Raw genomic sequence first — 139,279 nt, 5'->3', positions numbered from 1 at the left:
TTCTAATTTTTCCAGATAAGTACGTTAAAAGAAAGTCTTCCATATATCACCCAGTGTTTGAACACCATTCCTCCCGAACACAAGTAAGAATCCTGGAATAAAGATCAGCCCTTTTATTCAGTGAAGGTAGTTTTGTAAATCATCTGTACCATAGTTTTTGGCTTTTTGTTTTTTTCCATTTGTGTCATGGATCACAAATCCGCTGCTGGAATTTGTGGTTTGGGAGTCTCAGGATTCTCACCAGTGGAAAGATCAGGGTTAATGAAGTAGAAAGTATACTCAGTGCCTTGAGAAGAACTATGGCTACCAGCCAGCTCCCCCAGTAGTTCCTGATCAGGAACACAGGTGTTGCCGTTGTTTGGCTGTGGAACAGGAAGTTTAGGAACAGCCTCACTTTGGCTGTGCACACACTGGCCTCTTGTCCCTAGGCTATGCCTGTCCGGCCTAATGTCTGGTTTCGTGCTTTGGAAGTTTGCATTTCTTGTGAACCTTTTTTAATTTCCTAATCTAAGCTGAATTTGTATGTATGGAGTTTAGAACGGAAATGTTACAACATAGAGGCACCTAACACACCAAGGAGAAAAGTATTTCAAGAAAGGCCATGCCCAGAAAAAGCATCCACCCTTCTTTGCAAAAGTTGGGATAGTTTGTGTGCTGACTTTAATGTACCAGGGTTGCTCTGACTTTGGTATTCCTAGCGTCAAAGTTGGGTTGTGTAGAGAATAGTTTCTTTCCCTTAAAAATTTTTTTTGTGGTACAATACATGTAAGAGTTGCATTTTAACCATTTTAGGTGTACAATTCAGTGGCATCAAGTACAATGTTGTACATTATACCACACTCTACTTTCCACTTCCAGAGCTTTTATCATTCCAAACAGAAACTCTAGCTTGTTTAACAGTATATTTTCAAAATTCATCTGTGTTACATGTCTCAGTATTTCATACCCTTTTATGGATGAATAATATTCTATTGGATTTATATACTACATTTTGTTCATTCTGTTCATCTGTTGGTGGACAATTAGGTTGTTTTCACCTTTAGGCTATTATGGATAATACTGTTAGTGGCATATAAATATTTGAGTCTTTGCTTTCAGTTCTTTGGGAATGAATTGCTGGGATATGTAATGATTATATTTTTAAAATATTTTTTGTTTTATTAATCCTCACCTGGGAATATTTTTTCCATTATTTTTCAGAGAGAGAAAGGAAAAGGGGGGGGGGAGGTAGGTATCGAGATCTACATGTGAGAGAGACACATGTACTGGTTGTCTCCCACACACACTTGGGAGTGGTGACAGGAGGTGAACTGGAAACCCAGGGAGGTGCCCTTGACCAGGAATAGAATTTGAGGCCCTTCTGTGCAAGTGCTGATGCTCTAGCCACTGAACCACACCGGCCAGAGTGTGGTTATACTATGTTTTTTAACTTTTTGAGTAATTGCCACACTGTTATATAGCAGCTGCACCTTTTTTGTTGTTAATCCTCACCTGAGGGTATTCCTCCTCCTCTTTTTTTTTTGAGTGGAGAGGGCAGGGGAGAGATCAAGCCTGCAACTAAGGTACATGCTCTTAATTGGATTGGAATTGAACCCAGGATTCTGTATTCTGCAGGCTGACTCTATCCCCTGAGCTAAACCAACTTAGGGCTTACATTCCCACTTAAAACAATTAAAAACACATTCACAACAAAAGGCACTTTTATTTGTGAAGCTAAAATTGATTGGGTCTGTGTGTATCACTTCATTTCTGTTCCATGAGATCTTAATCTTTTTTATTTTATTATTTTTTTAAATCTTTTTTTTAAAGTTTTTTAAGAGGGAGAGGAAAGGAGAAGAGAGAGAAACATCGATGTAAGAGCAGAACATTGATTGACTATCTCCTACAGAGGATTGAGCCCACAACCTGGGTGTGTATCCTGACCTGGGATGGAACCAGCAACTTTTTGGTGCATGGGACAGTGTCCAACCATGCCCAATCTTTCCTTCTCTTTTCTATTTCTGTCTTGGAACTAAAGCACCCAGGCAGGAAGTTGGCCTCTTACTCCCATCTCTGTTATGCCCCATAGCAGTGTGTGAATGGCTAGAGAGCACACTTTTCTTGGGACCAGTTTCTTTTTTTCCCCCTTTTATTGTAAATACATATTTTATTGATATCAGAGAGGAAGGGAGAGGGAGAGAGACACAGAAACATCAATGATGAGAGAGAACCACTGATCAGTTGCCTCCCTCATGTCCCACACGTGGATTGAGCCCACAACCGTGGATTGAGCCCACAACCGGGGATTGAGCCCACAACGGGGAATTGAACTGTTTCCTCCTGGTTCATAGGTCAACGCTCAGCCACTGAGCCATGCCGGCTGTGTTGGGACCAGTTTGATAGGAGGGTGTAAGGGGTGCACTACAGCAATTTCTCTATGGAACACTTTAGTTTAAATGTCTCATCAAAATTAATATTAGTCTTGTGTTGTATGTAACTTTGTGTGAATTGTAACGTGACAAATGAAATACTGTCTTTCATATGTGCTAACATATGGACCCCCTTTCCTTTTTCTTTTCAATTCAGGGAAGGAGAACGACCTACTCAAAATGAGAAGAGAAAGGAGAAAAACATAAAAAGAGGGGGCAATCGCTTTGAGCCATATGCCAACCCAACCAAAAGATATAGAGCCTTCATTACAAACATACCTTTTGATGTGAAATGGCAGTCACTTAAAGACCTGGTTAAAGAAAAAGGTAATGGTACTGGTGGTTGAGTAGGGTAAGAAGGTTGGTGTGTCAACTTTTCTGTGGCTAATTCCTTGGTTACTTTTTGTCAGTGGAAGCTGTCTGGGTAGAGCATGTGTTCTGTCCAGCCTTGAGAGTTAAGCCCTCCTATCCACCCTACTTTTATTTGTGGTCGTGCACCTGTTTGTCAAATAGGGTGGTTTGATGGTCTCTTGGCCTATTAATGATTTTATTGGCTTAATATGATATAAGGCTTCAGTTAAGCTTGAGGGGAGCCTCTTTGTAGTGAGGACATTTTTTTGAATTTTTCATAATAGGTGGGAGAGGTGTTACATTTTCTTGATCTCTGTCTATTTTTCTTTTTCTTTTTAAGCTTTTAAATTCTTGTGGGAAGGTAGTTTAAATTTTGTGGATGTCTTTCTGAGATCAAATTTGGTAGCTGGAACTTGTGCTGTTCAGATCCTAAATTATGAAACATTAGCTTGCGCTAAAATTGTTAGACTTCTCCCTTCCCCACCTAGGGGAAAATTCTTAGATTGGCAATTGGAGAGCTCATAATAAGGCCTGTCCTGTGTAATGCAGAGTATTCAGGTGCACATCAGTAACAGCCCAGGTGTCCAAATTTGGGCTTAGGGCAGGGAAAACAACAGAAGCTCTGCTGCCACCAGGAGGTCCGAGGGGGTCGGTTGCCTCCATGGTCCTCTACCTTATCCCCTGCACACACCATGGTGTCCTCTCTTTCCCACACTCTTATTTTTCTGTTTCTCTGTCTTCCTTTCTTTTCTGATTCTTGGCCCTGCTGGTGGCACTCAGGGCTAAAGAGATTGCTCAGCCCCGGTTTAGACAAAACTGTTGATAGAGAACAATTTGTCTAATGCCTTGAGGTCTCCCCTCACTCCATAAACCCAAGGGAAACTGAGACTCAAATTACTCTTAAACGCAAGTTTTTTTGAAGGTCTGAAAGGCATTGGGTGTTGTTTTTGTTTTTTGTTTTTTTTTGAGCATTCATAATGAAAAGAGATTTGAGCTTGATTTGTTAAATGATTAACATTTCAGTGACAGAGATGCCACTTGGATATGTTATTTTGGTATGTGTATGGTGCTCCCAGCATTGGGTTTTGAAAATATAATTGGCCCACTTCCATCATTGTCCCATCTTTCAATTTGATCATGACATGCACTAGGCATTGGAACTTCTTTGTACAGTTATGTATGCTGTTCCCATGTAGTATTACTCCAGATAACTTAGATGGAAAATGTTTTGGTGTGAGATTTGTTTTCCTGCCTTGATCAGCCAAATCATTCCTGCCAATGCTCCTAGGGCAAGAGTGAAGTTTCTTTTTGTCTGAAGGGCGTGTCATGTGGCATCCCAGATGCAGTGTTCTTGGTTTTTGGGACTGCTGCTTCAATATAAGTTTAGAATTTCTGTACGGTAAAGTTGGGTCTCATTCGAATTAGTTTTTGGAATATCACCAAATTTGTGTTCTTGTGATTTGGTTGAACCACTGAATGGATACTTCCATTGACAATAAGGTATACTAGTAGTTCCAAGAACCAGGAATGTGGCTTTGAAAATGCAGAATTTTGTAAGCGATTGCAGGCCAAATTATTTTTTCACTTTAAGGAGTGTGTGAACCAGTTTTGGGACATGATGGTTAAAGTAGGTGACATTTTTACTGCTTTACCATTCAGTAATTCAGTTTTGGAAGCCTTAAAGCTGGTAGCAGCAGCAGCAGCAGCCATGACGTTTCTGGATGTAGAAGCAGTTCACCTCAATTTCCTATTGAACTGTATGAAGTGTGGAGCCAGCCTGGTGGTTTATTTGGATACTTCCAAACTGGTTCTCATATTCCTCTGGCATACTGCTATGAATGCCCTGGCTCAGCCCTTTCAGTGTATTTTTGGTGGTGTAATTTAGAATTACAGGTGTGCAGTAAATTAGTTATTTTTAACAAATCTTAAAATGTTCTTGCTTAGATCTCCCCTGTACAGGTTAAATTATTATACTTTTCCATTTAATTAAATTATTAGCCATGTTAGGTTGTGAATAAAGGATTCATAAGAGTAAGATAAAAATTTTTATGGTAATGCTTATATACAGTATGTGAACCCTTAAAAAATTTACTGTTTGCATACATATGACTCCTTAAGAAATATTTTTACTCTATTATGTTTTCAAAAAAATCTATATTTTTAAAAAATAATATTTTTATTGATTCAGAGAGGAAGGGAGAGGGAGAGACAGAATCATCAGTGATGAGAGAGAATCGTCAATCTACCCACTAGAGGTCAAGCCTGCAACTGGGGCATGTACCCTGACTGACCTTCTGGTTCATAGGTCAGTGCTCAACCACTGAACCACACCATCTGGTTCATATTATTTTATTCATGTCTTGGTATACCAAAAATAAGTTTACCAGATATACCAGTTAATATTGGCGGATTTTGTAATCAAAGACAACACTATAATTTCCAGAGAAACATCAAAGGTGCTTTATTCACATAATGTCCATCACTGGCTACACATTTCCCCCATCTTTCAGGTAATTTGTGGATACCGTCCCAATAGAACTTTTCTTGTTTTGAGACAGACCATTCAGAGACCCAATTTCCACTTCTTCATATGTTTTTTTTTTTTTTTTTTTTAAATATATTTTATTGATTTTTGTACAGAGAGGAAGGGAGAGAGATAGAGAGTTAGAAACATCGATGAGAGAGAGTCATCGATCAGCTGCCTCTTGCACACCCCCTACCGGGGATGTGCCCGCAACCAAGGTACATGCCCTTGACCAGAATCGAACCCGGGTCCCTTCAGTCCCCAAGCCGACGCTCTATCCATTGAGCCAAACCGGTCCCGGCTCTTCATATGTTTTGAAGTGCTGCTCAGAAAGTGTGTGTGCCATCGATCAGAACAAGTGGTAATCTAAGAAGCAAGGTCTAGTGAATACTTAGGGTGGGATAATACTTCCCAGGCGAGATCTTTTAATGTGTCTTTAATGGTTTTGAAGTGTGTGATGGTGTGTTATGAAGCAAAATTACTTTGCTGTTTCTTCTGGCCCATTCTGGTCATTTCACGATCAAACATGGTTCAGTTTGATTATTTGTTGTTGGTAGCTATCAGTATTAACAGTTTCACCTGGTTTTAGAAGTTCATAATATACCACACATTTCTGATCCCACCAAACGCAGACCATTGTCTTCTTTCTGAAGCAATTCAGCCTTGCAGTCGATGTTGATGGTTGACCTGCATCAAACCATGATTTTGTGCATTTGGGATTCTCAAAATAAATCCACTTTTTATCACCAGTCACAATTCGATGCAAAAAAAAGAATTTCGTGCCATTGAAGCAACATTTTACTGATGACTTTACAATTTTCCATTTGTCTTTTGTTCAGTTGATGTGGCATCCATTTTCTTTTTTAAAATTTTTTCCCATTGCTTGTAAACGACCGGAAATTGCTTGTTGAGCAACGTTAATCTTTCTGCTAGTTGTTTTTGAGTTTTGACACACATTTTCACCCAATAATGCTTGTAATGGTTGGTCTTCAAACTTTTTCGGTTGACCTGCACGTTCTTTGTCTTTCACATCGAAATTAAAGCGTTTAAACCGGAGTTCACAAGTATCTTGAGATGGAGCAGGTTCACCATAAGCTTCCCGAAGCATACCATAACTTTTTCTTCAAAATAAAGTAATGAATTAAAACTTCCCGCAAATGCTCTTTTTTTTGGGGTGGTGGTGAGGGTGGGGACACGAAATTTGACATTTTTAAGGGTAAAAATATGTGCTAACACCTTCAGCAAATTTGACATAAAAAGTTTTGAAGCTTGCTGTTAATACAACAAAATAGCAAACATATCAAATGCATTTATATCACATATGTGTAACTTCATCTATTGGAGAAAGTCCACATTATTAACTGGTACACCTAGTAAATAGTTATTTGAAGTCTGAAATATTTATGTAAAATCTGTTGCAAATATGTTTTAAGGTTTTTTTAAGACTTGTTATTGCACAGGGAAGGAAAGTCAAGGGTACGTGTCTGAGAGACATATCCTAAAAGCATTAGTCACAAAATGATCTCTACTACGGGCACAACAGAGATTTGGGCTGTCATAACCCAGTCACTCTTATCAGTCTGCATTTTAAGAGTCTCTCCCTGATGAAATTGTCCTGTTTCAGAAAACTAGTGGAATAATTTGTCCTCAAGATCTGAATAATATATCATTTGCCTCTCAGAATTAAGGTCGAAGCTCTGAGATGGCAGGACAGGAGCTTTCTAAGCCTAATCATTAATCATGCCTGAGACTGCCTCACGCACCACTCCCTAATTCCCCGTCTTTCCCCTTCTTTGACATCAATGTATTTTATAGTACTCGTCTTGTATTTTAGCTTTTAACAGCATTCTGGGAAATCTAATAATTCATGCATTATGTCAACGGGCTACTTTTCCCCTGGCTTTTTCAAATCCCTTTGTGGGATCACAAAGCTTGTTTGGTGCCTAGCTTTTTTTGGTTGCACTGTCATAAAATCAACATTGCTGATTTTTTACTCACCCCCACAATATCAGAGACATGACTTAAAGCATTTTACAGTCTTTAGAATTGAATGCCCTCTTTCCCTGAGCTTTCCTCTTCCTGTTCTGTGGCACACAGGAAAGGTTTCTATTGTCCTTACTTTTGACTATGCTTATTTTTTATGGAGATACTGCATGGGGGATAAACTGGCAGCTTTGAAGACTAAATTGTTACTGGGTTAAAAAATTTTTTTTGAGAGCCCAGAGTAATATGAAATTTGGAGATAGCCAGACCAAGTTTGAGAGTGACTTAACGGTCTCAACAGCTGTCTAACTAGGATACACATCTTAAAGTGTTTGTCCATAAGGACTGGGCAAAGAAGTAAGGTTTCTGTGAGTAAAAGATGGTCTTGGGTATTTTAAACTTAAGCAGTGTTGTGCTACATTATTAGGAAGTCCTGTGTAGATGAAGAAAGCTTGACATGGGGCTGCTTGTTCTCCTGGCCTAACCTGGGAGCCAGCAGGACAGCTGCAGCAGCAGTTAAGCACAGCACAGTGTGAGGAAGAAAAGGAAGGTCAGTGATGTAGTTTACTCAGAATCAGTCCCCTGTTAGCAGCAGTTTACTTATGTAAGCAAAGTATTCCTTCTATTTTTATTTAATGTAAATTTTTATTTAATGTAAAGCTAACACAAAATTAAGGCCCAGAGGGCATGTGTAGTCCAGTAGAAGGTCTCCAGTGCCTCTTGGAGATGATCTTCATGGAGGGTCTATGGAGCAAAGCTTACTTTCAGTATTCCTGCTGTGACCACAAAGTCAGAAAGAAGAATGGGCTCAATCAGTTTCTAACTTGTCTATAAATCAAGTAATCACTGTGTAGAATAATTATTTTGCCATATATTAGAGAAACAGGCTATAAATATAAACGACCTATATATGTGCCTATATCAGTGGTCAGCAAACTGCAACTCTTGGACCCTTGAGTGTGGCTCTTCCACAAAATACCAAGGCCTGGGCAAGTATTTTTAAAAAATATATATATTTTATTGATTTTTATTTTTTTACGGAGAGGACGGGAGAGAGAGAGAGAGCCAGAAACATTGATGAGAGAGAAATATCGATCAGCTGCTTCCTGCACACCTCCCACTGGGGATGTGCCCGCAACCAGTGTACGTGCCCTTGACCGGAATTGAACCTGGGACCCCTCAGTCTGCAGGCCGATGCTCTATCCACTGGGCCAAACTGGTTTTGGCTGGGCGAGTCTATTTTGAAGAAGTGGCATTAGAAGTTTAAGTTTAAAAAATTTGGCTCTCAAAAGAAATTTTAATCGTTGTACTGTTAATATTTGGCTCTGTTGACTAATGAGTTTGCCGACCACTGGCCTGTATATATTTAAGCCTTTCAAATTCAAATATGTATTCTATGTACCCTTTCATTAGAGTATATACCTAATTATGAGGTGGATATATTTGATAACATGCCCTGGTCTCCTTCTCCTCTTTATAGGCCTTTTTACATATGAATTCTCTTCAATGACGTGGACTGCTGTACCTTTTTTTTTTTTTTGTCCATTTCACACTTGAGCAGTAAATGAAAACAAATACTCTGTTTCAAAAATGCATTCAGAAGTGTTAAATCAAAGTAGCTGCAAGGATTGCCTAAATTTGTGTTCATCTCTTTAACCTCCTGGTACCTTTTATTCTTGAGGCAATATTTTTTTTTTGTCGTTTTTTTAAAAAAATTTTCTCCTTTTTTGAGACAGTATTTTTAATAATTCACCTAAATGTTGGTAAAAAATGATTTCTTGGAGCATTTTAAAGTAAAGGTAGGTGCTAACATTTGGTGGTATTAAGCTTTTCGGAGTCATAGCTTTTTCCTGCAGATATTTTGATATTTAAGCTGCAATAGAACTTGTCTTAGCAGTCTCCTCTTAGGATTACATCCATGTTCAACAGTGGGGCAGGGAGCAACAGTAATTTTCATTAATACCTTCGAATTCCATTTTTGTGACACTGTTGCTACAGCCATTTTATGAACTCTGCCTTCAGTTCTGTGATCTACACTGGTTGATTGATTCTTTCATTTATTTCATTGAATATTGCCAGATTGATAGTTAACAAATTTTGTCTTCAAAGTTTTGTTGATAGTAGAATTGACAGGTCTTGCTTTATTTAGTATTTAGAGTAAAAGATCAGTAGTCTTACAGGCTTTATTATCTTCCTATAGGGAAGTATAAATTAGCTTCTGTTGCAGAGCCTGTGAGAAGCTCTGCAGCAGTTGCTAATTGATGATCCTTGGGAACAGCACTGCCCATGCTAGAGTCATAGTGATTGCCTCACTTATGACTAAACTGAGAGGAGGGAGGGTTAGTTTAATGTAATTGGCCGGAGGGGCGGGGGTGGGGGGGGGCTTTTTAAGCAAGGAATTGAAGGTTGGATGTGTTTCATCACTAGAATGTTAAGTGTGAAAAGTCCTAATTTCTAAACCTGGCTTTTGTTAAAATGGTTATGACCATGAGAAAAGTTTGGCTGGGACTTGCTTGGTTTCTAGGTTGCAACGGTATCTTTTTGATACATATCTTTATGGGCACAGATTAGAAACTGTCCAAATGCAACATTATTTGACTTTTGACAACAGTTACAGTTGTCCTTGAGTTAGATAATTTGATTCTTTTGTTTATTTTTAAGGTTATTAGGCAGTAGTCATAGTCATAGCTCATAGCAAATAAACTTGAGCTCTCTGTTCATTGGCTTGACACTACTTGGCATTTTCATTTACGTGGAGACAAGGGCTGTTGGTCCTCAAATGGCTGCTGCTATTGAAAAAAAAAATGGCTTAACATGGCTTCAGGAATGGCCACAACTTTTTTGGAATTGCTTTACTTTTATACGGATGAAATAAAGACAATTTGTATGACTGTCCATTGTCTGTGGTCATTTTTCAGTTTGCCCCTCAGGAGTATATACTCCACAACGTTGAATTTACTAGTTGCTCCTGTTTCCTTTCTTCATCTCCGCACTGATTCTCCTTTCTGTTTTGTGTAAAATCCTGGTTTGGTCAACATGTCAGGAAAGGACAAGGAAGGCAAGGCTGTAGACAACCTTTGAACACTTGGCTTTCTTGATGTCAATGCCATGCAAATATATTACTAATAAATATGCCTTTCAAATTGTTCGTTAAAAAAATAATTTTATTTTACATTTAAGTATCTCCTTGGAATATTTTAAAATCCAATAATTATTTTAATGTTTTTTTGAGCAAAGGAGGTAGAATAGGCAGGACTTGTTGTGGCCATTAGGAGGGTTATTTTTACTATTGTAGTTCTAAACCAATCTTGAAAGCAGTTGGAGAAGGCTTTACCAATATAAAAATAATACTTTAAAAAATAGCCTGTTTAGAGATTTTCTCCAAATTAACCTTTTAAATTTCTGTGTGCCATCTTCAAGTTCAGCAGCCATTTTAATGATTGACTTGATGGATTTTAACATCTGGTCATGGTGGTCATGAATTGGCATTCCAAACCTTTAGGAAAATCTGCAGAACCTTTTGAAGTACTTTGTTTCCCCCCTTTTGTGTAGATTAGAAGCAAGTGAGTCTGTTTAATTGTATAGTTACAAACTGAGTTCCTGGGTCTTTTGTTGGTTTTATTTCAAAGAGGAAGAGGGAGAGAGATAGTAACATCAATGAGTAGAGAGAATCATTGATCAGCTACCTCCTGCATACCCCACATTGGGGATTGAGCCTGCAGCCTGGAAATAGGAATTGAATTGTGACCTCCTGGTTCCATAGGGCATGCTCAACCACGGAGCCTTGCCGGCCAGGCCAGACTGAGATCTAAATTTTCATTTAATCTGTATCCTTTATTGAGGAAGTTGAGAAAGCAGCAAGAATAAAGCCTGTCTTAATTGACTGAGGAGAATCCAGGTGCTGTTCTGATTTTGTGATGAATATTCAAACATCCTACCCTGTTTCCCCGAAAATGAGACAGTGTCTTATATTAATTTTTTTCTCCCAAAGTTGCGTTAGGTCTTATTTTCGGAGGATGTCTTATTTTCGGGGAAACACGGTACTTCTGACAGTTGTGGGGCTCCTGCTTTGTGCAGGACCAGTTACAGAATTGGTGGGATATAGAGCAAAATGAAAATGCAGGTCCCCCTTGTTTAAAAATTAGGAATTTCAAGACAATGACAATATTAAACCAAGCACGTGGTTCTTCTGAGCCCTGGGGCTTCTGGACTATGCAGGTTGCTCACCATGTAGCATGCAACACCGTGTGTAAGCCTTTGAGCATATACATATCCTTGATATAGCATTTGAGCTCAGTCTACTGGCATTGCAATTTGTGTGCTGTTTATTGCTTTCACCAGTAAGAGAGTATGTGTAAAACTTCTCCCTTACCCAGAAAGTGAATCACGCAGACTTATTTCCTATAGCTTTGGATTGCCTCTAGTCATGAATGCGAGGTCCAGATGTGGAAATTGATGTGGAAATCTGTTTGTGGTGGGAGGAACATCAAGGACATTGTTAATGAGTCTCACTTACCTTTACTGCACACCTGTAATGCCTAGTTCTGTGGTTTAGAGAATATGGAGTGTTTCTGGGCTTTCTTATAAGGCAGAGGCTCCATACAAGGTTGCTGATGATTGTTCTAAATTCCCATTGTTTTCTTGGCTTTTCTCCCTTGGTTTATGTGTCGTCTGGAAACTGATTTGTAGTTGGTGAGGTAACATACGTGGAGCTCTTAATGGACGCTGAAGGAAAGTCAAGGGTAAGTGTCTGAGAGAATTTCTTCTGTGGATTTACTACATGAAAAATGTAACTGTATGGTGGCGTGGAATCGAATGAAATCAGGAAGGCAGTGAGTGCTCATGTTATAGTAGCCATGTTTGATTTTGCCAAACATTTGAGTGGGGTGGGAGGGGATTTGCAAATGGGAGTCCTGCTTTTCCAAATGGCTGGCCAAAGAGCTTTTTGGTATTCTGTTTGGATGCCCAATTTTGATAACTGGGGACCAATCGTAGCATTGTCTCTTTGTTAACAGAGGAATTGGCTGTGGGCTGTGTGTGAATTATGCATGGAATTTTAGCGGTGGTATATTAATGTAAAACGTGTGTTCTTGTCTAGAAAATGTTACTCTTGGTTGTTTGCTGAATTTGAAAGTTGTGTGAACCAAAGATTCCGAAAAGATTGCCTTTTTGCCAGTAAATTGTAAAACAAATATTTAAAATCCGAACGTTTAAAATTGGCCTCGTTTAAAGAGAAAATAAACTATTTTCTGTTGTGCAATAGAATGGCTTAGAATAATCAAAAGGATGAGCTCAGTTTATGGAAGGGATGGATTTAGGAGGAGTATGGTAAGGAATTGATTGAGTACAGAGGGAAGCAGATCTAAAGTTTGTGTGATTTCTTGGAGAACCTGAATTTAGGTCTGCTTATTATAACTTCAGCAACTCTAGTGCAGTGCTGGTAACGTGCAGGAAAAGGAGATAATAAGGAGCCCAGCTTTTAATAAGGAATACTAGGCAAGACACTTCTGTCAGCTTCCTCTTAGAAGGGTTAATTAAAAACACCCACCACCTAACTTTGTTACATAAATCATTTTATAACTGTCATTGATATTTACTTTTTTTTTTCTTTCTTTTCTTTTCCCCTTTCCTTGCCCTTCTGATTGGTCTGTGGCTTCTTCCAAAGGGATGTGCGTAAGTATTGTCTAGTTACTTACTGGCATTTGAGCCTTCTACATTGCAGGACTGGTTTCACTGATTTCCTTTTGACTTTTCTTAGCGTTGTTGAATTCAAGATGGAAGAGAGCATGAAAAAAGCTGCCGAAGTTCTAAACAAGCATAGTCTGAGTGGAAGGCCACTGAAAGTCAAAGAAGTAAGCACTTAAAACACTGGATATCGTTTGTAATTGTTAAGTTGTCACACTATTAGTAGTTAGGAATAGATAAAAATAATCTTGGACTATGCTTTATGGAACAGGCCAACCTGTTGTTATTTTTCTTTAATGTATGTTTGTTGATTTCAGAGTGGAAGGGTAAGGGGGAGAGAGAGAGAGAAACATAAATGATGAGAATCATTCATCAACTGTCTCCTACACGCCCCCCACTGGAGATCGAGCCTGCAACTGCGGCATGTGTCCTTGACTGGAATGGAACCTGGGACCCTTTAGTCCACAGGCCCAAGCTCTATCCACTGAACCAAACCAGCTAGGGCCAACCTGTTTTTGTTTTTATTTCAGAGAGAAAGGGAGAGGGAGAGAGAGAAACATCAATGATGAGAGAGAATCATTGATTGGTTGCCTCCTGCATGCCCCCTACTGGGGAATGAGCCTGCAACCTGGGCATGTGCACCTGACCAGAATCAAATCTCAGACACTTCAGTATGCAGGCTGATGCTCTATCCACTGAGCCAAACCAGCTAGGGCCAACCTATGTTTTTAATGAAAAGGGTTAATCACACACTTCAGTAATCACTTCTGTAAGAACTTTGAATTAGTGGCTGAGTACATCCTGATTGCTGCCTTCTAGCATCTGTGATCTTAGACCAGTCTGCCTCGTGTTCTCAGAGGCATTCAAACTGAGCCTGTGGTTTTCTATTGTTTTTAAAGGATTCTATACCTGTAGTTTTACCCAGTTTGACCCCCTATACTTGGCCCTCCTTTTTTCTTTTCTAAATTGAGTTTGTCCTGACTCAAATCCTCTTTCATATCTAATCCAAATCAGATACCTTCTCTACCTTTAGGAATAGGGTTTGGGTTTGTTTTTTAATTTTTATTAATCCCTCCTTGACTTTCTTTCAATCTTGACTTGAGGATATGTTTTATTGATTTTTACTTAGAGGAGGAGAGCGTGAGAGAGAGAGAGACAGACAGACAGACAGACAGGGAAGAAACATTGATGTGAGAGAGAAACACTGGTGGCCTCACATGCTCTCCAACTGGAGAATGACCCTCCACCTTGTGGTGTACAGGATGATGCGCCAACCCACTGGCCAGGGCCCTCCTTGACTTTTTTTAAATCTGTTTTTCTTGGAGGAAGATCGGTATATTCAGAGCTCAGGGAGAAAATGTGGTAGGGTTTAAGTTCTCTTGTGTCAGAAAAAGGCAGAGTTCAAGGATAGTGTCAATACCAGAGCTTTGAAGATCTGTTCAGACTTTACACAGGAGTCAGATGCCTGAATAATGTGAAGGATAGTGCTCTAGAGGGGTATTTTCAAGCTTTTGGAAAATTCACTTATGGGGTTAGGAATTACAAAATCCCATTGAATTAGTAAGAGTCAGCTATACCAAATATTGTGAAGATCTGGGAGTTCTAGATTATGTCAACTAATTGAGTCACCTTCCTCCCCCTTTATTTTATTTATTATTTTATTTTATTGTTTATTTAGTTCAGTTGAGAGCTAAATTTTATATCCTTTCTTTCTTCCTTGTTCCTTTGGCTGGGATTCTTCTGGCCTGGTGATTTCATTCATTTGAATTTCATGTTAAAATTTTTGAGAAATGCTTTCCAAACTACCTCTCAATTTCTGAAATTTTGGGGATATCGCTTACAGTGCGAGCATGCATTTAGTTGCTACTGGATCAGTTAAATGTAACACTTCTGTGCTCGTTTTAGGATCCTGATGGTGAACATGCCAGGAGAGCAATGCAAAAGGTGATGGCTACGACTGGTGGGATGGGTATGGGACCAGGTGGCCCAGGAATCATTAATATCCCACCCAGTATCCTAAATAATCCTAACATCCCAAATGAGATTATCCATGCATTACAGGCTGGAAGACTTGGAAGCACAGTATTTGTAGCAAATGTAAGTAAATGAAACAGTGTCTGAAGTAGAAAAAAAAATCAGAATTTTATGAAACAATCTTATCAATGTATTATAAAAGTAGGTTTGATGTTTGGGAAGAAAAACTTACGAGAGGGTTATGTTATATTCTTGACCTATTTTTAAAAATCAGCCTTGGGATTGGGCTTTGTTCCCTAATGACCACCGCAGACAAGTTACAGGTTTGACTGTGGTCCCCTGGGGGTGGTGGATACTGGTGTTTATTACAAAAGTGGTGGCTGTGTCTGCATTCTTGGTGGGTTTATTTAGGTGCAGGGTGAAAAAGTTTCTGAGCAGACATTATGTACTGACACATTCCCTCTTGTGTCTGGGGTAAATGTTAATGCCTTTGTTATTTGCAAAGGGAAATGTTTTTTATAAAAGAAATGGGTGGGGGAGGGTGATGACACATTCTGGGGAGGGTTTTTTTTTTTTTTTTTTAAAGTTTAAATAAAAGCATTACTTTGAAAAGTATGATGATTTAAGCTGTTCTTTAGAGAAGAAACAGTAAATGGCAGTTAAGGCCAGGTGTTATAATCCTATTTGGGAAATTTTACTGCAGTCCATAAGTTTTTGTGACATTTTTCTGAAGCTTGTCTCTAATCAAAGTATGTTGCATGCATTGTAATACAAATGATGATTTTCTTAAGATGTCTACATTGAGATTTTTCTTCCCCCTTCCTGATTAGCTGGATTATAAAGTTGGCTGGAAGAAACTGAAGGAAGTTTTTAGTATGGCTGGTGTGGTGGTCCGGGCAGACATTCTTGAGGATAAAGATGGAAAAAGTCGTGGAATAGGCACTGTTACTTTTGAACAGTCCATTGAAGCTGTGCAAGCTATATGTATCCTTTTATTGGATTTCACCTCTTGGGGAACAGCTTGTCTAAATGTTATGTTAGTAATATAGGCTTGTGGGGGAAAGTGGTTAACTTTGCATATTTCTGTTTCCTGAGTGACTAGAGGGAATGTATTTTTGTGGAATTGGAGAAGTTCTCCATAATGGAATTGACCTAATCCTGTGTAGATAAAAGGGCTGGTTAGAAAGTAGGCACATTCCCATAAGTAGTCTTTTCCAATGCTTTCTTTTTAAAGGAGTCTGGTTTGAAATGGGAAGCCCAATGAATGTGCCACTGGAGGAAAATTCAGTTATTTCACATATAAGCCTTTGCAGGGCCCTATTTCCAGTGGATTGACATAATTCTGTTAGAAGCATTTCTCTTACCGTAGGCTGCTTTCCCTAGAGTTACATTTTTGTAGCCACAACGGAGACTCAAGGAACAGTCACTTAAATGTAGGCAAGACTGTCACTGAGTATTTTGCCCAGAAAACATGGTACTTCAAAAACATTAGGCTACCTGGCTCATTGGAGGCATATCGAAAACTGATGCAAGTGCTTAAGAGAATGGTTTGATGAGCAGTGTAAAGTTGTATGAATGAAGCTCTGCACCTGATTTGCAAGCTGAGACTTACTTATTTCCCCCTGGAATGAGCTTTGTTGTTCCTTTTATGCTGACTTGAGAAACAAATACACTTACTTGAAAATGTATAAGGAATCAAAATCTTCATTACTAGAGGGATTGGTAGCATTTGAATTGTTTTCTCGTCTATTTCTTTCCTGTTGTGCACATTTTTAAAATTGTAAGAAGTTGCCTTAATTTTAACATCAGCTATGTTTAATGGACAACTGCTATTTGATAGACCAATGCACGTGAAAATGGTAAGTTAATAGGATTTCTCCAAAATGCACACACAGTGTGCCACAAGAATTTTTAAAACGTGCAATACCTATTTATTTATACTCAATTTATTGGGGTGATATCCTATATAATAAAAGCCTAATATGCAAATTGACCAAACAGCAGAATGACCAGTCACTGTGACACACACTGACCACTAGGGGGGCAGATGCTCAATGCAGGAACTGCCCCCTGGTGGTCAGTGCTTTCCCACAGTGCTGCTCAGCCAAAAGCCAGGCTCATGGCTAGTGAGTGCAACGGTGGTGGCAGGAGCCTCTACCACCTCCACTGCAGGCAGACATCCCCCTGAGGGGTACCAGATTGCAAGAGTGCGCAGGTCAGGCTAAGGGCCCCCCCTCATCCTCTCTCCAGTGCACGAATGCACTGGGCCTCTGGTTTGTTTATAAAATTATATGTTTCAGGTGTACAATTCTAGAATACATCTAAAACCTGACTATATAGTCAGGGGCACTGAACTCTATTTATTTTTTAATTTACCTTTATTGTTGAAAGTATTACAGATTTTGTTTCCCCATTGACCCCCTTCCACACTATTTTGTCTGTGTCCATGGGTTATGCATATATGCATATAAGTTCTTTGGTTAATCTCTTCCTGCTCTCCCCCACCCCCTTTCAACAAACCTCTTCCTTTAGATTGTCAAATAAAAAAAAAAAATGACATCAGCCAACACGACAGTAGTTGTTTTGTGTGAATGAATAAAAAATGTACCTTTTTTTTTGTCAGATTGGCGAAAAATACATTTTTTGGCATGCCGCAGAATTTTGGTAATTGTGTGCCATGAAGTGAAAAAGGTTGAAAATCTGGTATAAATTAAAATAGTGAGCACATTTATGACAGAAATAATCTTTGTTCATGCAGCTCTCATCCTATCATATCCTGTATAATAAAAGCCCAGTGACCTAATGACCAGTCATTATGACGTGCACTGACCACCAGGGGGCAGACGGTCAACGCAGGAGCTGTCCTCTGGTGATCAGTGCACTCCCACAGTGGGAGTGCCACTCTGCTGACAGGGATGAGCTGTGCTCCCACAGTGGGTCATCCCTGCAGGCCACGCCCACCACCAGTGCACGCACTGGGCCTCTAGTTTCAGATATATTGTTCTTTGCATAGTTGGCTGATTGATAGGGTCAGGTCAGTTGAATATCCTGCTTGAGCAAGTGATGAATTTTAAGGAATGATTACATACCCTGGGGTTTCCAGTTTTCAGTATGTGTTAGTATTATATCTGTTGTGAACTTAATTAAGTCTTGGGTTCAGACAGCCTTTAAAGTTCTGTTGAAGTGCTTCAACATAGCCTTGGTATGGCTGTGCCAAAGACAATGGTTAATACAAGCATGATTAGAACGTGGTGAGGGCAAGGTAGTTAGCACTTACATTCAGGAAGAACATAAAAGAAACTATAGGAGTTGTGGGTTTTTTAAATTTTTTTATTTTATTGATTTTTTACAGAGAGGAAGAGAGAGGGATAGAGAGTTAGAAACATTGATGAGAGAGAATCATTGATCAGCTGCCTCTTGCACGCCCCCTACTGGGGATGTGCCCGCAACCAAGGTACATGTCCTTGATAGGAATCGAACCCGGGACCCCACAGTCTGCAGGCCAACACTCTATCCACTAAGCCAAACCGGTTATGGCAGGAGTTATTTTTTTTTTTTTTTAATCAGCTTTTAAAAAATAGATAATTGCTAAGGGGGACATCTGTAAGACTCAACAATAAAGATTTTTTAAAAATTTCTATATAAGCCAAAAAAAATAATTGGTTCATGTGTTTTCAAAAGCATGAAAAGGATAATGTAAGTCTTGCTTTTGCTTCATGTCCAGGTCTTATCCATCCCCACAGTATACACCTGAGGGTATATTTTAATCCTTTTCTCTTAGCAAGAAATACTCTTTTTTTTTTTTTTTTTTTTTTTTGAAAGATTATTTTGGAATTTAAATTTTTATTTATTTATTTTTAAATATATATATTTTATTGATTTTTCACAGAGAGGAAGGGAGAGGAATAGAGAATTAGAAACATCAATGAGAGAGAATCATCTATCAGCTGCCTCTTGCACACCCCCTACTGGGAATGTGCCCACAACCAAGGTACATGCCCTTGATCGGAATCGAACCCGGGACCTTTCAGTCCGCAGGCGGACGCTCTATCCACTGAGCCAAACCGGTTTCAGCTTTTTATTTATTTATTTTAGAGGGCGAGTATGGGAGAAAGATTTATTTCACTTTTTATACATTTATTGGTTGATTTTTAATTTTTTTTTTTATTGATTTAGAAAGGAAGTGAGAGGGAAAGAGATAGAAGCATCAAGGATAAGAATCATTGATTGGCTGTCTCCTACACGCCGTCCAGGCCATTGGTTGATTCTTGTACGTGCCCTGATTGGGGATCAACCTCCAACCTTGAGGTATTTAGACGATGCTCTAATCAACTGATCTACTCAGCCAGGGCTTCATGGTATTCTATAGTGAGGGTGTCTCATAATTTATTAAACTAGTCGTCTGTCGATGGGTGTTGTTTCTGTCTCTTGCTCTTGCCAACGGCCTTCTAGGAATAATGAGATTTATTTACATTCTCTTTCAGGATGAGAGGGCCTTACCAAAGGGAGATTTTTTCCCTCCTGAGCGTCCACAACAACTTCCCCGTAAGTGTCTCATTTATTATCGTTGAGATTTTGAATTTGATTTATATTAACCAGAAAACTAAAATTACTCTTGAATTTGTGCCATGTTATCCTGTAGTACTTTGATCATTCTTGAAGAAAATATTCTAAAAGGTGTTTTTGTTTCCTATAGAATTTTTCAGGGTGAAAAATGACCAGAGATTCAAACTTAGCTAAGATTTTTAGGATTGTTTTGTGGTGAGACCGACTAGCTGTCCAAGATATAAAGAATATATTTGGGCATTTTGAAGAGTGTCTGGGTGAGGAGGGAGGAAGAAGCCAAAATCACAAAGGGAATTTTTCCTTTTAAAAAAAAATTGATTTCAGAGAGGAAGGGAAAGGGATATAGAAACATCAATGATGATCGAGCATGTGTCCTGACCAGGAATCAAATTGTGACCTGGTTCATAGGTTGACGTTCAACCACTAAGTCACGCAGGCCTGACGCAAAAGGAATTTTTAAAGCTAGCCTGCACTTGGGTCCAGAAGAGATTGGTTATCACCATATGACCTAGCAGTTCCACCCCTAGGTACATTCTCGGAGAACTAAAAAACAGTCCTTACAAAAATTCATATATGGATGTTCATACATAGCAGCATAATTTTAGCTTATGAGTGGGTAAGTACGATGGTAAATCCATGCAATGGAACATTACTCAGCCATAAAAAGGAACAAAATACTACTACATGTTGTAGCATGGCTGAGATTTCTACCAACACACTAACCTGCATCTGCACTGCTGATTCCCTAACCTCCATGCTACAGTAAGCCCTCACTCCCACTGCTGTCTGTGCCAAGGCTCAGCTTACCCCTGAGGGCTTGCCAGATGAAGTGCCGGATGATTCCATCAATAGGAAACATCCAGAACAGGTGAATCTGTAGGCAGAAAGTAGATTAGTGGTTGCCAGGGGCTGGGAGAGTGACTGTGAATGGGGATAGGATTTCTTTTTGGGGTGATGAAAATATACTGATTTATATAGTGGTAATTACATAACTGTATTTGTTGAAAAGAACTGAGTTTTACACTCTAAATTGAGTGTTATGCTATGTGAAGTGCGTCAATCAAAATTTTTATATAGGGTTATTTGCAATATCCATGTTAAAATTTGTGCTGCAACTGGGAAGGCTAGTTGATAGGTCACTGCATAGATGGAAATGGCACACATTAGTGAGTCCGGCACTTCATCTGGCAAGCCTACCAGGGGTAAGCTGAGCCTTGGCACAGATAGCAGTGGGAGTGAGGGCCTGTTGTAGCATGGGGGTGGGGAATCAGCAATGCAGACCCAGGCTAGTGTGTTGGTGGAAAACTGGGAAGGATGGAGTGGGAGAGGGTGGGAACTGCTAATGCTTTGCTAGGAAGGACTTCCTACCAGATAAGGCAATTGGGGTGGGGCTGTTTGAGTACATTCTAGAGCTGTGATTTAAGTTTGAGGTCCAGCCCTCAGAGATTAGAATGCTGACTCTTCAATGCTTTTGTAGTTCAGAGTTACAGAAACATAATAGAGGCACATATTGAGGAGACGCCAATGGCTTCAAGAATAGGAATTGGCTAATCTATTGAAAGTTAATATTTATTGAAGGACCACATTTTTTTTTTGTCATAATCAATGTGATCATTTGCAGTGGTCATCCAGAGCCAAGGGGGTGGCTCTTGTTGACTTTCTGCAGGGTGAGGGGAGTGGTGCTGAATGGCAACTTTGGCAGGCAGGCACTGGGCCCCAGGGAGCCCATTATCCATGGTTTTTTGGTCTCTGAGCACATTTCAGAGGGTTGACTTAAAAAAGTCTTCAGTGATTGGGGAATAAGTAACCTTGGTGATTTCCTGCTACTGTTTCTATGTAATTTAAAAACAGGGATGTTAATCATAATAAATACTTGGGAGCTCTGTTAGTTTTTTTGGGGGGGAAGGTGATATTGGTTAATAAAATTATAGGTTTCAGGTGTACAGTTCAATATATTCAATCATCATCTGTATATATTGTATTGTGTGTTCAACACCCCTGGCAAGTCTCTTTTCATTGCCATTTATCCCCCCATGCCCTCTTTTATCTCCTCCATCCCCCTTTCTAATGAACCTTTTTCCATTCAAAAAACAGTTGCCTGTTCTTGGTATAAGCCTCAGACCATGATCAACTAGAGCACTGCAAGTCTTGACACTATCTCAGGTCTTGTTGACTAACTTTAAATTTTTTTATTTTACCTATTAAATATTTTTGTTATTTATTTAAAAATATTTTTATTGATTTCAGAGAGGGAAAGGAGAGAGAGAAACATCAATGATGAAAGGGAATCATTGATTGACTGCCTCCTGAACCCCCCTACTGGGGATTGAGCTTGCAACTTGGGCATGTGCGCTTGGCCAGAATTGAACCCAGGACCCTTCAGTCCTGAGGCCGTGGTGCTCTATCCATTAAGGCTAAGGTGTTTTTTTGTTTGTTTGTTTTTAAGAGAGGAAGGGGGAGTGAGAGAGAAAGAGGGAGAGAGAGAGAAACATTGATAGAAATATATATTGGCTGCCTGCTGCTGACCAGGAATCAAACCATTGGCCTTCTTGGGGTCTGGAACGATGCTGAACCAATGTGAGCAACACCAGCCAGGCTATTTTTACTGATTTTGGAGAGAGAAATATCGATTGCTTCCCTTCTATATGTGCCCCGATAGGGGATTGAGCCTATAACCTAGGTATGTGACCTGACCTGGAGTCAAATCTGCAGTCTCTTGGTATACAGAATGACACTCCAACCAGATAAACCACCCAGTCAGGGCAAACCTTGTTTGGTCTTTTGAGACCAGTCTGTATTCTTGGGTCCCTGTTTGTGTAGCATGTGGAGTTGAGGGTGGGCTGGGTATCAATCTATGGGTTCGGAAGCTTTGTGGGTAGAGATCGGGAGGTGGAAGTGGGCATATTTGTCACACTTGCCACCTAGTGTCTTGAGTTGCCCCATTTTTCTTTTTTGTTCTCACCCTTCCCATTGCTTTTTTTTTTTTTTTTTTTTTTAAAGGAGTAGAAGGAGGGGGCGAGAGAGAAACATCAATGGGTTGCCTCCCATATGTGCCCTGATCAGGGTTGGGATCAAACCTGTGATCTTTAGGTGTTCGAGGAGACACTTTAGCCATTGAGCCACAATGGCCAGGGCTTGAGTTGCCTATTTAGGAAAACAAATCGGAGCTCATAATTTTTATTGTGTGAGCTGTTCATAGTTCTCTATAACTTTCAAGTGAACTGATTTTTATTTGCACCTTTTTACATATCACAAACCCTAATCTGTAAAAGGTTAGCCTTAAAAAGGAGAGCTCTCACGTGTACCACTGTTGAGTTAAGAATTAGAACCTGTGTTTGGCTGTAACTGTTTAGCTTAGTGAATAGAGCATCGGCCTGCAGACTGAAGGGTCCCAGGTTCGATTCTGGTCAAGGGCATGTGCCTTGGTTGCGGGCACATCCCCAGTGGGAGGTGTGCAGGAGGCAGCTGATTGATGTTTCTCTCTCATCGATGTTTTCTAACTCTCTATCCCTCTCCCTTCCTCTCTGTAAAAAACCAATAAAATATATTTAAGGGGAAAAAAAGAACCTGTGCTTGTTGTAGAGGTGAGTGGAAATGGAGCTTGATAGTTAGGACTTTTTGTTGTTGAGAGTCATGGTTTATCCTAAGTTAGTTGAATTTACATTTCTGATTTTCTCTTTTCCTTTCAGATGGACTTGGTGGTATAGGCATGGGGTTAGGACCAGGAGGGCAGCCTATCGATGCCAATCACCTAAATAAAGGCATCGGCATGGGAAATATAGGACCTGCAGGTGAGAATTACAGTGCCACCTTGATTGGGGAATTATGGGGAAGTGAAAAGTAACATAAATATATAATTAAAGTAATTATTGAGATAATTGGACATTGAGTATTTTAAAAGGAATAAAGATTTAATTGGAACAAAGTTCTTTCTTTCTTTCTTTCTTTCTTTCTTTCTTTCTTTCTTTCTTTCTTTTTAAAGCCTCACCCTAGGATATTTTTTCTGATATTTAGAGAGAGAGTAGAAGGGAGGGATAGGGAGAGAAGAACATTGATATGAGAGATATTGGCTGGTGCCTCCTATACATTCCCGAATTAGGGCCAGGAATCAAGCCTGCAACCATTTGCCCCACACACTGGCTCTAATCATTGATCAAACCAGTCAGTGCACCTGCTTTTTTGTATTTTTCCTGAATTGATTCCTTTTTCCCTCCTAAAGCCATCATACCTAGCATTTTATCCTTGCATAACCTTCTTAGCTGACTCAGTTAAGCTATTCAATAAAAGGAGGCAAACCAGAGAATTGTTCTTGCTCAAGGTCACACTATCAGTGACAGAGACTGTAGGTCTCCTGATCATGGGACCACAGCGATGCCACAATCTATTACTAGGTGTTGATAACGGTTTCTTGAGGTAGGGGCATGGGATGCCAAAAGGCCTGGGGGGCCTCATTACATGACAGCATAGTTGTAAGCCATAGGACATGTGATGCAGTTTTGTTTTTGTTCAAAGAAGATAAGAAATAGATAATGAATAAAGGTTTTGGCATATAACAAACTTTAAACTTAGCATTTTCGTTTCTGTGCAGTGAGCATTTATATATTAAATATTTTTATGACTTTAGGCTTAAGTCTTTATTTCTTGAAATCCTTTGAATTTCAAGATGGGTGCACCTCTACCTTGCTATTATCAGTTCTGTATATCCCTTACCTTTCAGTTTAAACTCTGGGGCTTAACTAAAGCCTGAGCCAACCCTTCAAAATGGCGCTACTAATCTGACCACCACACCTTCCTGCCTGACACCTAAGAGGAAAGGCAGCCTGTGTTGGGGGAAGGAAGCCTCAATGTTATTAGGAACTGCTTTTTACTTAGAGTAGGAGTGGGGCATGTCCATCCAGGACCGTATAAGGCCCTCGAAATCATTTAGTTTGGCCCTGCCAAGGCATTCGGGGTGAGTTAATTAAATGTTTGACCAAACATAGCAAGCTAATTTTTTAGTTGATACTTTTGTATGGCCCATGATTGATGTTATAATATCCAAATGGCTCTTGGCAGAAAAAAGTTCCCCACCCCTGGCTTATAGAATTTTACCTTTCAAAAAGATTTTTAAATATACTTCTCTCTAAAATAAGCTTTTAATGAATGTTACCTAGTCTATATCTTATAAGATTTCATGTTTAAAACTGTCTTGAGCATTTAATTAAATTATGAGAACCCTACATAAGTTTTTAGTCACATGGTGATTATTTTGTTAAAGGCTTAAACACTTTTTTGGGAATGTGATGGTTTGACAATTGAAATGGTCCTCCCACTTCCTTCCCTTTTCTTGACAATGAAAATATATTCATAATCAGTGCTATTTCTACATTTGCTGAATTAGAGTGTGTGTGTGTGTGTGTGTGTTGTTGTTGTTTTAAGTTCAAATGTTACTGCTTTGACATTTTAATTTGCATTGACTTTTTCTTTTTCAGGAATGGGAATGGAAGGCATAGGATTTGGAATAAATAAAATGGGAGGTAAGAAATTTAAAATGAAGTACGGATGTATGAATGCTTTTAGTTATGGTTTTCTCTCTTTTTTCCTATTTGTTTCTCTGAAGCCTACATGAAATTCTTACTTTGACTTCAAAAAAGTTTAAGTCTTGAAATTAACCTGTCAATTCTTTCAGTGGTGTCTTGGCTTTTGGTTCTGGGTTTCTTACTTACTGGCTTTATGTCTTTGAGAAAATCACTTCATCTCTCTGGGCCTCTCTTAGTGATTCATGGAAGGGGTGGATCAGATCTTTTGAGTGTGCTGATTTTTAAGCAAGAAGCACTAACATTTTTTTTTCTTCTAAAAGTTCATAAACTTGGTAAGCAAGTTCTTGGCAGAAGATAGAATATGCCCAAATGAAACTTGGGAAAACCGTTTTCTTTTCCTAATCAGTCTTATAAGGATAGTGCTGAAATGTGAATTCTCTTTTCAGGCATGGAGGGTCCCTTTGGTGGTGGTATGGAAAACATGGGTCGATTTGGATCTGGAATGAACATGGGCAGAATAAACGGTAAGACAAGTGTTGCCTTCCTGCTTGCCTCTTGCTTTTTGCTAGCTATTGGGTCTTGTGTGACCTTTAGGTAGTGGACCCATTTTTAATACACTATTCTCCCCTTCCACTTTTCTACCCAATCAAATGTCTTTGTATTGCCTTAAATATCAGTAAAACCATAAGTTTGTATTTTAGAAGCTAGTATTTATTCTCTTAGTCACTAAACTCTTGAGACGTCCCGTGTTCTGAATCTTCTCCAGTTCAATAAAAATTTAAAGCTATCCCTTTTCCTGCAACACTAGCAAGCATCAGGTAGATACCTGTGCTTATGTTTTGCACCCTTTATAAATGGTCTCTAAGTGTAAGGGATTAGTTTCTTCATCATTTTTTATAAAGTTCATGTCTACCCTAGAGTGCAGGACTGATGAGTTCTTGATCATTTGCCCTAATGATTCTTTTTTTTTTCTCCCTGATGATTCTTGAGTTGTAAGCAGAAGCATTAATTTAGTTTTTACATAATACAAATTTTTGTCTACTATCATTCAAATCTTACAGCCCTTCTGACCTCTTAATAGAACTATAATGATAATATTAAAATGACAGTGTGTTGTGTCATTTAGTTTTTGCAAGAACCACATGATGTGTAGGTACTGTTATCCCCATTTGAGCAGAAACTGAGGCCCAGAGTGACTTGCCGAGGGTCACATGGCTAGTAATGGTGGAATATGGACCCGGGCTTTCTGGCTCCAGAGTCTGGCTCTTTAATATGCTGCAGTCCTGCCTTTTAGAATTGTCCCTAGCACTTGCTTCAAGCAGCCTCCCTCACTAGGCAGGGCTGTTGAGTGTGCCCTAAGAAAACTGCACTCTTGTCTTTTTTAAATCCTTGGGGTGTTGGTAGACTCTGACCTCACCTTTGGGAACACTCCTTTCTTTATACATATAAAATTCCTTGGAATGGAAAGCCATTAAGGATCTAGAGTTAAATCTTTCTTTGCTGGTCTGTAGTAATGTATAACGGGGAGTTATAGAGAACAATCATACCTTACTAGGATAGATATCAGACGTCAACTGGAAAACTATGTTTCTGATGAGTAAAGTGTTCTTCATGAGGTACTTTGTTCTACATGATGGGGGAAAAGGATGTAGGAAGACCCTCACCATGAGTTAGGAATGAAGGGACAAAGGTCTGTGTTGCCAATGTGTTCTCAGCTTGCCTGTGATTTATGTGTGCATGCGATTTTTAATAAAAATAAAAGTTGGAGAAATTTGGCTTGATAAAGTATTTATTTAGAATAGATGAGTCATTAGAAAGGGGATTTGGGTTGTTACTCTTGAGTAGACTGAAATGATGTAGAAGTAGTTGGGAACAGTGGACGCTGTGCTGAGCCAGATGGACAAAGTCCTTGATGGCCTGGCAGCTAGAATGCCGCAGTTAGTTTTGATTAAAGGTTTAAAGTGCTGATTCCCGTGGAGAGTCACAGTGTTCTTAGGTTGTGTTCTTGGATGTTCTGAGGTATAGATACTTGAGTCCACCTCCATTCTCCATAGTATAGAGAGCAGACTTTCTTTTATTTGAAATGTGTTCTAATTTGGTGGAATCAACTCTAGATCCCTTGGGGTGCTGGATTCAAGGAAAGTTATAATCACTAGGAAAAAATAGAATATGTTTCCGATTTAATTTAATGTTTAGTTGATACTATATATGACTACAATGCATATACTAGTATTATGGTCGCAGGTGCTGATAACATTAGACAGATTAGAAATTAATCAGATTTTTTGGTCCAGTCAACCAGTAGATTGTTAAATCTTGATAGAATGGATGTAAAAAACTTGAATTGAAAGATAATCATATATCAAATAATGACTGATTTGATGCAGTATTTGACAGTGAAAAATCTCTCTCTCTCTCTCTCTCTCTCTCTCTCTCTCTCTCTCTCTCACTCTCTCTCACACACACACACACACACACACACACACACTTACACACTCTGGACTTCTGTGGCCTGTTGACAGTTGGGAAGATTAGTTCTTAGGCCTTTACCAATGCATTAATGACTGCATATGACTTTCTTATCTGAAAGGGGGTGGGTGCTACCTTCTTCATAGGCTTATGATAAGGATTAAAATAACGTTGGAGAGCTCCATCTGTTACAGGCCACTCTGGGATTTCTTTTCTGCCTACCAGACATAGGCTTGGAAAATTACCTACATGTCCAGCAGATAGCATGCCACTAATCTATGACATTCATTTGGGTTGTTTCAAGCTATGAATATAAAGTCCACTATTTGCCGAGACCGGTTTGGCTCAGTGGATAGAGCGACGGCCTGCGGACTGACTGAAAGGTCCCGGATTCGATCCCAGTCAAGGGCATGTACCTTAGCTGCGGGCACATCCCCAGTAGGGGGTGTGCAGGAGGCAGCTGATCAATAGTTCTCTCTCATCGATGTTTCTAGCGCTCTATCCCTCTCTCTCCTCTCTGTAAAAAAGCAATAAAAATATATTAAAAAAAAAAAAAAAAGTCCACCATTGCCAAAACTGTTGGATTTCCATACTAATTCTAGCCTCCTTTCAATGGAAATTATAAGGATATAGCCATTATTTTGTAGTTGTGCAATAAAATATGTCTTTTAAATAGCACTTGACTGCCTGATATTTCTAGGGAGCAAGATAATAAACTAGATTTTTCAATGACCTCTCAATATGGGAAGGAGAAAAAGTGATTTGCATTTTATTTTTTGCCTGCAAATTACAAGTTAAAAGGGCTTTCTGTTATTTTAAAGCATACAGTGAAAACCGTCTAGAACAGCGGTCACCAACCAATGGTCCATGGACCACTGGTGGTCCGTGAGGTCCGAAAGGTTGGAGACCTTTGGAGTAGCAGTCATCAGCTGAAGTCCAAAAGGTTGACGGCCACTGCTTTAGAATATACAACTAGCTCAGTGTCCATACTGACAGCAGTTACTAGGTACATTGGTTTCCATTCCCATAGGGTGGGGTTTGGGACAGTAAGACCGTTGTTTTTAAAAGACATTGTAAAATATAAATACTCCTGCTGTCAGCATAGAAAAAAAATGAAGTTACCTAAATTCCATTATGTAAATGGAACCATTCCAGTTGTCAGTAGAGATGTCCTGTTATACTTGGGCATATCCTATATAATAAAAGGCTAAAATGCTAAGTGTCTAATCATCTGTTCAACCAAATAAAGCATAATATGCTAATGATACACTAAGGCTGCTCAACCACTTGCTATGATGTGCACTGACCACCATAGGGCAGATGCTTCAACTGGTAGGTTAGCTTGCTGCTGGGGTCCAGCTGATTGTAACTGAACGAGACAGCCAGATAAACCCTGGAATCCTCCCATTCCACTGTCCCTCCCCAACTGGCCAACCTCTTGCATCCCTTCCTGACCCCAGTCGTGCTCCGGTGAGGTCCCTTGGCCTGGCCTCTGTCCTCTTGCAATCCAAGACCCCTCAGGGAACACCAAAAATAGTTTCAGCCCGATCACGCAGGCCAGTGCAAAGGGTCTCTAGCCCTTCTATCTAATTAAAGGGTGATATGCAAATTAAACATCACTGCCACAAAAATGGCAATGCCCAGTCCCCTCAGCCCTGCCGGAGTCCCCCAGTCCTGGGGGGTCAGGCACATGAGCTGCCCGCCACCACCACAGGGCCAGGCCCTGCAGAGGGCAGAGAACGTCCGGGCTCCCAGAGAGGAGAGGGTGCAGGTTGAGCTGAGGGGAGCCTGCCCGCGCACCCTCCACCCCCTGCATGAATTTTGTGCACCGAGCCTCTAATAATACTGTGTGTGTGTATTTAAATGGTTGTGCTTGTATAGTACAGTGGGGCTTTTACATTATGTTTAGGTTTCAACCTTCGCCTCACCCCTTAACCAGGAATGGTACCCTGGTCAAGTTATGAAGTCATTTGAGCCTCAGTTTCTTTGTAAAAGGGGCAGATGTGGTGGAATGTAATATGGGCGGGTTGTGAGGATTCCATGAAATAGTAGCATACATAAAGCCCTTGGCAGGGCAGGGCAGGGCATGTGGCAAATGCACCAGAAATGGTACCTGCTGCTGCTGGTACATAAACAGGCTGTCTTGCAGCCTACCTTTGACTCAACATGCTCTGCAGTCCCCCACGTCAGTTACTAGTAGCAGGTGCTTGGTGTGCCCATTGTGTGGCTGTAATGGACATTGTAAATTAGTCCTTCATTGAGTAAGGTAGGTTGCTTTTAGGGATTCACTTGAGGTGACTTTTTATTTTAGAAATAAAGGATGAATGTTGGTTTTGAATAGAAAAACGAAACATACTGACTTGGTGGTGGCTGCTGTAGTGTCTATAAGAGTTTTTTGTTTTGTTAATATCTAAAATGTATTTCTGGAAAGGCCTAGGGTAATATTTTTTTCCACAGAGATGGAGCGTGGCATGGGTGGAGGATTTGAAAGAAACTTTGCCAGAAACGAGATGGGAATGTCTCGAAGCTTTGGAGAGCCCCTTGGCAGAGGAATGGGTAAGAAAGGCCCTGTGGGCCCCATGGTGGCGGGGGTCTGCCCCATGGAGGTGTAGGAGCACTCTGGTGTTGGAGGTTCTTTCTTAGGCAGAGTCTGCTGGTTTTCTTCCTTAGTCTTAAAAATAGTGTATGTTTTCTAGATCTAGATAAAGACTTTTCGTCCTAGAATTTTTTATTTCTGTGTATAGCACTACTTTTAGTCTTTTCTGGTGTCTTCTTTATCAACATTGGTATGAGATATTTGCTGTCTGTGGGAGTTGGAACTGCTGTACTCACATAACTGGTGCTCTGTTCTGGTGGAGATTGTCAAGGCCCTGCCAAGTGGGTTGTAGGTCTGCTTAGGCCAGGATGCTGTTCCAGTCAGCAAGAATGGCCTGGTGTGCTTTCTGATGCCTTTCGACAGAGCTTGAGGAACTAGAGAAGTCTTCTAACGTTGGAAGACCTTAAGTATTGTGCCTGCCTAAATGCAGAGAAACTCACTTTAGTTTTAGTTAAATTACAAAGCAATTTCTTTACTTTTACATGGACATCTCCCCTTGTTTTGAGTTTAGGTGTTTTTATTACTGTCAGCTTAATTCTCCTTTTTAGTGTGTTGCAAGGAGATTATCTATTCCTGCACTCAGAAGTTTGTTTCTCTCAAAGGTATTTTAGAGCATGGGTTTGCACCTGCTCTAACTCGTCTTCACCTGCGGATAAGAGACTGCTAGGTTACAACCTCATAGCGCTCAGCCTTTGTCTTTATGGGACTCTGTGGGCTTTTGGGGTCTAGTTTGTATGAGCTGAACTATAGTAGACTTTATGCTAGAAAGAGTAATCAATCAGCACATTAGTGAGACAGGGTTTTTTTTTTGTTTTGTTTTGTTTTTAATTTTTAGAGAGGGGGAGAGAGAGAAAGATAGAAGCATTGATGAGAGAGAAACATTTAGCTGCCTCCTGCATGACCCCCTCTGGGGACTGGAGCTTGTAACCCAGGCATGTGCCTTGGCTGGGAATCGAACTGTGACCTTCTGGTTCATAGGTTGGCGCTCAAACACCGAGTCACACTGGCCAGGCAAGGCATAATTCTTTTTTCGTTTTCTTTTTTTTTTTTTTAATGTATTTTTATTGATTTTTTTTTACAGAGAGGAAGGGAGAGGAATAGAGATTAGAAACATCTGTGAGAGAGAAACATTGATCAGCTGCCTCCCGCACACCTTCCACTGGGGATGTGCCCGCAACCAAGGTACATGCCCTTGACCGGAATCGAACCCGGGATCCTTCAGTCCGCAGGCCGACGTTCTATCCACTGAACCAAACCAGTCAGGGCGATAATTCTTAATTCTGTACATTATTTTTAGGACCTCATCTTTGTGTTCTTCATGAAGATTGAGAATTAGTAGAAAATCAGAGTAGATACTGTTATTGATGGAGACTTGTTTCACTTTTTTTCCTGTCTGTGGTTAAGTAACTAGAATGACTTCCTCATTTTTTACAAGGCAGGTAGTAAAGACTTTTTTCTCCCCTGAACTTGCTTGATATGATTCTAGATTAATACAGAGATTTAGAATTTGGGAGTGAGTTTATAATTTATATATGAGTAGGTCAGTTAAAATTTTATTTCCACAACTGGCTTTGATTTTGTGTTTGAAATGGTAAAATGTTTTTTTAAAATGTTTTAAAATTTATTGTCATTTGGCCCTAGCCCTTTTGGCTCAATGGATTGAGCATCGGCCTGCAGACTGAAGGGTTCTGGATTTGATTCCAGTGAAGGGCACATGCCTGGGTTGCGGGCTGGATCCCCAGTAGGGGGTGTGCAGGAGGCAGCTAATAAATGATTCTCATCTCTCTCCCTCTCCTTTCCTCTCAAATCAATAAAAATATGTTTTTAAAAATTTAATGTCATTTGGCTGCAAATACCAATTTGTGTCTACCAGGGTGAGAAGAACAGGTGGTAGGTAACTGTTCTTAAGAGCATTTTTTTCTGCTCTGAGCCCTTAATCTTTTGCTGCTCTATGGTGCTTCTGTGATGACACAGTGACACAGTAGATCTGGAGAGGTTACTTCATGTGGCTACCGGAAACTGGTAATGTCCTGACCTGGATAAAAATATCATCTGTGGGCCTTGTTCTCTCCTGCTGCTTTGGCACCATTTGTACTGATTGAGTTTGTCATCTGCACTGAAGCCTCCCAAAGTGACAAGAACAAGGGGCCTTATCTGGATTTCCTTACTGCTAGTTGTCATCAGACTATTTGTACCAAATAAAATATTTGTCAGGTTTTTAGAGTAGTTGCCTGGATTGGTTTTCCAAATTCTGTTCTTGATTTTAATTTTCTGTGATGTTTATTTGACAGTTCATTTATTTTGGTGCTACTTTCTATAGTGCCTCGCTACTCAGTGTCCCTTTTCTCCTGTAAAGGCAGTTCTTTGTGCAAACAACTGTACTTGATGCTATAGGGATATAGATAGATATGTGGTTCTTGAACTTGAAGGGGAGGAGATAGTGCAGCTGAGGAGACAATGCTAAGAGTGGCTCCAGTTAGCACTGGAGGTCAGTATACAAAAGTGGCTTAGCAAGGGAGCTGGTAGGGTTATTGATTCCTGAGCCCTAAGCGGCCATGTAAGCATTACACAAAGATAATGATTTTCTGAGTGTTCAGATTTTAAAAAACTCTGCCCTAGATGGCATGCTGCTGAAAGACCTGAGCAGGAAATGTGGTTTGAACTAGAGGGACTGGTGTCCAAGGGAGTTCATCATAGGTAGAAGATGTGCTGGAAGACAGAAGAGGATAGACACTGTCAGGTGTAGAAGCTTGTCAGGTGTTGATCTGTCTGAGACTGGAAGAACAGATTCAAGTTGGGAGTCAGAGCAGGGAGGCCTGTGAATGAATGCATAATGAAAGGAATTTGTCCTTTAAATCAGTGGTGGAGCCATTGTGAAGGCTTTTGCCAGGAATGGTTTGATCTAAGCACTATTTTAGGAACGTGAGAGTAGGTTTGGGCCTGCTGAGCAGGATCATAGACTTTACGGAGGAATAAGTCCTGCACTGTGGGCTTGCAGGCAGGCTGGAGGTCTATTATTCTTCCTTCTTTAGCAGGCAGTTGCAGTACTAGAAACAGTTGTGGGGTAGGGTTTAATCTCTTTGTGGTCATGGCCATAATACTTGATGTGACCAGTGACTATTATCCATGTTACTGAGCTTACTTCAAGACCAGGTTGGGAGTAGCACAGTCCAGGTTTCCTCTACATAATGAAAGACTGAGAATAAACTTATAAAAGTTACCATTAATAATAGCACTCCACAAACTTGGAACCATTTCCAAGCAAGCAGCAGTGTTTTCTGTCTTAGACAGCTGAATGTGTTGGGGTTTTTATTTTCCTGAGGCTTTGTCTATCACTTAGTCACCCTCACACCCAGCTCCTTCCAGGTGGGGCTGGTGGGCTTACCTTGCTGAAATCCTTCTGTTCACAGCTTGTTAACTAGGTCACATTTCTAGCACTGCATGCACTTGCTGCTGGTTTGCAGGGTTTGGGGCTGTAAATGTAGCTTTAGTTTTGCTACTGCATAACATTAATGTGTTGACTGGATCTGTGTGGGTGAGTGCAGACTCATCTGTGAGTACTGAGGGTCTGGACCACTGGCTCTATTCTTGCTCATCTGACTTTCCAAGTTCAGTTAATGGGTATACATGGGCTTGCTGGGCACATTCCCAGATGGCTCTCCCAACTGGGCCTCACTATGGAGCTATGTGGGCTCCTCCCATCATGACCTGTTAAAAAGGATTTTGCAATTCTCTAGTAAAATGATCTTGTCTGTGTGTATTTCTCAACCCCCCACCCTCACTTTCCTTTTTAAATTTTGTAATTAGTATTATTTCTCTGAAATCTGTAATAAATTTTTATTAACCATAGAGAAATTTGGCTAATATTTTTTTCTTCCTGATTTCCTTAGAAATCCTAAGTAATGCACTGAAGAGAGGAGAGATCATTGCAAAGCAGGGAGGAGGTAGGAAACGCTTAGTTTTGTTGTTTTGATTTTTAGAATAGGCTGTTATTACCAGGCATAGTAAAGTGTGATGATGAAAAGCATGGGCTCTAAAATAGATTGCCTGGGGTGGGAACCAGCTTCTGCCTAGTTGTGTGACGTTTGGCAAGTTACCGAACTTATCTAATTTTTGTATTGTAAAATGTGGATACAATAGAACCTACTACCTCATAGGATTGTTTTGAAGAATAAATGCGTTAATACATGTAAAAGAGTATTTAAGTGCCATGTGATCTGTGTTTGTCATTGTTATTATAATGTGTTTATATACTTTAGGGGCTTTCTTGATTTCAATACTATGAAATTGTAAATTCCTAAAAATATTTTATCTGATTGTAAAAATATGCCACCCAATACATAAAAATGCTTAAAAAAATATATGCATGTACTCATAACAACTGAAAATTATGGAGAAAGTAAATATCTGAAATTACACTGCCTAGTGATGAATGCTATAAATATTTTAGAATATGTCCTCCCAGTTATACTCTTTTTAAAATGCGTACTTAAAACTAAATGTACTATTTTCAACCTAATTTGTCCTCATGGCTCTGAATGTCTTGGCATTTCCTTGGTGGCTCCACTTACAAGCACTTTCTGTGGTGGATTGATTCTAGAACTCATTTCTTCCCAGTTCTCTGCCGCTGGTGGTAGTGGTGGTGGTGGTGGTGGTGGGGGAGATTGGCTTCATTTCTGATGCTCTTAGGACACAACCTCCCCTCTAGAAGTTTCTTGTCTTTTTAAAAAATAATTTCTGAGAAATTTCTACTCTGAAAGTCTAATATTCTTAAAATCATGCATATATTTTGCCACTTGGTGTTTTGTTATTCACCCAAGGAAACAGGAATAGAGAAGGAGCATGACTCATGCCAGTTCACGATATTGCTCAGTTAAGGAATCAGTTATGGAAACTGCTAACTTTTCTGTTCTTAGCTTGAATTTTGTACTGGGATGCAGGCTCAATTGCCCGTTTTCAGAGGCAGATGGTGACAGTGGTGCTGGTGGTGAAGCTTGAGTGAGAGGGCCCCACGAGCTCTGCTTATGGAAAAGGAGAGGGTAGTGGCCTTGGTGGTGGGAGTCCGATCCTCCTTGTCCAGAGTGGCAAGTGTCACAGGGTCACTGTGCACTGCTGACTGCTGGCATGTGTCCAGCTGAACTGTGAGGGATGGATCCTAGGCCTCTTTCATAATCCACTCTGTGGTGTTACAGGCTTCTTATCCTCCAAAGCCAGCAAAGTTACACACAAGTTGGTTGGCGATTTCTCTGACAGAGTAAGGTTCCCTGGAAGTGGATGTCTGTGTTTGTTTATGCACAGAAGGACCTATGATGGTGTTGGTATTTGTTTTCTTTGCCTCTTCTTGCTTATATTATAGCTTTTCTATGCTCTGGAGATGCTAAGGAAATGCAGCCGGATTGGCCACCAACAGGGCATCTTAAAGGGACAAGTTGGGAGAGGATAAAGGTGTTGAGTGATTTTGAATTGTCACCTTGTAATCCATTACAACAGGTGACCATCTGATGGTGGGAAACCTGTAGAGCTCTCAGGAATCTACAGCTATGTCTCAAAAAGGTTGTCACACTACTAGGACTTCCAAAGTAACATGGACAACATTGTCAATACAAATCCTCCAGAGTGGGTTTTTTCCTTTTAAAAGTTTTGTTTTGTAAATTTCAACCATGGCACAGAAGTAGGAAGAATGAAGTATTTATTTACTACCCAGCTTTAATAGTTGTCAATATTTGAGGGATCTCTAAATGATAAGTTATGTGGGGCTTAGTTTTTGAATTATGGGTGAGCTTGTGAAGTACCTAGCCCTCTGCACCCAGGTCACTCTGCTGCCACAAGTCCTTGACATCTGCCTGTGTTTATGTTGCTCTTTCAGGTGGAGGTGGAGGCAGTGTCCCTGGGATCGAGAGGATGGGCCCCGGCATTGACCGCATTGGGGGTGCTGGCATGGAGCGCATGGGCGCAGGCCTGGGCCATGGCATGGATCGTGTGGGCTCTGAAATTGAGCGCATGGGCCTGGTCATGGACCGCATGGGCTCCGTCGAGCGCATGGGCTCTGGCATTGAGCGCATGGGCCCACTCGGCCTCGACCACATGGCCTCCAGCATCGAGCGCATGGGCCAGACCATGGAGCGCATTGGGTCTGGCGTGGAGCGCATGGGTGCCGGCATGGGCTTTGGCCTGGAGCGCATGGCCGCACCCATCGATCGTGTTGGCCAGACCATTGAGCGCATGGGCTCTGGTGTGGAGCGTATGGGCCCTGCCATTGAGCGCATGGGCCTGAGCATGGATCGCATGGTGCCCGCAGGCATGGGGGCTGGCCTGGAGCGGATGGGCCCTGTGATGGATCGCATGGCCACCGGCCTGGAGCGCATGGGCGCCAACAACCTGGAGCGCATGGGCCTGGAGCGAATGGGCGCCAACAGTCTGGAGCGCATAGGCCTGGAGCGCATGGGCGCCAACAGCCTGGAGCGCATGGGTCCCGCCATGGGCCCGGCCCTGGGTGCTGGCATTGAGCGCATGGGCCTGGCCATGGGTGGCGGTGGCAGTGCCAGCTTTGACCGTGCCATCGAGATGGAGCGTGGCAACTTTGGAGGAAGCTTCGCAGGTTCCTTTGGTGGAGCTGGAGGTCATGCTCCTGGGGTGGCCAGAAAGGCCTGCCAGATATTTGTGAGAAATGTAAGTGGATCACCTGGAATCTCTCAATGGTAGGCACAAAAGAAAGGGGGAGACAGGAAGTCAGTGGTGGCCAGTTGAAGTCAGAGGTTATGTTCTCTTCAGAAAGGGAGCTGAGTAGCATCAAGGCCACCTTGTCACTGTCCCCAAGTTTGGTGCTGGTAGGATGAGGAGGAAATGTGACAGCTTACAATACGCCCCAGCAAGAATAGTGGGTTCTGTGAACACACTGGGCTTCTCCAAGTACTAGACGGAACAGTGAAATGAAGAACTCTAGTTTTCTGATCTCTTGGCTTGAAGAGCCACTAAACCTTGGTCTGACAATACAGAGGAAAAAATGGTTGTATGTGAATTATCTGTACCAAATTGACTGCCTTTAGCTACTATTCAGTGTTTCTGTGACCTGAACCATAAGCAGCTATGCATTCTGCTCTCTGAATGCTGCTCCCACGAACAGAAAAAGCTACAATGGAGTAAACCTGGTGTGGTAGTTTAAAAACTCATTCCAGACCGGTTTGTTTTCTGTTGATTGTCTCAGTTGGGAGGTCAGCCAGTTTCTCTGTGTAATAGGAAATCCTTTAAGTCACCCTCAGAGACAATGGGAATGTTTATACATTATGATTTGGTTGAATCACTCATTAGTCGGTTCTTTTTTCCCCCTAGCTCCCATTTGATTTTACATGGAAGATGCTAAAGGACAAATTCAACGAATGTGGTAAGTGTTTGAGAAATGTTTTCTATATGCTTCCATATGTTGTGGCTTCAGAAATCTTTAGCTTGTTGATGTTTCATTTGAGTCAAGCAATGAACCTTCCATCCTAGTTTTAAAAGCCATTTTCTATTTACTCTAGAGGGCTGATGGGACTTGCCATTTTTCTGCCTATGCAAATATTCAAGCAGGTTGAGTTTCCTTGTATGTGTCAGACACTTTTCACCTTTGTTTTCATATTACCCTTAATCTTTTTTCTCCTTTTATGGTTTTTGAAAGGAGATAGCATGGTCCCAGTTTCACAGATCAGGCAAAGTCACATTCCCAAGGTCATATGGCTTCTAAGTAACAGACCTAAATAAAATTAATACATTTGAGACAAGGTCTCTTTCTATCTACCATAGAACCTACTTGAATTGTGCTTCAGAGAGCACTCTCCCAGCAGGTCCTGCAGTGTGGCACTGCCAGGCTCTGGGTATGCAGTAGCTTATATGTGGGTGAAGCTGAGGGTCTGTGATTGTGGTTTTCTGGCACATCAGGCAACCATTCTGGTAGGCTCACTTTTTGGTTGAAAGTAAGTTGTCTCTGGGTGACCTCTACCCTACCCATCCCTCACTTCTTTTGTGTGTGTGTGTGTTTTATTTTTTAATTCTCATCTGAGGTTATATTGAGAGAGAAACATTTATCGGTTGCCTCTCATATATGTGCCCTTACCAAGAATCAAATCCACCACCTTTTTGGTGTATGGGATGATGCTTCAACCAACTGAGCCATTTGGTTGGGGCAACTTCTGTTCTTTTAACCATGTAAAATGGAGGCCTGGTGGCTTTGGCTTGCTAGGTCAAAGCTTCCTCAAGTGTTCTCATTTCCTGTTTCAGTAGTGGCTCATATTTCACCATGATGCTGCTCTCCTGGTTCTTCTCTTGGGTTAGCTATTGCCCAATAGCTTTCTTCTTGCCCTCTGTCTCCACTCTTTAGCTTCCACATTGTAGTAGATATTCTGAAAAGTCAGGTTGGATCATGCAATCCCCCTGGCCTCATACCTGGAGGTGACCCTGGGCTGACAAGAGAAAAGTTCAAACTCACAAGCCCCTGTATAGCTTGGTCTCTTTCTCTTTCATCTCCCTCCTGTCTCTGAATCCCGAGTTGGCAAGTGTTGTTCTCCAGAAGTGCTCTGTTGAGAGCTGTTATCAGCAAGTCCTCTGGTGAACTTAAACTGTTTCAGAACTTTCCCAGGAGAAGCTCTCAGGATGTTGACCCTTTCTCAGTTAATGGCTCTAGAGTTGTGGTCTCCTAGCACTGGCTACACTGTCATGTCCTTGGCAGTCTCTGAAGTAGAGCCCTGTGTTTCTATGGCTTTTTCTCCTGTGCACTTGTTTCCACAGTGCTTGACACATACCTGGATGCTTAATCAGTGCTTGAATGAATGAATATGTGAAAACTGCTAATTATTACACAGCTTATATTTGGATAGTGCAAAAGTATCCATCATATTGGTGATGGCTTTGTAAACGTGGTGATTTGGTGTAGTGAAAAATGAAGACTCTAAAATTTGCTTATAAATTTGGCTTCAAACCTCCTCTCCCCCCAATTTTGGCTAACTCTTCAGTGTAAAGACCTGCATTTGAAGCTGTCAGGAAGGTTTATCACGGGGCTGCTCAGATTTTTCCTGTTGGCAGAAGAATGGGAATTGGGCTGAGGGCTAGAGTAGTTCGGTTCCAGCCACTGTGTCTGGGCATTCATGCACCAGGGGTGGGGCGTGCTCTACTCTCCCTTTGGCTCAGACCACCGACGTTCACGGGTGATTTGGACTGAGTGGAGCCCAGATTGAGGCTGAGATCTGGTTTGCCTGATGAGTTGTGGTCTCTTTTTCCCTCCCTGTGCACAGGCCACGTGCTGTATGCGGACATCAAGATGGAGAATGGGAAGTCCAAGGGGTGCGGTGTGGTTAAGTTTGAATCTCCAGAGGTGGCTGAGAGAGCCTGCCGGATGATGAATGGGATGAAGCTGAGTGGCCGAGAGATTGATGTTCGAATCGATAGAAATGCTTAAGCAGTTGCCTTTTTTAAACATCGATACCAGACCTCTGAATTTGTATTTTTTCTTGTTAACCATTTTAATTTGTTGGCTGGATGTATAAAGATGTTTAAAAAATTCAGTTGCTTTTTGGGGTAATTTGAATTACTTTTTTAATGACTGGGGTTCCATTTGACTGTTTGCATTGAGATTGCAATGTGCGCAATTTTTTTTGTAGTTGTGGCATCTTGTTGACATCAAATATGACTTTGATAATAAATACCAGTTCCTGAAAGCTGCTTGCTTTTGTGTGTGTGTTGTGGGCCCACCACCTGACATTTGGGAGCAGGAACCACTTATTCTCCTTTCTACCTTTGGAGCTGTGATCCCAGGAGTCTCATCCCCATTCTTGCTTCTTTGTGGTCCCTGCCCCTTTAGGAACTAATTATGAAACTATCCTGAGTGGACCTGAAATCCCTTGTGTTGGTAATGGAGACTTGGCTGTTAGCTGTCCTGTCTCCCTTCTGTGCAGTTTCTTAAAGTGATACAGACACTGCATCGGCTTCATTTCCATTTCAGCTTTTGTCAGTCTGCTTTGGCTGCTATAACAAAAATACCATAAGCTGGGTGGTTTATAAACAACAAATTGATTTCTCACAATCTGGAGACTCAGAAGTCCAAGATCAAAGTGCTGGCAGTCTCAGTGTCCAGTGAGAGAGAGCCAGATTCTGGTTCATAGTGCCTTCTGTTATCTTACATGGTAGAAAAGACAAAAGAGCTTTCTTGGGGATAATAGACCTAATTGCCTCTCAAATTGGGCATTAGAATTGGGGGCTGGGGGGGTGGGGGGAGACACCAAATATTCAGTTCAACCACAAAAAGCTTTTCTTTACTAAAACAGACTAAGCAGGGTGTGAGTTTCTGAGCATGTTTAGCCCCATAGAGGCTCAGGCTGAACTTAATTCCTGGGCTGGATCAGAACTGGGTCTTCCCACCCCACCCCACCCCCACCCCCACCCTCGCTGGTTTGGCTCAGTGGATAGAGCATCGGCCTGCGGACTGAAGGGTCCCAGGTTCGATTCCAGCAAAGGGCATATGCCTGGGTTGTGGGCTCGATCCCCAGTGGGGCCTGCAGGAGGCAACCGATCGATGCATGATTCTCTCATCATTGATGTTTTTCTCCCTCTCCTTTTGTCTCTGAATTCAATAAAAATACATATTTTTTAAAAACTGGGCTATCACCACCAAAATGGAACCTCGTACATGGGTCCACTTGGGCTAGACAACTGCTTGCAGCCTATAAGGAGCAGCAGTTGCTGCTTGTCCTGTCTGCATGTGGCGGGGCAGTGTTGGATGTGTCCTGCCGGACTCCCCCTCAATCATGATTGGCAGCTGACGGGGCTGTTGCAGGAATTCAAACCTTGAAGTCTATCAGGTACTAGTTTCCTTGCCGCCTTCTCCCTGCCACACTTTTCTCCTAGCCTTTATCACTGAGGGGTGAGAATGTGAAGGAGCGGGTCAACCCCATAGACCCCTGAGTGTTTGATCTCTCTACACTATGTGCCTGTCAAGTGGGAAAAAAAAAACCAAGAAGCAGTGATCACTTAAAAGAAAGGCTTTTATGTGGTCCATGTTCGTGGTGGGGTGTGAGCCTTGGCAGTTCTGTGGCCTCTAAGCTGTGATCGTTTTCCTGGGTTAGTGGGTGGTTGTCCTGGGTCCCCACACCTGCAGGCTTTATTGTCCTCGTGGGAATGGTTGGCTTTCTAGAGGGTCTACAGAGGAAGAAGGGTAACTTCCAGTGACCCCTCCTCATAAGCATCTCTTGGGGAAGTAGGGTGGGGGCTTACCCCACCAACCCGACGAGAACATCTACATACCCCAGAAGCCAACGTCATCATACACCTCTGTTTCCCTGGTAGAGAGTACAGTTGGGTTAGCAGAGACAGAGGTCACCCCTGGACCCACCAACAGCCACCCCACCCCCAATCACAGCAGCACTCACAAGGGCAGCAATGCAATTCTGGGCACGTAGCCATCTGCAGAAAGAGCAGGGATGGGTGAATTATTGGTCTGGCAGTGTAGGGCCTGTCTCCCCAGGGCTGCCCAGCTTACTCACACTTGCCCTTGGTATCCCGGCACAGCATCTCCTCCTTGTTGGTGTACTCGATCACCTCCAGGATCTCCCCACGCCGGATCCCCAGGTGCTTCCCACCCCCACGCCGTGTCTTGGCATTGGGGTCAATCATCATCTTTGTCTGAATCACAATCTCCCCCTCAAACTGGGGAGGGGCATGTTAGAGCTTTGGCTGTGCTGATTGCACACACACACACACACACCCCCACACACACACACACACTCCCCCACCAACCCCACGGGCCTTGGCCAACAGGACTGACCCCAGCCCTCTAGGGCTCTTGACACACCTTGAACTTCTTCCGGAATTCCCTCTCAGCTTTCTCAGCCTTCCGGATTTTCTTCAGGGCCTTAGGGTCCATAGGCAGCAACTGCTGTGGCTGAGGTGCCTTTTCTTTCCTGAGTCCCTCAAGGAATTAGGTGCTTTTGAGCACCTCAGGGGTCCCCTTCCGCAGCTGTTCCAGAGCTCCGCCCCTCCCTGCTTTGCCCTGTGGTACCTGAGCTCAGGGTCTTGTGGTGGCCTCCTGAGGGGTTGCTGGATAGATGGCACTTCACCTGAGGGCAGTCAGAACATCATATTAGGACGGACCCATCAGCTTGGCCTCTCTTAACCCTGGTCACTGGATCTTAAGTGAGCCTTCCCTTTGTCAGCTTTCAAGACATTCCCCCTTATTCATGTCATTTCCAACTTGCTGATAAGGAAACAAAGGCTCTGGGAGGTAAAGTAACCTGCCTAAGGTCACCCAGATGGTAAGTGGTAGAGACAGGATTTGTAGACTTTTGAGGCCATTTCATGTCTGGTGCCTAGAGCAGATTGGGTTGTGGGAATTAGGAAATTGGGGTTAAAAATGAGGCAAAAGCATTTCCTGGAGGCAAACTAAGCCTTTTATGAAGGGGCAATGGAGTGCAGTTCTTGGACTGGCCTGGCTAATAATGAGACTGGACCATGAGGGGTATCCCAGGGTGGGGCAGACTTCCTGGCAAGTGACCAGCCTTCCCGGTAGGAGGGTATTGGCTTATATGGGAGCCTCATGAATGGGAGAGTGAAAGCTCAAGCAGGACACTGAGAGGGTATTTGCTTGGTGCTCTTGTCCCTTCAGGCATTGAGCTTGCCTCCAGCCTCCACCTGATGCTCATTTGATGGTGCCAGCCATGGTCCCACCCAAAATACCCCCTCCAGCTGCTGCTGTTTCTTCCAGAGGCAGCCTAGACCAGGGATGGTCACCCAGTGGGTGCAGCCTATAAACCCATTGTAGCACAGAGCACACCACTGAACATGGGTGTGGGATGGACCTGGTGGACCTGCGACCCAAGCTTCTTGGCAATGTGACCCTGAGCAGGCCCCATGGGGAAAAGGTGGGCCTGACCTTCAGCTGTGTGAGGATGTGGAGCAGCTATTGCTCTGGGAGGTTGGAGTTGGGGAAGGAGGCGGTGTGGGCCAGGCCTGCAAGGCTACTGGAAGTGGAGTGGCCACAGACATTCCCTTCCCATGTCCATGTCCCCAACAGTGACCCCACAGAGCCACATTTAGAGTGGAAGGAGGGGGCCTGTCAGAAAGCTCTGCTAACTGCTAACGGAGAAAGCTCAGGAGAAGTAGCCACAGATGCAGCAGATGAAGTGGGAGGTACTAAAGGGGAGGGAGTGGTAGCATCCTAAAGGCACCCCTGGTGGAAGGTTCCCCCACAGGAGCCCCTTCCAAAGCCAGGGCAGAGAAGCAGTTTGGAAGCAGGGGGCCTGAACTTGTGTGTACTGGCTGTATAAGTGCAACAAGATACTCCTCAGATCCTCAAGCTTCCCCATCTGTAAAGTGGGCATGACATTGCCTTGGGTTGGGGTCTGTGCAGGTTCAGTGACACACACGTGAAGCGCATTATGTGGAGGCACTTTTGTTTTCGTTCAGCATTGGTGAAGGCATTAAACCTGGTGTGGGCTGGAGGTGTGGGCCTGCTAGGCTAGCATCCTGCTCTCCAGGAGCAGACTTGGAAGAAGGGAGATAAAAGGGGCTTTTGGAACTCTGAGCTCTCAAGAGAAGTGTCAGGGACATACCTGTGTCCAGGCCCAAGTCCTCAGGCACCTCCAACACAGCAGGTCAGTGAGGGACCCTGACACCTTTCTTTTACCTGACTCAGGATGGTTTCCCTCTACAACCAGGCCCAAGGCAAGTTCCCTCGCTCCCTCTCACTCCTGTGTAATACACTGCCAAGTCCTCTTGCCGCTCTTTACCGACTCTTCCACTCTCACCATCCGGGGCCACCGCTCTGCCCTGGCTACATCATGTTCACTGACTCTTGGCCTCTTGCTGCTTCACTAAGCTGAGCTGCCCATCAGGCACTGGTGTGAACTTTCTGAAAGGCCCCTCCTCCTCTCTGCTTGCTCCCCTGCACTGTCAGGGAACAGAATGGCAGAAAATACCCTTGCAGCAGATAGGTCCCCGGTGCCCAGGCTGGCTTTGTCCAGCCCGCTGCCAACAAACCTTTGCCCATGGGGCTGGGGCTGCAGTCTGTCAGCTCCACGTCATCGTACAGCTCGTAGATGTCCTCTGAGTCCCTGCAGGGGTACCCGAGATAAGATACCTGAGACACATCAGGCACCTGTATGTATCCCCTTATTCTCCACACTCACTTCAGGGTAGCCGTAGGCTGTCTGGCCTGGAAGTGGATTCCAGGGGTAGAGCAGGTCTTCCGTAGATCTGTGGAAAGAGGAGAACAGGAGGAGGCAGGCAGGCCAGGGAGCCTCTGCCCCTTCCTTTCAGCCTGGGGTGTCCCGACTCACTTGTGACTGCTGCCGAGGGTCTCTGGAAGCTCTGGACATCCCTGAGGCCCGGGGGCAGCGGCGGTTTGGCTGGCGGAGGTCCCAGGCTGCTGACTGGAGGCAGAGGCCTCTGCCGTGGTGGGTGGCCGGGTCTGAGGCCCAGCCTTGACCCTCCACCATGAAGGAGCGCTCCTGACTTGTGTTGCCTCGTTCCAAACCCTGGGCTGAGTGGGAATCTGGGGCTGGAGCCCGCAACAGCCTTGGGCAGGGAGCTCTCCGAAACAGAGCCAGGCAGGGGGGGCTTTCTAGAGTGATCCCCGAAGAACACTGCCTGCCGGGGCTTCTTGGGCAGAGCATTGGTTTCAGGCTGTGAATACTTGCGGGGGGGCCCCTGGCCCTCTAATTGTGGAAACTTCCTGGGGTATAAGCTGATCTCGGGCTCTGAGGACGTCCTGGGGAGGCTGTCTGGGCTGGGCTTTGGGAGCTTAGAAAGAGCTTTGAATTCAGACTGCTGTGGCCTCTTGGGAAACACACAGACCTCGGGCTCTGAGGACGTCCTGGGGAGGTTACTCAGCTGAGGTTGTGGGCTCTTTTTTGGAAAGGCACTGAAGTCAGGCTGTGAAAGGCTGGGGTGGGGCTCACTGCTTTCAGGCTTCCAGGGGGGCATCTGAGGCTGCTGGGGCTTTCTGAACTCAAGGTGTGGGGGCTTCTTTGGAAGGTTACTGAACTCGGGCTGTGAGGCCTTCAGGGGAGCCTCATTGGACTCAGGCGGCCAGGACTTTCTGGGGAACGAACCAAATTTGGGTTCTGTGGGAGGCCTGGTGGGGTTGCTGAGGTCAGGCTGCTGGGGCTTCTGGGCAAGTGCACTGGGCTCCTGCTGAAAGGCCCTCTGAGGGGCCTCACTGACCTCAGGCTGCAGGGGCTTCGTGGGGAGCACAGTGGCCTCCAGTGGTGGGAACTTCTTGTATAGATCACTGAACTCAGATTTGCAGGGCTTCTTGGGCAGATCACTGATCTCAGGGTGTGGGGGCTTCTTGGGGAAATTAGTGAACTCGGGCTGTGGGGGCTTCCTGGGCAGATCACTGAACTCGGGTTGTGGGGGCTTCTTGGGGAAATTAGTGAACTCGGGCTGTGAGGGCTTCCTGGGCAGATCAGTGAACTCGGGCTGTGGGGGCTTCCTGGGCAAATCAGTGAACTTGGGCTGTGGGGGCTTCTTGGGCAGATCACTGGACTCGGGCTGTGGGGGCTTCTTGGGGAAATTAGTGAACTCGGGCTGTGGGGGCTTCTTAGACTGCTCACTGGGCTCAGGCTGTGGAAACTTTCTGAGGAGTTTCTTGAACTCAGGCTTTGGAGATTTGGGGGGTAGTTCACTGGGCTCAGGCTGAGAGGCCTGGAACTTTGCTTGAAGGCTCCGGAAGTCCTGATGGCTCTCCTAGAGGACACACTCAGTCAGTCAGGGACTGGTACACACAGGAGTTGTGTAAAGAACCAACATGGAGAAACATGGACATGGTCACAGGCACACACACACACCCCTTCCTTGTTCTTTTACCCCCATGTCTCTAGTTCCTTCTGTTTTAATTGCAAATTACATCCGGAATCCAACCACTTCTCTCTGTCTGCAGCACTGTCACCCGTTAGATGCACCTTCTCATTGCCTCCTCCCTGGACTCCTGCCCACCCTCCATCCCTGATTAGTACCCCCACAGCAGGCAGAGGGAGCCTGTTAACCCCGTCTCCCATCTGCACAGTTTTTCTTTTAGTACCTGCCACCATGTATCATATTTATGTCACTTAGATTTATTTTTTCCTTTTTCTTTCGTTTTTTGTACTTCTATTGCTGTTTAAATGCAGTGACTTAGCTCATTTCGTTGCTGTCCTCCCAGTGCCTAGCACACAATAGGTACTCAGTAAATATTTGTTGAAATAAAGAACATAGAGGCCACAAAGTCTGGCATATATTCAGCCACATCCAATCTGATGGTCAGACTCCCAGAGATGGATGCAGAGATACTTGGGAACCTGGAGGCAAATGTGGTGCAGGGTTTCTCACAGTCCCAGAGGCCCATAGTGATGGCCGGGGACACTCAGTCAATAACGCCTATGAGAAATGGTAGGCAGACCCCCTCCTCACCCCAAGCACAAGCACAGCCAGGCACCGTCATCTTATGGCACACAGTCTGTCCTAGGTATGGCGCTGATCATCCATACCATTGGTCATACACAGACAGATGCACAAACTGAGCCAGGCCTGCTCTAATGACAAGTCCCACAGAGGCGGCCCTGCCACAGGATCCCTGAAACCCGGCATCGCCTGGGGTTAAGGAGATTGGGGGAAGGAAGGGAAGGTCAGAAAAGCATGGCCTCTCCCCCTGGTTATGTTTCATTTCCTATCAGAGTATGTGAGGAAATGACACTACTCTGGCTTGAAAGGCCCCCACCTGGTGAGTTTTGGAGCAAGGGCTCCCAGGTAACCCACAGGGCCAAGTCACACCTTGGGTGACTGGGTGGGAGAAAGCAGCGGGTGCCTGACCCACTTTGTCACCCACTGGAAACCCCTGTGCTCACCCTGGGTGTGTTCACCTGACCTCTCCATTACCAGGTTGCTGTTCATGCTGACCCGAGGGGAAGGGAGTTGTCTGAGCAGCCCCTCTAGTCCCCCTATAATTGTAGTCACAGCCTGGGCCCCTTGGAGCCTGGACTGTGTGTCCTGGCTGCTTCATATCTCTGGGCCTTGGTGCTGGTCCTAACTGTTTCCCAGGTGGCTTTTCTCTGCCACTGTACTCTTGGAATATGCCCCCCAATTCTCACCCACGGCACCCCTTGCCTCCAACCAACCAGTGTGGGCTCTCCCAGGGCTTGAGGACTCACTTACCATGGCGGCAGGCAGGTGATGGGTTACGGTGAGAGAGGGAACTGAACTGGGGCTGTTGCTTTCAGGAAGTGACTGTGGTTCTGCTCCACAGGTCCCATGGGTGGAGAGGGCAGAGGAGGAAGGAGAGGAGGCGGGGACAGCCGGGCTTGTCTCTAGATCCTTCCTGTCCAGCACTTCTTGAGTTCCTGACCTGCCTGCTACTGTCTCTGCACCTCATGCATTGGAGGTCGGCACATTCACAACAGTCACCAGTTTCTTGGCTCTCTGCCGTGCCTCTCCCCCTCAGTCCCCTGGTGGTCAGTTCATTGGGGTAATGCAGAGTCCTGATTCTGTTTGGCCAGGCATTGGGGTTGTTAGAGGAATTTACAAAGACATAGAAGCATCCAGAAATTGACTTAATTGGTTTGGGTGTAGCCACACCTAGACACTTGCTGAGTGATTCTAATGTGCAGCTAAGTGAGAAACACCGGTGCCCATCAGTCACCTGCCCATCTGTCCCCATTATTAAAACGCAGGGTCTGCTTCCAGTCAGTGGTGAGGCCTCAGTATCCGCAACATCCCAGGTAATGCCCATGCTGCTACCCTGTTTCCCTGAAAATAATACAGTGTCTTATATTAATTTTTGTTCCCAAAGATGCGCTAGGTCTTATTTTCAGGGGATGTCTTATTTTTCCATGAAGAAGAATACAGTACACATTTATTGTTAAATGAAAATAAATTTATTACCTGTATACGGTACGGTAGTACGGTAGTTGACAACACAAACCAGACAAACTGTGAATCCTACAGTATCAAGAATTTACTCATTTATTCAATGACAATCATGCCATCATCTTCTGGAACATCATCATAACAATCCAGTTCTTGAATTTCCTGGTGAATTTCTTATGACTCCATTTCTTTCAGAATCAGTGGACCAAATCTCTCATGTTTAGCAACAGCACTGTCTTTAAATGAGTACTTCTTGTCAAGGTAGCCTGCTCCCAGTACATTTGCAATGCAACTGTCAGTGATTTTCTCCCATGAATTCTTTACCCAAGTCACAACTTCTTGCAGTTTAGGTTTCACAAAGTTTCCACGCTGATTTCTCTCCATTCTATTTTCTTTTCTTTTTTTTCTTTTTTTTTAAATATATTTTATTGATTTTGTACAGAGAGGAAGGAAGAGAGAGAGAGAGAGTTAGAAACATTGATGAGAGAGAGTCATTGATCAGCTGCCTCTTGCATACCCCCTACTGGGGATATGCCCGCAACCAAGGTACATGCCCTTGACCGGAATTGAACTCGGGACCTTTCAGTCCCCAAGCCGACGCTCTATCCATTGAGCCAAACTGGTCCCGGCTCCATTCTATTTTCAATGTAGTCATTAATTTCCATGCGCAAATTGTCTTTGAATGGCTTGCTTATTGCAATATCAAGAGTCTGGAGATAGGCCGTCATTCCTGCGGGAATCATTATCTGATCTATTTTTCTTTCGTGAAGAAATGTCTTCATGTCTTTAGCGCGATGAGTGCTGGCTGCATCCCAGACTAGCAGACCTCTTTGGCTCCCTTGCATAACAAGCGGCAGCATTAAATCGACCCACTTCCTTATAACTGTTTGTGTGGCCCAGGCTTTTTCAGTTTCAAGAATAAAAACGCCCAAAACATGTTCAATCTTTTCCTTCTTGCACTTAGAAATGATTCAAAGTGGGATTTTAGTGCCATCCAGATGAATTGCCAAAATACAGGAAAACGTGCACTTTCGTAAGCAGTGGAGGGAATGTACACTAAGGAGGCACCCCACTGTTCAATTGCTGTTTGAGATGATTGGCCCATAAACACTGCAGTTTCATCCATAGCAATCATGTTGGAAAGATTGTATTTAGAGAAGTCAGCATCATCAATAAAGGACTTGAATGCAAGTGCTCGCTTAATAACTTGAGTATCTTCCAACCTAAACAATGTTGTAGATCTTCTTAAAGACAGTTCACTTCGCTGAAGGAAATTATCCAGCCAGTGTTGTGATGCTTTGAAGTCTTCGGGGGCTATGTCAAACTGTGGTGCCATTGCAAGGGCAAATTCTTGAATCTGAGCCCTATTCACAACCAAAGCCTTTGCTCTCCTGTCAACAACCCATTCACAGATCAGGTCTTCCAGCTCAGAAAATAATGGTTGCCGACCTGATCCACACTTGCGCTTTTTAGCATTTTCCTTGTCCACTTGTTCAATGAGGTTACCATACTCTGCTCGCCATTTTCTGAGTGAAATATAAGGCATCCCCCCCCGAAAATAAGGCCCCAAGAGTCTTCCACGATTTGCAGAAAGCAGTAAGATTTTGGCCCCAAGAGTCTTCCACGATTCCTTTCTTGTACTCCACGGAGTAGCTTTTTCTTTTTGAGCTCATTTCTAGGGGTAAAAAAAAAAAAAGGAATTGGGGTATCAAGGTGGGGGGAGGGGGATCACTTAAAATGACACAGGGGGGATCAGAGGGGGGAATCAAAATGGCACAGGAGAATCAGAGGGGGGATTACCATTTTAGTAACCCCTTTTGATCCTCCTGTGTCATTTGTGATCCCCCTCCCCCCATCCCTGGGCCACTGAACACCTTCAGCAGACATCCCCCCTACCCCTTTATCAGACATTTACCCCTGGGGCCTGCCTGGGGACTGTCACTGGGCTTGCTAGGGCCTGGATCTGGGCTGGAACAGGGTCTGCCACGGACTGAGAACCTTTAGTCATCATGAGGGCGGCCGCGAGCATCAGGTAGTGTCACCAGAGACAGACCAGCACTCAGCACCTTCGCCGCGTCCTGTCCGCTCTAATCCTCCTGTTCTTCTACACGCATCTGCAAAAATCTCCTCCTCTCTCCCACCCAGCGCTCACCGCTCACTCCGACCTCCCCTCCACCTTTACACAGCAGTGACGTCAGGACTCCGCGTAACATCACTGGTTGCTAGACGCCGGTTGGGGCGGCCCTAGCGACCATTTTACAGTAAATTAATTTTCATCCTGAGACAGAGCCTAGGGGGGGCCTTATTTTCGGGGGATGCCTTATATTTCACTCAAAAGGAAACCTGTAAGTAGGTCTTATTTTCGGAGGATGTTTTATTTTCGGGGAAACACCATAGTTTGCAGATCACACCTGACAGGTGGTCATAGACATTTCCAAAAGGATCCAGAAAGATTCAGCTGAGACAGGGAAGGAGGCTCTTTCTGTCTTGAGGACTTGCATTCCCAGCCGGAGCCCTTCTTTTGCCTGCCCTGCCATGAAGGCCACAGGCAGCACAGCTGGAAATGACTGCCTGTTTATATGTCTGCTTTAAGAGTGCAGCCTGAGGATTCTGGAACTTGGCCTGTGAATCCGTCCCATGCATTCTTAGTCACATTTCCAGGTGTGGGTTCCCCTCTGAACAGCGGTCACAGGAGGCCAGGGATGATGAGATTTGGGTCCTCTCTGGGTCTCCAGGACCAGCCACCACCTCACAGGTTTGGTGAGAGAGGGAAAGGATGAAGGAAAGAACAGGGATGACTGGCTGAGAGCATAGAAGGTAAACTGAAGAATTTAATGAATGACAGCCAGTGACTCCCAGGCTCCGGGAAGGCTCCTGGGTGTGGGTGAATTCAGCACAGAATTCCAGAGGGTCCCTCCCTGGCTGAGCCCCTGTGGGGAGAGCCCACAGGCTCCTGGCACAGTCCCCAGAGGACACATGACCCCCAGTCCTCTTTGTATGTTTGGCACTTTCTGGAGGCACGAAGCCTTGAACATGGACCCTGCAGCTACAGTTGGAGTTGGGGAACCAAAATCCAGAAGTGAGCCTGAGCCAGCATCAGCCTTGGGAAACTGGTGCTGGTGAGGGTTCGTCAGGCAAGTGTGTGGAACTCTGAGGGCCAGCGAGGTGAGCTGGGGTTCTGAGCGTGCGTGGGGAATTGAAGCTGGTACACCCAGTCCCTGTGCAAAAGCCAGGAACAGTGCACCTGCCTTCCCTAATATGGGTAGGTGGTGGGTGGTGGGAGTTGAGAGTTGACAGCTGGTGCAGCCACCTAGAGCAGTGGTTGGCAAACTGTGGCTCGCAAGCCACATGTGGCTCGCAAGCCACATGTGGCTCTTTGGCCCCTGTATACCATTGGTATAGTGTGAATGAAACTTCGTGGCCCATGCGCAAAAGTCAGTTTTTGGCTCTCAAAAGAAATTTCAATCATTGTACTGTTGATATTTGGCTCTGTTGACTAATGAGTTTGCCAACCACTGACCTAGAGGATGAGCACGTGGGTGGTGGGTCAGGAGCCCCGGACAAGGGTGCTCAGCCCAGGTCAGGAATCTTAGCTCCCCTTTCCCAGCCGAGGGGGCATCCACCAGCAACACCAGCAACCGAACTGGTGCTGGACAATTGCCAGGCGGTGGACGGACACTTGCGAGTGGCTCAGCCTGTTCAACGTGAACCTGCAGTCTATCCCACCTGCCTGCATGGGGGCAGCTGTACAAGGCGAGTGCTGGCCTCCTCCCATTCTCAGACTGACACCCCCGGTGCCACCTGCTGGACATGCCTGGGCCTAAGAGGACAGCTTTCAGGCATCCTGGAGTTGAGGTGGGGTAAGGAGATCTTCTGTGGGGTCATAGGTTAGCCAGGAGGGCAAGGGCTGTAGCAGCCTAGAAGGGGCACTGGAGCAGTGATACTTTTCAAGTGAGCAGACAAAAGATAGTATATGAATTGGAAGGGGATGAGGGAGGAAGTCGGTTTTGGAGCGGTCAGGGTGCCCAGGCCAGGTGCTGACCCAGCTCTCTCAGCCTCAGAGTTCCCACTGCCTCCAAAGGGGCAGTAGTAGCTGTGGGCCCTTAGTTCTCATGGGAGGGGTGGCTGCATCTATATGGGAGAGGGGCTGGGGAGAATTGGACCAATATATTGGCTCTTGGTCTCTCTGGAAAAGTCCTGACAGACTGGAATTGAGGATGGCTAAATGAAGACTTGATGTGGAAGGAAAGCTGGGGGGGATGGGGGGGGGGGGCTGGTATCCTGGGGTCCTGGGGAACTAGAATCACTAAGTCCTGTCCCTGGAGATACAGGAAAGCCTGGGACTAGGGTTCTGGGAATGTGGACCCTGCTGCCTGGTAGTAACTGCTCAGCTCCAAGGGTGGTACAGAATCAGCAAGTGACCTGAAACTGGGCCTGGCTAGACAGTCAGTGAGCTTACCCACCTCCCTTCACCTTCGCTATCTGTAAAATGGGCCTCTTGACCCTGCCCTGCCTCCTCCCCAGGCTCTTGCAAAGGTTGAGGTAGCCTTGGACTTGGTGGCTGGAGATGTGAATCACTTGCAAACATTTCCCAAGTCCCCACCCCCCTCCTCAGTCCCTCTATGAATCCTCACAAGGGAACCTGGGATGAGCATCAAGGCACTCATTATAAGACTAAACAAGGTGAGGTTAGGGAAGCTGAGGGCCACACAGTCATGGCTGTAAGGCTTCTAGCCGAGAAGAAGGAGCTCAGAGGGCCCTGGAGCCGCTTCCCTGACTCCATCTAACTCCACAGCTGGTGCTCAGTAACAGCCATCTCAGCAAGGGACTGCAGGTGTTCCCTCACGTGCTTCTCACAGGCAGTCTGTATTCAAAGAGAAGGGAGAAGATGGTCTGTGTGGCCCTGGGAGAGAGTGGAAGGTTCAGGATGAGGGCCTTGTGAGCTACTAGAGCAGGATCTTCATCTGGAGAACTATGAGAGCCACTGACGGGTATAGGAAGGGGAGAGGCACCATCAGAAGAGACCCGATTTCAGGGGTATTCAGACTGGGAGGAGGGGGAAGGAGAGAAGGGCAAGAGGAATTGCTTCTGGTGCCCAAAGGCCTGGGCTAGGAGTACCATGGGGCTGGAAGGTAGTAGAACCAGCATGAGTGGTGGCTGCCAGTAACACCTGGGACTTCCATACCAGGAAGCTTGGCCCACGGATTCCAGTGACAGCAGGGGAGACAGCAGTGTGGCACCGAAATTCCAACCCTGGCCCAGGGTTGGAATTTCCATGAAGGGAAACAGGACCAGGATGGGGAGGGATAAGGAGGGAAGGGAACCCAGGCTCTCCAGGGCTGACCTTGACCCACTCTTCTCCTTAGGACTGGGGCAGGGGGAAACCCAGGACAAGGATGAGACCTGGGTCCTAGCTTGCAATAGAATGCCCAGCTCTGCGAGCTCTGGCACTGCCCTCTGTCCTCACCTCCCTGTGGATCATCATTGGCCTAAGGACCTGAGGGCTCTAGCTGGGCCAACCTCAGCCCTTTCTCAGGACCAGCCTCCCTGCCGTCCTCTCCACTGACTCCCAAGACAATAAACAAACCTGGAAATTTCCATCCCATCCGGTTTCTGGAAGTGACAGGACAGCAGGCAGTGGCAGTACTGAGCTGGAAGCTGGTCCCAGGGTTGAGGTAGCAGGGAAGGTGGGATATAAGTGGGTGGTGCGTGAGAGGAGGCCTGCCCTTCCCAAGATGGGGGGGTGGGGGGTGGGGTTTGCCCAAGACTGCTGGACAGGCTGCTGTGCATCAGAGGGCAAGGGACCCAGACAGCAAAGGCCAGTTCATTGCGCCTTTTATTTCTCTCCCAATCCATTTCAGGCCCCACTAAAATTACAAAACTACCCACGTCTCATGACCCACTCTTCACTCAGCGTTCAGAGCAAGAAAACTGTACGTTCCCCCTCTTAGAGCAGCGAGTGACACCTTGGGTGCAAACGGGGCCAGGTCTGGGTGGGGCAGAGAACATGGCCGAGCCTCAGGCCCGCCCCTCCCCACCCTGGTGCTCCCCGACCTTACCCTCCGGGCAATCGGGGCGAGGCTGCCCGGGGGCAATGGAGCGGTGGTCCTCCAGGTGCAGGGTCATGGTGGGCCGCGAGGCTGTGGAGAAGGTGCACTGCATGCACGAGTAGCGACCACGCGTGTGCTCCCACAAAATGCGGCTTGAGGCCGCGAGCCCTGCGGGCAGGCGGGACCCTGTCAGTCCCGACCCCAGCCCAGAGGTTGTTCCATCACCGAGGCTGGTGGTCATGCGCGAGGGCGTTTCCGACATTTCTCCATTCCCATCGGCTCGCGGGAACCCAGGGTCTGTCCTGCCTGATCCATTTCCCCCGGTGTGTGCCCCCCTGAAATTGGGGGCATTGAACTTGACTTCTGTGTGTCCCCCATTCCCATCCCCGGAATCCCCGCAGAGCGCGAGCTTTACACGGTAACGCCGGTGCAGATGAAGGCACGTGGGCCAGTAATTTTAAAGGCAAACTCCTGTATTTCGGGGCTGGCATTGCTGCCTCCTAGCACCTCCTGGGCCTGGGAGGATGCAGGGCAGAAACCCCTCCATCCCGCCCTGGTGGTCACCTGCACGCACCTGCGGGCGCGTCGGAGCCGCCCTGGGGTCTTCGAGGACTGCCACCGGCACCTGCGGCAAATGGGCGGGTCAAGGTCATAAATCGGGGCAAACCCAGCCCACCCTCTGGCGGCCCCGCCACTGCACTCACCTTGGCTCTTTTTCCAGACAGCAGCGCTGGAGGCCGGCGGCCCAGGAGCGGCAGCCAGGAAGGGGCGCAGGCGCGCGGGGTTCAGGCCAAAGGACGCGGGGTTCAAGTAGGGCAGAAAGGGCCCGGTGGGGGCAGGGGCGGGGGTCGTGTAGGGCTCCAGTAGCGGGTACTGCAGGCCCAGAGCGGAGTCGGGCTCCGCGGGGCGCTCCAGCGTGGCCGGCTCCCTGTCCAGGGCGGGCGCTGGCGGCGGGGCTGGGCTCTGCGCGTGCTCAGCGCAAACATGCAGGTGCTTGAAGAGGGAGCGGTGCGTGCGGAAGCGCAGGAGGCAGTTCTCACACCTGAGGGCGAACACAGGACAGGACTGGGCTGGGCCTCCTGGGGGACCAAGAAGGGGCCTATCGAGGGCGTGGTAAGGGGGCCCAGACCCAAATCATTCCCCATCTGCGGGTAGGAGCTTGTCCTCAGTGCCCCTCCTCTGACCGCGACCCTTCCGGACCCCTCCAGGCCCTTTTCCTGGGAAAGGAAGAGGTCTCAGTCTTGACTTAGGTGATCAGCTTTCCTCCTAGAAGGTAAGGAGAGACTGGGAGGAGCACACCCCCATGAGCCCCACCCCTCCCGGGACTTGCTCCAGCTACCAGTCTCTCTGGGACAGGTCTTGCTTGAGGCCACACCCACTTTCAGACCCAGGCCCCTCCTCACTTCACCGCCGGCCTGGGAAGTAGAAAGGCTTGAACCCCGGGTATTGGCTACCACACCAGGAGCAGGAGCTGCCTAGGGCCTGGTCACCACGGACCAAAGGAAGTTGGGGTGGTCAGGGCCTCACTTGAAGTAGCGATTGGGTTTGTAGTGCAGCTTGCCGTGTGCCACCAGTTCCTGCATGCTGGGGAAGGTCTCCGTGCAGTTCAGGGCGGAGCAGCGGAAGAGCTTGCCTGGCAAGGCAGGGGTGGAGGACAGAGGAGTGGAGTGGGGTGGCCAAGGGTCAGCCTGGGAGCTCTGCCTGCCTCCCACCACCTACTCTGCCCCTACCTTCCAGGGACTGTGTGGGTGGGCAGTGGGTACGCAGATGCTGTGCCAAGTCACGAACGCTTGGGAAACTGAGGCAGCAGCCAAGGCTGGAGCAAGGTATCTGCTTTCCTGTAGGATGTACACAGCAAGGTCACCCATCCCTCCCCTCCCCCATGCTGTCCAGGGCTCTGCCCAGAGAGGCATGCATACACAGGCAGGAGTTACCCTATGGTTTCCTACGGGGTCTTTCCCATCTACCGCCTCCATTGGCCTGAGCCAGGGGGCAGGGGCTGAGCTGACCTGGCTCATCACAGCAGCCACAGCCTGGCACACACTCAGTGACATCCCCAAGTATGGAAATACTGTTTTCCTCACTCCTGTTGTTCCAGGGCTGTGACCCGTCATAGGCCCTATCACAGGTCACCTGGTGGTGGGCGTCGCCTGGGAGGCCGCAGGTCCTCACTGGTCCCAGGGACTGTGCTGGTTGGGCCAAGGCTAGGTCCAGGGCCAGGCTGGCCAGTGTCTGGCGCTGAGGAGGCACCCTGCTGGGCCCCTCCAGATCCGCCACGATCCCACAATGGAGGTGTGGCTGTCTGGTCAGGACCTGACTCCTCCCCCATGGAGAAGGAGGTGGCTGCAGCAGCCACACCTGGGGACACGTCCTTGTCGGGCTCCGCATGGATCAGCATGTCCGGGCTGGGCACAGAGGGTTCCTCCTCCTGGTGGAAAAGAGAAGTGGGGAGAACCCCTCTGGACCCGGGGTCTGCTGGGGCCAGCCAGGGGAACCCTCCCTCCCCACAAAGACCGTTGTGCATTTCTGAGCCAGTCAGCTCCACCAAGGGAGCGCAGGGAGCTACTGGGAAGTGTTCCAAAAGCGGAAGTGGACATCGGTCAGGAATTGCTCATATAAAGCAGCATCCCCTCCTCCCCAACTTAGGAAGATAGGAGGCCCCTTACGTGGCCTAGAGGGAGTAGGCGGGACAAAGGCTAGGAAGGCGAGGCCCTGAGCAGAGTGGATTAGGAGGATGCTGGTGAGGCCGGAAGTGGCCACGTGGATTGTCTGAGGACGTAGATATAAATACACCCTCCGCACTGGAGCTGTGCAGGTGAACTTGGAGGTGTTGGGGGGCCGGTTGCAAAAAGCCCGGGGGCGGAACCCGAGCTCCGTGGGGGTGGCCCAGTGGAAACCAGGCGCGGATGCAAGGGGTAGGGCGACAGCCAAATGACAACTAGTGACGGGGAGAGGACCCGGATGTGGGGCGGGGCTGGCCGGAGGGGGTGTGCGCGACAGGACCACTCCCCTCCAGCCCCCGCTGCTCGCCGCGCCCGCGTCCCCGGCGCCGCGCTCACCATCCTTGGCCCGGCCAGGCCTTTTGTTCCCGCAGCTCCTGCGGCCCCGGCTGAGGCTGCGGCGACTCCCTGGGCGGCCGCGAGCTCACGCTAACGTCGGCGCCATTATCTGCCTCCCAGCTCTCGCGAGAGCATGGGCGGGGCCTGGGCGGGGCGCTCCGTGAGGGGGCGGGGCCTGCGGTCCGTGTCCTCCTGGACCACAGAACAGCCCCGGAGCGGATGTGCAAACTGAGGGCAACGTTAGCCGTCAGTGCGCTGAGATCCGGGATTAAAATCTTCCCTGACCTGTGTACTCGTCTGTAAAATGGGTATCTTCATCCCATTCCGTATCATCACCAGCCCTCGAAAGGCGATAAACAGCGCTTCTCCTTTTTTTTTTTTTTTAATATATTTTATTGATTTTGATAGAGAGTTAGAAACATCGATGAGAGAGAGTCATCGATCAGCTGCCTCTTGCACACCCCCTACTGGGGATATGCCCGCAACCAAGGTACATGCCCTTGACCGGAATCGAACCAGGGACCTTTCAGTCCCCAAGCCAACGCTCTATCCATTGAGCCAAACCGGTTTCGGCCGCTTCTCCTTTTTGAAGAGGTTGTGTTGACTGGGCACCCTCTTTGAAGGAAGTTGGCCATAGTCAACATTAAAAAAAAAAAAAAAAAATTATTGATTTTTTACAGAGAGGAAGGGAGAGGGATAGAGAATTAGAAACATCGATGAGAGAGAAACATCGATCAGCTGCCTCCTGCACACCCCCTATTGGGGATGTGCCCGCAACCAAGGTATATGCCCTTGACCGGAATCGAACCCGGAACCCTTCAGTCCGCAGGCTGACGCTCTATCCACTGAGCCAAACCGGTTAAGGTAGTCGTCAACATTTTTTTTAAAAAATTATTTATTGCCCTGGCCTGTGTGCTCAGTTGGTTGAGCGTCGTCCCATGCTCGGAAATGTCACACTGGTTTGATTCCAGGTCAGGCAGGGCACATGCCCTGGTTGTAGATTTGATCCCCCCGTGGGGTGCCTATAGGAGGCAAACAATCAAAGTTTCTCTCACATCGATATCTCTCTCTTCCCCTCTCCTTTCCTCTCTATTAAATCAATAAAAATATATTTTTTAATTTTGTTGATTGATTTTAGAGGAAGGGAGAGAGAGACATCCATCCATTGTTCCACCAATCCATGATTCATTGTTTGACCCTTGAATGTGCCCCTAGGATGGAACCCTCAACCTGGAAGTACAGGTTCCATACACCAACCTGGCCAGGGCAGTAGTAAACATTTTCAATGCACTTAGTTCTCAAGTTGGAGTGGGTCCGTTGTGATAGCTAAGGGTGGGAATCAAGCTAACGGCCAGGAGAGGTGTGTTTCCAGGAGGATGGCACTGAGTGTGGCAGCATAGAATGAGTCACTTGTCCAGCCTACTGTGTGCTAGGTTCTGGGAACTCAGAAATGGTCAGTGCTGACAAACATCCCTCACCTCAGAAGCCGCTCACATTTTTAAATGGGGAAACAGACAACAACAAATGCAGAAAATGATCTTAGGTTATATAAAGTGCTACCCAAAACAAACAAACAAATAAAAAACAAACAAATAAACAGAAGGATGTGACAGTGATGGGTCAGGGAAGCCTTTCTGTGAGGTGACTTCTGAGCTGTTGCCTGACAGGTAGGAGTGAGCCGGTGGAAGGTCACGGGGCCAGGGCACGCTGGGGAAAGTGGGTAAGTAGCTGGTACAAATGTCCTGAGATGGGAAGGGACAGACTTGTCTTTTTCAGGGAGCAGCGACATCAGTGCGCTCCAGCAGAGTGGAGGCGGGATGTGGAAGACAGAAAGTGAACTGGGTGCAGAGAGGGTCATGCAGGGCTTTGTGAACTGGTTTCTATTCTAGACACTGATGAATGTTCAGCAGGGAGAGGTACACCATCTAATCCCTGCCCGTCCTTTGGAAGATGGGCTATTGGGGGGCACTGAAGTGTTTTTTTATATTAGAGCTCTTTAATACATTATTTAACCATTCATGAGGTGTCTGAGTTCAAGGCAAGTGTAGACTGTATGCAATGTAATCCCATCTGTGTACATAAGATGTACCTGTGTGCTTTTTTTTTTTTTCCTTCTCACCTGAGGCCATGTTCACTGACTTTCTTAGAGAGAGGGGGAGGGAAAGAGAGAGAAACATTGATTGGTTGTCTCCTGCACGTGCCCCAACAATGGGGCTGAGGGCTGAATCTAAAACCTAAGTATGTGCCTGGACTGGGAACTGAATCTAAGACCTTTCCGTGTAGTGGATGACTCTCCAACCCCCTGACCCACACCGGCACCTGTGGGCTCTTATATACAGAGAATACCATTAGAAGGAGACATTAAAAATTGGGGAAGGGAACAGGGGTTTTTGAGGGAGAGAGAGACAGATTTTTCACACCTTTGTGCAGTTTGAATTTAAAAACTTATCTTTTGATTATCTTTCATACAGTTAAAAACTTAAAAACCAGGTCATTTTGCTGCAGGGCGGAGAGGTGTGTGTGAGCAGGAAAGATAGGTGCAATATGGGGAAGGGTGGGGTGAGGCCTCAGAAAGGACAGGGATCTAAGGAAGGGAAAGGAGGGCCTGAACTTAAGAAGTTTTATTAAAAAATAAAAAGAATCAACAGGATGTGGGCTGTGTGGGTTGGGTCAAACTGACAGGTTTACAGATACTGTAACCTAGATGTGAGAGACTGTCTATTACAATACGTTAAACCCACTCCCTATCTCATACTCAGATCCACACCCAAACCTCATTCACCCATCCTTTCCAGAAGACCCTACTTCCTGCCTATGTGTTGCCTGCCACGATGGTACAGGGGCCACAGGGCTGTACTCTGAAAGTGTTGGGAGGCAGGCCACAGGGTGAGTTTGAGGGCAGAGAAGGAAAAGGAAGCCCTGATTTCCTCCACCAGGAAATGCTCAGCAGATCAAGTTGGTGGCTCATATGGGTTGTCCTCCCCTCTGTCTGTTCTCACATGTAAGTCTTGCAGCAAGAGACGCACCCGTAGTGGTTGGGCAGAGTGAGAAAATCAGAGATGGAAGGAACCAGGGACTTTCAAGGGACTAGCTGAAAGCTTTTGTATAACAATCCTATATAATAAAGATGTAATATGCAAATTGACCATCACTCTAACACACAAGATGGCCACCCCCATGTGGTCAAAGATGGCCACCCCCATGTGGACACAAGATGGCCACCACAAGATGGCCAGCAGGGGAGGGCAGTTGGGAGGGACCAGGCCTGTAGAGAGGGCAGTTAGGGGCGACCAGGCTGGCAAGGGAGGGCAGTTAGGGGTGACTGGGCTGTCAGGGGAGGGTAGTTGGGGGCAACATTGGAATTTTTTTTTCCCCCAGCCACACTCAGCTTCCCCAGGTCGGTGCAGAAGAGAGAGGGTACAGACCCTGCAAAAGGCTCGGCTGGCCAGTCAGCCCCTGTCCCTCCTCTGGCTCAGTCTTGACCCTACCAGTCTCCCAGACTGGCTGCTCGTTGAGGGGCTGAGCACAGAGGAGGTATCTGTCTAGAAAGCCAGGATGCTGAGACCATGGCAGAACGCCCAGCTGGTTCCAGCTGCCCTTGTAAGGATCTCAAAGGCTCAGATTTTAGCATGGGTTTGCAGACAGCTGGGGAGACCAGCTGCCAGAGGACCCCTTCACCTGTGACCGTAAGTGCAGAAAGTCAGGGCCCTGGAAGGTCAGACCCTTCCAGACCCCAGCAAATGAGGGCTAAGAAGGCACACACATGGGGTGGGGGGTAGGGACCAGGGGAGGCCCAGGGTAGACTGTGGAGGGCTGTGCGGGGCCTCTTTCCTCCCTCATGGTCCAGTCAGATCCTAGATGGGTTTGGGGACTGCAGATTCAGATCTGACAGAACCAGCCAGACAATTTTTTTTTGAAGGAAAGCTGGGATACAACTTTTGGCAGCTGGCAAGTGGACAGCTCAAACGTTTTAAGGCTTGGCTCTGTGGAATCTTGGGCAAGTGGCTTAACCTCTGAGCCTTCATGTTTACACCTGTAAAATGGCGCGTTTGCTGCTCCTGTGTCACAGGTTTCTAAGAAGTTTGGCACTCAGTCTGTTTATACTTCTACCCGGCAAATATTTATTGCCCCAGTGGAGAGGGAGGGAGGTCACACTTGTGAAGGCCTTCCCACTTTCCCCATGCCTTGCTGCTAGGATACGACTCATTTCATACTCACAAGGCAGCTGGGAGGTAGGCTCTGCTGTTAGTCCTATGTGAGTGACACGGGGGAGGCTGGGGCCCAGAGGGGGCTGCAGTGATGAGCCTCAGACCCACCCCGAGCCTGGGCTGGGCTGGAGGCCACAGGACTGGACCTCCTGGCTAACACAGCTAAGAGACACCAGACCCCCTGCCAGCAGGGCTCGGCTCCCTGGCAGGCGGAAGGTCAGAATCCTGGGCCCCCCACTCAGATCTTCTCCACATAGTTTCCAGGGAAGAGGCCCTCCTGGCCATGCAGCCGGCCTTTCCACCAGCCCGAGGCATCTGTGGGATAGAAGGAAGTGTGAGGCACCGCCCAGCCTGCCCCAGAGGAAACCTGCGTGCTGGCTCAGCCTGTCTCACTCGTTTCCACTGGCCTGGCAAAAGGCTGAAAAGAGAGTGATAGAAGGAAGGGAGGGAGGGACACATACAGGATTTTTCCTTGCCACTGGCTCACATTTCATCATTTTCTAGAACATTCTCTAGACTATGGGGAGGGGCCAGTGGGAAGAGTTCAAGTGAATGTTCTAGAAAATGACCTCAATGGGGCTTCCCCACCCACTTACAGAGTACTACTGAGTCCCAGGCCCCTCTGGGGGTCAGCCCGGGGGCTTACTAGTGAGTTAGGAGGTGGCCTGGGCCATCCAGACGTGGCCCATTTCCTGCTCACAAGGGGTCTCTGAGGTTCTGCTAGCCCCGTGTTTGATGGGTAACAGAATGGGGCTGGGATACTACCCATGTGATGCAGTGAGACCAGGCTCCCAGGTGGCTTAGGAGGTGACCTCCACCCAAGGCCTCTAGCTTATGCAGCCGCTGGCTCAGAAGAGGGTAACTCTAGCTGAGCTGAGAGCTAGCTGGCCCCCTCGGCGCTCCCATTGGATGGATATGCAGTGATGGGGTTGCCTGGCAGTGGCAGGGTTCTGACCCCTTCCTCCTCTGTCCCAGCACACATACCTTCCATGAGGATCTCGATGACCTCATTCACGTTGAAGCTCAGCTCATCCACGTCTTGGCCCACATACTGATACAGTGCCCGGCACCGCGGGCCATGTGTCCGTGGCTGGGGCTTGGGGCGGCCCACACCAGGCACCGGCCGCTGCCCCACGCTGCGCTTCCTCTGCATGCTGTGGGCACAGGGGGCATCGGTCACAGCCCTAGATACTCCCCTGCCTTCTTACCTCTTGGGGCTGCCCTTCCACCCCACCTACCCGGCTACGCCCCCATCAGGCACATTGAGGAATTCTGTGTTGCGCTCAGAGGGGGGCCGTGTCTGGTGGCGTCTGCTGGTCCTCTGGGTTGAGAGTGGAGGGCCTTGGGGAGGCCGCTGAGAGCCCCCTCTAGATGTGATCTCCATGGGCAGAGGGCCTCCTCTGGCAGAGGGGGGTACCCCGTTTCGGTCCAGACCTGTGGTGGGAACAAGGATGAAAGCATTTATTAGGATGCTGCTAGGAGTCTTTGGGAAGGATTTGACTCCAAGTTCCCAGGATGAGGGAGGAGGCAGCCACACTCAATCCAGTATAGTGCCTGGGCCAGAGGGAGGGTCCCAGGGGCCAGGTGGGACCAGAGAGAGGTTCTGCAGAGGTATGACTCTGCCCCCCCCCCTCCATTTTGTAGGAGGGCTTTTTGGGGTGGGTCTTGGCAGATGAATAGGAACTCAAGCGTAGTGGGAATTTGGGAGACAGGCAGAGCAGACAGCTCCAGCAAAGGCCTGGAGGTAAGAGCACATATGGTAAGCTGGTAAGAATAAGATGTAGCTTGCATGACAGGAGTGTAAGATGAGAGGAGAGGAGAGGTCAGTGGTTATAGCAGGTGTCAGGTTCTGAAGGGCTTTGAATACCAAACTAAGCTTAGCCTTTATTATGTGGGAGATGGGGAGCTATGGAGAGTTCTGGATAGAGAACTAGCGAGTTATCCTCTCTGCTTGTTAGGTATCGCTGACAGGAAGTATGGTTCAGGTTATGGAATGCAGAAGAAGGGGAGACACTTAGTGGGGGCATCTCCTCACCCCTGGAGGGTCCGGGGGCGGCCCGAGAAGGGGCCTGGGCCGATCTCCGAGGTTTTTTCCCCTGAGCCATTCCTTTCCGTGTGGGTTCTGAAAAGGACAGGGGAAAGGATGCAGGGGTTGGAGTGGTGGCCCCGCCCCGTCTATTCTGGCTCCGCCCAGAGCCCGCTCCAGAGCTCCGCACAGTGATTGGCCTCTCTTCTCCAGTAAACCCCGCCCCCAATTCCAGGCCTCGCCCCCATCCTTTAGCGCGCTCACTGGCTGCCTCTTTGGCCACGCCCACTACTCATCTCTCGCCCAATCATTGGTCTCCTCTGAGTCTTTCTGGACCCCTCTCTCCTCCACGGCCCTCTCTCACACTCCACAGGCTCCCTGGCTCCGCCCTCTCAGCTCTGATTGGTCCCTCGCTGGCCTCGCCATTCTGGCTACGCCCCCCGCTCCCGCGCAGACTCACTGGAGCTCTTGGGCAGCCCATCACCCACGCTGACTGTGAGGGCTCGGCTGCTCGCTTTGAGCACCGCCACGTCGCCGGAGCCACGCGAGAAAGTGACGCTGCGGGTGCCGCCTCCGCCCCAGCCCTCCTTCTTCACCCGGAACTGTAGTCTGCGGGGAGAGGAGGGAGCTGTGTGGGCGCCGCCTCCCCAGCAGGAGGACCCTCCCCCCATCCTTGCCCGGTGGGTGGCGGAGCAGCGCAGCTGGCCCGCGGGCGGGAGAGGGTGCTGTGCCCAGACCAGCGCGAGGTGGTAGCGGTGATGGTGGTGGTGGTGGTGATGGTGTTGGGGAGGGCCATACGTGTCGCTGAAGGTGAGGGGCAGGGGCCTCCGTGCCGTCTCTTCGAAGCGCTTGCACAGGAGGCTGACAAACTCCGTCTTGAAGACGCTTTCCAGGAAGCTGTCGGCCGCTTCCTCTTGGAGGATGAAGAAGTCGTCTTGCCGCGTGCTGGGGAGGGGCGGGAGGAAAGGCAGGTGGTGGTGATGGGTGAGGGCGGAGGAGTGACTTGTTAGATGCCACCGGGGAGGGTCAGGTGAGAGGCCAGTGAGGAGTCAGCAGGTTGGGGGAAACGGGAGAAGTGGCAGGGAGCGGGAGAAGGTGGTAACAGAGAAGGGCCAGGTGAGGAGTCAGGTGAGGGGACAGGTGCAAACAAGGATCATGAATGCGGGGCTGGTGAAGGTGACATGGAGGGCCACCAGAGGTTACATGTGTAGCAGCAGGTACAACGGCCAGGGTTACAGATGGGGTGACAAACACAACGACAGCTGAGGATGACCAGAGAGTGACTGTGGGCAGGTGGGGGCCTCACCTGAGGGACACGCCCCGCAGGGCCTGGATCTCCAGCTTCTTCTTCAGGACCTCACGCACTTGGCCCTTCTCGGGTCCCTTCTTCACCTTCTCCCGCCCAATCACGTACACACATCTGGGCGTCAGGATCAGGTCCCTCTTGATGGGCTGTGAGGATGCAGTACCAGAGAGGCTGATGGCAGGAGTCTGGGGCATGGGGATCAACTCCAGGCAGGGGGTGGTGCTGGTGGGTGAGGTGAAGGTGTCCCTTCATGTGAAGGTATATGGGTGGTTATATAATAAACTAGTGGCCCGGTGCATGAAATTCATGCAGGGGAGGGGGGTCCCTCAGCCTGGCCCTCTCCTATCTGGGACCCCACAGGGATCGGGCCTAAACTGGCAGTTGGACATTCCTCTCGCAATCTGGGACCACTGGCTCCTAACCACTCACCTGCCTGCCTGCCTGCTCGCCTCCAACTTCCCCCCTGTTGGTCTGCTAGCCCCCAACTGCCTCCCACTGCTGGCCTGCTCACCCTCAACTGCCTTCCCCTCCTGGCCTGATCACCCCTAACTGTCTCTGCCACCATGGCTTTGTCCGTTAGGACATCCAGAAGGTCTCCCGGTTTAATTACCATATTACCCTTTTATTAGCATAGAAAAGAGATTAAGTAAGACTCTATTGACTAGAAGGGGGTGTCTGAAAAGGTACAGGATAGGTAAAGGGGTACTTGCTGGACATGTGTACCCAGGTCAGGTAAGAGTAGCTGTGCACTGGTGTCTAGGCTAGGTGAAGTTGTGTTTAACTGACAGGTCTATTTAGACTGAGTGAGTGTACCTAATGGGTACATGTTTCCAGGATAAGTGAGAATGGCCCTGTGGTCAGGGCTTCTGGGTGAGTGTGTAATTGTGGACAGATGTATCTGCCAGGTGAAGGTGAGGGCCCTACCTGTCACCTTCACATCTAGTGGATAGGTGTGTTTGGGCTACATAAGGGCATATTTGATGGATAGCTGTATCTATGTTAGTTGAGCATATACCTGTGGGCCAGGTGACGGTGTACCTCTGATGGGGGTGCCAGGCTGGAGCCACGGTTCTGGACACACCCACTTGCTAGTGCCTCACCTTGAAGCGGCGGTCGTACTTGGTGACCGAGTCAGCGAAGTCCACACGCTCCCTCTTGCCCAGGAACTGACGCAGCTCTGGCCGCTCCTCCAGCCCTAAGTAGTCTCCCACGAAGTTCCGATTGATGCTGTTTCGTCTCCGCTCCTTCTTGTTTAGCAGGATGTTGGAAGCTATGGGGACACAGGGTGTGGGGACAGAGGTCATGGCTTGGCTCTTCCAGGACCATTTGTTTGCACCCTCTGCCTCCCACTGGCAGCCTCTTACCTTCCTCTCGCATCTCCTCATACTTCCGGATTGCCACATGGCGCCGCCAGGCCTTCTGGATGGTGCGGGCGAAGCCATCAAACTTGCGCTCTCTCATCTCTTCTAGAAGGAAGAGCTGGGCGGGATGGAGGGGTGGTGGGTCCTAGTGTCTCCCCAGGGCCACCGTCTCCAGTTTCTCTTGAGCCCACCCCACCCACATGCTCCTGCTCTCACACTGTGGTCAACATTTTCTTCCTACAAATGATGGGACCCAGCGTTCCCTCCCAATGTGTGGCACAAGCCTCTGCATTAAATTATAACTGGCCTGCCTGCCTGGTGGGGCTCAAGTCCCAGCTCTGCCTATTATAGCCATGTGGTTTTGCCAGGAATGGTATAACATCATGTTATCCCACACTGCTAATTAAGCTCCGTTATGCCTTTCATGTAAGGTACACACCAACTTCAGACATGTTAGAAATGTGAATCAACGTGCATTTTAGAAAAAAACAAGATACTGTAAACATGAACATCTAATGACAGGCAACTATGTGGTTATATCGTGTACAACCTGCACATCCATACATGGTCTGGAATAGAAATCTGCAGACTTTCGAGGTGTGTTTTTTTTATTGATTTTTAGAGAGAGAAGAAGGGACAGAGAGAGAGAGAAACGTTGAATGAGAGAAACATCGATTAGTTGCCTCCTATATGCACACTGGCCCCCAACCAACTGAACCACCTGGTCAGGGTCAGACTTTTGAATTTTAAGGGTTTTGGTCCAGAGAGTGCTTAGAAATTAAACTATATTTGACCAAAGCATAGTGGAAATGCCATGAAAGATACCTTTTTAAAAAATAACAGGTAAGCATATCAAGGAGAGGAACCCCCCGGATAGGAAGAGTTATGAATCTATAGTAATAAGAACAGCGGGGTGCTGGTCAAGGACTAGAACAATCAGTTGGAATAGGACAGGTGGTTGGAAAACATCCTAGTTCAAACATACATTTAGTGATAAAAGAGATAGCATTGGTATCAGTGAAGATGGGAAATGCTGAAAATAAAATTGGGCTTTATAAAAATGACACTTCACACAGAAAGATTTCTCTAATACACAAATACCCATCATTGCTCAAAGCCTGGCTACCCACTTTGCTGACCAAGGTGGTTGATGTCTCCCAGAAACCCCAGGATTTCCTGCAAGGACTAAAAGGATGACTCTACAGATACCTGGTTTAAATGCATTTTAAAAATATAACTTGGAGGATTTTTATAGCCGTGGGTGTTTATAACTTCATCTAAGGTTTGGAGTCTTCTCATAAGGAAGAAAAACCAACATTGCAGTTTTGTGTATTCTTTTGTTTCTCTAACATTCTATGGTTGCTGGGTCTGTGTGCAAAGTGGATTTTAGTAATGCCTCATATAGGTTGTCTGGAGGGCACAAAGGTGCCTTCTCTGGTTTGCTGAGCGGGACAGGTATGAATAATGGGAGACCAGCCTGTAGAACTGGGAGTGAGCCAGTCAGACGGGAACCCCCTTCCCTTTAGCTGTTTAGGAAGATGGGACAAGTGATTTCTGCCCAGTAAAGAGAATTTGTTTTCAATTTGGGAAATGAGCCTTCCTGTCTACAGAGTTCAAAATGTATCTCCTTTATGCTGCGGAGGGCAAGTATAGGTGTGCAAAGAAGGCTGAGACAGGACTCGAGTCAAAGCTTATCCTGGTAGGCTGGGTTATATAGGGTCTTCCCCCAAATTCATGTCCACCCAGAACCTGAGACTGTGGTCTCATCTGAAAGAGGGTCATGTTACAATGAGATCATGTAAATTTAGGGTGAGCCCTAAATCCAAAATGACTGGTGTCCTTGTAAGGAGAGGGACATTGGACACAGACACACAGGGACGGCCATGTGATGACAGGCAGAGATGGCAGATGCATCTAGAAACCTAGGAACGCCAAGGATCTCTGTCAGCCACCAAAACTTAGGGAGAGGCCAGGAAGGATTCTTCCCTGGAATCTTCGGAGGAAGCGTGGCACTGTGGCACCATGATTTTGGATTTCCAGCCTCCAGAAGTGTGAGAAAATAAGTTTCTGTTGGGTTAAGTCATCCAGTTTGTGGTACTTGGTTACAGCAGCCATGAGAAACCAATACACCTGGGATGATGGAGAGTGAAGGCCAGCAGGTGTATAACATGTCCAAGGATACTGGTGCCCATGTTTACAGAAACAATCCAATGCAGAATCATCTCACTTGAGTGCATTTGTGGTTGATAGAAGCTCCAACTCCATTTGGTTCACTTAATTCCTTGATCAGCTTTTTAAAATATATATATTTTTACCAGGTGTACCAGTTAATAATGGCGGATCTTGTAATGAAAGAAAACATGATAATTTCAAGAGAAACATCAAAAGTGCTTTATTCAAAGTAATGTCCATCGCAAGCCACACATTTCCCCATCTTTCAGGTAATTTGAGGATACCGTCCCAATAGAACTTTTCTTGTTTTGAGGCAGACCATTCAGAGACCCAAGTTTCACTTCTTCGTATGTTTTGAAGTGCTGCTCAGAAAGTGAGTGTGCCATCGATTGGAACAAGTAGTAATTGGAAGGAGCAAGGTCTGGTGGGTTAGAGTCAATACTTCCCAGGCAACATCTTTTAATGTGTTTTTAACTGGTTTTGAAGCGTGTGATGGTGTGTCATCATGAAGCAAAATTACTTTGCCATGTCTTCTGGCCCATTCTGGTCATTTTACGATCAAAGCATGGTTCAGTTTGATTATTTGTTGTTGGTAGCTATCAGTATTAACGGTTTCACCTGGTTTTAGAAGCTCATCATACACCACCCCTTCCTGATCCCACCAAATGCAGAGCATTATCTTCTTTCCAAAGTCGATGTTGATGGTTGACCTAGATCAACCCATGATTTTGTGAATCTGGGATTCTCAAAATAAATCTATTTTTCATTGCCAGTCACAATTCGATGCCAAAAAGATTTTTCTTTTTTTCCCCTTTAATATATTTCTTTATTGATTTTGGAGAGGAAGGGAGAGGGAGAGATAAAAACATCAATGATGAGAGAGAATCTTTGATTGGCTGCCTCCTGCACGCCCCCTACTGGACATGGAGCCCATAATCTGGGCATGTGCCCTTGGCCAGAATCAAACCTCAGACCCTTTGGTTTGCAGGCCGATGCTCTATCCACTAAGCCAAACAGGCTAGGGCCATAAAGACTTTATTTCGTGCCACTGAAGCAACATTTTACTGAAGACTTTTCGGATTCTCATCTGTCTTTCGTTCAGTTAATGTGGCACCCATTTTCCTTCCTTTAAAATCTTTCCCATTGCTTGTAAACAATCAGAAATTGTTTGCTGGGCAACATTTAATCTTTCTGCTAGTTGTTTTTGAGTTTGACATGCATCTTCATCCAATAATGCTTGTAATTGTTGGTCTTCAAACTTTTTCGGTTGACCTGGACACTCCTTTGTCTTTCACATCAAAATCATCACTTTTAAAGCATTTAAACCAGAGTTCACAAGTATCTTGAGATGGAACATGTTCAACATAAGCTTCCCGAAGTATATGATAACTATTTCTTCAAAATAAAGTAATGAATTAAAACTTCCTGCAAATGCTCTTTTTTTTTTTTTTTGGCATGAAATTTGACATTTTTAAGCAAACAAATATCTATGATGTTAACACCTTCAGAAGTTTTGAAGCTTGCTGCCAATACAACAAAATAGCATACATATCAAATTGCATATATATCAACATATGTGTAACTCCATCTATTGAAAAAAAATTTGCATTATTAACCAGCACACCTGGTATTGATTTCAGAGAGGAAGGCAGAGAGAGAGAGAGAGGGAGAGAGAAAGAGAGAGAGAGAAATGTCAATGATGAGAGAGAAACATTGATCAGCTGCCTCCTGCACACCCCCTACTGGGGATGTGCCTGCAACCAAGGTACATGCCCTTGACTGGAATCAAACCTGGGACCCTTTAGTCCGCAGGCCAACGCTTTATCCACCTAGCCAAACCAGCTAGGGCCACACACTGGGGATTGAGTCTGCAACCCAGGCAGGTGCCCTGACCCGGAATCAAACTGACCTTCTGGTTTGTAGGTTCTGCTCTACCACTGAGCCATGCTGGCTGGGCCCTTGATCAGTTTTTGACATAGCACAATCAAATTGTTTTCATGTGTATGGCGCCCCCCCCCCTCCACCCCCCATTTCCATTTCACTAAAATTATTCTCATTAGGATCATTTTTATTTCCTGTGCAAATTACCAATCTTTTTTTTTCCATTATAAAAAATTCCCACCAAACTTTTACCTTTGTAAATTTTATCATTCAAACTGCAGTCTCAAAATGTGCAGGCCGCAATTTTTGTCAAAATTTGATTTTACCTTCTATAGTCGTAGTGCTAGCGTTATTTTGTCTGTCTTTTGCAGTGTCTATATTATGTTTCTTTCAGAGTCAGATTTTACAATCTGCCAGCAGCAGGCAAGATAGAATCTCTTCCCCACCAGTCCTCCTATTTTTCTTTCCCTCCCTCCATTTTTTTCTTATTGTTACAAATTGAATCACTTCAGGTATAGTTTTAGCCAGGAACAATATTGGTTTGTGATAAGTTTCTTTCTTTTTTTTTTTTTTTAAAATATATTTTATTTATTTTGTACAGAGAGGAAGGGAGAGAGACAGAGAGTTAGAAACATCGATGAGAGAGAGTCATCGTCATCGACCAGCTGCCTCCTGCACACCCCTACTGGGGATATGCCCCCAACCAAGGTATATGCCCTTGACTGGAATCGAACCCGGGACCCTTCAGTCCCCAAGCCAAAGCTCTATCCATTGAGCCAAACCAGTCTCGGCAGTTTTGTGATAAGTTTCTATTAGTAACAGTACTGACTTTGAATGAGATTCCAGACTTTTTTATTTTATTTTTTGGAGCAAAGTGCATACATAGGGAAAAGCTCTGGGAGGTAGATGTGGACAAATTTGGGGACAAAGTTTCCCAACCTCCCAAGACAGACTGTTTTTGGAGCTGTGAAATCTCCGATATCCACCCTCTGTGCTGTTTTTGGATTGGTGAGAGAACAGTTACCTTTAAGTAGAGTCACTCGAAGGGAATCCTTTCAACTGTCTCCTGGTTTTTCTGGGTGCCAGCAGAGCAGGTGCCATGATGCACCTGGCTGGCCCTGCCCTGACCCTGTACCCAGTGAACTTTTCCTTGCTGTTCCAGCTCATCCCAGACTGGGGAATTCAGGATTGGCCTGAGAATCTGGCGAACAAATTAGGCTCATTGAGATGGTCATCTCCCTGCTTGCTTTCCAATCTCACACAGAAGCAGGGCCCACACAGCCCTTCGGGGATTCCTTGCCCTGTTTTTGTTGAGGTCATTTTTTAAAAAACACTTCCTGCTACCCTAACGGGTTTGGCTCAGTGGATAGATCGTGGGCCCGTGGACAAAAGGGTTCCAGGTTTGATTCTGGTCAAGGGCATGTACCTTTAGCGTGCAGGAGGCAACCAAAACACATTTATGTTTCTCTGTCTTTCCCTCTCTCTTTTACTTTCCCTAAAAATCAATGGGAAAATATCCTCGGGTGAGGATTAAAAAACAAACAAAAACTTCCCCCTCGCCCTGACTGGCTTTCTCAGTGGTTAGAGCACCAGCCCAAGGATTGAAGGGTCACGGGTTCAATTTCCAGTCAAGACCATGTGCCTCAGTTGCAGGTTCCCCACCCCAGTAGGAATTCATGCCAGAGGCAACCAATCCACTTATCTCTAACATCGCATTGATGTTTCTCTTCCTCTTCCTTCCTCCCTCCCATCCTCTCTAGAAATCAATGGAAAAAATATCCTCAGGTGAGGATTAAGAAAAAAGAAAACACACCAAAACAAACAAACAAACAAACAAACAAACAAACAAAACGTACCCCAGCTTTATTGAGATATAATTGTCATAACACTCTGAAAGTTTAAGAGTGTATAAAGTTGATTTGATACCCTTCTATATTGCAAAATGATGGCTAGCTAACACACCCATTGCCTCCCATAGCTACTATTTCTTTTGTGTGGTGAGAACATTGAACTATATAATAGCACGGTTCATTGTTGCCCCTGTGTGGTACATGACTCCCCAGGACTGTTCCTCATCACTGCTTTTTTGCTTTTCCCCGAAAGCAGAGGCAGCATAAAGCGGGTGATGCGTGCTTCCAGCCTTCTGAGAAAAGGCTAAGAGCTGATGGCACTCGCTGGAGGGATTGTTCCTATGCTGAAGAATGTGCAGTGAGGTTTGTCTTAGATGTACCAGAACCTGTGGCTAGTCTTGGATAAGAAAAATTGCCACTTTGACATGAATCTCAGGCTCAGGGACCCGATGTGTTCATGAATGAAGGAGCAAAGGAAGAAGATATGAAGGAAGAAAAAAAAAAAAAGAAGAAAGGAGACAAGAGACAAAAGGACATTGTGGATAAGCCATGCATCCTTATTCCTTCCAGGCACCCAGGTGTCTCTCTGCCTGCCTCCTGGCCACCAAGGACTGTCCAGCTAACTTGGGTTTTTCTGATCACCTACTACATGCCAGGCACTGTGCATTGGATTTCCAGTCCTGTCTAATTCTCACCCCTGTCCTGCAGGGCAGCTTTTACTCTCCCCACTTTCCAAGTGGAGAAACTGAGGCTTAGATGGTGAGGAAACATGTTCAAGGTCACACAGTGGCCTGGAGAGCCGGACCTGAGCCCATGCAGGTGATCCAGCTGTCTGTCCGTCCGTCCGTCCGTCTGTCCGTCTGTCTCCGTGACGCACACACTTACTGACTCAGGGTTCTTGACGAAGACCTTGGTGCTCCCCATCTGGTACTGGTCCTGCTCCATGTTGACTGCACGCAGCAGGTGCTGCACCCCCTGGCGCTCGTCCCCGCGCCACCGTGGCCACGTCTCGGGGGTCAGAATGGCGTACCTGGTGGCAGATGGTTTGGGAGGGTTTGGGAGGGCTCAGCTGGTGGTTATCCTGCAGGTGGCGGCTGGGGCCGGGAACGGCAGGGCACCTCACCTCTGCAGGAACTTGGCGAACTGGCGGCGATAGGCAAAGCCTGCTCTGCGCACCCGGATGTTCTCCTTCAGGCCCAGGTACTCAACCTGGTGCTTGACCCTGGAGGGAAGGCAGGCTGAGTCCCATGGTGGGGCCTCACCAGTCCTAGGAGGGGCGGGGTGTCTGCTGGAGGCAGTATGGGGGCTGAGGTAGGGGGAGGGGAGTTCACCGCTTGTCCCAGCGAATCAGTTCTGTGGAGTGGGGGCCTGGGTTCTGGGAGGAGGGGTCTGTGTTGGTTCCGTGGCCAGTCACTTCTAGAGTGGGGTCTGAGGTCTGGGGGCTGCGCTAGTCTCCGGGTCATCCTCCAGTCAGTCTGGGGCTGTCCCTGGGGTGGGTGGGGGTCTAGGCTCCGAGGGACTTGGCACTGGTCCCAGAGGTCGGCCTGGGTTAATCCTGCGATGTCCTGCGACCCCAGAAGGGTTCCGGAGGAAGGGCCATTCTCGGGGATAGGCAGTGTGGATTGGTCAAGACAGTAGCCAGACCAGGCTGGGGCTCACCTGCTCTCCTCCCAGTCACGGGGCTTCTTGGTCTCGTTGGGTTTGATGCAGCGGATATAGTGGGGCGTGCACTTCTTCAGTGTGGTCACCAGGTCATTGGCTTGTTTCTGAGGCAGAGGAGAAGGCAGGGAGTGGTGCATAGACAGGCCCCTCTGCCCTTTTTCTCCTCCCACCCTGGATATAGACCCAGGAGACAGAGACACACTGTGTGTGGACAGGGACTGGCAAGCGTTTGTTGATGGAGCGCTAAGTCCTTGGGGAAAACATGTCCCACAGAACACCCCTGCCTATCCTTCAGAGACCAGTCTTTGCAGGTAGGGAATCCTGTGGGTGTGCCTTGGGTTGTGCATTTTAGTCCTCTGTGGAGACTAGAAAGGAAACTGCAGGCATGGGGACTGGCGGGGGCAGCAGGAGACCCTGGTGTTGAGCATGGCTCTGCTGTGTGATCTGGGCCAGTGATTGCACCTCTCTAGCCTTGGTCTCCCCATCTGCCAGGTGGGTCTAGTCCCACATGGGTAAAGTATCCTGTATTTGCTATCAGCACTGACAAGTGCTCAGTACATGGTTATTAAATATTACTAGGCTGCCCTAGCTGGTTTGGCTCAGTGGATAGAGCGTCAGCCTGCGGACTGAAGGGTTCTGGGTTTGATTCCGGTCAAGGGCACATGCCTGGGTTGTGGGCTTGATCCCCAGTAGGGAGTATGCAGGAGGCAGCCAATCAATGATTCTCTCTCTCATTATTCATGTTTATATTTCTCTCTACCTTCCCCTTCCTCTCTGAAATCAATAAAAAATATTTAAAAAATCATTACTAGGCTGACACACCCATGTCCATAGCAGCACTGTTCACAACAGCTAAAAGGTAGAAACAATTCAGCATCCATCAACAGAGGAATGGATAAGAAAAAGCAGTGTATCCACACAATGGAATATTATTCTGCTTCAAAAAGGCAGGACATTCTGACATCTACAACATGGATGAACCTGGAGGACATCATGCTCAGTGAAGTACGCCAATCACAAAAGGACAAATACTGTGATTCCACTCAGAGGAGGTCCCTAGAGGAGTCAGACCCAGAGAGACAGAAAGTGGATGGGGGGTGCAGGGGCTGGGGGCGGGGGAAGAGGAGTAAGTGTTTAAAGGGGACAGAGTTTCAATTTGGGAAGATGAGGAAGTTCTGATGCTGGTGGTTGCACAACAATGTGAATGTATTTGATGCCATTGAACTGTATGTACACTTAATGGTTAAGATGGTCTATTTACATTATGTATGTTTTATCACACTTTTTTTTAAAAGTGGCAAATGGCCCTGACTGGTTTGCTCAGTGGATAGAGCATCAGCCTGCGGACTGAAGGGTCCCAGGTTCAATTCTGGTCAAGGGCATGTTGTGGGCACATCCCCAGTGGGGGTTGTGCAGGAGGTAGCTGATGGATGTTTCTAACTATCCCTCTCCCTTCCTCTCTGTAAAAATCAATAAAATATATATTTTTAAAAAGTGGCAAATAATCAAAAGATAAAAAAAATAAGTTTTAAGTGATGGCTCAGTTCTAGATTTAGGGATTTAAGGAGAGGCCATTGAGGACGCTGGCCCAAGCCCCCTAACCCCAGAGCTGGAAGAAGACCCGGCTGGACAGAGTGTGCCAGAGACAGGGGCAGAGGGCCTGGGTGCAGGAGCGACAGACACAGACGCCCGCACACCCAGCTCCCCCTGGCCTGCCCTGAGCCTCACCTTGATCTTGGAGCCAGCGGTGCTAGGGCGGCCCTTCTTGTCTACATCCAGCTTCTCGGGGAAGAGCATCCGGAGGAAGGCTCTGGGCAAGGAGAGAGAAGGGGCTGGAGGTGCAGCTGGACCTTGGGTGCCATTTCCCAGAAGGGGGGCTGTTTGGGTGCCTGAGGCCCAGAGGATGTACTGGAAAGTATAGTTCTTTCTGAACGTGGGGGTGAGATGTTGAGAGTCAGAGGGTTGGGTTTTTTTTTGTTTGTTTGTTTGCTTTTTGTTTTTTGTTTCTTGATTATTTGCTCTATCACTTCTTCTTCCATGACCACACATGACTTGGTGTAGCAGGTAAAGTAGAAAAACGTTAAGTGAAGTAGGAAAAGCTATCAGTGATGCAGCATTTGGGCAGCAGGGGCAGGACGCCTCGTAGGAACTGATTTACACACACAGGATTGCATGGAGCAGGTACCCTGTTCTTGTTTGTCAGAGATGGACACAGGCTGAGTGTCCACCAGCAGGGGTCAGTTAAATACACTCTGCAACATCAGGCTCCCTCTCTCATCTTCTCAGCGAGATCTTCTCTGACCACAGAATGAGTGGACTGCTTAATAAATACGGAGTATCTCTCCCTCTCCCTTCTTCTCTGAAAACAATAAAAATATATGTATTTTTTTAAAATTGCATATGTAGCTTGAATTCTATTAGATGTGGAATGTATTGGACAGCACTGCTCTAGAGCAGCGATTTTCTTTTTTTAATGTAATTTGTATTTTTTTTATGTATTTTTATTGATTTCAGAGAGGAAGGAAAAAGGAGAGAGAGAATTAGAAACATCAATGAATGAGAGAGAATCATTGATCGGCTGCCTCCTGCACGCCCCAGACTGGGGATAGAACCTGCAACCTGGATATGTGCCCCTGACTAGAATTGAACCTGGGACCCTTCAGTCTGCAGACTGACGCTCTAACCACTAAGCAAAACCAGCCAGGGTTAGAGCAGTGATTTTCAACTGGTGTGCTGCAAGAAATGTTAAAACATGCAATACCTGACTAGTCAGGGGCATTGATCTATTTTCCCTTCGATTATCAATTAAAAAATGACAACCACTTGCCCTGGCAGGTTTGGCTCAGTGGATAAAGCATTGGTCTGGGGACAGAAGGGTCCCATGTTCGATTCTGGCCAAGGGCACATGTCCAGGTTGCAGTCTCTATCCCCAGTAGGGGGCCTGCAGGAGGCAGCCGATCAATGATTCTCTCTCATTCTTTGATGTTTCTAACTCTCTCTCCCTCTCTCTTCCTCTCTGAAATCAATAAAAATATGTTTTTTAAAAATGACAACCATCAACTCAGCAATAGCTGTCCAGTGTGAATGAATCAAAATTATACTTTTTTTTTTGTCAGAATGGCAATATATATATATATTTGGTGTGCCAGAATTTCAGTAATCAGTTTATGTGTGCTATGCTATAAGATGGAAAGGTTGAAAAGTGGCTGCTCTAGACCAATGAATCTCAAACTCTGTTTTGTACATGGGTCCAGGGTGGCGGGTGAGGATAAGAGTCTTATTAATAAAATCCAGATTTTGGCTCCATCTGCCTGGGGTGGAGCCTGGGATTCTGCATTTGCAGCCAGCTCCCACGAGGCCCAGGCGGCTAGTAGGAACCCCTTTCAGCCCTTTCAGAACCACTGTCTGTGCTAGATTCCATTTGCCTGTTTTTCCTAGTTCAATCGTGGCTCAATGACAGCAGCTGTGCTCTCTGACTGTGTCATCCATCCTTCAAGTGCAAATGGTGCCCGGTTCACAGCAGAGCTGAACAGTTTTGAGGTATGAAAAGCCAAAGATGGTACCCAGCTTGCGACTGTGGTCAGGGAGACAGGCCCATATGAGTTAGTACAGAACGCGGGGTGTGGAGGGACGGGAAGCTGTCTGCACCAATGCTGGAGTTTGCAGAAGGAGTGCTGGAAGGGTTACTGTTGTCAGAACCAGCCACCAGAAATACTACCCTGGCCGCACAACCCCCCTGACAAAGTCTGTGGCGTGATGGAAGCTCTGGGGAACATGGGGTGATCCCCAAGGCCTCCCCCATCCCCAGGGTTGGTTTTGCCCAGATGTCCCCACTTACTGCTCACTGGTCTGCATCAGCTCTATGAGGTCGGAGAAGAGAACATCTCGGTTCCTCTCACAAAAGCCGCTGACGTCATAGGAGACCTGGCAGGCGGTGGCATGGGGGGCGTGAGGGGCTGAGGCCAGGGCAGTAGCGGGGCTACAGCCCAGGTGGTCATGGGGTGAGAGAACAGGGGTAGTAGCTGTGGTTCAGAAGAGGGGGTGGAGGCAGCAGCAGGGGCCTGGGTTCTCTGGGCACCTGATGTTCAAGGTGAAATTGGAGGGTGGGAGCTGCAGTCTGGGTTAGAGAGGAGGGGAGGGGATGGTGTAGGCCAGATTTGGGGATGGGTAGGCTGCAGCCTGGGGAGAAGGTCCCTCCCTGGGCTTGGGTGCTGCTCCTTAATTTAGAGTTAAAAAGTCAGTGCATCTGTGTCTTGGCCAATTGAGGGTACGGGCAGCTGTGTCAGGGGCAAGTTCCAGGAATGGCTGGAGATCCGGGGGATTTCAGCCAGGCTCGTGGGCTGCCATCCGAGGTGCAGGCTCTCCGTGCGGTGGTGGGTATTCCCCGGCTCAGGGGACCCAGGAATTCCAGCCCATTTCAGGGACTGGTGAGCTGCAGCACGCTGACCACAGAATGGAGCTGTCTCTGCCCAGGCTAAGGTCAGCAGGAGAGCCTGCAGTCCTGTCAGAGGGGGAGGGACAGCGTGGCCAGGATGGGAGGCCAGCTGATTGCTCTGGCCTTGGGGAGGGGCCTGCAGGGGGGCTAAAGCCCATGGCGGAGGTTGTGGCTTGCACTGTGGGCCTGGGGTCTCCTGGTTGGGGTCAGAGATTGTAGGCTGTGTCCTGGATCAGGGTGCTAGTGGGTCTTACAGCTTAGATTGGGGTTTGAGGGTCTGCTGCCCAATTTAGGGTCATTTGAGGGAGTTTCTGTCCTGTGAGGGGGAGCTGTCCTATTAGAGGGGGGCTGTGGCCTTGATCAGAGGCCAGTGAGTTTCTTAGTTCTGACTGAAGGCATGGCGGGGGCTCAGGCCCATTTCTGGGGTCAGTGAGTGGGCGTCTGTGGGGCTGGAGAAGGGATGGGTAGCCTGGATGGGGGAACCCAGGAGCTCCTGTAAGCAGGGTGAGAGGCTGCAGCCTGGACACCCAGGGCCTAAGGAGGTGCCGCTGGGGGCCCCTGGGGCAGTGCAGGGGTGGGGGGGAGGCAGGGGGAGGCGGGCCGCACCTTGCCAGCGTAGTGGTGGATGACGAAGCCGGAGCTCCAGCTGTTGAAGTGCTCGTGGGTGCCCACGGCCCCCTGCAGCTTCTGCAGCAGCGTCTGGTCGGCGCCCCCGCCGGTGGCATGCATGGTGGCACACACGTCGTCCAGGACACTCATGATGCCCGGGGGGCTCTGCCATCATGGGGAGGGGCAGTCACTCAGCCTCGCCCCACTCTGCCCAAATCCCACTATAGGGACCTCCACTGGGATGGGGGGGCGGGGCTTTTAAATATCAGAGCAAAAGATGATGGGGCACAGATCTGTGTGTGGGGGCTGCTGTGGAAGCTCCATGGGGTGCAGGAGGGGGTGAGGGACCCCTTAAGAGATCCATTTCACCTTTCCCAGATGGGGGTGTCTGGTGGGAGACCTGTCCCTGAGCACACTGACCCCTCTGTCCCTGGCGGGCTGTCTGGGGGACGTTTGTTGAGTGAATAAGTCAGAGGGGAGCAGGTGGGCGGGATGACGGGGGAGGTGGCTGGTGGGATGTGCCAGTTGTGCTCCAGGGCGAAGAGGGGCCTGTGGCTCCGTGGCTCACGGAGACCCCGCAAAGCTGGCCGGGCTCTCACCAGCTTGTTTTCAATGAGGTCGCAGACGATCTTGTTGTTGAAGTACTCGATGGGGGTCCAGCGGATGCCCTCCTGGACGTACTCCTCCTGGGGGTGGCAGAGGGGGCGGGAGGGGGCTGAGTGCCCGGACAAAGCCATGCGTATTTCTAGAATGTGTGCTCAGGATGGGCGGAGAAAGGGGTGCTCTGCCCCCCTCTTTCTCTTCCTCACGGTGGCTGAGCAGCCTCCCTCACTGAGCTAACCCAGTTTCACCAGGGAGAGAGTCCTAACGGATGAGAGTGTAGGGGAAATTTGGAGGGAGGACCTGACCCATTTTCTTTTCTTTTCTTTTTTTTCAACAAAAGGGAAACTTTATTGAGGCCCAATGGCCAGAGAATTCAGGCAAGAGGTTGCCCGCAGGCAAGAGGAGGTGGAGGGGCCCTGTTTGACCTCCATCTTGGGGCACAGGTTTTGGTGTGGCCCCACTTCTTGCAGCAGTTGACAGCGAGGCAGAGATGCGGGTCTTCGTGAACACCCTGGATGGCAAAACCGTCACCCTTGACTTCTCGCCCCGGGACACCATTTAGAATTTCAAAGCGAAAATCCAAGATAAGAAGGGCATCCTGCCGAAACCAGTTTGGCTCAGTGGATAGAGTGTTGGCCTGCAGACTGTGGGGTCCCGGGTTCGATTCCGGCCAAGGACATGTATCTTGGTTGCGGGCACATCCCCAGTAGGAGGTGTGCAAGAGGCAGCTGATCCATGTTTCTAACTCTTTATCTCTCTCCCTTCCTCTCTGTAATAAGTCAATAAAATATTTGAAGAAGAAGAAGAAGAAGAAGAAGAAGAAGAAGAAGAAGAAGAAGAAGAAGAAGAAGAAGAAGAGCATCCTGCCTGACTAGTAGCATCTGATTTTCGTGGCCAAAGGACTAGAGTAGTGGTCAGCAAACTCATTAGTCAACAGAGCCAAATATCAACAGTACAACGATTGAAATTTCTTTTGAGAGCCACATGTTTTAAACTTAAACTTCTTTAACGCCACTTCTTCAAAATAAACTTGCCCAGGCCGTGGTATTTGGTGGAAGAGCCACCCTCAAGGGGCCAAAGAGCCACATGTGGCTCGAGAGCCATAGTTTGCCGGCCCCGGGGCTGGAGGATGGCCACACTCTCTCGGACTGCAGTATTCGGGCAGAGTCCACCAGACATTGGTGCTTCCTCTGGGGGGCTGCACCCCGGAGCCCTCCCTCTGCAGGCTCCCCCAGAACTCTGGCCCCTGAGACAGGATGACCTTGGAAAGTGTTCCGCCCACCCGCACCCCTCGCTGTCAACTGTTGCAAGAAGTGGGGCCACACCAAAACCTGTGCCCCAAGAAGGAGGCCAAACAGGGCCCCTCTACAACCTCCTTGCCCACAGGGCAATCTCTTGCCTGAATTATCTGGCCTTTGGGCCTCAATAAAGTTTCCCTTTTGTTGAAAAAGAAAAAGAAAAAGAAAAGAAAATGGGTCAGGTCCTCCCTCCAAATTTCCCTTACACTCTCATCTGTTAGGACTCTCTCCCTGCTGAAACTGGTTTAGCTCAGTGGATAGAGCGTTGGCCTACGGACTGAAAGGTCCCGGGTTTGATTCCGGTCAAGGGCATGCACCTAGGATGCAGGCACATCCTCAGTAGGGACTGTGCAAGAGGTAGTTGATCGATGATTCTCTCTCATCGATGTTTCTAACTCTCTATCCCTCTCTTTTCCTCTCTGTAAAAAATGAATAAAATATATATTTTTTATTTATTTATTTATTTTAATATATTTTATTGATTTTGTACAGAGAGGAAGGGAGAGAGATAGAGAGTTAGAAACATCGATGAGAGAGAGTCATCGATCAGTTGCCTCTTGCACACCCCCTACTGGGGATATGCCCGCAACCAAGGTACATGCCCTTGACCGGAATCGAACCGGGGTCCCTTCAGTCCCCAAGCCGACGCTCTATCCATTGAGCTAAACCAGTCCCGGCAAAATATATATTTTTTAAAAAAGGACTGTCTCCCACAGCCAATCCATTGCCTTGCAGGGAGCAGGCTGGAAGTGTCACCGGGCAGCCCTCCATCAGAGACAGGAGCTGGCGGAGAGACACCCAGCTCCTCGTCCCTCCCAGTGCCAGCCTGAGGTCTGCTCTGTGAAGCTGCCTGGGGTCCAGGAGAACTGAGCCCAGTTGCCTTAGTGCTGCGGCCAGCAAACCTCAGCTCGGGAGCCACATGGGGCTCTTTGGCCCCTTGAGGGTGGCTCTTCCACCAAATACCACGGCCTGGGTGAGTCTATGTTGAAGAAGTGGTGTTAGAAGAAGTTTAAGTTTAAAAAATTTGGCTCTCAAAAGAAATTCCAATCGTTGTACTGTTGATATTTGGCTCTGTTGACTAATGAGTTTGCTGACCACTGCCCTAGTGTAACCTGCTCACTCACACACCTCACCGGGGCTTTAAAAAAAACCTTCTTCAGCAGCTGCCAGGCTGGAAGCGGCCAGGCCCCGAGCAGCAGATGCCAGGCTGGGAGCGGCCAGGCCCAGAGCAGCCGGGTCGGGTGCGGCCAGGCCCAGAACAGCAGCTGCCAGGCTGGGAGCGGCCAGGCCCGGAGTGGCCGGGCCCGGAGCAGCCGGGCCCAGAGCAGCCGGGTCGGGTGCGGCCAGGCCCGGAGCAGCAGCTGCCAGGCTGGGAGCGGCCAGGCCTGGAGCAACCGGGCCCAGAGCAGCCGGGTCAGGAGCGGCAGTGACCAGACCCGGAACAGCTGGTTGTAGAACGGACCAGAGCAACAGAGGCCAGGCCCGGAGCATCCAGGCCCGGAACAGCTCGCTCCTCACCTGCCTCCACCCCAAGGCTGCCTCTCAGACATGGCTGGAAACTTTTGTGGGAACTTGAGGGTCTGCTGAATCAAGTGATGAAGGCTTAGATCTGGATGTGTTGAGTTAGTATAGGGCTGGGGTGTTGATCTGTGAGTGCCTTGGGTGGGGCCTGGATGAGGCTGGTTGACCTATTTGGAAATGTCTTTTGTGTGAAATGTATCATTGGGCATGTGGAGGTATTATTGATTTGAGAAAATGCTAAGTAACTGATTTACTATCTGAAAAATTTAAAGTTCTGAAAGTTTAACGTAAAAAAACAAAAAACAAAACAAAAAAAACCCTCTTGCCCTGGCCAGGGTGGCTCAGATGGTTGGAGCATCATCCTGTGCGTCGGAAGGTTGCAGGTTTGATTCCCAGTCAGGGCACATACCTAGGTTGTGGGTTTGATCCCCAGTCTGGCGTGTGGGAGGCAACCAATCAATGCATCTCTCTACCATTGTTATTTCTTTTTCCCTTGCTTCCCCTCTAAAATCAATTTAAAAAAACCCCTCTCCCTGCCAGAACCGGTTTGGCTCAGTGGATAGAGCATTGGCCTGCGGACTGAGGGGTCCCGGGTTCAGTTCTGGTCAAGGGCATATGCCTTGGGTTGCGGGCGCATCCCCAGTGGGGGGTGTGCAGGAGGCAGCTGATCGGTGTTTCTCTATCATCGATGTTTCTGGCTCTCTATTCCTCTCTCTTCCTTTATGTAAAAAATCAATAAAATATATTTAAGAAAATTAAAATAAAAAAAACTCTCCCTGCCTCACTCCTTTCCTGGTCTCTGCCCTGAATAATTGTGTAAGGCTCTGCCTCTGCGATGGGAAGAATGAAAACATCAGGGGTTTTTGTTTGTCCTGTTTGTGGTGGCCTCCCTGGTACTGTACACAGAGCCTGGCATGCAGTAGGTGCTCAATAAATAATTGCTGAAGGAACGAACAAAGAGGTTGTTCCCCATCAAAACGTCAGAGGTGGAAAGCCTCTCCTGAAGGGAATCTCAAGGTGGAGCCTGGAGGGGTCAGTAGAGAGAGATGGAAATCGAGGGCTGGGGTATCTGCTGGGTGTTCAGCGATGCTCATGGTCCCGCCTCCACCCAGGTTCCCGGCCAATCGGCTGCTCCTGCTCACCTGCTCGGCCTTCAGGGTGAGTTCGATGAAGATCTGCTGTAGCTTCTCATTGACGAAGTTGATGCAGAATTGCTCAAAGCCGTTTTTCTGTGAGGGAGGAAGACAGCGCTTGCTTTAGGGGCCGGCGCTGGACGCCCAGGCCGCTGGGACAGGTGTGTGACTGGGAGCGGAGACCAGACCTGGAAGATCTCGAAGCCGTAGATGTCCAGCACGCCGATGCTGTACTCCTCCTGGGGCTTCTGCATGGCTCGGTTGATGGCCTGTGAGCAGGAGGGACAGGAGGTAAGTGCCAGCCCACCACTCTCTTGTTAGGCTCTTAGTCACGTCACTGGTTTTTCTCCTGCCTCCCCCGCTCTGTGCACGCCCCCATCAGCCACCCCTACAAGGAACCCAGGTGTTAGAGCATCGGGTTCCCGCCTGCGGAGCTGGCTCTGCCCCTTGAAAACTCTGCCTCTCTATTTTCTCATCTTTAAAATGGGTGAATAATAAGTATTTTATAGTTTTTTTTCTAAGACAAATACACCGAGTGGCCATATTATTATGATCTCTGAACACATAATAATCTGGCCACTCAGTGTACATCCTATATAATAAAAGGCTAATATGAAAATTGTCCCCTCGACCAGGAGTTTGACCAGCAGGCAGGCCGGCCAACCATCCATGTCCCCTCCCCCTGGCCAGGCTGGCCTCACCCCAACCATTCACGAATTAATGCACAGGGCCTCTAGTATATGTATACTGAGTGGCCAGATTATTATGTGTTCATAATAATCTGGCCTCTCAGTGTAAACTACCTGTAAAACAGTTACAAAAGTCGAGGGTACACATTAGGTGTTACCTAATGTTAGCTACTGCTGCCATTGTTCGTTACCTTGACACATCCATCCCTGTTGCCCCCACCAGTCCACCACTTGGTCCTCCAGACAGTCCTCCTTTGGGCTCTCGAAGGCACCTACCTGTCTTCATCACTCCAGCCCCTCCCAGCCCAGGCCTGAGCTCCGTGCCACAGCCAGAGGGAGCCCTTCAGTCCCCCAGGTGGCCACCACCTGGCCCTGCTTCTGTGTCCCACAGCAGGCAATGGGTGGGGTTGTGATGGCCAGGCCTGCCTCTCCCACTTGGCCGTCCCAGAGTGCCTCTCCCACCCCCTGGGCCCTCCCCTCCCCACTTGCCTCCACGAGGAAGTCAAAGAGACGGGAGTACAGCCCCTTGGCTAGAGCATCGCGGGTGTAAGTTGCCTGTTCCACGTTCAGGGTCACATCGATGGACTCGCTGCGCCCACCCCAGCGGCTGTCCATCTTGCGGCTGGTCAGCTTCTCTTGTAGCCGCCCACTGTCGATGCCCAGCAGGTAGGCAGGGAAGGCCAGGACTGCAGGGCGGGGGAGGGGGCAGCTGGTCAGGCTCTGCCTCTTTCAATGCTTCTGTCTCTCCCTGTTTCGCCCAGTGACACTGAAACTGTCCTCACAGGTCCCCACCCCCCTGGGGGCCGAAGTAGGAGGAAGTATTCACACACACACACACACACACACACACACACACACGCACACGCAGGCTCTCCACCCTCCCCAGCACCCAAACTCACGGTCCACGCTCTCCACCCTGGCGTAATTCCCATCTTCACAGAAGCTGATGTTTCCCAAGTGCAAGATCCCTGCCACGAGCTGCAGGACCAGCTGCTGGACGTTGGGTGGGATGCCGATGACCTGCATGGCGCTCTGTGGGCATCACGGACACAGGGCCTGTGCCACCAATCCTGACCTCCACCCCGCCCCCCGGGTCACAGCACGGACTCCGTCAGGACACCCAGACCCCCGTTTTACCTCTTTCACCCGCTCGCTGGGTGCCCTTGAGCAAGTCCCTACCCTCCTCGGGGTCTCAGTGTCCTGACTTGTAACATCAGAGGATGCCAGGGCTGGAGTGGCCGTTGGTGCTCACCACAGTCTCACTGAAGTCGCTCCTGTCGTCCGTGCCATCCACCTTGTAGGTGTCTGATTGGCTGAGGTAGTAATAGTAGTCGGGGGTCATGAGCCCCAGGTTCTGCCGCTGCTCCTGGGAGGCTCCTTCCAGCAGCTGGAGGGGGAGTGACACTCACGCACAGGACCTGCACGGGCCGGCTGGTCCCCCAGGCCCCGCTGCCCTCCCTCGGCCACCCCCAGGCTCAGGTGGGGCTCCCCCTGCTTGCACCTGGTAGTAGATGTGGAAGTTCCTCTCATTTTCATTCTGCGAGACTACGCGGGACTTCTCCAGCAGGAAGTTGGAGATTTTGCCCCCATCTGGCTCCCCGCCACGGCTGAACTGGATCTCAAAGTACTTGCCCTGAATGTGAGGGAACCATGTTATCCCCCCCGACCCTGCCCCGGCCTGGAGGTACAGGTGTGGGGGGGACGGGGCATGGGTCTTAGGAGCCTGGCTTCTTTCCTCTCTCACCCACGTGGCTTCAGCTTGCTTTCCTCTCCCACCTCCCACCTCCCACCTCCCACCTCCCACCTCCCATGCATGCACTGCTTGTCTTTCCCCCAGCTCCTCTCCAGCCTTTGTGGAAGCCCCTCCTGGGCCAGAAGCGCCCTTCCCTCCCTCTCTGATGATTCAAGCCACCATGCAGGGCGTCTGCCCTGTGCCTGGCACACGGAAGTATCACATTTACTGACCAGTTCCAGTTCCACAACACAGAGGCCTCAATGTCTCCGTGGGACACTACTGGCCCCAATGATCCCGAATGTCTCCCACATGCTGTCCCTGAATCCACAGCAAGGACCCCACCCGACCCTTTTTTGGTCTCTGACACCATCTGGGTTCTTCTCTGGCCAGAGGTTGGAGGGCAGACAAGCTCCATTACTTGTTCTTTCTGCCACCTCCACCTGATAGCAATACAAATTACAGCATCATATGCACAAATGCCTGTAGTATATGATTGTACTTACTCTACTGTACAACAAAAGTATCTACATATATAAAAGCCCAGCGACCAGAACGGCTTCCCTCACCCACCCTAGCGACCAAAATGGCGGAACAACCAGAACGACCAGACGACCGGTGGCTATGACATGAATTGCAGCAGCCAACCAGCCTGATCTGGACCTTGATCACTGCAGCCCTCTCCCCGCCTCCCCACTAACCGCCCACGGCCCCTCCCCATTGCCGGCCTGGCCTGATGGGCCCTCATCAGGGTGGACCAGCCAGACCCCACCCATGCACGAATTCATGTGCTGGGCCTCTAGTATAAAATAAAATGTATTTTGAGATTTGTCCATGTTTTGTGGTGTATCAGTAATCTGAAAACAATACTGTGTGATTCCATTTAAATGAAGTTCTAGAACAGCTAAGACTGATCTATGGTGAAAAAAATCCGGGCAGGGGCTGCTTCTGGAGCAGCGTGGAGCAGAAATTGACTAGAAAGGGACAAGAGGGAACTCCTGGAACCACATGGTTCTCTGTATGTCGGGAGGGGTTGGGGTTGCACAGTGCATGCATTTCAACCAATTTTAGATTTATGTGTTCTACTGCAAATTTAACTTTAAAAGAAATAAAAGAGAGCTGCACATTTATAATGCACTATACTTAATGATCTGCACGCCGCAGTGTTTGCGAGGAGAGGCATGGTGTCTGCAGCTTGCTTTATAGTGCATCAAAAAGAAAAGATGGACGGAGATACAATAAAGTAAATATAATGAAATGTTAATGATACAGGTGTTCACTTTATTATTCTTCCTACTTTCCTGTGTACTTGAAATTTTAACAATAAAATATTGGGAAAATACTTAAACTATAACTACATTATATATATTAGAAAATAAAAATATAACTAATAATATTTTGGGAAATAATAATGTTATCAGTGTATGGAATTTATTAAGTCATTCCCACATGTAAGCAGGCATTGTAATGAAATTGTTGAGGTCTATGAGATGGATTTCAATATCATTCCCACATTGTGGATGAGAAAACAGAGGAGACTCATCTCTAAACAGTGACAGAACCAGGATCATAATCCAGACCTGTTGACCTTGTCTGTCTTCCATTAGGCCTAGCATAGCACCTGACACAAAGAAGGAGCCTAAGAACCATTTCTTGAAAGAAGGATGAAGGAAGGAGTAACTTGGACCTGAAATGGGACTAGGAACAGACGTGGCAGGGTTGTAGCCAGGGGAGCATTTAAGAATGCGACACAGACATGCCATGTTCTGTCCACGGGAGACTCTTTTCCAATGGACACCAAGCATTTGGTGAGTGTCCCATCCAGGAGTAGAGGTATTTCCTGTGATCTTGGGAATGCAGGTAGAGGGGTGTGTGTGTGTGTGTGTGTGTGTGTGTGTGTGTGTGTGTGTGTCAGTGTGGAGGCCAGGGCTGCTCCCAGAGCAGGGCTGTGGACTCACAAAGCGACTGGAGTTGTTGTTGCGCACGGTCTTGGCGTTGCCGAAGGCCTCGAGCAGCGGGTTGGACTGCAGGATGATGTCCTTCACGTGCTGCGGGCAGAGGCAGGAGGGGCGTGGTCAGGCTGAGGCCGGTGCGGAGGGATAACAAGCCGCGGAGCGGGAAGGAGCCTGTCCCTTTTTCTGTCTTTGCCTCACCTGGACCTTCTCGCCCCCGCCAGACACTTTGGAGATGTAGCCCATGATGTATTTGGCTGCCACTGTCTTCCCAGCTCCACTTTCTCCGCTGCGGATGGGTGAGGCAAGCAATGGTCAGAGGCCAGGGGTAGGGGTGGGGGTGGGGGAGGTGCCCTTTTTAGTGCCTAATGGTCCATCCACCCACCCATCCGCCCATCCGCCCATCCGCCCATCCGCCCATCCGTCCATCCGTCCGTCCATCCATCCATCCATCCATCCATCCATCCATCCATCCATCCATCCCTGACGGTGCTCAAGGGACTATTCCGGGCACTAGGGATACACTAATGAACAAGACAATACAAATCCCTGCCCTGCTGGAGCTGACATCTAGAGAGGAAAGATGGGCAGTAACAGAACTAATAAATAAAATGTGTCATGGGCCAGAGGTAACAGGGAAAGGAAAGCAGGAGGGGACAGAGAGGGACAGCAAGGTTCTGTTTGGATCCGGGTTCCCAGTAAATCTCCCCCCACCCCCACCCCCGTGGTGATGCTGTTTGGGCAGGGCCTGGGGAGAGTCCGGGACCCCTTTCCCTACCTGATGATGACACACTGGTTTTCACAGTCGATGAGCATGTTCCGATACATGTTGTCGGTGAGGGCATAGATATGTGGGGGATTCTCGTACTGGGCCTGCGGGGGAGGCAGGTGTCAGTCCCGGGCTAGGAGACTAAAAATCCACTTCCCCCCTCCCCCCGCCCTAGCCGTGGTCTCACCGCGCCCTGGTAGAGGTCGATCTCACGGTCAGTGAAGTAGGGCATCTGCTTGAAGGGATTTACAGAGATGAGCACGGAGCCAATGTAGGTCTGCGGGGTGGTTAAGGGCCATGCAGTGTCCGGGCATGCTTTGTCTCTCATGGACCCTGTCCCCTCAACCTCCCCGCCCCCCAGGGCCGCCCAGGGCCCCACTGCTCAGAGGAAGAGATGGAGATACTCAGATGGGTCCTTGGCCCCTTAGGAAAAAACAGAGCTGGGTCCAGGATGGGAGAAATGGGGTATGATGTAGCTGAGCTACCCCAAGACAGAGGAGAAGTGGGGACACAGCCCTTCCCCCCAATCAGAGCCCTGCTGTCACTCCATCTGTCCCGTGTCCTACCACCCAATGCTCTCGCTGCCCACCCCTCCCTCCATTCATTTGCTCAGGCATCTGAATGTGGTGCCGAATTCCCTCTGCCCTTCTTCCCTGCGTCCAGCGACCACCATCCCACACCCCTCGCCCAGCCATCCTCCCGTTCCTCTGTCCCTCATGTGCCCACGGCCCCGCCCGCGGCCCGGGTACGAAGATGTAGTCGTCCATGAAGCGCTTTCGAAGGTTGTTCACGATGGCATCCTCGGAGATCTGCGGCAGCAGCACCATGTCGTCCACGCCGCTCTGCTTCACGTTGTGGCTCTGCCAGTGGAAGCGCTCCTTGCTGCCCTGGTGGAGGCATGGGGCGGGTATGAGCTACGGCAAGGGGAGGGGTGTGGGAAGGGGGGCTGGTGCCTCAGCGCCCCGCCTGGCTCACCTGTGCCTCCCCTCCTCCCCAGCTCACACCAGGAGAGGTGGGCGAGGTCCAGTCCAGGCTCCCTGCCCCCCAGGAGGAGGCCGGGAAGAATGACAACTCCTCCCTCCCACAGCCCTCTCAGCCTCCTCTCCCCCTTCCTCAAGCCCACTCCTGTTTTCTCTGCGGCATTTGACCCGCTCCCACCCCTTCCACCCCGAGATGGCCTTCTTCCTGCCACCCCACGCCTCCTCTCTCGTGGTCATGCGTACCAGTGCGTTCCTCTGAGCTAGTGCTCCGCTGTGACCTCTACCCTCTGTTTCGAGCTGTGCCCCTGCCCCTCAGCTCCCACAGCCTTCCCACTGCCCCGCCTCCATCTCCTCCATCCTTAGTAAGTCTCCCACCTTCCCAGGCCCCCACGCTCCCTTCTCATTTCCTCCCTCAGGTTTTCAACAGTTGACACTGTCCTGAGGGCCAAGGAGGAGACTCGGATACAAGCTTCCCTCAAAAGCCCTCCTCCAGGAAGCCTTCCGGGAATGTTCTCTACGTTTAGCCCTATTGAGCTTATCAGCGCCTTAGTCACTTAGACCAGCGTTTTTCAACCGCTGTTCCGCGGCACACTAGTGTGCCGCAAGATGTTGCCTGGTGTGCCGTAGGTGCAGACAAGACAAGAATTTTATAATTTTTCACTATTTTGTTTACTTAATATTTCATAATAAAGTAATTATAAAATACTTTCTTTGTGTTTATTTGATTCCTATTCAAGAGAATTACTTTATATATAGTCAATATAGGCACAGAGTTAAATTTTTTAACATTTTCTAATGGTGGTGTGCCTCGTGATTTTTTTCATGAAACAAGTGTGCCTTTGCCCAAAAAAGGTTGAAAAACACTGACTTAGACCCACGGGCTCTCTCGGGCCCACTCTGCCTCTGCTCAGTGCCCCCTGCCGTGGGAAAGTCTGGGAGACAGAGGAGCGAAGCTGGCATGGCGCTCCCCTGTCTGGTACACACATGCTCCGCTAACATGTCCCTCCTCCCGAGCCCCTCCCCCAGACCAGGGCTCCTGGAGGGCCAGAACTGGGACTGAGGCCTCTCTCAGCCCCGGCAAGGAGGCCCTATTGAATATACAAGGGATGAGACGCAGAAAGAACCCCAATGTCAGAGGAAGACCCCGAGAGCAAAGGATGCTGAGAAGCCAAGTCAAGTCTTCAAAGATGACCAGCACTTGGCGGGCAGATTCCAGGGAATGGAGACAGGGTGGTGGGCAGAGGGCACTCTGGCAGGGGTCACGCAGGAGGGTCAGTGTGGACAGCTATAGGGCAGAGGCGAATGAGAAGCCAGCCCCTCCCGGGGGCACTAGGGAGCCACAGAAAGTTCCTGAGTGTGTGTGGGGGTTCACACACGTTCAGAATCTGGCCACACTAACAGCAGAGATGAGCTGGTCAGGGAATGCCCACACACATTAAACCCGTCCAGCTGTCTGTGTGGGCAGACCTAGGTTCCGGTCCTGGCTGGGTGGCCTACCCCTGCTGTGAGCCGCTGTGGCCTCATCCATGGGATGGGAGGACCGGCTCACTCCCAAGGGTGGATGTAGGATGAACTGCTCTGGAGAGAGAGTGGGCTGATGCTCTACCCCGGCCTGAGTGGCTGTGAGGATGGGCCGAGGCAGAGGGGCCCACGACAGAGCTCGCATTCACTGGCACCTGTGCCGTGCCTGACTCTGGGCAGGGATGTTGCCAGCATTACCAACAATGTTATAGTGTCGGGGTGTAGGTGGTGGTGGGGGAACGGAGGATTGGGGAGTGAGGGGCTTGGCACTTGACTCAGGACACGGCTAAATTGTTTCCAAGGGTGTGTGTGGGGTTTGAGTCTGGGTCCAGCAGGCTCTGGCGTCTACACCCGGACCCACACGATGTTTGAGCTGGGACTTGAGGGTTGAGAAGGGCTTTGATCACGAGCAGGTGGAGGGTGTACCAGGCAGAGGGAACCACGCAGGCAAAGGTACAGATGTGAGGCTGGGACGGACCACAGAGGAGGGAGTGTGGGGCTCGACCTCCTCAACCTGCTTCCAGTCTGAGTAGTCAGAGTGGGTTTCTCACATGGCAAATCTGATCTCTCCTCTCTGCTTTTTCTCCTGTCTATGGCTTCCCCTCACTGCCCCATCCATCCATTCCACAAAGCATTCTTGAGCACCTACTATGTGCTAGTGACTTAGTCCTTCAGGAAGAACCCTTTCAGCTCTTTACTGAGTTGCCTCTGAGCCTTTGCAGATGCTGAGCCCTCTGCTCAGACACTCTTCCTGTCTGGTGAATGCCAACCATCCCTTCAGATGTGGCTCAGGGGCTGCCTCCTCTGAGGAGACCTCTCTGAACCCAGGTCAGGTCAGGTGCTCCCTCTGGAGCCCACGCCCTCTGGACTTCCTCACCATGGCCCCATACACGTTTTGGACATCCCACACATGAACCTGATCTCCTGGTGTGTGAGCTCCTGAGCTGAGGGGCTCATGCCAGGCCTGGCTCCACAAGGCCTCAGGGCTTGTTTGAATGAATGCGCGGAGGAACGAGGGCTGCGCGAATGAATGGAGGGGACCAAGAGCCTTTAACACCGAGCAAAGGAGATTAGACCTGAATGTCCGTGGCTTGGCGAGTTCTCAGCAGGGCCACGTTGCCTCTGGAGACACATTATGAACCACTAGGGCATTTTTGTCACAGGGATGGAGGCATTTTAAGGGGCCACCGGTGCCAGATTTACATTTTTAAAAAAAATATATATTTTATTGATTTTTCACAGAGAGGAAGGGAGAGGGATAGAAAGTTAGAAACATCGATGAGAGAGAAACATCGATCAGCTGCCTCCTGTACATCCCCCACTTGGGATGTACCCGCAACCAAGGTACATGCCCTTGACTGGAATCGAACCTGGGACCTTTCAGTCCGTAGGCCGACACTCTGTCCACTGAGCCAAACTGGTTTCGGCCAGATTTACATTTGTTGATCCACTGGCCCGAGCACTTTCTTTCTTTTTCTTTTTAAACATATATATATTTTTTATTGATTTCAAAGAGGAAGGGACAGGGAGAGAGAGATAGAAACATCAATGATGAGAGAGAATCATGCATTGGCTGCCTCCTGCATGCCCCCACTGGGGATGGAGCCCGCAACCCAGGCATGTGCCCTTGGCCAGAATCGAACCTGGGACCCTTCAGTCCGCAGGTCGACGCTCTGTCCTCTGAGCCAAGCCAGCGAGGGCATGCACTTTTTTTTTTTTTTTTTTTTTTTTTTAGGTTTGGGACAACTTTATTTATTTATTTATTTATTTATTTATTTATTTATTTTTGGGGGGTTTAAAGTAAAAGTGAGTATATTAGTGAAGCAGTGAGACAGAGTGTGGGCTGCTCCACAGACAACGAGGGCATGCACTTTCATATTCATGCACACGTTTCATTATGAATTACTTTCTCCTCCTTTTGTCCTCGTAAGCGTCTATAGACACAAGCGGCAGACCTTTTTAATTAAATTCAAGATGTCACGGCAGTTAACTGGTTAGTCATTTTTGAAACAATGGTACTTGGTGTGTTTCACTGTGAATTTTATTTCAGGGCTTCCAGGGCCTGTCAGGGCTAGCGGCAGCCTTCAGGTGACCAGGGCTGGGTGGGAGAAGCTGGGAGCCATTGATGGCACCCCGAGCTCCTGAAGAGACTGAGAGGGACCCCATGGAGAGCGTTGGGGACCTTGAGGTCAGAATTCAGACTGGGAGATCAGGAGCTGTAGAAAGGGATCAAGGATGCTCTGGGACAGTCTGGCTGAGAAGGGGAAGAGGAAGAGAGGTTTGGGGAGAGACGGGGTCAGGGGAGCATGCTTCCTGTTTGCAAGATGGGGAGAGCAGAGTGTTGGTCCTGGTGGGGCAGGAGTGGCAGCGGGTAGGGATGTGGTGGGTGGGGACTATAGGGGGAACAGGAAGTGGATTCTCTCGCAGAGGGATCTTGGGTGGTAACTGACTACAAGAATAGCAATAGCCCGGCTGGCGTGGCTCAGCGGTTGAGCGCTGACCTATGAACCAGGAGGTCACGGTTTGAATCTCAGTCAGGGCACGGTTTGAATCTCAGTGTGGGGCGTGCAAGAGGCAGGCAGCTGATCAATGATTCTCTCTCATCATTGATGTTTCTATCGCTCTCTCCCCCTCCCTTCCTCTCTGAAATTAATAAAAATATATTAAAAAAAGAATAGTAACAATAGTTACCACCTATTGAGCACTTATTCTGTGCTAGACTCTGGTCTAAGCCTTTTCCGTGAATTACCTCATTTAATTCTCTCAACAGATGCTGAGGTCAGTACTATGATTAGGTCCTCTTTGCAGAGGAGAAAGCTATAGCAGAGAGAGAGACCTGGATGAGGTGAGCGAGGCTGTTGTCCCTTAGTCCAGCCTGGGTCAGAGGTGGCTAGGGCTGGAGCTTTGGGTCAGATGAGGATGGGGCAGGGGCAGGGATGGTCCTGTCCAGGGTTTCCCCTTTGGGGTCAGCCCGGTCTCCGGGCTCCTGGGCCCCTCAGGCACAGATGACACTCAGAGCCACTTCCTTTCTCTGAGGTCAGCGTCCGAAAGGCTGGTGTGTCTGACTGGCTTTCCCAGCTCTGACGACTTGGTTCCTCTTCCTGTCCCTCTCCCCAACTTCCCCACCTGATGGAGTGGCCCTCTGCCTCTTTCAGCCCTTGCCATCTCTCCCTTCTGTCCTGCCCCAGGAACCTGGACCCCCAGATCCACTCCTCACGTCACGCAATCTCAAAATCTATGGGTTGTTAGCAGTAGATGAAGAGAGGGTTTTGCTCAAGTGGGCACAATGTGTGGGAGGACACTCAAGACTTTTGGCATGGGGCCAGCTGGGTGTGAGACCTGGTCTGACAGTTGACTGACTATGTGACTCCAGGAAGCCACTTTACCTCTCCCAGCCTCATTGGTAAAATGAATTCCATAATCCACTTCCTGCCTGGGTTTTATGAGAGGAGTAAACGAGCTAGCACAGAGAACAGACCCATTGGGGTGCCTCAAGAGCATTGAGTGGAAACGATCGGTCTTTGACAAGAGATACAGGAGCTGGTCCACATATACTTGTTGAATGAGTGAATGGATGAATGAAGCACCATAACAATGAGACTGCCGCTCGCCCAGTGTCATGGGCATCCCTCTCTCTGCGCCCCTCAAGCCTCCATGGTTCAAGCTGAAACTGTTTGTTCCTGAGTCTCTTCCTTGGGATGAGGGGTGCAATGAAGAGATTGTGGTCGCAGTTGACCACAAGCCAACTATGACTCAACCTGCTGGGGTTCTTGTGAAAGACAGACAGGGGCCCGAAGTGGCTAGGGTGGGAAGGGGAAGGTAGCTTCTTACTTCAGCTCTTCAAAGAGGTTCCCCCAACCGAAGGCAGAGAGCATGGGGGTGGGGCTTCCCTGGTGCCAGAGGAGGGTAGGCTGTTTATGACCAGGGTGATGGCATAGGAGCCCTATAGTAAACACCCTTCCTGAGCCCCTGCTGTGCACATAGGTAGGTGGCACTAGGCCTCGGGGACTCAGTGTACCCCGAGCGGGTGAAGTGAGTTGCCCAGGGGAGACTGTGGGCGCACCTCAGTTGGTCATGAGGAGAGATGGGGCAATCAGTAAGGGCTTCCTACAGGAGGCAGTTCTTGCAACATGAACTTCCCAGGCAGAATAGGTGGTGGCACGGAGCCAGAGGCCAGGAAGGCCTTGGTTATGTGTGGGACGCCAGGATCCTAGTTTCATTGGCACAGAGTCCAGGTCCAAATGAGGTAGGGACGGGCAGCCTGGGGTGTGTGGGGTCTGCACCCCTCCCGGGTTGATAGGACGAGGTTGGGGGTCAAGGTGGTTGTTTAAAAATGTGACCTTGGGAGTCACGAGTTGAAAATCCTCTGCACTTTTGGGTTATACGACAGCTTGCCTAATCCCCCGGCCTCAGTTTCCTCACTTAGAAAATGGGCCATAGACCTTCCAGGGCAGTTGTTGTGCAGATCCAAGGAGGCAAAGTATGTAAAGAGGAAATGGTTTGTGAGAGGGGCATTGTTGACTGCTGTTTTGATGGGAGGTGGCTATGTGTGCTTGCTGATGGCTTTCCTCATCATTGCCAGCAGCTGCCTCAAGTTGGCCAGTCCCACAGGCACGGGCACAGGGCCAGGAGGAAGGGCTAGATGAGGGAGCTTTTGCAATTGCCCCAACTGCTCTGGCTTCCCTGCGTGGTGATGAGCAGAGCCCCAGCCTGGAGAGAGCAACAAAACAGCCACTTCCTTCCTTGCTGGGGTCCTGCAAGCTGTGGTTGCCAATCAGGAGGAGGTGTGAAGCTGCTGTGGCTGCTGAGACAGCCCAGCCCGGGCCCTGCCTTGGTCCCTCCTGTGCCCCCTGGTGCCTTCGTGTCCTGCCCTCCCCCAACGCAGTAGGGTTCTGGGGTCACACCCTCTGTTCCTACAATTGTGCAAACAACATTCTCTCCTTCAACGGCTCCCAGGGTCTCCCCTCCTCTTGGGGAGAGCCCTCAGTTTCCTTCTATCCCAACCAGAGGCCAGTCTCCATCATGCAGGGACCCTTGTCCTTCCAGAGTACTTCCTCCCAACTCTCCCAGCCTCCCATGGCCACTGCCCCTGCAACAAGCAGCCTCACTGGTCTCTCTATTTTATGCCTGTACTTTATTTATTTTTTAAAAAATATATATTTTATTGATTTTTTACAGAGAGAAAGAGAGAGGGATAGAGAGGAACATTGATGAGAGAGAAAACATTGACCAGCTGCCTCATGCACATCCCCTACCAGGGATGTGCCCACAACCAAGGCACATGCCCTTGACGGGAATCAAACCTGGGACCTTTCAGTCCACATGCCGACGCTCTATCCACTGAGCCAAACCAGTTTCGGCTCATGTCTGTACTTTAAAACAACCATTATTGCCCTCACGTCTCCACCATCACCACCCACAGAAAACAAATTGCATCTTTTACCCCACCCCACCCCCACTAAAGTCAAACAAAATGCTGATAACTCCAATGGCAGTACCATCAACCAACATCAAACAAAATGACGATTGATTCTGCTACCAATGTCCCTACCATCACCCACCACCACCATCATTAACACCAGCAACCCATACTAACTAACCACCATCAAGATCACAATACTAGCCATCCGCAACCACACAGCCAACTACCACTGAAGCAGCAACCAACAACACCCTTTCCAAAAACCACCAGGACATCACCACTACTGCTGATGTTGTCACCAAAAATGAAAGATGAACTACCAACAGCAAACAAGCATCACCTTCAGGCACCCAACTCTGAATAACAGTGACCACAAACTGCCAAGATTCCACGGATCTACCCTCCAGATCAAAGCAACCAACCACCATCCATCAATGTTCATCACCAGCTGGCACCCAAAACAACCATCACCACTGCCAACCCACCCACGGGAACCATTGTGACCACCAACGTGCCACAATCAAGAGCAACATCATCACAACCAATGGCACCCACAACCCAACAGCTCAACAGTTATCTTCCTACAGACACTCCTCTTCAATCACTAAGAATGAGTCACCTCCACACACTGTGATCACTAACCCCAGCCATGAATAAGCTCTGAACATTTCACTGAAGCTTTCAACACTCCCTGCACATATCACTCCTCCAGGCAGATGTCAGGGGTGGGTTCCACTCTTTTTTTCTTTTCGGCTGTGTTCCTCTGGGGTGAGTTCGCCCTCCCCAGACCCTATTACCAAGCAAGCAAACACTGACTAAGCATTTTTCACACAGCTTCCTTGGGAGGGGCTGCTTTTCTCTCAAGTAGCAGATAATTTCCTGTGTTCTTTTGATCAAAGCCTGCCCATCTCAGCTCCGGAGTCTTCCTGGCTTGGCTCCTGCTTGGATGAGTGTCTGTCCCAGGCCCAGAGCTCTTAGCTGATGGCTCAGTTGTAAATTACCCAGGTGCATCTTTGGCCAGAGATGCCCCACTTGTCATCAGCTCTCTGAAGTAAGATGTCCGCGCTCAGACTAACACAGATGCTGCTGCCCCTTGGTCTGCCTCCCTGCCTCTACCGTGGCCAGCTGCTTGCTGCAACTGCCAGAGGTCCTGCAGTTGTCACCGCCGCTGGCCCCGTGACTGTTCCAACCACACGCCCCCAGTGACAGGATGACAAACAATGAAAGTTGAAGTGGTTGCAGATGCCTAGAGCTGCGGGGGTGACTTTTACCACCAGCTCAGGCTCTCCCTTAATGTGTATGCTTGATGCCGTTGTATCTAAATATGGTCACTGTTAGACCTCCCCCTCCCAGGCAGGTCGCCTTTGGCTGCAGTGCCCTCCTTGCCATCCTCACATGGAAGGTACCAGTGGGGGTGCAGATACGCTGCATCTCACAGCTGCTGCTGGGATTGCTACAGCCAGCCCCCCGCCCCCCTTTCCCCCGTTACCCACACAGGCATGTATCACTATACCATCACTGTGCCCTACCACCCATCTGACAGTTCCCCCCTGTGTCAAACCCACAGACCCTCTGAAGTTCCAACAGAGAGGTTCTCGATCGACTTCCAAATATGACCTATGTGGGAACTAAGGCCAGAGAGGGGACTTGGCTGTCCCAGGACCAAACGGAGAGATAAGGCACCAAGCTGAGCTGGAAACCGGGTTTCCTAAGCCCCAAGACAAGGGTATGTCCCTGTCCTTGCAGACACTGTGTGACCCCTCAGGACCACCTTCCATCCTCCATTTCTCGGGCCCTCCCTCCCCCCATCATTATTCTGGCATCCTGTCCACCATTAGACGGGAGTTTGGTCCTGGTGAGGGATGCTGGGGGCACATGAGCTGCATGGAGGGATCCCGCTAAAGGGCCTGCCGAGCCCCATTCACACGGCTGTACTTTCTGATGGTGGCCTCCGGGTCACCCCACCTGACTGGGACCCCCCAACCCCTGCACTTCAGGGCCCACTTCCTTGAAGGACTTACCATGGTGGGGGTGGTATCTGGGTCCCAGGGGGTGCTTGAATGGGTTGTGGTAGGGGTGCAGGCTCAGGGGGTTCCGGGGGGTGGTTCAGGCATGGCCCTGCTTCTCCTTCACCAGGCTCCCAGCCCTAGTTCCTCTTACAACAGCCCCCCCCTTTCACTTCCTTTGGCGGGAGGGGCCCGTGGCTACTGGGGAGGGAAGCTAGACCCAGGGGGCGGGGAGAGAGCGCCAGCGGCTGGCAGGGCTGAGAGCTGGCTGTCTGGGGGCTCTGAGCCTGAAGGGAGACTCAAGGGCTGGTGGAAGCAGCTGCCAGACCCCAGAAGGCCCCTTCTCCAGCTCCCTGGGCACAGGGGTGGCAGGAAGGGGCACCCAGGTCAGTTGGCTGCAGTACTCACCGCTCTGCTCAAGGTGGCCCCCAGGCAGCATCTGGGCTGCCCAGGTCTCTACAAAACCGCTTGACACCGGCCTCTGGGCTTCCCTGACGAACACCTGCTTCCCGAGCGGCCACAGACGGGCCTTTAGAACAGCCTGCAGGTGCCCGTGTGTCAGGGGGAGGGCCACGGGATTGGCAGGTGCCAGGGGCCAGGTGCACTTGGAAGGTCCACCTTTGGAGGTCAGATCTGGAGTTAAACCCTAGCTCTGCTACTTCTGGGGTCCCCCCATTTCCTCATCATAAAACGGGGATGCAGGCCTCTCCAGCAGCATCTGGCAGAAGCGGGATCCATAAAACGTGGGCCCATGTGTGGATCGTTGGGACATCAGCAGGCCATGTACTGGTCTCCTCTTGAGAACGGGGAAACGGCAGTTCTGAGAGGCCATCACCTCCCAGCCAGGAGGCGGGGAGCAGAGGCCTCGCTGCTGGGAAGCCGCCGGGAGGGGGAGGGGGAGGGGGAGGGGAAACGCCGGTGGCCGGGGTTGCACAGCATCCTACCTAGAGGCTGCCAAGATGGGTCTTCCCCTCGTGGCCACATATGAGGAGGCACCCTTTTCTCTCCGAGTTGCTTGTGCACCTTTGCTCATGGGATTGGTTTGGCACCGGCAAACCTCAGCGAATGCCTCCAGGCGCTAAGGGTGAAGATGTGGGCAGGAGGACCTCCACTTTGCTGGGCATGAGGGAAGGCAACCTTGTGCGGAGGGCAGGGAAGCTGGAGCTCACCAGGTGAAGAGGGAAGGGGAAGGCACACCTGGCCGAGGAAACAGCTCAAGCAAAGGCAGGTGCGCCTGGAGCTTTGAGGGTAACCAAAGTGTTGGTGGCTGGGAGGGGAGGTGTCAGACTGAGACTGTGAGAGACTCTGCAAGAAGCCATGCATCTGCCCTAAGGTCCCTGGGCTCCAGCTTGTGTTGGCAAAAGCCCCCTTCCAGGCTGCTGGCTGCTTCCAGCCTGGGTCACACACACACACACACACACACACACACACACACACACACCAGGCACACAGATCTACACAAGACAGAACTTTATTGATGTAGCACTTCCTGGCGAGGGGTGTGTGGGCCCCAGGGCAGGGCCTGTAGCACCATGATGGGGGTGAGCAACCGGGCAGAGGTCGGTGGATCTTCTCACTTCTTACCCACCCCTGTAGCTGGTGTTGTCAAGGGGAGGCTGTCAGGAAGTCCTGCTAATCCCCTTTCCCCATGGTGGACGGAGACCCCCTCCAGCCCAGAGTGGAGGGAAAGGGCAGTGTTGGGGACCAGGGCGCTGGCTGACCCCTTCCCAACCCCCACTCTTCACAGTATGTATTCCAACCAAAGGTGGGGGACCTCAGGGGGCTCCCTAGGGGTGGGTGAAAAGAGCGCCACGTCAAACAGTCGTTCCCTTCTCCGCCCCCCCCCCCCCCCTCTGGAGGGGGTCTCACTGCGAACTGGGACAGGAGCTGAGGAGGGGCCCTGCGGATGGCCAGCCCCTCTCCGTCTCCCAGCCAGGGCCCTGCATGGGTTTCCAATAAATAATTTCCGCTCCATCTCACCCTTCACTCCCAGCTCCTGCCCTGGCGGGCTCCTTCGGACTGGCCAGCTGCAGCCGGTCCCCTCCACCCCCAAGCTGGCGCTCAGCTGTGGCTCAGGGGCTGCTGGTCCCCTAGCGGCCGTGGCAGGTTTTGCAGCACATCTGGCGGAAGTATGCTCGGCTGCAGAACTGAAATTTGAGCACTAGGGGGCAGTAGGCGACCTTGTTCACATCCTTGCACTCTGCGGAGGGAGGGAGGGAGGGAGGGGGTTGGGAATCAGGTCTCGGAGCCCCTGGGCTCCCCGTGGATTAGTTCACGCCACCCCTCCACTGCGGCATCCTCTCAAGTGGGTATATTTTTCACCCCCTCACAGTTGAGAAAGGAAGGCAAGAGGTGGAAGGTGAACTCAGGCAGTTTGGTTCCTGTACCAGGAATAAGTACAAAATTTTTACTCTGATAGGGGGGAAAAGGGTATATTTAAAGAAGTTGATCTTTATGGGGTATATTTATAGAAGATGTGACTTCAACCCCCCTGGTCTGGAGACATTTCTGGTTATCACCACTGGGGGGAGGGGTCCTATTGGCATCAGTCAGGGAAGCTGCTAAATATCCCACAATGCACAGGGCAGACCCGGGACAAAGAATCACGTGGCCCAACACGTCAGTAGTACCTGAGGTTAAGCAACTCTGTCTTAAAGAAAGATTTTGGCTCAGTGGACAGAGCGTCAGCCTGTGGACTGAAAGGTCCCAGGTTCGATTCCTGGTCAAGGGCACATGCCCGGGTTTTGGGCTGGATTCCCAGTAGGGAGCATGCAGGAGGCAGCCGATCTACGATTCTCTCTTAGCGCTCTCTTTCTCTCCCTCTCCCTTCCTCTCTGAAATCAATAAAACTATATTAAAAAAATAAAGATTATTAGGCAAATAATGTGTAATCGGTAGAGATGAGCAAGTCGAAGGTCATGGAGGTGGCTGGGGAGGAGAACCCTGGCACACAGGGGCCCTTAGTGCAGGTCTGTTCGAGGGGGCAGCGAGGCTGGCCCGGAGCAGGTAAAGGGCTCTCGGTGGCCGGGAAGGGTCTCCGGCCAGTGGTGAGGACCCCACTCTCTCCAGCGGCTCCCCCTGGACAGGGCCCTCCGCCCACCTACCTTCCGGGCTGTCCCCCGGGGGCGGGCTGTCGCACTTGGCCTCGCACTGCTGCGTGGCGGGCGGGCGCAGGGCCTCGGCGCACTCCCGGGATGGCTGGCCGGTGTGGCTGGAGCAGCGCACCGCGCGCTGCTGCTGTCCGAGGCCGCACTGCGCCGAGCACTGCGGGGGCCTGGGGTGAGCCTCTCCCCGGCCACCCCGCCCCGGCCCCCAGCCCTGACCCCAGGCTGCCCCTGCCCTGGCCCCCGGCCCCCAGCCCCAGCCCCAGCCCCCCGGGCGGCTGCCTACCTCGCCCCACTCCCCCGCCACCCAGCGGGCAGGGGGACAGCGGCGCAGGTTGCAGCGCATGGTGGCCGGCGGCTTGGCTGCGGGCGGGCAGTGCGCGGGCGGCAGTGTGGCCCGATGGTCAGCGCTCTTGCAAAGGACTACACGGTGGCGGAGGCCGGGCCCGCAGCTGGGGGTGCACTGCGGTGGGAGGGGGCGGGTCACGCTCAGCAGGCGGTCCCTCCCCTCCCCACGCGCGTAGGGGGCCGAGAGGGTGCCCTGGTCCAGGGGACGGTGAGGAGGGGCCGGCTCATCTCCGACCCATCGAGGGGGGTCCGCCAGGGCTAGCGGGGGGGAGGGGGGGCCTCGTGCCTGCAGAGGGCACCCCGGGGGCACCCAGCACCCGGGCCCTGCCCCATGTTGCGCGGGGAGGGAGTGGGTGGGGAAATGGGAAGGGGGGGCGCTGACCTCCGACCAGTCCAGGGCAGCCCACTCCGGGGGGCAGGCGGGGCCGTGGCAGGCCTCCAGCACGGGCGGGCGCGGCTGCGGGCAGGAGCTGTCGTCCAGGGTCTTCTCCTCCGCGGCGGACACGCGGCGCAGACACACCACCGAGCGGCTGCGCACGCCCGAGTCACAGCTGCGGCTGCAGCGGGACCAGTTCCCCACCGCCCAGCTGCGGGGACACGGGGCTCACAGCGTGCGGCGGGGCACCCCGATCCTGGGCAGCCCGACCCTGGGCAGCCTGACCCTGGGCAGCCTGACCCTGGGCACCCCGACCCTGGGCGCCCCGACCCTGGGCAGCCTGACCCTGGGCGCCCTGACCCTGGGCACCCACCGGCACAGCCTCCTCCCCAGCAGCCGGCATCGCCATGGAAATGGAGCAGCCCAAGCCCCCGCCTGGGGCAGGGAGGCCCCGCAGCCCAGGGGAGGAGGACTGTCTGCACTTGGCTAGGGAGCACCCACTCTGGCTCCAGGAGAGCCCCGGCTCTGCCTTGGGGAGCACAGTCCTCCCCAGTCCTGGGACCGTGTGCTCCTCTGATGGCAGCAGCACCCGCTCCCCGCCCTCCCCCGCGCCCCGCAGGGACTCACTCAGGCGGGCAGGGCTCGGTGTTGCAGGCCCGCTGCCTCTTGGGAAGCTTGCTCTGGGCGCTGCAGTGGTGCGGGGCCACGGCCGAGCTGTCCAGCTGGTTGCGGCACTCCACGGCCTGCACCTGGCTGCCTGGGGGCAGGCGAGAGGCCCACTCAGTGCTGCCCCCTCCAGGAGGTCAGGTGACGAGTGCCCCCCGGGCCCCACCCTGCCCTCACCTCCGGCACACTGGGCAGAGCACTTGGTCCAAGGCGAGTAGTGCCAGGAGTAGGGGGGCAGCGCGTCGCGGACGATGGGCGCGTTGAACCGGTAGCGAAGGGCGGGCAGCTCGGTCCTGGCCAGCACCTGCCGGGGAGGGTGCGTCATCAGGAAGTCAGGCTCGGATCCCCACGAGGGGGCCGTGTCTTCCTGCACCTGGCCCCACCATTACCATGACGATGAGAGACGCATTGATGGGTCCCAGGGCTTCTAGGCTCTGTGTCTGGTTTGGCCCAGGCCGCAGCTGAAAGGTGGTCCCGGCCAGGGACAGGCGGTGGGGCTGCGGGGTCCTGGGCACGTCCTCCAGCAGCAGGGACTCCTGGTCCCCCTTCAGGGCTGCGGGAGAGTGTGCGAGTCAGAATTCCGACCAAGCTTACCCCCGGCCTCCTCCCCTCGCCCCCGTCTCACCCAGGTGGCTGAGGGAAAGGTTCAGGTCCTGGATAAAAATGTGGATGGAGCCTTTGGGGATCCAGACGACTTCCTCGTACCCTGGACGGGGGAGCGAGGCGTCACCCACTCGGCGCACCCCCCACACCCGCCTGCCTGTAGCCCTGGGTGAGAGCAGCTAGCCCTTACCGGGCTAAGTGCGTCCAGGGGCCTACACTGCACCCCCAGCTCCAGCATCCCAGCTCCAGCCTATGAAGTAGATGTAATGTCCCCATTTCACACTTAACAAAACTGAGGCTCAAAGAAGCAAAAAAAAAAAAAAAAAAAAAAAAAAAAAAGCAAAGCGACTTGCCTAGGTTTGACAGATAGGATGTAGTTGGGCTGGGATTTGAACCTGCCTTTCTAACCACCAACGCGGCCTGGTCTGTCTGGCCCTCCCCCCCGCCCCCCCCCCCCCCACTCCCAGGAAGCAGTAGGTATAGGCCCCAACCCACACAGGTGAGGCGGTGGGCTTAGCACTCAGAGTAGGGTCTGCAGTGGGCTTCACGGCTTACGGGCCCCTAAGAGCCCCTGTCCCTGCCCACGTGTGTGCCAAGTGCTGGTCGAACTGCCTGACCTCTGACCTAGCTCCTGGATGGGACAGGGGAGAGATTTAGGTGTCCCCCCCCCTTAATTGCCAAGATTTTGGCTCCAGAGCCCAAGCCAGTCCCTGACTCCGATCTGGGGCGTCGCTGGGTCTTTAAGACTCTTGGGGTCTCAGTATGCCACCGGGTCCCTGGGTCCGAGGACTTGCTCATCTTGACTGCTGTGGTGGGCCAGGCGGGAGTGTGACAGGAAGTAGGGGATCTTACCGGCCCCAGGCGAGGCCGGGCTGAAGACCCCCTCGATGGTTTCGCAGGCACTGCCGTCGCCCCCGCACACTCGGCACTTGTCCTCCCGCAGGTCGGAGCCCAGGACCCGGTCGCAGCCCACGTGCTGGGGAGGGCAGCGGTGGCGGGGGTGTCAGTGAGGTGCCCATTCCCCCCGTCCCCGGCCTTCCCTCTCTCCGGAAGTCCCTTCCACCTTGCACTCGCCGCTGACACAGATGTCCACCGTGTCTGGGCGGCAGGGCGTCCCGTCCACCACGGCGGCTGCCCTCTCCGTGTAGAAGTTGAAACCTTCCGCTAGGCAGGTGAGCGAGCAGGCCTTCACGCCCCCTGGGGGCATGGTCCCATCAGACCGAGGGCCAGGAGGCCCCGGGGCTCCCTGGGGGAGGTGAGGCCAAGAGGGACAGGCCCCAGGTCCGTGAAGACTAGGCAGGCTAGGCAGATGGAATGGGGCTCCCAGCATTCAGTCTGGCATTCTGGCTCCTTGAGTGAGGGGAGGGCTCAGGGCAGACCCCAAGATGCTGTCTCCACCTGCTGTTGGATGCTCGCACGGCTTCCTCAGCCCCCGACTCACCTCCTCGGTATGTTTTCCACGTGTAGAATTTCCCACGGAAGGGGACGCTGTCAAATTCAGAGCACTGCATTTCCCTAAAGTCCTGGGAGCCAGGGGGACAGTCCTGGGGGCACGAGACGGGAGAGGGAGGGAGGCCAGGTGTCCAGGGGTGGAGTCAGGGCAGAGGCCTCAGGCGGAGGACTAATGCTCAGAGCAGAGGTGAGCTGGAGGAGTGAGGCTGGAGGCAGGGAGGCCGGGAGGAGGCTGTGAAGGGTTGGCTAGGTGCAGGCCGTGGGGCTGGCAGGACAGGCGCATTGAGAGGGACTAGGTGATGCAGTAGATGGCAGAGGCAAGCTGGGGATGATGCCTGGGTGTCTAGTTACAGGCCTGCGCCTTTCTTGAGAGCAGACCTATAAAGGAGCGAGGCAAAGTGGGGAAGTGCCCAATGCTCTGTGAGTGGGAGGGGCATGTGGACCCCTCGGAGACACGAGCCTACCCCTCACCAGTGGCTCTGCACCCTCCTAGCACTCCGTGCTGCAGCCGGTCTTGTGCTTATTGGGTGTGTGCACATGGACCAGCCAGGGTGTCACAGCATTAAAAAGGGGCAGCAGAGAAGCCGAGAAAAAGGGTGCAGCCTGGGGGTGGGGGGCGGCTGGGTGATGCAGGCGAGGTGGGAGTTTTAGCCAGGAGGCACAGTCAGAAGAGGGCTGCGGGCCGGTGCCAGGGAAGTCAGAGACAGCTTTGGGGCAGGGCTCTGGGAAACTGAGCCACACAGGGTGTGGAAGACTCATCTACGCAAGAATCGGAAGGAGCCCGGCCCGTGTGGCTCAGTGGTTGTGCACCGACCTATAACCAGGAAGTTGAGGTTCGATTCCCAGTCAGAGCACATGCCAGGGTTGCTGGCTGGATGCCCAGTAGGGAGTGCGCAGGAGGCAGCCGATCAATGATTCTCTCTCATCATTGATGTTTTTATCTTTCACTCCCTCTTCCTTCTTCTCCAAAATCAATACAAATATACATGTATATGTAAAAAAAAAGAGCCCTAGCTGGTTGTCAGCCTGTGGACTGAATGGTCCCAGGTTTGATTCCCATCAAGGGCACATGCCTGAGTTGTGGGCTAGATCTCCAGTAGGGGTTGGGCAGGAGGCAGCGGGTCAATGATTCTCTCTCACCATTGATATTTAAATTTCTCTCTCTCTTTCTCTCTGAAATAAATAAAAACATATTTAAAAAAGAGAATGGGAAGGAGCCAGGTCCCTCAGGAGGTGTGGGGTGGGGGGTAGACTGGGATTGGGTGGGTGGAGGTTGGGGGCAGGTGCAGAGGGGCCAGGAGGGAGGGGAGAAGGCCTGGGAGTTGATTTATGGCTTTTCCCCCTGAGGAACCGGCTGGGGGAACTCACATCCGTGTTGCAAGAGCGATGCCGCCGCCTCTCACCCAGGCAGTACTTGCCCCCGATGGTCGGCCTGGAAAGGGAGGGAGAGCAGGAGGGATGGGCAGGGGAAGCAGGGGGCCCCTCCATTTCCTCGCAGGGGGTCCCCAGGGCTGACCTGGGGCTGTCGCAGTGCCGGCTGGAGGAGGACACGCCACCGCCGCAAGTCCGGCTGCAGTCGCCCCACGGGGTCCACGGGCCCCAGGCCCCATCCACGCCCTCTGGTCGCGACCCGAAGGGGACGCACACCCGCTTGTAGCACCACTGTGGTGGGATGGGGGGCGGAGAGGCCAGCTCGGAAACCCTCAGGGGATTGGGGCTCCCCTCCCACCCAGCCGGAGGTCTGGGCTCCCCCGGAATGGGGCTGACGTGGGACAGAGGCGGGGTTCGAGGACCGGGGTGCAGACTGATGGCAGAAGGGTGTGGCCAGGGAGCCAGACCCCACGTCCCAGGGGCATGAAGCTGGTGCTGGGACAGCGGTGCGGGCGGGGCTGGGGGTGTGGGCTCAGCTTGGGGGCGGGGCCTGCAGGAAGCGGGCGTGGCCAGGGACCACGTGACCAGAGAGGCCAGGCTTGGGGTGGGAGCGGCCCGAGGACAGGGGGCGGGCCCTGGCCGGCGGCTCACCCCCTTGTCGATGGTGTGTGTCTGGCACAGCGTGCCCTCTGCGGCCGGGATGCTGTTGGTGATGCACCGGTTGCTCTTGCTCAGACACCACAGCTCGCTGCAGACCTCCTGCGGCCGAGATGCCCGCTCAAGCTCGCCCTCCTCCCGGGAGGACCCAGGCTCACTGCCCGCTGGGCAGTGGGGCCCTGGGTCTCAAGGAATCTTCTCGGACACCGTAGCAGGGTTTGGCCTGGGCCCTCCTCGCTGCCTACACACGCACTGCACTTACTGAACACCTATGTGTGGCATACATTCCTGGACACATCCTCCCAGTTTTACAGCGAGAAAATCAAGGCCAGGCCAGGCCGTTTGCCGAAGGTTACACAGCTACTAAAGGGCCGCCTGGTTATCAACCCAGGCCTTTGACTGAAGGGTCCGTGATATAACCCCTTATCAGTTCAGCCCCTGGCATCTCCCGAGTTTCTAGAAGGAGACCTGGGGTTGCTGAGGAATGCAGAGGAAGTGTTCTGCATTCCTTTCTGGGATGGGCAAAGGAGCGGTTCAGAACGATCAGGCCTGGAAGACGGCTCAGTCAGGGGCCCCATCTCTAACTTCTCTCCAGTGGGTGGTGCTCCTTGTTCCCTTCACTTACACTGGGGACGTTCTCAAAGGTTTCCATTTACGGAGGGCTGGGAGAGGACAAGCCAGGCTGGTCCTGCTGGGACTGGGCCAGGACCTAGCCAGTCCCAGGAAGTCACCCTAGTCCTTTAGGTCCAGGTTAATGTCACGGAACCAGCCCCATTGGGTTCAGGGGTGGCCAAATCCTTGGTAGACTCTCCCGCTCACATCCTGCCCCAGGGTCTTCCCCCGGTGAAGTGGAGATCCTTGCGTCTCCTGTTTGTAAGCACATGTGCTCCCCTCTGAGAAAGCAACCCTTCCAACCTCGAAGGCTTGGCACTGGACCACCCTTTTCTGGGTCAGCTTCTGTGAGACCTGGACGTACATGAAACGTTTGGAGGGCTGTCCTGAGAGCTCTCTCTACCACCCTCCAGGGTCCCTGCCTTTTGCCCCATTCAGAGGACACTTCTCAGCTAAAACCTCAGCCTGGTCTTCTGGCCGCACGTGGCTGGGTCCTCCTGGCCGTTTGTAAAAATATCACGTGCTCTGACGCCTCCTGGGGAGAGTGCCTATCCAGCCCGGCTTCCCCTCCTCCGCACAAGGACACACGGGGGACTATATGGATGCTTCCACCTCCCACTCTGGGCTACGGTTTCCTCATCTACCAGATGGGCCTTGCCTACGGAAAAGGTAGAGGCAGGTGACAGAGTTGATATGAAAGGGCTGGCACAGATGCCCTGCTGCAGAGTAACCATGACCATAGCTAACTCTGGACCAGACACTAGGTAAGCCCAGCCCCTCAGACATGTTAACCAATTTACATGTAGTCAACAAGTCCCCTTTGCCAGGAGGGCAAGGAACACAATCTTTGGAAAAATAAAAGGGAGAATCAGCTTAACCTACCGCTAGCACTGATCCAAGTCTGCCATCTGGCCCTCCCTCCCCTCCCCCTCATCTATAAAATCTGGTCCTAGGGAGACCTGGATTTAAATACCAACCCTGGGAAAGCACTCGTCCCCTGCCTCAGTGTCTCCATCTGTAACGTGGGGATAAAGGCCATGAGGAGCTTAAAGAGATGATCTATCAGTGTTTCCCAAACTTTTGACATATGTGTACCCCTTGTATAATTTTCGTAACGCTGAGTACCCCTCGTACTCATGAGAACGTAGAATTAGGCGCAGCTAAGCACGGTGCAGTGCCTATCCCCACCAAACTCCAGTGCAACGTGTACCCCCACCAAACTCTTCCTGTACCCCTGGGGGGACACGTACCACACTTTGGGAAACACTGATTCTGATCACATACTTTGGCATCTAGTGAATGCCTGGTAAATGCCAGCCGCTGTTATCATTGTTAGGATACCCAGAATTCTTTTGGAGTTCCAGAATTCTTTTGGAATTCATCAGAGAGGGCTATCGTCACCAGTCAAGTCAGGGTGTGGGGGCAAAAGAGGAGTGTCCATGACATGTAAATCAATCTAGGGTTTGTCTCTTTGCCTTGCACTGAAATGAAGTGAGGGCCTGTGAACAGTTGCCTGCTCCTTGCTCTGCGTTAACGTGGCCTTAGCTTGGACATGGCCTTGCAAATGCTGACCTTTTTTGAGTTTGCAGGGTGTGAAGTATTGGGAAGGCTGTGAGGGGGTGGGGCTAAGGCTGTGAGGAGGCGGGGCGTGTTTTGGGAATTCCGGGAGGTGAGCAGGAGGGGGGCAGCTGGTGGCCCTGGTGGCTGAGGAGGAGGCCCACAGGCTCAGCTTCCCGGAGGGAAGCTGGGAGAAGGACCCTCGCTGACTTCTTTATGCATCGCGGGGGCTTTGGCAGCTGAGTCTAAGTCTCAGGAAAGAGCTGGGGAGTAGTCATGAGGTTCAGAGCTCGCTTGTTCAGCAAAGGACTGGGGTCAGCAGCTCTGTGCACCGGCCGGTAGGGATGTGGGGAGTGCAGACAGGGTGTCCAATGCTTTGCCAAGTGGGAAAAATGGGCAGTGAGGGCTCTCGGGACTCTAGTCCTGCCGCACCCTGACATGCTGCACCAAGGGGGGCCTCCCCATCTCCCCAGCCCAGTTTCCAAATTCGGAGTGTGGAGATCCAGGAGATCCCACTCCTGTCCCCAATCTCGTCTGATGGTGACATCTGTACAACCCAAGGCCCCTCTGTGCCCTCAGGCCCCGCGGGGCTCACTCCTCTTCCTGGCTCTCCCAAACCCACTGCCCGGGGTGGGGGTGCCCATGTAGAGTCACCCACCCCTGCCACCCTCTCCCCTCCCAGGAAGGAAAGCAGGAAGGCTCTCTCTACCCCGTATTTACACTGACGCGATTTGACTCCATGCTGGAAGCGGCACTGCTCATCGGCATCGTAGGCCTGGCCGGGCGCCACGGTGGGGTACACGAAGTCCTGTCTGGGGGGCCGGTTGTTCAGGCAGAGCCCCAGACCTGAGCTATGGCAAGAGGAAAGCAGCTGTCATGCTGGGGGGGAGGGGGCGGCAGGCCAAGAGCTCAGGGGGTCCGGCTGGGTGGGGTCCCGGGGAGCAGCCCCTGCAGGCGACACAACCCTTCTCAGAGGCAGCCCTGGTGTGCAGGGGACCCCCGCCCCGCGACACGCGTGTGAGCCTCTAGGCGGGAAAGGCGGGTCCGTCCTCACTCCAGGAAGCTGGTGATGTAGTCGCGGCTGCAGGATGACCACACGAACGGGTTGGTCTTCATGGTAATGTGGGCAGCCATGAGCTTCGCGGGGTCCTGGCCCCGGGCCCCGCAGCTGTTCCCTACGCCGTCGTGGTTCATGCCAAACCTGGGGAGAGGAGTACTGGCTGTGCCGGGTGCCGGCAAACCTGCCGGGACCCTCCTGGCCTCCCCTTCCCGTGTCCCCTGGCCTCACGTGTGTCCGATCTCGTGGGCAATGGTGAACGCTGTGGCCAGGCCAATATCCTCATTGATGCTGCAGCTTCTCTCGCGCTCGCACATCCCTCCCACGGGGGCCAGGCCTGGGAAATGGGCACGTGGGGTGGGGCTGGGGCTCAGGGCTGTGTTGGTCGGCCCCATCCACCCTGCCAAGTCCCCACCCTCACCGGGGCCAGGGCCACCCAGCCCGCTGTCTTCCTAGGTGCCAGGAACCGAGGGGCATGGTACCTAGTGTGCCGCAGGGCTTGTTCTTGTAGATGCAGATGTCATAGCTGTGGAAGGAGAGGGGGCGATGAGGAAGCTGGGCTGTCCCCCTAACCCCGATGATGCCACCATGCCTGTCTCTGGGGGTTTAAGTTCTGCTTGGGAGTGCTACCTGCCTCTCACCTGAAGCCTCACGCTCTGGCTCCAGCTTGCCTTAGGGATAATGGGGGACATGAGTGAGGACTGAGAGGATGAGTGAAGGAGCGCCTTAGCACTCCAGTGGCCCCATACCCGCCGTCCCAGCTGCGTAGGCTCCCAGCTGCCCTCCCATCTCTGGCTTCCCAAGGGGGCGGCTGAATAGTCCCAGCCTCTCCATCTGGCAGGTGATCCCCCTGCTTGGACCTGAGTGGTCCCCTAAACTACCTGTCCCCCTGGCCCACCGCTTGGAGGCCTCCCCAACCCTCACCGTGTGATGAGCACCGCTGTGTCATGGTTGGCCACACCGTTCTCCGGAATGGCGTTGCCATGGCCGCTATGGTTCACAATGGATTTCTGCCACTTACAGAAGCTGTCCAGTGACTTCCCGGCGTGGTGTGTGATCTCCAAAGTGGGCTGAGGATGGACAGAGTGAGGGGCATGGGCGCCAGCCACCCAGAGAGGGCAGGCGGCACTGGTGTGCGGGGGAAAGGGGCGGGGTACCTGGTCCTCTGTGAGCAGGATGAGCCGTGTGACCAGGATATTAACGATGTTTCCCAGACTCGAGTCTTGGAAAAGTTTGGCAACCTGACCTCCAAGAAACAAGAGAAACGGAGTCTTAAGAGGGGCCCAGAGTAACAAACAATGAAAATACAACCACAACAGCTTGCTTAATCACATTCCCACTGCATGCCCAGCCTCAGGCTAAGTCTGTGCATCTATCTTTGCATGAGTAGGTACTATTATTCCCATTTTGCTGATGAGCAAACTGTTGCACAAAGAGATGAGAAAACACAGCTGGTAGGTGTCATAAGTGGGATTCGAATCTGGTAAGCCTGCCTGCAAAGTACTGGTTGCTTGCCAGTACATTTCTTCTGACTCACCCTTGCTCAGCTAGTCAGGTTTATTTTTTTTTTTGCCCTTCATCACTCCCCTGCCAACCCCCTGGCTGCCTTGAGCGTCTCTGCCCAGCAATGGCCTGAGGGATGTGCCTCATTCCATGGCCATCTAAAGACACCAATTTGAGCATCACTACAAAAAGGTGGAAGTGTGGGGGCAGGAAGCTCTAGAGATAGTGGTCCGCGGGGAGGAGGATGTGGGCCAGGGGTGACAGGGCACAAATGACGCAGGTCCCACCATGCAGTGATTGGGATATCAATGCCCCAAAGTGGAAACCCACAGAAACCCTGGCAGGTGTTAGGAAACTTTGAAAACCTAAGGGAGAGAGGGGCAGGACTGAGGAAGAAAGTGGTGGAAGCAGATACGCCGTCATGTGAACATGGAGCCATCTGTCTGCTGAGCTTTTTCTTTCCCGCTTTGCTTCAGTGACACAAGAGCACCACTCATCAAGTCCTTCGTATGTGCCAACGGCTCTATCTGGCTTCCCTCCCGCCAACTCTCACGCTCTGTTGTAGACACTATTACAGCCCCATTTTACAGAGGGGGAAACTGAGATTTAGAGGGGCCCAGAGTCTTGAGATCTATTATGGCTACTGAATGTGGGTCAGCGAGGTCAGCTGTATGAGTGAGAACTCCACATGCATACAGATGTGTGCCCATGTGTGTGCTGGTAACCTCAACACGTACCTGCGAGCTGCATACTGATTTTTATATAGCAAACAATTATGCAACCCTTACTGTGTACCCAGTGCTTTATCTCGTCACTGCAGCCACCTTTGTCTTATAAAGCAAATACTATTATTATCCTCACCAGAGGCCTGGTGCACGAATTCATACATGGGTGGGTCTCTCAGCCTGGCCAGCGACCGGGGCCAATTGAGGGGGCCGGCCGGTGGGGGAGATGGGCTGTTGGCACGAGCATCTGCCCTCTGGTGGTCAGTGCATGTCATCGCAACCGGTCGACTGGTCATTCAGTCATTCGGTTGTTTGGTTGCTTAGGCTTTTATATATATAGATTTTACATATGAGTGAACCAAGGCAGAGGTGCAGTTATTGGTCCAAGGGCATACAACTGAAAAGTGGCAGAGCTGGGATTTCAGCCCAGGCTAGCTGGCTTCAGAGACCATGCTCCTAGGCACTGGGCTCTGCAGTCTTCCCCTCTCTCCCCATCCCCCCTCCATTCTGTGTCTCTGGCCTCAGGAAGCAGGCGGGGGTGGGATGGTGACACCCTTTTCCGGACCTCTGGAGGCTGGCTCCAGGTTCTTGGGGCTTCATTCCCTGGGAGGGGGAGGCACTTACAATGTTCATAATGGCTAGCACGTACTGTTCCACGTCTCGGCGCCCGTGGTAGGCCACCATCATCTTGTCAGCCACGACCAGGGTCTCCACATAGCGCTCTCGGCTGACGGAGCGCTTCAGACCCAGCTGGCTGCGCTCCGTTTCGTTGCCCAGGGGCCTGGCAGGTGGCGGCTTCAGGGTGCGCAGCCACCACGGCCGCCCCTTCCACGGCTTCTCGTCTGGATGGATAATTTCTGGTCATTAGGCTGCTTGCTCTTTTGGTCCGATTCCCTGTATGCTGATCCACCTGCCCAAATGGGCTGTAAAATACCTTGTTCTTTTGCTAGTGGGTGTCCCAGTTGTCCAATGTCTGGTTTCTAGAAATGCTCCATTAAGTGGAAATCTGGTTCTACACGATGTGGCTACCCTACCGCCAAACTGGTTGGCTGAACCGCTGCCGGGTACACCACACCAACTACCACGATTGGCGGCACTCACTGCTGGAACTGTGTGATGGTGTGTTTTCAAATATGGAGCTTCCTAATCACCACAGCGCACAACTGCCTGGCTACAGAACAAAACAGCTGCTTTGATGGCCTTACTGCCCGACTGACTGTGCCTTCGCCTGTGACCCCATCCAGCTTTCTGTCTGTACAACGGACGGTGGTTGTCTGTCTGCCATGGTATCCTACTCTCAGCCTCTCTAGTTAGACAACCACGGAATGTCCCAAAGCTCGCAATCCCACCAGACAGCCACAGTTTTCCAGGCAGACAGTAATCCTGGAGATGGTTTTACACCCAAGCACCTGTATGGCTATCCAGCTGCCTGTCTCCTGCTGGACCACTGGACTCTGGCAGTGATGGATGGGGTGTCTCCCACTGTTCCGCTGTCTGACTGATGCCAGTCCTCCCCTCACATAGCTGCCTGCCGACCTTCTGGATAAGAGACACGTGCTGCCTACCTCTGCCTTACGGTAAAGATGTCATGCGGCCCCTTTGCCCGTCCCCAGAGACAGAGGTACCTCTCACTCCACAGGCTGTGTCCAGGTGGGGGTGACGCAGGGAGGAACGCTTGTACACCACATGGGGGCCACTCTCCTCTGGGCCCCGGCCCCTTTTGGCTCCACTTTGTAGAGGCTCAATCAAGTATTCTTCCTCATCTGCCACAATCAGGCCATGCTGTGGGTGGGGGGAGTGGGACAGAGGGCATGGATCAGTTCCTGGCCCCCAGGACCCCTGGGGTCATAGCTCTTTATTTTCTTCCTTTAATCTTCCTGGGTTTAGGTTGGTATTCCTTTTATAATCTCTTGAGAATGATATTTAGCTGATTACAGTTCAGCCTGACCAAATGCTATTCATTTTCCTTTAAGTACTGCTTTAGCTGCACCCTAAATTAGCTAATCCTTTTGATGAGCTCAAAATGCATTGGACATTTCCACTATGATTTCCTCTCTGACTTATATTTAGAAGTGTTTTTCTCAACTATCAAACTTATGGGCATTTCCTCCCTGCCTCCCAGAACCCTCTGCTCACCAGGCCCCCACAGGTGCTGATGGCCACACGAGAGCTGTCAGCCTGGCCCTGCAGATGGCCGGCATAGAGGCAGTGGGGCCGGGCAGCCCTCTGCCAAGCCAGGCCCTCCCGTGTCCAGTACTCCACAGAGACATGTCCTGCTAGAAGGCGCGAGCTGTGGGTCAGGTTCAGCAGGAAGTGGGTGCTGGGCGCAGCCACCTTGTAGAAGAGACGGGACTCTGCTGCAGGCCCTGTGCCCCGGCGCTGCCTCCGGGGGGCAGGGGGCGAGAAGGCCAGCAGTGCCCCGTTGTCATCCACTCGGGTGGGGAAGGCGATCTCATAGTTCTCCAGGCTGGACAGGAACTCATCTGCAGGCGAGGATCAGAGGCCTGGGGCGGGCCCTGGGAAGGACCCCTGGGTCCTGGCTGGCTGCTTGTCTGTAGGGCAGGTGTCGCTAGCCCCACTGGCTCCTGAATCCAGGCCACCAGCTGCAAGACTCTGGACTTCCTGACCCTGGGGCCTCCCCACTCTCCTCCCTTGACGACTGCAGTCCCAGTCTCGCTGATCCCTCCTTCACTTCTTGCTCCCTCCCCACCGATGCCCCTGGACCACCCCTACCTTGAGACCGGAAGGAGTGTGTGACGTCGAATGTGAGGCCCAGCCCCAGGGCAAGGGCCCAGCGGAGGATCTGGCAGGCGGGAGCCATAGAGACCACGTGTCCACATGTCTCTCCCCTGCCCCGGCTGCCGGCAGCCCCCACAGTGCCGCCTTTCCTGTTCACAGCCTGGACAGCATCACTGGGCTCCTGGGGGTGAGGGTGGGGGGAGGAGAGCTGGGTCAGGCCCCTCACCGGGCTGACAGGCGGACTGCAGCTCCTTACTCCCAGCCTGGGGGATGCGCCAGGCATGTCCCCTGGTTGGAAGATTCCAAAGGCATTTCCTCACCACGCAGCTCCCTGTCCCCACCCCACATCCTCCCTGCACTCTCGGCTCTGTGAGCACCTACTATGTGCCTGCTTATAGGCCTGAGCGATTTCACCTCATTCCTGCAATAACCCGGGGAGGACCCATTCACTGGGTAATGACTGAGCATGTCAGGGACACAGTGCCTGCTCTCCCCTTTTGGGCTCCATCTCCTGGGAGTGACAGATGACAGACAAGTAAGTAAAGAGTTCAGATGTGACACGGTATCTAGAATAACAGGAGGCTCAGAAGCAGAGGTGCGAAGGATGAGAAGAAAGCAGCCATGTGAAGAGACAGGAGCCGGCGCACCAGGCCGAGAACAGCAGGATCAAAGGCCTGGAGGCAGGGAGGAGCGTGTGGATCTTGGACCACGAGGCTCGAGTACAGGGGGCAGGAGGCCAGCACGGGAAACTGGCACAGATCCTCCTGAAGGCAGGTCAATGTCAAGTTTCGGCCCAGATTAAACCTGAGGCTGGAGCTTGGCTCCTCCCTCCCTGTCCCGAGGCCTATGCCTGTGGATGCTCTGCCATAGGTAGCACTATTCACCACGCCAGCAGCCGGAACCCCTTCCAGCATGGTCTGGGTCCCAGGATTCGCCACTATCTGCCCCAGGCCAGCCTACGCAGACACCACTTCGGGCCACCGATCTGTGCCAAACCCTCCTGTCCCTTCTGTCTCCACCCTCCTCCCTCCTAATCACACACTGTCTTGTTTTCTTTGCAGCCTGGCCAAGTCTGGGAGCTGATCCCCAAACAGGGCAGCCCAGCTCCAGCGGGATGGAGCCAGGCTTTCTCTCAGATCCCGACTTCGAAGCCAACACTTCCCGCTTCTGCTTGGACTCCTCCCGCGACGGGGAGCTCACTCTCTGGCACTCTGCGCCCCAGATGCTCCCTTCGGCTGGGCTGAGCTTTACCGCTGGGTTTGCTGTTTTCTGTTTTACCTCCGGGGGCTTCAGTCAGTGCCACGGCGTCAGATCCCTGAGCGCCAGCCTCTCTGGGCCTGTCTCTTCTGCAGAGCCTGGGCAGGGAGAGGAGCTGGGCTGGGCGGGAGGTTCAGGGGTCACCGAGAAAACGCTGCCCTTCTCTCTGGCCCCGGTGAACCTCCTCTTGGATTCCATCCTCCCTTTTCCCCGAAGCTCACCACCCCTCTCCGCTCCCTCCTCTCTGCTTTGCCAGCCCCTCCCTCATTTCCGATGGCCTCCTCTCCCCTCTTCCACCCGGAGAGGACCAGCTCCGGATCAAAGCCCTTCCTGGTGGACTCCCCTGGGTCCCTGCTGGCTTAAGGCCCTCCCCCCAGGCTAAGGTGGCAGCATTTTCATTGCAAGGGAGGCTGGAGCCCTCCCCCACCCCGTCCCCCCTCCTCCCCCTGCTGCAGCGAGGAATCTTCTCCCTGAGTGGCTGAGTGGCTCTCATCCTGGCTGCTCTGTTTGCCTCTCTTCCTGCTCCAGCCTCAAATCCTCATCCTGTTCTGAGGCTGACCCCCTCCCCCCAATAACCTCACCCCCTCTCTGTGGTCCAGTTCAGGTGGGATGTGGCGGGCAGTGCTGAAGGATCCAGCGTCAGTGGGTGGAGGAAGGGGGAGACGGGAAGGGGAGCCAGGGGGCGCACACAGGTAGGGGAACACCTGGGACGGTGTTCCAGTCTGCGGGAGGCTGGGAAGTGTGACCTGCCCCAGGGCTGGTGGGGCCGCTGGAGTCAGGGGTTCGGGAGGGGACAGGAGGCTGTACCCCGAGAGGGGATTCCAGGCTCCAGCCAGCTGGGACGACAGATGTCAGCAGGGGATTCCTGTGGGGTGTGTGTGTGTGTGTGTGTGTGTAACTGTTTTGTGCTTGTGTGCGGGTGTGTGGCTGTGTGACCCTGTGTGAGGCTGTGTGTGCCTGTGTGGCTGTGTGTGTGCTGTGTACCCAGGCCAGGCCAAACCCCCGGCCCCTCCTCCCAGGCAGGAGGAGGCAGGCAGTCTGGGGGAGGCTGCCAGCAGCTGGAGGAGGAAATGCCGCGGAAGAGGCCCGGAAACAGAGGCTCCATCCCCTCCCCGGGATCCTGGAGGGACCCGCGGCTCCACACCCAGACCTCCTGGGCCAGCCAGCCAGCGGGACAGGGCCTCCCCGGGAGGCCAAGACCTCAGCGGCCGGGCAGAGGCCCCGCCAGCCCGCTGCCAGCTGCCTCCGGCGCTGCTCTTTGGCCAGGCAGACCCTGTGGGGCCGCAGACAAAGGCTGGCCGCCCACCCCATCCTGCCCACCGCCCCGCGGTCCCCCTGACCGGCCGCTAATGAAAGGCCTGGAGCCGGATGGGCTGGAGACACCCCGAGACAGAGTGGCCGCGCTGACCAACTCGGGGGAAGTGGGCGGTGCCACGCTCACACCCAGACACACAGACGCACACTGGCAGCCACACACTCCGGCAGCCCCACCTGCGCAGCTGCCGACCAACAACTGGACCCCAGAGACCCACAGAGGACCCCCCCCCCACACACAATACATACACAACGACACTCCCCAGCCCTAAGTGCACACAGAGAAATAGACAGACAGCCTAGACACACACACACCCCGGGCTTGCACACTCAGACATGTACACTCATTCACACAACCAGAACAGGGACAAAGTAACCAAGTCCTACAGACCCTGACACACACCCCAGACCCTCTGACATCCAGGCATTAGCGGTTACACTCAGACACGTCTGAGACACACAGATGTTTGGAGACACACACTCCACCAGACACGGACACACACGGCGCACCACTGATGCCCACACGCTGGCTGATGCTCACACTCAGGCAAACAACACCCCACCTCACCAGCACACATGCAGACTCACAAATGCAGATGCACATTCACTTACACATACGTGGATGTCCACACACACACACACACACACACACACACACACACACACACCGCCGCTCACTTGAACTCAGCGTCGCACACGCTTAGAGACACAGCACCCCAACGCTCCCCCCGGCCACGGCCGCCCCATCCCCATCCCACACAGACACGCAGACACACAGGCACACAAAGCCCTCAAGTCAGCACCCCCCGCCGGCCCGCCAGCCCCGCGCAGTTACCGCGGCCGCCCGCCCGCCGCCGGGCCTCAGTCGCGTCTCCGCCGCAGTCTCGCCGGCCGGGCCGGGAGGAGGGAGGAGGGAGGAGGCGGGAGGAGGAGAGAGAAGGGAGAAGGGAGGAGGAGAGAGAAGGGAGGAGAGGGGAGGAGGAGGGAGGAGGAGGAAGGATGAGGAGGGAGGAGGGAGAAAGGAGAAGGGAGGAGGAGGGGAAGGGAGGAGGAGGAAGGATGAGGAGGGAGGAGGGAGGAGGAGGGGAAGGGAGGAGGGGGAGCGGCGGCGGCGTGGCCGGGAGGGCGGGCGGCGCTTCCGGAGCGGCCGGCCAGGCTATAAAAAACCCCGAACCGCGCCGCCAGGGCCCGCCCGCCGCCGCCCGTCCTGCCCGCGGGCTGGACCCGAGCCAGGGCCCCGGAGCTCGGCCGCCGCGGGGAGGGGAGTGCGGGGCGGGGAGGGGAGTGCGGGGCGGGGAGGGGAGTGCGGGCGGGCGGGGGTGGGAGGGGAAGAAGGTGGGGGCGGGGAGGGGAGGAGACGGAGGGGCAGTGGGCGGGAGGGATGGGGGTAAGGGGCACCTGAAGGGGAAGGGGAACCGAGGGTGGGGGAGGGGGATAGCATGGGGATGGGAGAGGAGGGGAGGCTGGGGAGGAGGCCGGCGGGGGGGGGAGGAGGCCGGCGGGGGGGGGGAGGAGGCCGGCGGGGGGGGGAGGAGGCCGGCGGGGGGGGGGGAGGAGGCCGGCGGGGGGGGGGAGGAGGCCGGCGGAGGGGGAGGGAGGCCGGCGGGGGGGTGGGGAGGAGGCCGGCGGGGGGGTGGGGAAGAGGCCGGCGGGTCGGGGTTAGGCGGAGGGACGGGGTGCGAGAGGAGCGGGAGGGGCGGCCGGTGGGGAGGGCAGGCCGCTGCCTGGCCCGCGTCCAGCGCCCCGACAACAGCTGTATTTATTGAGAGCGAGGCCTCCTCCAAACAGGCACTGAGGGCGCCTCCGGTGCCCGGCGCCTGCCCGGGCCGCGTCCACTCCATCTCCCGGCCTCCCGGGCTCCCCGCTGGGCGCGGACCTGCTGGGGCCGCCAGGCCGGTCCCACTTTCCGGAAGGAGAAACTGAGGACGGAGGGGGCGGAGGGAGAGTGGGGAGGGGAGTTGGGTGAGAGCTGAGGGGTCAGAGGGGGGCGCCCTGGCTCAGTACTGAAAGGAGGCGGAGCTGATGCGTGGATGGGGGGGACCAGGGCAGCTGGAAGGGGTGAGAAGGGAACCTTCGTGGCCCGGTGCCCCTCAGGCTCCCAGGTGCCCGGCCAGGAGCTGGTCTTCCCGGAGGGGTTAGGGGGTGACCCCAGAGTTCACAGTTCCAGGCTTTCCCCAGGCCTGCCCCCAGGCAGAGCCTGGCCTTGCCCTTGGCCTTCTCTGGGTCTCTGCTGCCGCATCCATGTGGTAGTGGGGCCTTCAAAGGGCCGCTGGGGTGGATGGGGTTCGTGGGTATTGTTTGTCCTGAACTTGGAATGACAGGCCAGGGCTCATGCACGCAGCAGATACCCTGCAAATACCAGTCTCCGGAGCTCCCCCTGCACCTGGCACCATCCCAGGCCGGGCTAGAGGGGCAGGGTGCTCTCTCCCCACTGCTCCGGGGCTTTGTGAGCCCCAAGAGGAACAGAGGGCCTGCCTCACCCAGGCCTGCTGGGAGCCGCCTCAGCCGCCTTCCGGACCTCTCTCTCCACCAGAGGTGCGGCCTCTGCCTTCGGTCTGCCCTTCAGCCCAGCGGCTGCTCGGGTGATGGGGTGGCCACTTCAGCTCTAGGAATTTCAGAGATTGCTCTGAGTGAGGAGTCCACACTCTGCCAGGACTGGAAACCTCTTCGGAGCTGGCCCTGGCCCTCCCCCCTCCAACCCCCCCCCCCCCCCCCCCCCCCCCCCCCCGTGCCGCAGTCCCAGGGGTCCCTTTGGGCTCTCCCCTCGGGGTACGGTCTGGGTGGGGCGTGAGACTTACATCTACCGTCCAGTCTTGGGCTCGCTACTGATTGGGGGATGGGCAGGTAGGACATTTGCAGGGAATCCTGGGAACAGACTTTTGGATCTTGAGTGGCGTTTGAAGCTGTCCTCCCCTTTTCCCTTAGACAACCTCTTGAAGGAATGAAGCCACCAGCTGGAGGAGGTTAATAGTCCCAAGGGCATCATTTCGTCGGTAGCTGGGCTTTCATTCATGCAGTCTTTACCGAGCACTCGGATTTAGGTACTGGGGTCACAGCCAAGAACAGTAACACCCTCCCGCCCCTCCCCTCCCCCCATCCCCCCCAAGGTCAAGGGCCTGCCTCAGGGCCTTTGTGCTTGCTGTTCCCTCTGTTTGGAATCCTCTTCCCTCTGATATCCCCATGGCCTACTCCCATCTCATTCTTCAAGTCTCAACTCAAACACCACCCCTCAGTGAGGCCTTCCCACCCATCCCACACTTAAGATGACACCCCACACGCCTTCTCTTTCATACCCTGGCTTGCTTTAAATCTCAGCACGAACCGCCACCTGACATGCTCTGTGGAACATGTATGTTTGTAGATTCTCTGTCTCCCTCACCGGAATGCCAGCTTCGAGGGAAGAGGTCTTTACCTCAGTATCTCTAGTGCCTAAGACATGGTCTGGCACACAGTTGGTGCTCATATTGAATAAATAGAGAATCTGGGAAAGACTCCATGTGTGGCATTGACATTGTGGTTTGATGTCAAGAAGGAGATGGGAAGGGGAGAGAGGAAGGGGAAAGGGGGAGGGCATAGTATGTTCAAAAGCAACTGTGGCTAGTAGGTTCTCTTTTGACTTAAATCAGTTTGGACTGACTTAAATTTTTTTTTTTTTGTAGTTTAACCTTTCAACCTCGAGTGATGTAAAGACTTGCATCACTTGGTGGCAGTACTGGCGCTGCCACAGGAGGCGCACAGAATCCCATTGTTGCTCTTGAACTGTAGGAAATGGGAAAATAAGAGGATATAACCATGATGATGAAGGCAATGGAATACTTGCTTTGAGCCCTGTTTTATTCTTTTTTGTTGTTGTTGTCAATCCTCACATGAGGATCTTTTTTCCATTGTTTTTTTAAGAGAGAGTAGAAGGGAGGGAGGTGAGAGAGACATATTGATTGCCACCTGCATGTGCCACCCTACCTATTTCTCAAATGAGAAAAATGAGGCACAGGCTGAGTCACTTGCTCAAGGTTGCTCAGCTAGGAGTGGCAGAATCAGAAAACAACAACAACCAAGATTAAAGTCCCAGGTTGTTGGACTACTAAGGGTACTGACAGGTGAGCTAGGGTGCGGAGATCCCCCATAGTGAGAGGGCAGGGGTGGGAACCTTTTTTCCTGCCAAGGGCCATGTGGATATTTATAACATCATTCGCTGGCCATACAGACTTACCAACTTAAACATTAGCCTGCTGCCCTCGCCGGTTTGGCTCAGTGGATAGAGTGTCGGCCTGTGTACTAAAGGGTCCCAGGTTCGATTGTGATCAATGGCATGTACCTTGGTGGCAGGCTCGATCCCGGTCCTGGTCTGGGCACCTGCGGGAGGCAACCAAGCCATGTGTCTCTCTCACATCCCGTGTTCCTCTCTGTTTCTCCCCTCCCTTCCACTCTCTCTGGAAATCAATGGAAAAATATCCTGGGTGAGGTTGAACAACAACAACAACAACAACAAAGATTAGCCTTTATATTTGATCAAACAGTTAATGAACTCACCCCTAATGTGTTATTGGGCCTTATATGGCCCGTGGGCTGGGTGTTCCCCACCTGTGCTCTAGGGGTTCTGGGATCAGTGCACTGAGGCTAGGGCTTCCTCAGAAGCCACAGACCCACCTCTAAGCCGTGGAATTGGTGCCTCTAAATTTTTTTTAAAGTCATTTGATTCTAATTGTTTGAAATTTTAAAAATTAATCTCCAATAAGAAGGGAGAAGGAGAGATAGAAACATTAATGATGAGAGAATCATTGATTGGCTGCCTCCTGCATGCCCCCTACTGGGGATCGAGTCCGCAACCCAGGCATGTGCCTTTGACCAGAATTGAACCCAGGACCCTTCAGTTTGCAGGCCAATGCTCTATCCACTGAGCCAATCAGCTAGGGAGGTGCCCCTAGTTTTTTTTTTTTTATAATATATATTTTTATTGATTTTAGAGAGGAAGAGAGAGGGAGAGACATAGAAACATCAATGATGAGAAAGAATCATCGATTGGCTGCCTGCTGCATGCCCCCTACTGGGTTCAAGCCTGAAACCCAGGCATGTGCCCTGTCTGGGAATTGAACTGTGACCTCCTGGTTCCTAGGTTGACATTCAACCGCGGAGCCACACCAGCTGGGCAAATCGGTGCCGCTCTAAATGTTGAGAGGAATTACACCCACTGAAGGCTAAGTGAAACGGACATAAAGCCCACCTCTCCCAGTCTGGGAGTCAGGGAGTGCTCCCTAGAGGAAGTCTCATTTAACAGGGGCTCTGCAGGGCGAGTAAGAGTTGGCCAGTTGAAGAGGTGAGGAAGGGCATAGCATAGGCAGGGAGGTGGGAGCGTGAAGGGCATGCGGTCAGCTCCCTTTGGGATTCCTCCTGTGTCTGGGTTGAATATTTATTCATCTCCACCCGCCAGCAAGTCAGACAGAGAAAGACAAACACTGTATGATGTCACTTACATGTGGGATCTAAGTAGATTGGTGGCTGCCAGGGGCTGGGGGAGGGCGAAATAGGGAGACATGGCTCAAAGGGTACAAACTTCCAGCTATGAGATGAATAACTCCTGGGCACCTAATGTACAGCACAGGGATTATAATAATAAAAGCATAATATGCTAATTAGACCGGACGTCCTTCCGGATGAAGCCGGGGCTGCGAGGGAAGCCCGGGTCCCGGGTGCCAGAGGGAAGCCAGTGCCAGCAGCGGGGGGAAGGAAGGCCTGCTCTTGTACTGATTTTGTGCCTCGGGCCGCTAGGAGTTAATAATACTGTACTGTGCACTTGAAAGTTGCTTTAAGAGACTAGATCTTAAATGTTCTCACCACAATAAAGCACTGGTAATTATAGGAGGTGATGGAAGTTTCAGCTGATGCTATAGTGGTAATCATCTCACAATACAGTGCATACATATAAGGTATCCCCAGAAATACACCCTTTGAATGATTATAAAGTCAGTCCATTTCAAAATTTAAAAGACTCTCCAGAAAGGAATAATTTATTTTGCCAACACCTGTTTTCACACTGACGACCGTTCTGGTCCAGGCCCTGCTGACAGCACAGAGCAATGGAACCACAAACATCAAGAATCATTTTGTTCACTATTTGTGAACTGTTGCCAGTTTAGTACCATAAGCTCCATCTTTTATGTATCACCATAAAAAGTCCAGTGGATACATTTTCTTTATTCAAAGCTTAGTCTGGCTTCACGCATTATTTCAAATCAGTTAAACCTGAAAAGAAGTGAAAATAAGTGAGTTAGCCTAGCTGGTGTGGCTCAGTGGTTGAGCCTCGGCCTATGACTCAGGAGGTCACGGTTAGATTCCCAGTCAGGGCACAAGCCTGGATTGCGGGCTTGATCCCCAGTAGGGGGCATGCAGGGGGCAGCCAGTCAAAGATTCTCTCTCACCGTTGATGTTTCTCTCCCTCCCTCAATAAAAGCACATGTTAAAAATTAAGCGAGTTATTAGCTGTTAAAGTGTGTATACATTTTTGGGGATACTCTGTTTCCCAAAAAATGTATACACACTTTGGATAATTATAAAGGCAGTGTTGGTACTTACACTGCGTTTTCAAACTTCCAGGAGCATTTTGGGATGCATTTCCTCTGTTGAAAGCTTAGTCTGGCTGAAAAGAAAGAGCGTCGGCCTGCGGACTGAAAGGTCCCAGGTTAGATTCCGGTCAAGGGCATGTACCGTGGTTTCGAGCACATCCCCAGTAGGGAGTGTGCAAGAGGCAGCTAATCGATGATTCTCTCTCATAGATGTTTCTAACTCTCTATCCCTCTCCCCTCCTCTCTGTAAAAAATCAATAAAATATATTAAAAAAAAAAAAAGAGAGAGAAAAGAAACACCAACTGAGCTAGCAGCTGTGGAAGTGTGCACATGTTTTTGGGACACCCTGTATTTTATAAAATCACTATGTTGTGGGCCTTAAACTTAAAGAATGTTAGAGGCCAATCATATCCCAGGAAAGCTGGGCAAAAGAAAACACAACTAAAAACCAAGCTCCGCTTGGCAAAGGTACCACAGTTTCCAGTGAGTCCTGCATTTCCCCTTCTACCTCTCACCCTCACCCCCACCCTGGCACCCACAGGTCCCCCCTTTCATCCTCCACAGCTTGGGACCTGCTGTCAGGAACATCACTCTTTTTTTGTTTTCGTTTTGTTAATCCTCACCCAAGGATATTTTTTTCCATTGAATTTTATAGAGAGTGGAAGGGAAGGGGAGAGAGAGACACACACACATCAATGTGAGAGAGACACATCAACTGGTTACCTCCCCCACATACCCTGACCAGAGCCTGGTATGGAGCCTGCCACTGAGGTATGTGCCCTCGGCCAGAATGGGACCCGGGACCTTCAGTCTTCAGGGTGATGCTCTGTCCCCTGAGCCAAACTGGTCAGGGAGGGATCGTGGCTCTTGATCTCAGAGTGATGTCCTGAGGGCTGGCCCCTCGGCTGTTGGGGCAGAGATGGCTCAGCTGGCTCCCTGTGTATGTGGCCAGTGACTATTCTGGAGCTCAACAAGCTGTGACCTTGACATACACCTCAAGCTTGGCTGCTTCCTTGTCCTGCCTGCCCTGGGCCCTCTGCACTCGGCAGACCTCGGGGAATGGTGGTCCTCAGGCTTTCTGCTCCTGTTCCACCCAGAGGCGGCCGGCACCTGGGAGAGTGTGAGTAATCCCCCTGGTGCCTGAATGGGCGCTAGGGTGGTGTGACCTCCTTGCATCTTGCCCGGGTATCTGTGTGGCAGAGGTCCGTGAGCAGGACTCTCGGTGGGGGAGGAGGGGGTCCGGCTTCAGCAAGACTGAGTTGGCCTGTTTGGATTCCAGTTCTTCATCCTAAACCGGCTGTCCACCAGCTTTGGGGAGCAGAGACCCCCCGGTGGCCTGTTTGTCTGGACAGCCATCTCACCGCCCCCAGGGAGCTTGCACCCAATGGAGCACTCATGCAGGTGTGCTCCCTTCTCCAGAGGGGTGCTGGTCTCTTGGGGGGGCCTGTGTGCTAAGTGGGAGCTGGGGAAGACCAGGAGGGACAAGGGGGCCTGGGATAGGAGGTCCAGCTTGAGAAGGAAGCAGATGTGGGAATACCACGGGAGGTACAGTTTCCACGCCAGAGGATCAGCCGAGGGGCAGTGTCCAGGGCAAACCAAGACCCCAATGGACATCCAACCCCTGGCCTTCAGCGGGGCCCCATCAGGGCTGTGACCTTGGCCCCAGGAGGCAGAAAAACCTCCAGAGAAGCCAATGTGTGATGTGGTCCTTAGCTCTGTGCATGCAGGGCTGGTTCACTGGGACTGTGAACTTGGAAGACAATGCTATGGTTCCCAGGAGGGGCCCTGAGCGTGGGGCTCTGGAGGTTATAGGGGGACCTGGAGAGATGGAGGGGGAACGGTGACTCTGGCTAACTGCTGTGCGTCCCTGGAAGGTTGCTCCACCTCTTGGAGCCTGTTCTGTGAAATGCAAATGCCAATATTGACACTCAGTGGGGGCTCAGCTCTTGTCTTTTGGATGAGAGACTGGAAGTCGTGTCTCAGGCAGTCATGGCCGGAAGCCAGACAGCTCCAGACCAGCTTCATTATTCTCTTGTCAGCCTAGGACATCCAGCACACAGTAGGTGCCACCTGAGAAGGCTTTTCTCCTCATTCTCCTCCTTCTCCTCCTTCTCCTCCTTCTCCTTCTCCCCCCCCCCCCTTTTCCTTCTTCTCCCCCTTTAATATATTTTTAAAATATATTTTATTGATTTTGTACAGAGAGGAAGGGAGAGAGATAGAGTCAGAAACATCGATGAGAGAGAGAGTCATCGATCAGCTGCCTCTTGCACACCCCCTACTGGGGATATGCCCGCAACCAAGGTACATGCCCTTGACCAGAATCGAACCTGGGACCTTTCAGTCCCAAAGCCGACGCTCTATCCATTGAGCCAAACCGGTCCCGGCATCCCCCTTTAATATTTTGATTGATTTCAGAGAGGAAAAGAAAGGAAGAGAGATATAGAAACATCAGTCATGAGAGAGAATAATTGACTGGCTGCCTCCTGCACACCCTCCACTGGGGATTGAGCCTGCAACTCAGGCATGTGCCCTTGATCTGAATTGAACCAGGGGCCCTTCAGTCCGCAGGCTGATGCTCTATCCACCGTGCCAAACCGGTTAGGGCTGAAGACTCTTCTTTAAATCTTGAGCTTCTTTCTCCATGTCTCACCTGTCCCACTGGTCTGGCAGGCACACATGGTGTCAAAGTGTAGACTCTGGGGCCAGGCAGCCTGAGTTTGAATCCTGACTCTGCCACTTATTAGCTGTGTGACCTTGGGCAAGTCACTTCACCTCTCTGTGCTTCCTTCCAGGTCTGCAGTTGCAAATGGGTTTAGTCACATTCTCTCATCATGGGGTCCTTGTGAGAATAAAGTGAAGGATTACACCTGGGGTGCCTGGCACATAGTAGGTACTATTAACCCATATTGCATACCACTGATTGCTACTCCTGGCCTATGTTTTAGGCCCCAGACTCTTTTGGGGGCTGCAGGTGACAGACCTCTCCATGCTGATCACTTCCGATTCCATCCCAAAGGTAGAATGAAGGCAGTGGTCTTCCTCCCAGGGGACATCTGGCAATGTTTGGAGACATTTTGGGGTATCACAACTGGGGGAGGGTGCTGCTGGCACCTAGTGGACAGAGGCCAGGGGTGCTGGTCAGCATCCTACAATACACAGGATCTCCCCCATTATAAAGAATGTCCTGGCCCCAAATGCAGACTATATGGAGGTGGACAAACCCGGGGGTAAGTGAGAGTAGGGGCCCAGAGTCACACCTTCTACTCCTTAGCCTTGCTGAGCCTCACTTTCCTCATCTGCAAAATGGGGATAACCAATAGTATCAATGACAAAGGGCTCTTGGGAGGATTAAATGAGTTAAAAATGTAAGGGATTTAGCCTTGAAGAAAATGTAGACAGCAAAATATCAGACATCTCACGGAGCAGAATTTTCACTGTTACACCACCTAGGGCAAGAGAAACAAAGGAAAAAATAAACAAGTGTGAGAACATCAAAATAAAAAGCTTCTGCACAGCCAAATAAGCCAGCATCAAAATGAAAAGGGAGACCACTGAATGGGAGGATATATTTGCCAATGATACATCTGATAAGGGTTAAATACCAAAATATATAAAGAACTCATATAACTCAACAAAAGAGAAACAAATAATCTAATTAAAAAATGGGCAGAGGACCTAAATAGACACTCCTCCTAAGAGGACATACAAATGGCCAAGAGACATATGAAAAAATGCTCAACATCACTAATCATCAGAGAGATGCAAATGGAAATAATAATGAGGTTTCACCTCACACCTGCCAGAATGGGTCCCATTCATAAATCAACAAATGACAAGTGCTGGTGAGGATGTTCAGACAAAGGAACCCCGTGCACTGCTGGTGGGAATGCAGGCTGGTGCAGCCACTGTGGAGAACAGTGTGGCGTTTCCTCAAAAAATCAAAAGTGGAACTGCCATTTGACCCAGTGATCCCCCTTCTAGGAATATATCCTAAGAAGCCTGAAACACCAATCAGAAAGATACATGTACCCCTATGATCATAGCAGTATTATTGACAATAGCCAAGATCTGGAAACAGCCCAAGTGCCCATCAGCAGACGAGTGGATAAAAAAGCTGTGGTACATCAACACCATGGAATACTGTGCAGCCATAAAAAAGAAGGATCTCTTACCCTTTGAGACAACATGGAGGGACCTGGAGGGTATTATGCTAAGTGAAATAAGCCAGTCAGAGAAAGACAAATATCACATGATCTCACTTGTATGTGGAATCTAATGAACAAAAGAATCTGACAAAGGAGATGCAGAGACACGGAGGCATGAAAGAGGGGGTGTGGGAAGAGAGCTTGTATGCATAGATGCATGACCCGTGGACACAGACAACAGTGTGTGAGGGCCTGGTGAGGGGATGGAAATGGGGAGGAGGGGTCAGTGGGGAGAACGGGGCGGGGGGGGATCTGTAATACTTTCAACAATAAAGATATATTAACAAGAATGTATTCACAAGCTTCCAGCCTGGTCCAAACCACCCTGTTCTCTCATCTGGACTACTGCCATTTTTGCCCCACAAGCAGCTGGTGTGTGTGTGTGTGTGTGTGTGTGTGTGTGTGTGTGTGTGTGTATGTATGTGTGTGTGTAGGTATCTGTTTGAATCTGTCTTACATTATGCCATTCAAAGCCTTGTGGCTCCATCTCACTCAGAGTAAAAGCCAAGTGTCCCCCAAGATCCAGCCCTGCATTTCCTCTCTGCCTCCCCCTCTCACCTCCAATCTCTGCTCTTGCCCCGCTGGCCTCCTCACTGTTTCTCAGGCGTATCAGGCACACTCCCTCTCAGGACCTTTGCATGTGCAGTTTTCCTTTTCTGGAATGATCCTCTCCTAAAAATCTACAAGGCTCATTCCCCTGCTTTCTTCTCATTTTACTTAAGCCGACTCCTCAATAAGATCTTCCTTTCCGCCCACTCCAAAACTGTAACTCATGTCAACACTTCTTATCTCCCTATTTTGCCTTATAGTTTCTCCTTAGCTCTAACCCAACATGCTACATGTTTTATCTTCTTTACTGACTGCCTCCCCCACTAATATAATACCTCAAAGCCGTGAGGGCAGCCATTTTCATCTGTTTTGTTCACTGCCATCTTCCCAGCACCAAGAAGAAAGTCTGGCACATAATGAATACTCAATTATTTGATGATTAAATGAAAGAAGTTCTTCAAGAAAAAAAAAAAAAAAAAAAAAAAAAGGGCCCTGACCAGTTTGGCTCAGTGGATAGAGTGTTGGCCTGAGGACTGAAAGGTCCCAGGTTTGATTCCGGTCAAGGGCATGTACCTTGGTTGTAGGCACATCCCCAGGAGACAGCTGGTCAATGTTTCTCTCTGATCGATGTTTCTAACTTTCTATCCCTGTCCCTTTCTCTCTGTAAAAAATCAATAAAATATATTTTTAAAAAAGAATGTAAGGGATTTAAATTTTTAAAATTTATTTTATTGTTTAAAAAGTATTACAAGTAGAAGTACACGTGTCTCCTTTTTTTCCCCATTGACCTTTCCCCGGCCTCCTCCCCCAGCACATGCCCTCACCCCTCATCCCCCAGTGTCTTGCGTCCATTGGTCATGCTTATATGTATGCATACAAGTCCTTCGGTTGAGAACGTAAGGGATTTAGGACAGGATCTGAGTTAGTGTGGACTGCTGTCATTATTATTAGTGACAAAAAGAGGGAGACAGTATGTGTCTCTGCTGAATTATCCCCTCATTTCAGAACTCAGCCCATGTTTGACTCCCACCCAGGGCCCAGAGCCCCATAGCCAAGTAGGATCATGGACCACTGCTGACGCCAGAACCGGCAGCGCTCAGCTTATCCATGGCTTGAGAAGGTCCTGTGAGCACCTAAGCTGGGACTGGACATCCCTCAGGGAGGCTTGTGGATCACGCGAGAATTCAATATATTATAACCCACCTTAACCTCTATTCAGAGCCCACAGTCAGCTGAGGGGGTGGGAGGGAAACCTGAATCTCCATGAAGTCAGGTGCTTCCCCTCCCCTGGAGTAGGTTAAAAGAAGAGAGAAGCATCAGTGACCAGGCAGCATGGGTTTGACTCTGGCTTTGCCATTTATCAGCTGTGTGATGTTGGGACAGTGACTTAACCCCTGAAAACGGGGACAATAACAGTAACCTCTTTACAAAGGGATCTATCTCTATGAGGAAAAAATGGCCTATGTGCATCAAGCACTTAGAACAGGACCTGGTACCCAATAAGCACAGCAAAGGTAATGGATGACGGTGACGATGGTGATGGCCACGGTGGTGCCTGTGCTTGACCACACGAAACCAGTGTGGTGGGTGGCTGATCCAGGGTTTCTCACCTGTAGCACCACTGACATTTTGGGTTGGTTGTTTCTCAGTTGTGGCGGGGGGGGGGGGGGGGGGGGGAGTTGTCCTGAGCATTAGAATGAGCAGCATCTCTAGCCTCTACCCACCAAATGCCAGTAGCACCCCATAATTCTCATTCTGTCAATCAAAGTTGTCTGCTGACACTGCCCAGTGTCCCGGAGGCACAAATGGCTGGGTGAGATCACTGATCCCTCTCAGGACATCTTCAGTCCACACTGGCATCTACTGGAATGAGTTGTGTCCCTTTCAGCCTGCGGTGTTAATTCTTTCAGCATCCCAACTTTTTTCTTTTTCTGAGACAACCCCTCTTTTTAAAATTTTTTTAATTAATTTTTTAGAGCAAGAGGGAGAGAGAGAGAGATAGAAACATCAATGATGAGAGAAACTTCATTGGTCAGCTGCCTCCTGCACACCCCCTACTGGGGACCAAACCTGCAACCCGGGCATATGCCCTAACGGGGAATCGAACCAATGACCTCTTGGTTTGTGGGTCAACACTCAACCAACTGAGCTACCTCAGCAAGGCCTGAGATAGCCTCTCTAAGACAGTGATAGCCGATGCATCAGCTCTTGCTCAGATGAAGGAAGGGGCTCCATAACTGGAAAACCCCTGGGTGAGACCTGGTCAATGAATGTTTTAAATCCTATCCCCTGGCACTCCTGGTGACAGCCATTAGCAGCCAGGGACCCAGAAGCTCAGATAGGTGAGTACACTGTCCGAGGTCACAATAGCATGTGACATCGTGTGGGCCTTCCCCTCAAGTTGGACACACCCCCTAGAACCATGTGCTTGACCATCCCTTGGCCTGTATTTCCCCATCCGGCCAGCCTGGCCACCCTGCCACCTCCTTGTGGTCTGGCCTCCTCATGTCTGAATTTGAGGCCATGAGCCTGGTGGCCTCTGGTGCCTTTGGTCTGGACTAGATATGTCTTCTTAATGTCTTCTTAATTTTTATTTTTTAACTAGAGGCCTGGTGCATGAAATTCATGCATGGGTATGGTCCTTAGGCCTGGCCAGCGACCAGGGCCTATCAGGGACTTCTGGCTGCTGGTCAGGGCCTTCCTTCATTCCTCACCACGCTCTGGTGGTTAGCACATGTCATAGTGAGCAATCAAACTCCTGGTTGAACTCCTGTAGGGACAATTTGCATATTAGGTATATATATATATATTCTCACTGGAGGATATGCTTTTATTGATTTTAGAGAGAAAGGAAGAGAGAAAGAGAGAGAAGAAATCATCTATGTGAGAGAGAAACATCTATCAGTTGTCTCCCATATGCACCCAGATTGGGAATTGAACCCACCACCTGGGCACATGACCTGACTGGGAATGGAACCTACAACTTTTCAGTGTATGGAATGACATTCCAACCAACTGAGCCGCACCGGCCAGGGCTCCCTTCTTCTTCTTCTTCTTCTTCTTCTTCTTCTTCTTCTTCTTCTTCTTCTTCTTCTTCTTCTTTTTTTTTTTTTAATGAAAATGCAGTTGATTATTTTTTTGTTATTAATCCTCACCCAAGGATATTTTCTATTGATATTTAGAAAGTGGAAAGAAGGGGGAAAGACAGAGAGAGGAACTTTGATGTGAGAGAGACACATTGATTGGTTTCCTCCCACATGCACCCCAACCAGGGCCGGGGATGAGCCTGGAACTGTTGTACATATCCTTGACTGGAATCCAACAGAGGACTCTTCAATCTGTAGGCTGATGCTCTATCCACTGAGCCAAACTGGCTAGGGTTGCAGTTGATTTTTGTTATTTGAGGTCCTCACCTTCTTTAAAGTCACTGTGAACACTGGATTAGTGAACACTGAGTCACTGCTCCTAAGAGGAATCCAGGGTTAGGTTCCTATGAGCCTCTGGTCACAACACTTTTATCAACTGGTCAATATAGCATGTTGTGTAATAGGTGTTTTGGTTGAAAGATGCTTCATTTAACATATATTGTTGATTCATTAACACTGAACTGATGGCAATAGCAGGATAATTGAGGCCTAAACAAAGCTTGTCTAACACAAGTGTTTTCTTTGCAAGATGCCCCCTGCCTTCCCGTGATCAGGAGTACTAAACAGAACTTTAGCACTGTGCTCAGGGCCATTTACAACAATGAAATCACCAACAAAAAGCACAAAATTCTGAAAACTGTGACCATGCAGACTGTGCAAGGGACACATTCACAGTATAAGAGCTTAGGAAGACAGAGTGTTGTGCTGACCTCAGCTGGGAACCTGCCTCAGTGCGCTCTGTCCACATCTGCGAATGACCGTGCAGGTCCCACAGGTATTTTTAAAAATATATTTTTATTGATTTCAGAGAGGGAGAGAGAGAGATAAAAATATCAGTGATGAGAGAGAATCATTGATTGGCTGCCTCCTGCATGCCCCTCACCCGGGATCGAGCCTGCAACTCAGGCATGTGCCCTTGACTGGAATTGAACGGGGGATCCTTTAGTCCACAGGCTGGTGCTCTATCCACTGAGCCAAACCAGCTAGGGCAGTCCCAACAGTATTGATTTTGGGGTTGCAGATACAGTTTAGTGAGTAAGGAAATCTACCTTTATGGGATCCACAAATAATGAGGATCACGTGCATACATTTCAGGTGGTAACGAGTGCTGAGAGGAAATGGGAAAGCTGGGCTGGGGATAGAGACAAGATGGGGTACATTAGTTTCCCAAGGCGATCATAATGGAATACCACAAACTGGGTGACTTAAAGCAACAGAATCGCATTGTCTCTCAGTTCCGAAGGCAGAAGTCCAAATTCAAGCGGGCACAGAGCCGTGTTCTCTCCGCAGGCTCCAGGGAAGAACCCTTCCTGGCCTCTCTCTCACCTCTGGTGGTGGCCAGCAATCAATTTGGTTCCTTGTTCATAGATGCAGCATCCCATTCTCTGCCTCAGTTGTCCCTTGGCTTTCTTCCTGTGTGTCTGTGTCTCTGTACCCGATTTCCCTCTTCTTATGAGGACACTGCTCATGTTGGGGTTCAGGCCCACTTCAATCCAGTATAACTTCATCTTGACATGCTTCCATCTGCAAAGACCCAATTTCCAAATAAAGTCTCTTGTAAAGTGCCAGGTAGACATAACTTTTGGGGAGACCTTATTGAACCCAGTCCAGGGGGTTATTTTAAAGAGGAAGGTCATTTCCCTGACTGGTGTGGCTCAGTTAGTTGACCATCATCCTGTGCTCCAAAAGGTCACTGGTTTGATTACCGGTCAGGGCACATGCCCATGTTAGGTTTCAGTTCCCAGTACATATGGGAAACAGCTGATTGATGTTTCTCTGTCACACTGATGTTTCTCTCTCTCTCTCTTTCTCTCATCAATAAAAACATATTTAAAAAAACAACAAAGAGAAAGGTATGGAAAGCCTCTTGGAGGAAGTAACATTTGAACATAGATTTGCCTGAGGTGAGGGGGATCTGGGAAAAGAGCATTCTAAGCAGAGGGAACAACAGTGCCAAGGGCCTGAGGTTCTCTGCGCCTGATTTGTTCTAACATCATACAGAGGCCTAAGTAGCTGGCAGGGAGTGAGCAAGGGAGGGAAAGGGACGTGCGGACAGGGAGGGGCTAGGGCAGGGCATGCAGACCTTGTGGCAAGAGAAGGTGAGAGCCCTGGAGGTCTTGAATAGAGGAGGGACAAGAGCAAGCCAGGCCCTGAGTTCTGTATCTCACACAATCCACACAGTCACCCAGCGATGGATGCCTCTGCTGGCCCTGTTTTGCTGAGTGGTGATTCCTGATTTGCATTCACACCCTCTGTCCTCCTGGTGTGAGAACATACATGAAAGGCTAACTGCTGGTATTGTCTTTATAAAGTAACCACCTGGCATTTTGTGGGCTCACATTGCATCCAAATGGCCAGGGTTGAGGAACAGGAGACAGGCACTGGGAGAATTTGAGGGCTTAGCAGAGGACAAGGGGTTTGATCCAAGAGTCATGAGTTGGACTGAGGACCAAGATGGTAGCTGTGGGGGCTGGGCCCCTTTCCCGTGTCTTGGGGACATCCTGGTCTTTGAGTCAGGGTGGCATGCAGGGCCCCAGGCCTGGCTTTGTGTCCCCCTTGTCCCCTCCCTCCAAGGCCAGTCAAATTGAGGTGATTGCCCCTGCAACTCTGGGCTCTGACAATGGGCATTTACTTGTGGCCTTGGATTCTCAGAGTGTGTTCCCTGGAATCATGGCCAAGTGTGCGGTTAAGCAAAGATGAATGGCATTGCTCGGTGCAGGTCTTCTCAGAGCCTTTCATATACTCACGTGCTTTGTGCTGTGAGAAGAAACTGGTCATCTTTTCTGTCAAAGAACAGTTTAGACAGCCGCCATTTTGGACTGTGTGACTTGGCAGCCGCCATGTTGGCTGCATGGCTTGCAGCTCCCCTGGGGGCCGCCATCTTGAAACGACAAAGGCCAACCCCTCCCTTTGAATTAGCCAATCATGACGACTGTGTGCCTGAGCTCCAATCAAGCGCAAGGGACAGGTCATGTGTGTCAAGGATTATAAAGCCGAGCAGACCACCTGCTGGGTATGCGCATGCTTCCTGACCGTGTGTGCGTACCCTTCTACATAGAAGTAAAGATGTTGGCCTTGCTGCCTGGCTCCCAAGTATGCTTTGTGTTCTACCAGGACCCCTGAATTTAGGGGCTCGCCTTAATTTCTAACAGTGTGGCTTTCCAGAATTTATCTGCCCCCTTGATGGTTTTTCCTCTGAAGCATGTGTGGGGCACTAGGGGTTTCTGGAACAGATAAAGGAAACACTGCCTTAACCCAAAGGAGAAACTTGAGTGGTGGAATTTCAGGCACAGACTTCTGGCTAAGCATCAAAGCTCTCTTCCCTCCTCCTCTTCCCAGGACCTGGGCACTGAGAACAAGGCGGGTGTCCCACAGCTCTCTCTGGGGTGGCCCAGTGGGGTTGCAAGCTCTGGGCAGCCAAATTAGGACGAGGCTGGATGGGGTCAGCCCAGGCAGAGCTGGGGCTGGGCTTGTAGGGATGAAGGGGCTAAGGGGGAATGGGAGGCATAATTCCTGAATCTGTAGTATCTCTTGACCTCTGAGGGTTTTCCAGGGGGGAGGGGCGTGTCTTCTGGGAAGGCTGTGGATTCCCCTGGGACAAAGCCCAGGGATTAGCTCAGGAGAGAAACATCTAATTCCCGGCAGGGTCCAGTCCAGGGTCACAGAGGCAGGCCACAGATTGGCCCTGCTCTTCGGAAAGTAAACACGAGAGAAATGCTGGCCTGGCTTCCCCTGTCCAGCAGCCAGGGCTTTGCCCAGCCCCTTCCGTGGAGGCTCCAGCATGTCAGCCCCCACCCGCTTCACGCTCTGTCTCCTCTGTTCACCCCGTTGGCCTCTCCCAGCATCTCTGACTGTGGGGGCTGGGGACTTGGTCACTCTAGGCCTTGTCCCTGTGTTCCTGGGGGGCACACTCTAGACAGGCACAGGGAAGTGGGGCAGACGTGGGCCAGCCACCCTGCCGGGTGGTTGTTATGATGACTGTTGTCATTGTTACTGTCAGTGAGACAGGGAAGCTGGGACAGAGCTGAGAACGCAGAGGAAGTGCAATGTCTCCAGAACACCTTGGTCTTGACCTTGAGCCTTTCACAGGGCTGGGTGGGGTAGGGTGGGGGTCAGCCCCCTGCTGCTCTCTGCCTCATCCACCTCTGGCTGCTGGAGCTGCACCTGCGCCACCACTGTGTGCGGCTGCCTGGCTGCACTGAGGGTGGGTTCCTGCCTCAGCCTCCTCATCCAAGAGCAGCTTAGCTATCCCCACCTCTTCTCTTGCTCTGGGACAAGCCCCCACCTCAAGGCCTGGCCCGGATTCTCTGCTGGGGGCGGGGTGGGGTGAGTGGGGTGCGGCTGGGGGGTAGAGGGGTGGGTCGAGAGTGGGTGTTGGGGGATGGGGTGTGGAGGTGTGGAGCAGCTCTGTGAGTCCACAGGGCAGGGCTGGTGGATTTGGGAGGACAGAGAGGAGAGGAGACAGTGCACCTGGTGGAGGCCCCGGCATGGACAAACGTCTGGAGGTGTGTTAGCAGGATGGCGAGAGCCCGGGTCAGCTGGAGCAGAGGGCTGAGGAGTTTGCATTCAGTGAGGCAGGCAAGAGGGAGCCACAGCGTGTTCTTGCTTCCCGCCCCCGCCCCCAATTGTGGTAAATTACATAACATAAAATTTACCTTCTCAACCGTTTTAAGTGTCCAGTTCAGTGGTGTTAGGCACATTCACAATGTTGTGCAACCACCCCACCATCCATCTCCAGAACTTTCTCATCTTCTCAAACTGACACTGTCCCCATTAAACACCAAGTCCCCCTTCCCCTCGTCCAGCCCCTGGCACCCACCATCTACTTTCTGTCTCTCAGGACCTCTTGTGAATGGAATAACTCAGTAATTGTCCATTTGTATTTGGTTTGTTATACTTTACATGTTTTCAAGGTTTATCCATGTTGTAGCATGTGTCAGAACTTTATTTTAAAAAATTATTTTATCTTAGAGAAGGAGAGAGAGAAAAAAACCCAACATTGATGAGAGAGAAACATTGATTGGCTGCCTCCTGCATGCGCCCTACTGGGGACTGAGCCTGCAACGTAAGCATGTGCCCTGATTAGGACTCGAACTAGTGACCTCTTTGTGCATGGGATGCTGCTCAACCACACCAGCTGGCAGAACTTCCTTCTTTCAAAGGCTGAATAATATTCCATTGTCTGAATGGACCACATTGAGTTTAATCATTCATCTGTTGATGGATCCTGGGTTGCTTGCACATTTAAGCTATTGTGAGTCATGCTGCTATAAACAGTGTGCAAATATCTGTTCAAGTCCCCACTTCCAATTCCTCTGAGTGTACACCTTGGAGTAGAATTGCTGGGTCATATGGTAACTCTTGGCTTAATTTTTTGAAGAACCACCAAACTGTTTTCTGCAGTGATCACTCCATTTTTCATTCCCACAAGCACTGCACGAGGGTTCCAGTTTCTCCATATTCTCACCAACACTCATTATTTTCTGTTTTTTTTTTTTGTTTGTTTTTAAATAGTCATCCTAGAAGTTGTGAAGTAGTATCTCCTTGTGGTTTTGACTTGCATTTCCCTAACGACTAATGATGATACTCACTTTTTCATGTGTTTATTGGCCATTTGTATGTTGTCTTTGGAGAAATGCCTATTCAGTTTTGAACTGTGTTTTTTTGTGTGTATATTTTATTGATTTTTTACAGAGAGGAAGGGAGAGAGATAGAGAGCTGGAAACGTCGATGGGAGAGAAACATCGACCAGCTGCCTCTTGCACACCTCCTACCGGGGATGTGCCCGCAACCAAGGTACATGCCCTTGACCAGAATTGAACCTGGGACCTTTCAGTTCGCAGACCGACGCTCTACCACTGAGCCAAACCGGTTTCAGCATGAGTTGTGTTGTTTTTGTTGTTGTTGTTGAGTTGTAGGAGTTCATGGAATGTACTGGATATCAACCCCTTATCAGATATGTGATTTGCAAATATTTTTTCCCATGCCTTTAAAAAAATTTAAATTCTTTACTGTTGAAAGTATTATATATGTCTCCTTTTTTCCCCCCATTGTCCCCTCTCCGGCTGCTCCCACCCCCCAGCACATGCCCTCATTGTCTGTGTCCATTGGTTATGCTTATGTACATGCATACAAGTCCTTTGGTTGATCTCTTACCCCTCTCTCCCTTTCTGTCCTGCCTTGCCTTCCCTCTGAGGTTTGACAGTCTGTCCAATGTTTCTCTGTCTCTGCATCTATTTTTGTTCATCAGTTTACGTTGTTCATTCTATTGCACAAATAAGTGTGATACTTATCCTTCTCTGACTGGCTTATTTCACTTGGCATAATGCTCTCCAGGTCCGTCCATGCTTTTGCAAATGGTAAGAGTTCTTTCTTTTTTACAGAAGCATAGTATTCCATTGTGCAGCTGTACCATAGTTTTTAAAAAATATATATTTTATTGATTTTTTTACAGAGAGGAAGAGAGAGGGATAGAGAGTTAGAAACAACAATGAGAGAGAAACATCGATCAGCTGCCTCCTGCACACCCCCTACTGGGGACGTGCCCACAACCAAGGCACATGCCCTTGACCAGAATCGAACCCGGGACCCTTCAGTTCGCAGGCCGACGCTCTATCCACTGAGCCAAACTGGTTTCGGCATGTACCATAGTTTTTTAATCCACTCATCTGCTGATGGGCACTTAGGATGTTTCCAAATATTAGCTATTATAAATTGTGCTGCTATAAATGTAGGGGTGCATATATTCTTTCTGATTGGTGTTTCTTAGTTCTTGAGATATATCCCTGGAAGTGGGATTACTGGTCAAATGGCAGTTCCATTTTTAAATTTTTGAGAAAACTCCATATTGTTTTCCACAGTGGCTGCACCAGTCTGCATTCCCACCAGTAGTGCACAAGGGTTCTTTTTTCTCCACATCCTCGCCAGCACTTGTTTGTTGATTTGTTGTTGATAGCCATTCTGACAGGTGTGAGATGGTACCTCATTGTTGTTTTGATTTGCATCTCTCAGATGATTAGTGACTTTGAACATGTTTTCATATGTCTCTTGGCCTTCTGTGTGTCCACTTTCAAGAAGTGTCTATTTAGGCCTGTTGCCCATTTTTTGATAGGATTATTTATCTTTCTTTTGTTGACTTGTACAAGTTCCCCTATAAATTTTAGAGATTAAAGTCTTATCAGATATAACATTGGCAAATATGTTCTCCCATGCAGTGGGCTTTCTTGTTATTTTGTTGATGGTTTCTTTTGCAGTGCAAAGCTCTTTATTTTGATGTGGTCCCATTTGTTTATTTT

General features: G+C 50.1%; 5 protein-coding genes and 1 long non-coding RNA gene across 25 annotated transcripts in view; 2 read left to right on the top strand and 4 right to left on the bottom strand.

Annotated features, from left to right (window-relative positions):
- HNRNPM (heterogeneous nuclear ribonucleoprotein M) overlaps positions 1-39,761 on the top strand; it is a 45,653-nt gene extending 5,892 nt beyond the window's left edge. The window contains exons 2-17 of one of the 14 annotated variants that reach the window (XM_084884819.1): positions 2,566-2,735; positions 11,956-12,008; positions 12,932-12,939; positions 13,025-13,118; positions 14,857-14,895; positions 15,013-15,048; positions 15,756-15,909; positions 16,735-16,784; positions 19,410-19,470; positions 23,181-23,282; positions 24,963-25,007; positions 25,457-25,534; positions 33,966-34,019; positions 35,942-36,744; positions 37,405-37,456; positions 39,339-39,761. In XM_084884819.1, coding sequence (XP_084740945.1) covers positions 2,566-2,735; positions 11,956-12,008; positions 12,932-12,939; positions 13,025-13,118; positions 14,857-14,895; positions 15,013-15,048; positions 15,756-15,909; positions 16,735-16,784; positions 19,410-19,470; positions 23,181-23,282; positions 24,963-25,007; positions 25,457-25,534; positions 33,966-34,019; positions 35,942-36,744; positions 37,405-37,456; positions 39,339-39,502 — 1,963 coding nt within the window. In that variant the 3' untranslated portion in view covers positions 39,503-39,761. Of the gene's footprint in view, positions 1-2,565; positions 2,742-11,955; positions 12,009-12,931; positions 12,940-13,024; positions 13,119-14,856; positions 15,049-15,755; positions 15,910-16,734; positions 16,785-19,409; positions 19,471-23,180; positions 23,283-24,962; positions 25,008-25,456; positions 25,535-29,936; positions 30,036-33,965; positions 34,020-35,941; positions 36,745-37,404; positions 37,457-39,338 lie in introns of those variants that run through there. The other 13 variants (XM_084884818.1, XM_084884823.1, XM_084884814.1 and 10 more) reach the window with 13 other exon arrangements.
- Positions 39,762-41,054: 1,293 nt separating this feature from the next.
- Positions 41,055-47,911, bottom strand: PRAM1 (PML-RARA regulated adaptor molecule 1). The gene is given in 12 exon segments (XM_084884806.1): positions 41,055-41,238; positions 41,344-41,378; positions 41,469-41,502; positions 41,583-41,745; positions 41,891-41,999; positions 42,098-42,155; positions 44,074-44,147; positions 44,223-44,289; positions 44,373-45,783; positions 47,227-47,306; positions 47,309-47,365; positions 47,368-47,911. Coding segments are annotated over 12 exon segments (2,559 nt in total). The 5' UTR covers positions 47,801-47,911; the 3' UTR covers positions 41,055-41,200.
- A 19-nt stretch (positions 47,912-47,930) lies between these two features.
- On the bottom strand, positions 47,931-57,173 carry ZNF414 (zinc finger protein 414). Of its 4 annotated transcripts, none has more exons than XM_084884844.1 (7): positions 57,047-57,173; positions 56,121-56,415; positions 55,718-55,825; positions 55,515-55,620; positions 54,692-55,029; positions 54,562-54,612; positions 47,931-49,612 (listed from the first exon to the last, which is right to left on the bottom strand). In XM_084884844.1, exons 1-7 carry the CDS (start codon positions 57,047-57,049, stop codon positions 49,440-49,442), a joined length of 1,074 nt encoding a protein of 357 aa, XP_084740970.1. In that variant the 5' UTR covers positions 57,050-57,173; the 3' UTR covers positions 47,931-49,439. The 4 variants fall into 4 exon arrangements, with proteins under 4 accessions (XP_084740970.1, XP_084740972.1, XP_084740969.1 ...); XM_084884846.1 differs by lacking the exon at positions 47,931-49,612 and adding an exon at positions 49,853-54,322; XM_084884843.1 differs by lacking the exon at positions 47,931-49,612 and adding an exon at positions 49,853-54,155.
- A 3,970-nt stretch (positions 57,174-61,143) lies between these two features.
- On the bottom strand, positions 61,144-98,349 carry MYO1F (myosin IF). Its single transcript, XM_084884800.1, has 28 exons — positions 98,198-98,349; positions 89,003-89,140; positions 88,441-88,530; positions 88,263-88,357; positions 87,686-87,773; positions 87,491-87,580; positions 85,302-85,433; positions 85,053-85,187; positions 84,700-84,832; positions 84,290-84,486; positions 83,300-83,380; positions 83,121-83,207; positions 79,156-79,242; positions 78,554-78,721; positions 77,351-77,436; positions 75,241-75,322; positions 73,510-73,616; positions 72,974-73,072; positions 72,736-72,880; positions 65,951-66,065; positions 65,687-65,856; positions 64,587-64,732; positions 64,079-64,225; positions 63,741-63,889; positions 63,290-63,376; positions 62,493-62,688; positions 62,239-62,408; positions 61,144-61,569 (listed from the first exon to the last, which is right to left on the bottom strand). Exons 1-28 carry the CDS (start codon positions 98,198-98,200, stop codon positions 61,493-61,495), a joined length of 3,300 nt encoding a protein of 1,099 aa, XP_084740926.1. The 5' UTR covers positions 98,201-98,349; the 3' UTR covers positions 61,144-61,492.
- Positions 73,610-84,799, top strand: LOC311623115. The gene is made up of 5 exons (XR_014795097.1): positions 73,610-77,052; positions 83,091-83,136; positions 83,215-83,402; positions 84,371-84,466; positions 84,741-84,799. It is a non-coding gene; the product is annotated as an uncharacterized lncRNA (long non-coding RNA).
- A 1,288-nt stretch (positions 98,350-99,637) lies between the features above and the next one.
- Positions 99,638-118,277, bottom strand: ADAMTS10 (ADAM metallopeptidase with thrombospondin type 1 motif 10). 4 transcript variants are annotated; one of them, XR_014795146.1, is made up of 24 exons: positions 114,947-118,277; positions 114,350-114,696; positions 113,839-113,995; positions 112,838-113,055; positions 111,143-111,226; positions 110,910-111,055; positions 110,468-110,511; positions 110,217-110,322; positions 109,983-110,129; positions 109,638-109,779; positions 106,754-106,861; positions 106,248-106,393; positions 106,100-106,163; positions 104,721-104,823; positions 104,343-104,465; positions 104,132-104,255; positions 103,302-103,382; positions 103,066-103,229; positions 102,854-102,980; positions 102,638-102,767; positions 102,017-102,221; positions 101,573-101,749; positions 101,287-101,446; positions 99,638-100,382 (listed from the first exon to the last, which is right to left on the bottom strand). XR_014795146.1 is itself a non-coding variant. In XM_084885427.1 (24 exons), the coding sequence occupies exons 1-24, from the start codon at positions 115,233-115,235 to the stop codon at positions 100,273-100,275; spliced, it is 3,513 nt and encodes a 1,170-aa protein (XP_084741553.1). In that variant the 5' UTR covers positions 115,236-116,499; the 3' UTR covers positions 99,638-100,272. The 4 variants fall into 4 exon arrangements, 3 of the variants coding, with proteins under 3 accessions (XP_084741553.1, XP_084741554.1, XP_084741555.1); XM_084885427.1 differs by having other exon boundaries at positions 104,343-104,476; positions 114,947-116,499; XM_084885428.1 differs by lacking the exons at positions 110,217-110,322; positions 110,468-110,511; positions 110,910-111,055; ... (3 more) ...; positions 114,350-114,696; positions 114,947-118,277 and having other exon boundaries at positions 104,343-104,476; positions 109,649-109,779; positions 109,983-110,122.
- Positions 118,278-139,279: the final 21,002 nt, after the last annotated feature.

The sequence above is a fragment of the Pipistrellus hanaki genome, assembly GCF_964339955.1.
Source record: "Pipistrellus hanaki genome assembly, chromosome: 5".
Taxonomy (NCBI): Eukaryota; Metazoa; Chordata; class Mammalia; order Chiroptera; family Vespertilionidae; genus Pipistrellus; species Pipistrellus hanaki.
This window is presented reverse-complemented; position numbering and strand designations above follow the sequence as displayed.

What these genes read in the sequence shown, in the direction of transcription:
- MYO1F (XM_084884800.1), bottom strand. An exon ending in TCTTTGACTTCCTCGTGGAG is followed by an intron (nt 83,381 to 84,289) that starts GCAAGTGGGGAG and finishes TCCTGCTCACAG; the next exon opens with GCCATCAACCGAGCCATGCA. An exon ending in CGTGACTGGGAGGAGAGCAG is followed by an intron (nt 73,073 to 73,509) that starts GTGAGCCCCAGC and finishes CCTTCCCTCCAG; the next exon opens with GGTCAAGCACCAGGTTGAGT.
- ZNF414 (XM_084884843.1), bottom strand. An exon ending in ACCCACACAGTCCCTGGAAG is followed by an intron (nt 55,621 to 55,717) that starts GTAGGGGCAGAG and finishes CTGCCTTGCCAG; the next exon opens with GCAAGCTCTTCCGCTGCTCC. An exon ending in AAACCCAATCGCTACTTCAA is followed by an intron (nt 55,030 to 55,514) that starts GTGAGGCCCTGA and finishes GTTCGCCCTCAG; the next exon opens with GTGTGAGAACTGCCTCCTGC.
- ADAMTS10 (XM_084885427.1), bottom strand. Translation starts at nt 115,235, where the DNA reads ATGCCTGGCGCATCCCCCAGGCTGGGAGTAAGGAGCTGCAGTCCGCCT. An exon ending in CAAGCCCTGCGGCACACTAG is followed by an intron (nt 110,323 to 110,467) that starts GTACCATGCCCC and finishes CCCATTTCCCAG; the next exon opens with GCCTGGCCCCCGTGGGAGGG. An exon ending in ATCGCTCTTGCAACACGGAT is followed by an intron (nt 104,824 to 106,099) that starts GTGAGTTCCCCC and finishes TCGTGCCCCCAG; the next exon opens with GACTGTCCCCCTGGCTCCCA.